Source organism: Mirounga leonina, unplaced genomic scaffold (assembly GCF_011800145.1).
Source record: "Mirounga leonina isolate KUSES-001 unplaced genomic scaffold, KU_Mleo_1.0 Mir_201, whole genome shotgun sequence".
NCBI classification, from domain to species: domain Eukaryota; kingdom Metazoa; phylum Chordata; class Mammalia; order Carnivora; family Phocidae; genus Mirounga; species Mirounga leonina.
Window position 1 is genome coordinate 30,316,304 of NW_023270504.1, and position 121,896 is coordinate 30,438,199.

Genomic DNA, 121,896 nt, shown 5'->3' on the forward strand with positions numbered 1-121,896 from the left:
GTCCTTTGTCTCTGCTATGTTATTCCTTATTTCTGTGTTAAAAGTCTCACTCATGTCCTCCAATCTTCTCAATTCCAGTGAGTATCCTTGTGATGATTGCTTTAAATATTCCATCAGGCATGTTATTTATATCTGTTTTGCCTAGATGTCTGGCCATGGCCTTGTCTTGTTCTTTCTTTTTGGACAAATTCCTCTGTTTTCTCTTTTTGTCTAAGTCTCTGTGCCTGTTTCTCTGTGTTAGGAAAGTCAGCTATGTTTCCTGTTCTTGAGAGTAATGGCTTTATGAAGAAGAGGTCCTGTAGTGCCTGCAGCATAGTGTCCTCTGTTCTCCAGGGCCTGGCACTTCCAGGAGTGTCTCCAATATGTGCTGCATGTGCTCTGCTATTGTGTCTTGGTCACTTTAACCTTCAGGCCAGTTGTCTGCAGAGGCTCTCTTTGCCTGTTGTGGGCAGTGTTTGGTCCCTGGCCTGCATGTGGTGAGTTTTAACTATGTGTGCTCTGGTCTGCTTGTGAAATGAGACCCATCACCACCACCAGCAGAACCATGGGCTCAAATAACTCTTGGGTCCGGAGACAATGGTGTTGGGAAGGGTTTGGGCTGGTCTTCTGGGGGAGGGGCCCACTACATTGTGACTGAGGTAAGTGTGACTGAGAAGGGTGGTTCTTCTGAAGTTTGTCTGTGGGAGTGGGTTTTGGGGTAAGCAAGTTACATGGTGAATGTGGGTGCTTTGCTGGTTCCCACAGGTGGTTCTGTGCTTATGCTGAGTGGTGGGGGAGGGAAATGGCACCAGCTAGCTCCTTTGTTTCTGAAGAGGTCTCTCCATGTATGTTGCCTCTCTGGGACATGCTCCAAGATGAGCAACTAACCTCACTCCTGCGTGCCCCAGGCATTCTTCAGATCAGTTTCCATGCTGTATGTCCATGAGTTGTTTGCTTGTCTTCTCTCCAAGAGCAGTCCCAATGGCCTCTGAGCTCTCCTAGAGTCAAGCATACTGACCTTTAAAACTCCAGACTTTAAGTCCCACTGACTGTAAGAACTCACAAAATTTGGGCCCTTTCATTTTACAAGACAATTGCTATGGGGATTTGTTTTCCCATGTGCTTCCCTGTATGCTAGTTTGTTTCTCACCCTTTTCTGAGGCCACAGGCCCCTTCCTACTGCAGTAGCCACAATCTGTTTCTCTCCCAAATCGTGTCTCTGCACTTCCTACCTTCTTCCATGTGGCCTCTTCATTACTTTTATTTATTTATTTTTAAAATTCTTTCTGTCTTTAAAAAAAATTTTTTTTAAAGATCTTATTTATTTATTTGAGAGAGAGAGACACAGTGAGAGAGGGAACACAAGCAGGGGAGTGGGAGAGCGAGAAGCAAGCTTCCTGTGGGGCAGGGAGCCCGATGTGGTGTTCGACCCCAGGACCCTGGGATAATGACCTGAGCCAAAGGCAGATGCTTAAAGACTGAGCCACCCAGGCACCCCTCTTTCTTTATTTTTTTTTTAATTTTTAAAAAAAGATTTTATTTATTTATTTGACAGAGAGAGACAGCGAAAGAGGGAACACAAGTAGGGAGAGTGGGAGAGTGAGAAGCAGGCGCCTCGTTGAGCAGGGAGCCCAATGTGGGGCTCGATCCCAGGACCCTGGGGTCATGACCTGAGCCAAAGGCAGCCACTTAACTGACTGAGCCACCCAGGTGCCCCTCTTTATTTTTTTTAAAAATACTTTATTTATTTGAGAGAGAGAGTGAGAGAGAGAGAGAGCACAAGCAAGGAGGAGGGGTAGAGGGAGAGGGAGAAGCAGGTTCCCCGACGAGCAGGGAACCCGATGTGGGACTCGATCTCAGGACCCCGGGATCATGGCTCAAGCCGAGGGCAGATGCTTAAATAACTGAGCCACCCAGGTGCCCCTTAATTCTTTATTTAAATTCAGTTTAGTTAACATATTCTGTATTATTAGAATTTAGTGATTCATCAGTTGCATATTACACCCAGTTCTCATTACATTAAATGCCCTCCTTAATGCCCATCACCCAACTACCCCAACCCCCCCCCACCTACCTCCCCTCCAGCAACCCTCTGTTTCTTGGAGTTCAGTGTCTCTTATGGTTTGCCTTTCTCTCTATTTTCATCTTATTTTATTTTTCCTTCCCTTCCCCTATGTTCATCTGTTTTGTTTCTTAAATTCCACATATAAGTGAAATCATATGGTATTTGTCTTCCTCTGACTGACTTATTTTGCTTAGCATAATACCCTCTAGTTCCTTCCATGTCTTTGCACATGGCAAGATTTCATTCTTTTTGAAGGCTGAGTAATATTACATCTCTTCACTACCTTTAGTTGTGGATTTTGTTCTGCTTGTCTGCAGGTCAATTTCTGGAGTACTTAAGATGATTTGGTAGTTATCTAGTTGTATTCATGGGATGAGGTGAGCCTGGGGTCCTCCTACTCTACTCCTATTTCCCCTTCTCCCTTTTCTCCTAGATCACCTATTATTAAATTATAGTGAACATATTTTCCTCTTTTCTCTAAATCTCAATTTTTTTCTCTCTCATTCTGTGATGACCTTTGGGTTCTGGGTTAATCCAGCCAGTCTCTTGATTTTTCTCTTTAGTTATAACTAATCTACTGTTCAATTTATTCACTAAATTTTTATTTATAATTTTTAGAAATTTGTTTTGCATTTCTACTTGTTCTTGTTTCATTTATTCTTGTTCTTTCTTACATTTTTTCTTTTAGAGAGTTTATAATTTTAAAATACTTATTTTTTCACCTCAATAATATTGTTCTACATTTAAATCCTAGGCTAACATGGTTATTACAAGGTTATTAATTCTTCAGTGATGGCTTTTTTCTTTCCCCTGTTCCCTATCTTCAGGGGCAAATGAAGCTTTAATTCACATTTACTAAGTGGCTTTCTTTTTCTTTTTTTCTTTCCTTTTTTTTAAAGATTTTTAAATTACTTATTTATTTGAGAGCGAAAGAGCACAATCAGGGGGAGTGGCAGAGGGAGAGGGAGAGGGAGAAGCAGACCCCTTGTTGAGCAGGGAGCCCGACGTGGTACTTGATCCCAGGACCCTGGGATCATGACCTGAGCCCAAGGCAGATGCTTAACGACTGAGCCACTCAGGCACCCCTACAGTGGTTTTCATTCCCTTTGTGTTTCTGAAACCTGACAATTTAACTTTCTTTCTTGAGTATTCAGCTTTACATTTAAAACAAAGCTTTTGAATTTATTCAGCAGTTCTAGGTGTTTATCACAAGAGAATTTTCAGGTTATCTGCTCTGTCAACTTGCTAAACTTGAAGGTTATTAATTTTGTGTGTATGTGTGTTTTAATTTAAACCATTTTTAAATTGTGGTAAAACACATACCATAAAATTTATTAATTAGCTTTTAATAAGGTGAGTAAAACTGCAGAAAGAATGCCCATTTTTAGTTGCAGTATTAGAAAGGACTTCTTAGTACATTAGTAAGAAGTGAAGGTTTTCCAAGGGAATGAGAGACAGAGAGGCAGAGATTGGAGGACATATTCTGGGAATGGTAAATAATTGGTTTGGCTGGATGGTAGTACATGTTATCTGGAATGATGTGAGCAATTTTCTGGAATAGTAAATTAGGGACAGACTGTGGAGGGCCTTGGCTTTCTGCTTAAGGGAATATGGACTTTGAAACTCTGAAGTTTTCAATATTAGTTCTTTTTTTTTTTTTAAAGATTTTATTTATTTATTCATGAGAGACACAGAGAGAGAGTCAGAGGGAGAAGCAGGCTCCCAAGGAGCAGAGAGCCCGATGCAGGACTCGATCCCAGGACCCTGGGATCATGACCTGAGCCGAAGGCAGACGCTTAACCATCTGAGCCACCCAGGCGCCCTAGTTCTTTTTTTTTTTTTTAAGATTTTATTTATTTATTTGAGAGAGAGAGAGAGGAGACCAGGGGGAGGAGCAGAGGGAGAAGGACAAGCAGACTCGTGCTGAGCACAAAGCCTGACACTGGGCTAAATCTCACGACCCTGAGATCATGACCTGAGCCAAAATAAAAAGTTAAGTGCTTAACCAACTGAGCCACCCAGGCGCCACTTGAACTTAGTTCAATTTGAAGGTCAGTGTTGGTAGCAGTGTATAGAATGATTTAGAGGGTGGTGAGATTGATGTCAGAGACCAATTAGGAACCTATTGCAGTAGCCCAAGAAGAAGATATGAAGACACGTAATAGGGGTAAGGCCTGACAAAGGCTCAGAGTTGTTGAAATGACCAAAGCATAATTGTAGTTATTAATGAAATTGGGGCAGAGAAAGGATGCTGATATAGCCATATGACAGCATTCTCTAGAGCTAAGTTGCTTCTGAATGGAGTAGCATTATGAACTCTTAGAGATGCTATTTATAAAATGTCTGCTCATTAGTCTGTTGTGCTAGTTAGAGCTTTCCTGTGATTGAACCCAGGCTTGAAAAGCATGCATCAGTATAGTTTGAAAAATGGTTTTAAGACAGGGAGTGTCAAGTAAAACAGAATGATCCATAGCTCTACATAGTATAAACAACTGCTCTTAGCATCATCAGTAAGAGTTTTAAGTGGTCTCCCATTGTTTGCTTCTGGTGTTAACAAGATCTTCTGAAATCATTGATCTGGACTTTCTATAACCAAATGTCTTAACAGGCCAAATTGATCACCTGTTTCTACTGGGACATATGTCCAGTTGGCATGATGGACACCCAAACTGTCTTCATTTGAGCTTGTTTTCTTATTACTCTGGTATGTTCTAAGGTGATTTTCTTATATGTCCTGAGTAGGAGTCTCACTTTCCTAAACTGTTGTGGGTTGTTTTCTAACTTGTTTCTTTCTTTTTTTTTTTTTTTAATTTTATTATGTTATGTTAGTCACCATATAATACATCATTGGTTTTTGATGTGGTGATCCACGATCCATTGTTTAACTTGTTTCTTAATTGGCTAAATTTAAATGAACACCAGCTATTTTGAAATGCCACATTTAATATATAATGAATGAATGAACTGATGAAAAGCAATAAAATTATGAAACTAAGAAGTTTATTGGAGAGGAACTCAAATAATTTTGAGAATGAGTTGTCAAGGTGTGGGTGTGGACAGAGGAAAGAAAGAACCTGGGAAGTAAAGGCAAATATTGATGCTCCCTCACCAAATTTGTAACATCTATATAGATTTTGCTTTTAACCTTTATATATTCCTTTATGTGTTTCTCTAATTGCTAGTTTTTGTTCATCATGTGACAACTTGCATTTCACGTATTTCACATTTTTGGTGTGTTTGTTCCACAGTGCCTTTTAAATTCATACCCTTGATGCCTACCATGGTTTTTATTACATAACAAATATTCAACGAATCTTGTTATATAAATGATTGAATGGGTGAATGCTATTAAAAAGCAGTTGAGGGGCACCTGGCTGTCTCAGCTGGTAGAACATGTGACTCTCGTTCTCTGGGTTGTGAGTTCCAGCCCCACATTGGGTGTAGAGAGTACTTAAAAGATAAAAAATTAAGAAACAGAAGTTGAATGATATTTTGGAATCACAATTACTACACTACTAAAGAACATTAGGGTACCTTTACATTCCTTTTCTCCCTTTTGAACTTCTCTATCAACATTTGTTGAGCACTCAGTACAGGTAAGCATCATGTTACATGCTGGAAATTACAGTGATTTGTTCTTTCATCTTGAAATAGTTTGGCAGTTGATGAAAAGCTTTAAAGTTTGTTATTTAAAGGGGCACCTGGGTGGCTCAGTTGGTTCAGCGTCTGCCTTTGGCTCGGGTCATGATCCCGGGGTCCTGAGATTGAGTCCCAGGTCAGGGTGCTTGATCAGCGGGAAGTCTGCTTCTCTTTCTCTGCCCCTACCCCCTGCTCGTGTTCTTTCTCTCTCTCTCTCTGACAAATAAATAAATAAAATCTGGGGCGCCTGGGTGGCTCAGTTGTTAAGCATCTGCCTTCAGCTCAGGTCATGATCCCAGGGTCCTGGGATCGATCCCAGCATCAGGCTTCCTGCTTAGCAGGAAGCCTGCTTCTCCCTCTCCCACTCCCCCTGCTTGTGTTCCCTCTCTTGCTGTGTATCTCTCTGTCAAATAAATAAATAAAATCTTTAAAAAAACTATTAAAAATAAATAAAATCTTTGAAAAAAAAAAGTTTGTTATTTAAAAATAGCCGGTTCTTGGATTTGATGACATGGTACAGATACAAGTGTAAGGCTTACAGTTTTATTATTGCTCTGAGTCTACACTTCACAGAGCCATTAGATTTAAAAAAATTTTTTTGTCTTTGGTAATGACAGCTATTTTACAATTTTGATTAATGTCTGGAGTAGGCATTTTTAGCCTGAGATTGAGTCATAAAGGTAAACTGATGGTCTTGGAGGAACAAAGGCAGTTTGTAAAGATGTGGTGTATATATTTATTTTTCCGAGGGATATAGATTCTCAAAGGAGTTCATAACCCCAAAAATGTTAAGAGCAATTTTGTTTGCCTTGCTTCATTAAGCTCTCTTTTCTACATTATCTAGTGGTTAAGTGGTTGGGTAATGTAGTCATAGTCCCTGTGTTTGAATCTTAGCTCTGCTACGTAATAGCTGTGTGATCTCAAACAAGTCACTTAACCTCTTTGTGCATCAGTTTCCTCATCTGTAAAATGGAGATAACGATAGTACTATGTCATAAGTTAATATATGTATAAATAACTCAGAAAATGCTTAGCACATAGTATATATTCTACATATGTTAGCTACTATTATTATAATTATTACATAGATGTGGCATTGGTGATAATGATGGTGAAGATCATGATGACTTATACCTTCCCGAAGCCACTTAAGCGTGAATGAAAATGAGCAATCATAAGAAATGTTGCATAACCAGCTGCCATTCTGGGTAAAGCTAATAACAGCTTTTCTCTTCTTGTTCTACTGTAAGGATAGCAAGACTCCTAAGCCTGGGTATTCTGTTTCAACTGTTGAGATGAGTATATTCAAGTTGAATTACAGCAGCAAAAGCAGTTTGCCTCTTAGATTTAACCAGCATGTATACTGATTCTGTTTTTTTTTTTAAAGATTTTATTTATTTATTTGAGAGAGAGAATGAGATAGAGAGCATGAGAGGGAGGAGGGTCAGAAGGAGAAGCAGACTCGCTGCTGAGCAGGGAGCCCGATGCAGGACTCGATCCCGGGACTCCAGGATCATGACCTGAGCTGAAGGTAGTCGCTTAACCAACTGAGCCACCCAGGCGCCCCAGATTCTGTTTTTTTTTTTTTTTAAGATTTTATTTATTTATTTGGGGGGAGGCGCAGAAGAAGAGGGAGAAGCAGGCTCCCTGCTGAGCGTGGAGCCCTCACACAGGGATCAATTCCAGGACCCTGGGTTCATGACCTGAACTGAAGGCAGATGTTTAACCGACTGAGTCACCCAGGCGCCCCTATAATGATTCTATTTTTTAGCGTGGGATGGAACTGACTCATTGTTATGGTTCTGTTTTTTACCCCATGGAATGTGCAATGTTGATGCTTTACAAATGATAAACAATGCATAGGGAAATGGGAACCTTTGATTAGCTGTCCTAAAGCTTTCGGTCCCAGTTCTTCCACAAAATACTGTTACAAACTGACAAAACATTTTCTTGAAGTCCCCATCTCCACCCACTGACCTCTACTGCTGAAAGGGTTAGTCAAATTAGGTCTTCAGCTATTTCTAGCTTATAATGACCAAAATTTTCTTTAGATAATTGAATTTTAGGGTTATCTCTTTACCTTTGTTGGGTTGATTTTGTCTCCCTTCAAATGCCTGAGAGTGATATTTTCCCCATGTATTGTTTTTGAGGTCTCTATTTTTTTTTTTAAAGATTTCATTTATTTATTTGAGAGAGAGAATGAGAGAGAGAGAGCGAGCATGAGAGGGGGGAGGGTCAGAGGGAGAAGCAGACTCCCTGCCGAGCAGGGAGCCCGATGCAGGATTCGATCCCGGGACTCCAGGATCATGACCTGAGCCGAAGGCAGTCGCTTAACCAACTGAGCCACCCAGGCGCCCCGAGGTCTCTATTTTTTTTTTTCTCCCTTCCTTGCACAAATAATTTCCAATTCCTGTAACAACTGCCCCCAAAAGTTTGCTTCCTGTAATGATGGCTACTTCTCTCCCTGGGCTCTACCTCTTGAAACAATCCCACTTAGGAACCCTGGATCCAAAAGTGCCAAGTAGAAATTGTGTAAAGTGGTTTTACTCAGATGCTGGGTATCTATCACACTTAAAATCCAATATACCTATAGATAATTGCCTGAATAGTTTCAGTAGTGAAAGCTTGAAGCCTAAGATCTAACCCCTATTGTATTGTTTTCCAAAGTGTGGTCCATGGGGACAGGACCAGTTACATAATTTTCAAGACATATCGTAAAATGAACACTGCCGGGGGGAAGGTCTCTTGTTCAAAAGGTAAGAATTTCAACAGCTGCAAGAGAGCATTAAACCCACGTGAAGAGTCCTTTTGAGCACAGAGCCCTGTGTCAAGGCACAGGACATAGGTCCATGAGACCAAGCGTGTGTGGAATCTGACTGGTAAATATGTATCTGGGGTCTTCCAGAGAGTTAATGAATTAGAATCTCTGGAGATAGTGTTTGTGAATCATCATTCTTAACAAGCTCTCCAATGTTAATTTTGTACATTTGATAACCTCTCACCTATTTCTTTCATTTGCTTGGGAAGAAAAAGCAATTCTATCTTTTAAAAGTGTGTGGCTTGCTTGTCTTGATAGCTACCTGAGGCAGCTACCTTGTACCACATTCAGCTTTTCTTTTTTCTTTCTTTCTCTCTTTATTCTTTCTTCCCTTTCCTCTTCTATTCTACATTTGTTTGCGACCTGTCAGTAGTATGCCAGGGTTGGCTAAACTTGGCTGATGACACCCAAGGCATATGAAAATATTAAACAAAGGAAAGTTGAGAGGAGGTGATAAGACTTTCAGTGGTCTAGGCACTTTTTCTATAGGGATTATGGTGTGTTTTGTTTTGTTTTTGCCAGAGCCAAGTTTGCTTTTATTTATAAAAGAAACAGAAGAGGGAAAAAATCAGAGAAACAATGTGAGAGCACCCCAATCCCACAGCCCCATCCTCAGTGACTATTTGGTCACATTCATTGTAATTCGATTTGAGATCAGTCCATTTGCTCCACAGTAAATGCCTGCCAGTTCTTGGAATTTATTTCTACAAATTGTCTCTTCACTAAATTGTAACCCCAAGGGCTCAGGAATTCATCCTGGGTAACTTCATGAGCGAATTCTTATCAAATTATCTTGAACACTTGGTTTTAAGTTCTGAGTTTAACTGTACATCATCAAAATAATTCAAGGTTAATAAACCTCTTTATATTATGGACCTCAAAGTTTAGCACAACAAATGTGCTTTTTTTTTTTTCTTTTTGGCTCACAGTTTTCTCTGTGTGGGTGACTACTTAAGTAGTCACTAAGTAGAACAGACGCTGTCTTGAATTTTTGCTTAATAAAAAGCCGACAGATTTTTACTAACAGGTGCTTCTAAATCCTTTTGAAAATACTTTCTTCTTTATTGATTTTCACCTCTATTTCCTGTTTTTTTCTTAGTATTTGTAGTTTTTTAACACAGAGCTTTATTATTCTCTGTTTTTAAAGTAATGTAAACATTTGTGTTTCTATTTCTATTCTCAAAGCAAATAAGAGACTAAATGAAAACAACTCTTTGTAACTTTGAAATACGTAACTCTGAGGTTCTTTTTTTTTTTAAAGATTATTTATTTGAGAGAGAGAGAGAGACAGAGAGAGCAAGCACACATGAGTGGGAGAAGGGGCAAAGGGAGAGAATCTCAAGCAGATCCCACTGAATGTGGAGCCCGAATTGGGGCTTGATCTCATGACTCATGAGATCATGACCTAAGCCGAAACCAAGAGTCAGACACTTAACTGACTGAGCCATCCAGGTGCCCCCTATAACCCTGAAGTTCTTAAAAAATATTTCCTGCTTGTTTTTTATTCTCACAAAGGACTTCTATGCAAGAATATGTAAAGAACTCTTACAAATCAATAAGAAGGGAAACAATTCACTTTAAAAAATAGGCAAAAAATTGGAATAGACATATTACAAAAGAAAATATGAGAATGCTGTACACCAACAAGACAGAAGAAAGAGAAAATTTTTTTTTTAAGATTTTATTTATTTGTCAGAGAGAGAGAGAGACAGAGCACAAGCAGGGGGAGAGGCAGAGGCAGAGGGAGAAGCAGGCTCCCCGCTGAGCAAGGAGCCCGATGTGGGACTCGATCCCAGGACCCCGGGACCATGATCTGAGCCGAAGGCAGCTGCTTAACTGACTGAGCCACCCAGGCATCCCAGAGGAAAGAGAAATTAAGGAGTCGATCCCATTTACAGTTGCACCCAAAACCATAAGATACCTAGGAATAAATCTAACCAAAAAGGCAAAAGATCTGTACTCAGAAAACTATAGAATACTCATGAAAGAAATTGAGGAAGACACAAAGAAATGGAAAAACGTTCCATGCTCACGGATTGGAAGAACAAATATTTTGAAAATGTCTATGCTACCTAGAGCAATCTACACATTTAATGTAATCCTTATCCAAATACCATCAACTTTTTTCAAAGAAATGGAAAAATTATCCTAAAATTTGTATGGAACCAGAAAAGACCCCGAATAGCCAGAGGAATGTTGAAAAAGAAAAGCAAAGCTGGTGGTATCACAATTCTGGACTTCAAGCTCTATTACAAAGCTGTAATCATCAAGACAGTATGGTACTGGCACAAAAACAGACACATAGATCAATGGAACAGAATAGAGAACCCAGAAATGGACCCTCAACTCTATGGTCAACTCATCTTCGACAAAGCAGGAAAAGAATTGTCCAATGGAAAAAAGACAGTCTCTTCAACAAATGGTGTTGGGAAAATTGGACAGCCACATGCAGAAGAATGAAACTGGACCATTTCCTTACACCACACACAAAAATAGACTCCAAATGCTTGAAAGACCTTAATGTGAGACAGGAATCCATCAAAATCCTTGAGGAGAACACAGGCAGCAATCTCTTCAACCTCAGCTGCAGCAACTTCTTCCTAGAAACATCGGTGAAGGCAGGGGAAGCAAGGGCAAAAATGAACTATTGGGACTTCCTCAAGATAAGAAGTTTTTGCACAGCAAGGGAAACAGTCAACAAAACCAAAAGACAACCGACAAAATGGGAGAAGATATTTGCAAATGACATATCAGAGAAATGGCTAGTATCCAAAATCTATAAAGAACTTATCAAACTCAACACCCAAAGAACAAAGAATCCAATCAAGAAATGGGCAGAAGACATGAACAGACATTTCTGCAAAGAAGACAACCAAATGGCCGACACATGAAAAAGTGCTCAACATCGCTCGGCATTAGGGAAATCCAAATCAAAACATCAATGAGATACCACCTCACACCAGTTAGAATGGCTAAAATTAACAAGTCAGGAAGCGACAGATGTTGGTGAGGGTGCGGAGAAAAGGGAACCCTCCTACACTGTTGGTGGGAACGCAAGCTGCTGCAGCCACTCTGGAGAACAGTATGGAGGTTCCTCAAAAAGTTGAAAATAGAGCTACCCTACGACCCAGCAATTGCACTACTGGGTATTTACCCCAAAGATACAAATGTAGGGATCCAAAGGGGCACATGCACCCCAGTGTTTATAGCAGCAATGTCCACAATAGCCAAACTATGGAAAGAGCCTAGATGTCCATCAACAGATGAATGGATAAAGAAGATGTGGTATACATATATACAATGGGATATTATGTAGCTATCAAAAAAAATGAAACCTTGCCATTTGCAACAATGTGAATGGAACTAGAGGGTATTATGCTAAGCAAAATAAGTCGATCAGAGAAATACAAGTATCATATGATCTCACTGATATGAGCAATTTGAGAAACAAGACAGAGGATCTTAGGGGAAGGTAGGGAAAAATGAAACAAGACGAAACCAGAGAGGGAGACAAACCATAAGAGACTCTTCATCTCAGGAAACAAACTGAGGGTTGCTGGAGTGGAGGGGGGTGAGCGGGATGGGGTGGCTGGGTAATGGACATTTCAGAGGGTAAGTACTATGGTGAGCACTGTGAATTGTGTAAGACTGATGAATCATAGACCTGTACCCTTGAAACAAATAATACATTATATTTTAATAAAAAAAATTAAAAAAAAAAGAAAATATAAGAATGGCCAATAAGCACATGAAAAAGTTTCAACATCATTTGTCATCAGAGAAAGGCAAATTACAATAAGCTAATACTAACATAGCCACTAGAACAGCTAAAATAAAAATATCTGACCAAACCAAGTGTTGTCAAGGATGTGGAGCAACTAGGAATCTCATACATTGCTGGTGAGAGTGTAAAATGATTCAATTATGTTGAGAAACAATTTGGCAGTTTCTCATAAACATGAGTTTAAATATAAAGTTACCATATAACCCAACTATTTCACTCCTAGGTATTAACCCAAAAGAAATGAAAACATATGTCTTCTCAAAGATTTATACATGAATGTTCATAGCAGCTTTATTCATAGCAATCAAGAACTGGAAATTACCCATAAATTCATCAATGAGTGAATAGATGAAACTGTGGTATATGCACACTACTTAGCAATAGAAAGGAATGAACTACTGATATGTGCAGTAACATGAATGAATCTGAAAAATATTATGCTGAGGGGCACCTGGGTGGCTCAGTCAGTTAGGTGTCTACCTTTGGTTCAGGTCATGATCCCAGATCTCCCTCTGCCTGCCGCTCCCCCTCTGCTTGGGCTCTCTTTCTGTCTCTCTGTCAAATAAATAAATAAAATCTTTCAATTAAACAAAACAAAACAAAAACATTATGCTGAGAGAAAGAAGCCAGACTCAAAGGAGTACATATTGCAACAATTCCATTGATTTGGATTCTAGAAGAGGCAAAACTAATCTGCAGTGACAGAAGATCAGTGCTTGCCTGGGGCCAGGCTTGGGAGGGGGCTATTGAACTCCAAAGGGGCATGAGGGAATTTTGGGGGGCTGTTGGGAACTTTCAATTTTTTTTTTTTAAGATTTTATTTATTTATTTGACAGAGAAAGAGATCGTGACAGCAGGAACACAAGCAGGGGGAGTGGGAGAGGGAGAAGCAGGCTTCCCGCCGGGCAGGGAGCCCGACGCGGGGCTCGATCCCAGGACCCTGGGATCATGACCCGAGCCGAAGGCAGACGCTTAACGACTGAGCCACCCAGGCGCCCGGAACTTTCAATATTTAAAAAATTTTTTTAAAAATATTTTTTAAGATTTTACTTATTTATCTATTTGAGCGCGAGAGAGAGATAGTGAGAGAGAGAGCATGAGCAGTGGGGAGAGGGAGAAGCAAGCTTCCCGCTGAGCAGGGAGCCCAATGTGGGGCTCAATCCCAGGACGCTGGGATCATGACCTAATCTGAAGGCAGATGCTTAACCAACTGAGCCACTCAGGCGCCCCTGGAAACATTCTATATTTTGATTGAAGTGATGCTTCCATGAGTGTATACCTTTGTCAAAACTCACTTGAACTGGAAGGCTCCTGAACTCCCCTCCTGTCATGGACACACCAAGTACATAGCTACACACAGAGCAATACCTCTTAAAGAAACCCATAGACTACCTACACATTGGGTGAATGAGAATATATCCATATCAGAATGTGTAGGAAAGGGTGAAACACACTCACCATAAATACCACCCCCAGCAGGGCATCATACAATTGGGAGGGAACTCCCAACTCCCAGATTCTCTGCGAGGAGCAAAGGATTTGGACTTCACATTTAGTACCCCAACTTTTAAGATTTCCACCTAAGGGATAGGCTCCCAAAACACCTAGCTCTGAAAGCCAATGAGGCTTGCATCCACAAGACCCACAGGAGTATAGCAAACAAAGAAGCAGTTGTTAACTGGCATTCAGTACTCACAAAATGGCTATCCCCCTAGGCTCAGAGCAGAGAGAGTAGGCAGAAATGTTCATATATCAACATTTCCCTGAAAGGGGTCCATTTTTGTACTTTGAAAACCTCTTCCTGAGGCTCAGGCTTCTAATTTAGCACACATCTAGGGGCTGACTGTGACTTCCTTAGGGACCAAGGAAACTGGTGGATGCCTCCCCCACTATCCCTCTCCAGATTACTCCAAGTTGCCAGTATCTCCTTTGAGTGACTGTATACACTATGCTCCAGCTTTTGCAGCTGTTGCCCAAAGGAAAGGTTTCTGGATCACCTGTCTCTCTTAGCCAGTGGGACTTCCATTCATGAGTCCCATAGGACAACAGCAAAGAAGAAGTGGTTCTTGATGGGTACAAGAGCACGTCCTTGTAACTTTAGACCTGGGCCCAGGGCAGAAGGAGCAAACAGAAACATCCTTCTAGTTTCTTCCTGGAGGGGGATTAACTGCATACTTTTCTAACTGCTGCCTGAGGGTCTGGCTTCCAATCAGTCCTTATCTAGGTACTGAATGAGATCCTTCCCTTTGGGACACTGATGGGTCTTGGCACACTCTCAACTATTGGAAGCCACTAAGAACAAAGAAGGTGGCTTGAATAATCACAAAGGTTTGGGAGACACCAGGAGCTCAGGCTGGGCTGATTGACAAGTTTGATGTCCTACATGGTACCACTCTGTCAAAACTGGAAGAGGGGGGCACCTGGGTGGCTCAGTCGGTTAAGCGTCTGCCTTCGGCTCAGGTCATGATCCCAGAGTCCTGGGATCGAGCCCCACATCGGGCTCCTGGCTCAGCGAGGAGCCTGCTTCTCCCTCTCCCTCTGCCTCTCTCCCTGCTCATGCTCTCTCTCTGTCTCTGTATCTCTGTGTCTCAAATGAATAAATAAAATCTTTAAAAAAAACAAAACAAAACTGGAAGAGGTGGCTGTTTTATCTAAGGTGCAGAAATCAACACAGAGAGTGAAGGAAAATGAATAAACAAAGAAATATGTTATAAAAAAAAGAGATAAATTTCCAGAAAAATATGTAAATGACACAGAGATAAGTGTTTTACTGGTTGAGAGTTCAAAATAATGGTGATAAAGATGCTCATCAAGGTCAGGAGCGTAATGCATGATCAAAGTGAGAATTTTAACAAAGAGTTTGAAAATATTAAAAAGTACCAAACATGGGTGCCTGGCTGGCTTAGTCAGAAGAGCATGTGATTCTTGATCTTGGGGTCATGAGTTCAAGCCCCATGATGGGTGTAGAGATTACTAAAAAAATAAATAAGCTTAAAAAAAATATAGAGCTGAAGAATACAATAACTGAACTGGAAATTTCAGTGGAGGGGTTTGACAGAAGACTACATCGAACAGAAGAAAAGGATCAGCAAACTAGAAGGCAGGGCAGTGGAATTCATCCAGTCAGAAAAGCAAAAAGAAAAAGGAATTAAAAAAAGGTAAAGATTCTTTAAAGAACTTATGAGATAGCATCAAGCAGACCTGTATATACATTATAGGTCTCCCAGGAGAAAGACACAGAAAAAGGCAGAAAGCTTATTCAAAGAAATAATGGCTAAAAACTTCTTTAATCTGGAGAAAGACACAGACATCCAGATCCAGAGCATTCCAAAAAGATAAACCAAAGAGACCCACACCAACTGACATTACAATGAAACTGTCTAAAGTTAAAGATGAGAGAATCTTAAAAGCAGCAAGAGAAAAGCAAGTTTTTAGGAACAATGGAGCCCCCATGAGAATATCAGTAGATTTTTCAGCAGAAACTTTGCAAGTCAGAAGACAATGGCATGATACATTCAAAGTGCTGAAAGAAAAAACTGCCAACCAAAAATACTTTACCTAGCAAAGTTGTCCTTCAGAATCAAAGTAGTTATAAAGTTTTCCAGACAAACAAAAGCTGAAGGAGTTCGTCACCACTAGGCCAGCCTTACAAGAAATGTTAAAAGGAGCTCTTTAAGCTGAATTAAAAGGATCCTAACTAGTAACAGGAAAACATACAAAAGTATAACACTAACTGGTAAAAGTAAATATATAGTTGACCCTTGAACAGCATGGGTTGAATTGTACAGATCCATTTATAAGTGGATTTTTTCAATAAATACAGTACAGTACCATACATGTATTTTCTGTTCCTCATGATTTTCTTAAAAGCATTTCCTTTCTCTAGCTTAGTTATTATAATAGATTATATAATACATATAACATACAAATATGTGTTTAATTGACTGTTTATGTTATTGGAAAGGTTTTCAGTTAATAGTATGCTATTAGTAGTTCATTTGTTGAAGTAAAAAATTATACATGGATATTTGCCTGCATGAGGACTTGGTGTCTCTAACTCCCATGTTGTTCAAAGATCAACTGTAGAGTTAAATTCAGAATACTCTAATGTTATAATTGTTGTGGATAAATTTCTTATACTCTAGTTGGATTATTAAAAGACAAAAGTATTAAAAATAACCATACTACAAAAATTTGCAAATGGATAAAGATGTAAATTGTGACACAGCATGGGTTTCACAAAATGGGGAGAGTGTATAATAATGTAGAGCTTTTGCATGTGTTTGAAGTTAAGTTGTTATCAGCTATAAAATAGACTTTTATAAAGATAAGAGTTTTATGTAAGCCACATGATAACCACAAAGCAAAAACCTATAGTAAAAACACAAAAGATAAAGAGAAATGACTCAGAGCATACCACCATAGAAAATAATTATACCACATGTACACCTGAAAACTCACATAACATTGTGTGTCAACTATACTTCAATAAAAAAAGAAAAAAAGAAAATCATTAAAACATGAAGGAAGGGACAAACAAAATAAAAGAAATACAAAACAACCAGAAAACAATGGACAAAATGGTAATAGTAAGTTCATATCTTTCAATAATTACTTTAAATGTAAATGGATTAGATTCTCCAATCAAAAGACAGAATGGCTGAATGGATAAAAACAAGACCTGCTATGTACTGCCTACAAGAGACTCATTTCAACTTAAAAAAAAAGATTTTATTTATTTATTTATTTATTTATTTATTTATTTATTTATTTAAAAGAGAGAGAACATGAGCAGGAGGAGGGGCAGAGCAAGAGGGAGAGAGAGAGAATCTCAAGCAGACTCCCTACTGAGTGCAGAGCCCAACTCAGGGGTTGAGATCATGACCTGAGCAGAAATCAAGAGTTCGATGCTCAACCAACTTAGCCACCCAGGTGCCCCTCATTTCAGCTTTAAAGACACACAGCCTGAAAGTGAAGAGATGGAAAAAGATAGTCCATGCAAATGAAAACCTAAAGAAAGCAGAGTTAACTATACTTACAACAGAAAACAGACTTTAAGTCAAAGACAGTAACAAGAGACAAAAGCCATTATATAAAGGGGTCAATTCATCAAGATGATATAACATAATAAATATTTATGCTCCCAACATAGGAGAACTTAAATATATAAAGCAAATGTTAACAGATTGATAGGGAAAAATAGACAGCAATATAATAATAGTAGGGAACTTCAAAACCCCATTTTTAACAATGGATAGAGCATCCAGACAGAAAATCAATATGGAAACATTGGATTTAAACTACATATTTGATCAATGGATCTAACAGGCATTTTACAGAACATTTCATTGAGTAGCAGTGGAATATACAGTCTTCTCCAGCACATATGGAACATTCTCCAGGATAGATTTTGTTTTAGGCCACAAAACAAGTATTTATTTTTTTAAAGATTTTATTTACTTATTTGACAGAGAGAGACAGCAAGAGAGGGAATACAAGCAGGGGGAGTGGGAGAGGGAGAAGCAGGCTCCCCGCTGAGCAGCGAGCCTGATGTGGGGCTCGATTCCAGGACCCTGGGATCATGACCTGAACCAAAGGCAGATGCCTAACGACTGAGCCACCCAGGTGCCCCCACAAAAAAAGTCTTAATAACTTCAAGAAGATTTAAATGATGTCAAACATCTTTTCTGATAATAATGGTATAAAACTGCAAATCAATTACAAGAAGAAAACTGAATAATTAACCTAATATGTGGAGATTAAACTATATGCTACTGAGTAATCCATGGGTCAAATAAATCTAAAGAGAAATAAAAAAATATCTTGAGACAAATGAAAATGGAAATAAACTTACTAAAACTTATGGGATGCAGCAAAAGCAGTTCTAAGAAGGAAGTTCATAGTGATAAATGCCTACATTAAGAAAAAGAAAGATCTCAATTAAACAATCTATCTTTACACTTTAAGGCACTAGAAAAGGAAGCACAAATGAAGATCAAAGCTAGTAGAAGGAAGAAAACAATAAAGATCACAGTGAAAATAAATAGAGACTAAAAAGACAATAGAAAAGGTAAATGAAACTGAGAGCTGTTTTTTTTTTTGTTTTTTGGAAAAGATAAACAAGATACACAAACTTTTAGCTAGATTTACCAAAAAAACAGAAAGAGAATGCAAACAAATAAAATTACAAATAAAAGTGGAGAAGTTACAACTGATACCAAACAAATATGAAGGATCATAAAAGACTGGTATGAACAATTATATGTCAACAAATTAGACAACCTAGAAGAAATGGATAAATTCCTAGAAATATACAACCTACCAAGACTGAATCATAAAGAAATAGAAAATCTGAAGAGATCAATTATTAGTAAGGAGATCGAATCTGTAATCAAATACCTCCCAATAAACAAAAGTCCAGGGTGAGATGGCTTTACTGGTGCATTCTACCAAACATTATTTATTTATTTATTTAAAAAGATTTTATTTATTTATTTGAGAGAGAGAGAAAGCACATGAGAGGGGGGAGGGTCAGAGGGAGAAGCAGACTCCCTGCCGAGCAGGGAGCCCGATGCGGGACTCCAGGATCATGACCTGAGCCGAAGGCAGTCGCTCAACCAACTGAGCCACCCAGGCGCCCTATTCTACCAAACATTTAAAGAAGAATAATACCAATCCTTCTCAAAATCTTCCAAAAAATACGGGAGGAAACACTTCCCTCATTTGATGCAGCCAGCATTACTTTGATACCAAAACCAGACAAGGGGGGCGCCTGGGTGGCTCAGTTGGTTAAGCGACTGCCTTCGGCTCGGGTCATGATCCTGGAGTCCCGGGATCGAGTCCTGCATGGGGCTCACTGCTCAGCAGGGAGTCTGCTTCTTCCTCTGACCCTCCTCCCTCTCATGTTCTCTGTCTCTCATTCTCTCTCTCGCAAATAAATAAAATCTTAAAACAAAAACAAAAACAAAAAAAACAGACAAGGGCACTGCATGAAAAGAAAATTAGAGGCATGGGGCACCTGGGTGGCTCAGTCGGTTAAGCATCTGCCTGAGGTCATGATCCCGGGGTCCTGAGACTGAGCCCTGCATTGGGCTCCCTGCTCGGTGGGAAGCCTGGTTCTCCTCCCTCTGCCTGTCACTCTGCATACTTGTTCTCTCTCTCTTTCTCTGTCAAATAAATAAATAAAATCTTAAAAAAAAAAAGAAAGAAAAGAAAATTAGAGGCCCACATCACTAAAGAACATAGAGGCAAAAATCCTGAACAAATACTAGCAAACCAAATTTGACAGTACATTGAAAGGATCAAATTCCATGATCAAGTAGGATTTATTCTATAGATACAAGAATGGTTCAACATCCATAAATCAATCAATGTGATATACTACATTAATAAAGTGAACGATAAAAATCATATGATTGTCTCAATAGATGCAGGAAAAACGTTTGACAAAACTCTCAATAAACTTGGTATAGAAGGTATGTACTTCATCATAATAAAGGCCATTGTATCAAGCCCACAGCTAACATCACACTCAATGGTAAAAAAGCTGAAAGCTTTTCCTCTAAGATCAGACAAAATCTGCTAGAACTAATTAATGAATTCAGCAAATTTACAGGATAAAAAATCAGTATACAAAAATCAATTGCATTTTTATACATTAATGATAAAGTATCTGGGAGACAAATAAAAAAATCTCATTTACTATAGCATCAAAAATAATAAAACACTTAGGGATAAATTTTTTTAAAAAGATTTTATTTATTTATTTGTCAGAAAGAGAAGGAGAGAGAGGAGAGAGACAACACAAGCAGGGGGAATGGCAGGCAGAGGGAGAGGAAGAAGCAGGCTCCCCATGGAGCAAGGAGCTGACATGAGACTTGATCCTAGGACCCCAGGATCATGACTGGAGCCAAAGGCAGATGCTTAACGGACTGAACCACCCAGGCATCCCCACTTAGGAATAAATTTAACCAAGGAGGTAAAAGTTCTGTATGTTGAAAACTATAAGGTATTGATGAAAAAAATTGAAGAAGACAGAAATAAATGGAAAGATATTTCATGCTTATGGATTGGAAGAATTAATATTGTTAAAATGTGCATACTATCCAAAGTGATCTGCAGATTAAATGTAATCTCTATCAAAATTCTTTTAAGATTTTATTTATTTATTTAAGAGGGAAGGAGAGGCAGAGGGAGAGGTAGAGGGAGAGGGAGAAACAGGCTCCCCAATGAGCAAGGAGCCCGATGCGGGGCTCGAACCCAGGACCCTGGGATCATGAACTGAGCTGAAGGCAGATGCTTAATCGACTGAGCCACCCAGGCACCCCTCTATCAAATTTTCAATGACATTTTCCACAGGATTAGAAAAACAATCTTAAAGTTTATAAGGAATCACAAAAGACACTGAATAGCCAAACAATCTTGAGGAAGAAAAACAAAGCTGGAGGGATCATGCTTCCTGATTTCAAACTATATTATAAAGCTATATAGTATTGTATAGTTTTGGCATAAAAGAGACACAATAATCAAAAGAGTAGAATAGAGAGCAGAGAAAAACCCCCATGCATATGGTAAATTAATTTTTGACAAAGAAGCCAAGGATATACAACGAGAAAAGGATAGTCTCTTTAATAAATGGTGTTGGAAAAATTAGATATCAATATGCAAAGGAATGAAATTGGACCATTATCTCATATGATATACAAAAATCAACTCCAAATGTATTAAAGACTTGACCATAAGACCTGAAATCATAGAATTCCTAGGAAGAGAACATAGAGAATAAGCTCCTTGACATTGGTCTTGGCAATGAATGTTTGGATTTGACACCAAAAGCAAAGGCAACAAAAGCAAAAATAATAAGCAAGTCCACTACCTCAAATTAAAAAGCTCCGCTCAGCAAATGAAACCATCAACAACAAAATGAAAAGGAAACCTATGAAATGGCATAAAATATTGGAAACCACATATCTGATAAGTGGTTAATATCCAAAATATAGAAGGAACTCCTAAAAAAAAGTAACCCAATTTCAAAATGGCCAAAGGACCCGAATATACATTTTTCCAAAGAAAACATACAAATATCCAACAAATACATAAAAATCTCAACATCACTAATCTTCAGGGAAATGTAAATAAAAACTTATATAACCTCACACCTGTTAGGATGGTTATTATAAAAAATACAGGAGCTAACAAATCCTATCAAGAATGTGGAGAAAAGGGGTACCCATGTGGCTCAGATGGTTAAGTGTCTGCCTTGGGCTCAGGTCATGATAAATAAATAAATAAATAAATAAATAAATAAATAAATAAATAAATAAATAAAATCTTTTTTTTTTTTAAGTTGAAATGAGTCTCTTGTAGGCAGTACATAGCAGGTCTTGTTTTTATCCATTCAGCCATTCTGGGATCCCATAGGCCAGCCATGGAACATAAGAGGATAAGAGTTTCTCCTCTCCTACAACATATATATGAGATAGTCACAGGGACTGATTTGACATTCATTCCTTGCTTTTTCTTTTGCTTTATCTTTTTTTATGGTCCGACTTCTATATTGTCCAGATTTTTCCTTCAGTTCTAATGTTTATATTTCAAAAGTTTTTTTTTTTAAGATTTTATTTGTTTATTTCACAATGAGAGAGGAGCACAAGTAGGGGGAACAGTAGAGGGAGAGGGAGAAGCAGGCTCCCTGCTGATCAGGGAGCCCGATGTGGGGCTCGATGCGGAGCTCGATCCCAGGACCTTGGGATCATGACCTTTATAATCTGAAGGCTGATGCTTAACAACTGAGCCACCCAGGCGCCCCTCAAAAGCTTATAGATATTGGCAGAGAAAAGAAGAGTTTAGAGGCCTTTAAGTATTTTGTAGTAATGAAGCTGATTTCCCTTTTTAATCTTTTGGGGGAAAGTCATAGAAACAATTCTCTCAAAGAAGACTACTAATTTGGTTTTCTCTAGCAGATAATTTGGCTTTTTTTTTCTTCTTGAAAATAGCAATTGTTCTGATTAGAAAAATAATGAATGGAATAATTCCTCTTCTCTTTATAGAAGTAACAAAAACCAGTTGTGGACTCAAGTTTAAGTTCACAATGGAGTCCAGAGTGCTTTTTTTTTTAAATTTTTTTTACCCTTTAGAATTTGAAAGCTGCACCTTCATTTGCTTGTTGTTTTAGATACATCTTCAACTCCCATTGGCTATTGACTTGCATATCACAATGGAAGCTAAGTCTGTTCCTAGAGCAAGTCCAATATTACCATTTCAGCAACATACTGTAATGTCACCGAAGCCTCATTCCAGGATGGCGGCAACTAGATTATGAATATTACTCACCCAGTGATGCGTTCTCCTTGTCAACAGCATCTGATAATTGTAGAGATGACTACATCAGACTAGCTGTGCCACAGGGCACTGTTGTGTCACTGGTGACTAGTATGGGGTGTAGGGGTAGAAGGAACTCTTGTCTTGGTGCTGCAGAAGATGAAAAACTACACTCTCCTGTGGGGAAGTGTGACACGATAAGAATGGAGAGAGCAGAGATTCTAAAGATCCCACAGCTGACACTGGAGGATACAGAATTTTACAGAATTCTCCTGGGTTTTTGGATAGCTAGTCATAGGATAATATATATAAGGATTACTAACTGAAGTACAGCCTGGGACAGAGGCCTGAGAAATCTGCTTTGGAACATTTAATGGTGACATTTAGGTAAGGGACGTGGGTGAAGCCAGCATAGACATCGGGCATGTATGGGAAGTATGGTGGCAATATCCTCAACAGCTGAGAAGGTGTGAGCATTTTGGGGAAATAATGTGGTTTATTTTATCATTGAAAGCATCAGGAATTGGCAATAGTGATCTGGGAATGGGATCAAGGTGACAGAGAATGAGAGGTAAAATCTTGGTGGGAAAATGAGAACATTCTCTCTCACATGTTTTAGCACATAAAGTACTGTTCCAGAGGAAGTTTCTTAGAGTAAAGCACTTTGTCAAAGCAAATCATTAAGAGGATGATTTGAGAAAAGATTTGAGATCTTCGAACAATCTCTTTTTAAATTATCTTTCTTATATAGCTCTGTCACCTTTAGCAGACCTTTTATTAAGCCTGAGGCTCTTGTTCTTCTCATCTTTTCGCTATTTGAGTTGGTATACTGGGTCAAATTTGCTATCCAAAGGTGCCTGTGTTTTGTTTCTGATGTGCTGTGGAAGTGTATGAATGTCTTCCTTGATTTCAATCTCAAAAGCTTTATGTCTTTACGTCTGGAAAAATAGAAGTCATTATTGCTATATCTTTACAAATTACTGCAAACTTAAAAAAAGGTAATTTATATTTTCAATGTGAATTACTCCTTGAAGGGAATTTCGTCCTTTACATTTAATTTCTATAATTTAATTTGTATTAATTTTATCTCTTGCAAGCTTAACTGGGTGGCCTAAAATACTAGTATTAAGATCATCTTATTCATGCTTTTTGTGATTTTAGTAACTTTAATCAATTCTAGGATTTACATTTCCAGGGTTGAAGAGTTCTCTATTTTTGGGGGGAGGGGTGTTTCCCTCATACATTAGACTCTAGGCCTTTTGATATGAGATCTGTGCAGCTTTTTCCAGAATTCTTTGTTTTCTCTTGTTGTGGATCAAGGGAAGGACAAACAAGGTATGCACATAAGCGTTCTTGAAAGCTTATGGATTTTCTCTAATCATTAACAAGAGTTTTTACAATTAAGGCAATAACCTGTTCAGAGGGTGATAAATTCATCTTAGAGCTGAACGTGAGGAAAACATTTTTATACGCCAACCAATTTTCATCCAGGTTTCACCCAGCTATCCGAAAATACAGCGCGTTCTTAGGAAGCCTTTCTCAAGCTCAGGCGAAAGGCAAAGAACAATTACCATTTTGGAAAAGCGAAAATTTCCTCTTTGTAAATCCTTTGGTTAGTGAAAAACCGAACTTTTGGATGGGGGGTTGAGGGCTTGTACTTCCTTTTCTTATAGAAATAGTATGTAACCAAACCATTCTTTGATTTCTAAGAAGTTAGAGCTCCGTTGAAACCTCAAAGGTAGAAAATCACTCACTCTGGGAAATGGACACAGTATTTAATGCTGAAATAGTTTCTGACCTGCTATTACATTAAAAACATTTTACAAATCATTCTGAATTGTATGTATTCTGAGTGGGTTCACATTTGTTTTTGAGGAGTAGGGCATAAATCATAATACCTTACCTTAACAAGGCAATAAAAGGCAAACGCTACTGTTTTGCACAAGACTTGGCTAATGCTTTCGGATTTATTTCGGAAGCTTTCACAGACGACGCCTAACAATATATTGGCGGTTGGCAGAAACACGATCCAGCCTAAATCCCTAAATTTTGGCTTCCGCCCAAGGTGTGTAGCCCGTATCCATAGAGACCGGAAAAAGCGTCCCCAAGCTGGGGCGGGCCCCTGACTCTTCTGATCTAAACTGCTTCCGCTCTTGGTGGGAGAAAAAATAAACGAAGGGGATTTGTGTGCGCGCCCATGGAGCACTCTTTTGGTCCCTTGGTGCTCAGTACTGTTTTCGTTGAGTTCCTGGCCGGAACCACAACTCCCAGGATGCATCCATGTTCTAGAGCAGTCAAAAGAGCAGTTTCCGGTTTGGGCCAGTGCGCCTGCGCACGAACTGTGGTCTTATTGGTTCGAACCGCCTCGTGCGATGCGCGTCACGGCGACGCGCAGTCGTGGGGGCGGGAAGACGTGGCGGCGGCTGTCGCGGCGGCTCGAGCAGGATCTCAGACGCGGTATCGCGGCGGCGGCAGCGGCGCAGCTCCTCCGGGTCCCCTCCCTCCTCCGCTCCCCTTTCCTCCCTCCCCCCCCCCCGCCGTGGTTCCCGAGGAGTCCGAGACTTGCGGCGAGGCGGCGACAAGCTCTGGGTGAGGGTCTCTGGAATGTTAGCGCCGTTTCGCGGGCGAAGGGAGAGAGCCCGGGGTCGAGGAGGAGGTGAGGGGTCTGAGGCGGAGAGTGTCCCCGGCGCGGGCCGGGGAGCGCGCGATCGTCCCAGCCTTCAACTTGGCCTCCTTACCTGACTCGCCGCGGGGCACAGCGCGCAGTGCAGTGGCCCCCGGGGCCGACCGTGAGGGGCCTGGATCCGCTCTCCTTTCAACCGCTGTTTGTAGCGCCTGGCGCCCCTCACCCGCCTCGCCCCTCCCGGCACGGAGTCCGGAGCCCTCTCTCAGCTCTTCTTCCTTCGCGTGCAGTTGCCCTTCCTTACTGCTCACCGAGAGACTTTGCCCTCCCTTTTTTCATTTCCGTCTCTTTTATTAGTTCTAGGAATTTCTTTGGTGGCAGGCTTCGAATGGGTTCTGCTTGGTAGTACTTTTATAGTCCCTGGGTAGGAAGATTTTCCTTTCTTATCTTTTCTTCGGTGGCGCTCCAGGCAACCTACTTGCGATAGAACCTTGGGCCCTTGTTTTCCAAGTCTGTCACTGTTTGCTTCTTTTAAAACTGATGGTAACAGGGTTTAAGTCAATTCTAGGGGTCTATGAGAGAGGTCGGATTGGAAACTAATAGGTAACTTCTTTTCTCCCTCTGGCTTTTGACAGTAAATATAAATACGTTTGTCTCTGGAATTTGACAACTTCATGAGACGGCCCAACTGTGACTTTTGGTAGAAAGATTCAGATGTCCGACCAGAATTTTACTAGCTATGGTGACTTCAGTGCAGGTTCTTGGCTTTTTTTTTTTTTTTTTTTAGTAGGATGGCCTTTTAATATTTTATTTTTAGATTGTGGATTTCTCAGCCTACTGTTAATCCCATTAGATCTCTTCCAAAACCAGTTCCCCCCCCCCGAAACCGTTTAAAACTTGAAGAAATCTGTTATAACATTTAAAATCGTTTGATCACAAAACTTCTCAGTGAAGTGTTAAAAACAATTTCCTTCAACCCAAGCTTTAATTTTGGAGGGGAGATCTTAAACTGTCATTTCTGAAGTTTGAAGTGTTCTCTTAACAAAGGCCACCCATTGTTTCCTTTTACCACCCTCTCACTCTCAGTCTGTTAGAATTTGATAGATTTTTTCATTCCTAGTTTTTTCATTTCATAGAAATGAAGATTTTCATTTGCTGACTATTTGTAACTAAAATAATTTCATCACTAGTTGGGACTTCCACTTGTGGTGGCAGCTGCTTGGTGGTGAATTATTATGAACTTTGAAAAAAATTCAGATTGGTATAAATATGAAAGACATTTCTTTTAGCTTCTATTTGTAACTGCATATCCACCAGTATATGTTCATATCTATACTTTACAGGCTACTTAGTAGCAAATTTTCTCTTATCCGAACACTACGGATGAGAAGATTACCAGAGCCTAAAAGAGTTTGTGTTTTTCTATCCCTAGACTAGTACAAATAAATAAATCTTTTTCCACCAGTAGTATCAATTTAGCCGATGCACTGTCTTTAGTATAAATCACATCTTGTGTTCCAAAATGAAAATAGTTTTATTCTTTATCTCAGGGGCCGCAAACTTTATAATTTGTGGGGCAAGTTTTGCTAGCTGTCTGCTTTTGTAAGTTAAGTTTTTATTGAGATATAGCCATTTGTATTCATTTTGATGTTGTTTGTGGTTGCTTTTGCAGTGCAAGGTAGAATTGAGTAGTGGGGCCAGAGACTCTCATGGCCTACAAAGCCTAAAATATTTATTGTCTGGCCCGTAATAGAAAAAGCTTGCTGACTCCTACTTTATTTTATTAACAATCATGCATATGTAATGTAGAAAGTTAAAATGAGTCAGAAAAGTCTAAAGAAGAAAGTTAAAATTGTCAGAATCACACCACTCCGAGGGTTTTGTTTGTGTGATTATTACAGAATCTGTTAGCGATTGCTTTTGTATAAATGGGCTCATACTGTTAAGTGGTGGTTTGTAATCTTTTTTTTTTTAATTTTATTTTTTTAAGGTAATTTCTACACTGAATGTGGGTCTCAAACTCATGACCCTGAGATCACGGGTTGCAAGGACTGAGCCAGCTGGGCACGCCTGTTTGTAATCTGCTTTAAAAAAACCTCAGATTATTGTTATTTGGCTACTAGAAAGGAGCTTGATGAGCCAGGTTTTCCTGATTTGTCTTTACCAGTTAAGATTAAAAAAAAAATCAGGAATAATAGATGCTTGATGGTAGTGGTGAACACCATTTATTGAGCACTTACTGTGTGCTAGGTAGTGTTTCAATACTTTACATGTATTAAGTTATTTAATACTAGTATCCATATTTAAAGATGAAGAAACTGAGGCACAGAGAAATTAATACTAGTGTCCATATTTAAAGATGAAGAAACTGAGGCACAGAGAAATTAATTGCGCAAGTTCATCAACTCGTTAATGGTGCAGTTGGGGTTTGAATCCATGCAGTCTGGCTTCAGGACCCAGGCTCCCAATATGTCACAGAGCCTCTCATTAGAGCATTGCTCAGTGTAGGAAAGTTGAGACAGTCCAGAGGTATATGATGTAAAAATTCGTCCTTTTGCCCTTCTTTCCAGTTTCACTCTCTGTAGAAATCCACTGCAGTTTGATGTAGAGATTTTCAGCTCTTTGTCTGCTTATACAAATGTTTATTCACAAATCTGTCTATACTTGCAGGTTTTAAAAAAATTAATAGACTTGATTTTTTAGAGCAGTTTTAGGTTTACAGAAATTTGTGTGGATAGTATAGAAAGTTGCTATATCACCTACTCTATTTTCTGTTATTAATAGCATGCATTAATGTGGTATATTTGTTACAGTTGATGTACCAATGTTGTTACATAGTCATTAATTAAAATCTATATTTTATAATAGGGCTCCTTTTTATGTTGCAAAGTTTTTTTTTTTTTTTTTTTTTTTTTTTATATTTGACAGAGAGGCACAGCGAGAGAGGGAACACAAGCAGGGGGAGTGGGAGAGGGAGAAGTACTTCCTGCTGAGTGGGGAGCCCGATGCGGGACTCAATCCCAGGACCCTGGGATCATGACCTGAGCCACCCAGGCACCCCGCAGAGTTGTTTTTTAAAAAGGGATCCAACCAATCATTGTTCTGTGGTGTGCTTTTTTGGGTGGTTTTTAAAATACAGTGTCTCTGGACTTTTTTTTTTTTTTTTTTAAGATTTTATTTATTTATTTGACAGACACAGCAAGAGAGGGAACCCAAGCAGGGGGGAGTGAGCGAGGGAGAATCAGGCTTCCTGCTGAGCAGGGAGCAGGGAGCCTGATGCGGGGCTAGATCCCAGGACCCTGGGATCATGACCTGAGCCCAAGGCAGATGCCTAAGGACTAAGCCACCCAGGCGCCCCCGTTTCTGGACTTTTTAATGGAAAAAAAATATTGTTAATTCACTAATTTTCAGATTAATAACACAAATTTAACAGTCTTGGAATGGAAAAGTTGCTAGGAAGTTATTTGAATCTTCTTTTTCATAAGTTTATATTGTAGGGCCAGTTGCTTTTCTTGGAAGGACTGCTTATTTTTTGACTGGACATTCTGGCTCCTTGAAGCTGTTTAGGCTCTTGGAGATTTTCTTGCTGTTCTTTATTGGAAGAGTGATGCACATCAACCTAGTTACTACCATTAACATCCTCCTCATTGAGACAGATACTTCCCCACCTATCTTTTTTGTTCTTAGCATTCTCTTCCTCTTTCTCAATTTCTAGCACTTCCATTCCTAGAATGTAAACTTCAGCATCTAATTTTCCATATTTTTGTACTCTTGATTTTATCTAGTCTTAACCCTGGAATTCCTTAATCTGAGGGATTTAGTGTTCAGAAGAACTGAGTCAGAGTTCTGGCAGACATTGCCACTTTCTTAATGTTGTGTGTTTTATACTGGGCCAGGCCTTGAGGAAGTTGTCATTAAACTGTTACCTCTTTCATAGAATCTTTTTCATTGATTCCTACTGTCATGATTTCCCCAGAGTTCTTGTCCATAACGAAATGGGTGGCCACAATCATGAGTGACTGAATGATCTCTGGGACTATACCAGGTGATGAGATGTTTGTGTGTTTGTGCACCAAACAGAAGGATCTTACTAGTTCTCTTTGGTGCTGCTGTAGAAACCTTTGCACAAAGGGATAGAAGTTAGAAAAAGCTCATAAATTCCCACCAGTCTAGAGATAAGTTTCTAGAGCATCATATTCACTTCAGACATCTCTTTAGAGCTCTTCAGCTGCAGTATTAGTTTTTCTGCAAAATCTTGGAGAATCATGAATCAGATGGATAACTGAGAAGTTAAACACCTTGTTTTTTTTTTTTCTTTTGTTTTTAAGCACTTTCATTGTGTTTGGAGCCTGTTTTCCCTGTGGCATACTGCACTAACATTCTTAGTTGCTGTCCTGTTTCTCTTCTTCATCTTGTCCTAGGGAGAAGGTCAGGGCAGCAACTAATACTTTGGTGACCTCAGAGAAGCGTGAATTGCGGTAACATTGACAGTCATTGGCATCATTTCAGATGTTTCTTTTGAAGAGTTCAGTCATCACTTTCAAAGATATCTTGGCTGCAGTTGCATTGCTGTCTCTTAACATGCACATAAAATTCTGTAATACTTTATTCATTTTATTTTTGTATTTTGCACTTTTATTCTAATCAGTCACAAAATGAGTGTATTGCTTGTATGGCAATGTAGAAGTTCAAAGAAGAGCAATAGCAAACTTGATGGATTGATGAGATTCTTCTCCCAGAGATCAAAGCTTTGCAAAATGTTATTGGAAGATCTACATTCAAGACAGGGTAATTGTAGGAGAGCAGCTCTTTCAGCCCTTGAGGAAAGTTGTCTAGCTGTTTTGGGTAGCAGTGACCAATCAGTGCCGTAAACATCACCAGCTTTGCCAGTTCTTTGCTAGGTTTATTTGGTTGCAATTTGAAAATCTCCACTTGGATTTGTAGTGAATATTCTAATGCTGTAGAAACTCTCAGCATAGGCAGAGGGTCCACTTTATTAATTCTGTAACTGCTGCAGGTTGCTGGGCAGCTAGTGTTTGTTTCTGCTGGACATGATGGGTGCAGATTGGCTGGCGATAAGCAGCTCTCAGAAAACCTACACCCTACACCCAATACCAGCCAACCCTTCTCAGCTGTGGCTTGGAATCATGCTTCTGGGTGTGACTAGAAATAGCCTTGGAGCTCGGCAGGTGGCGCCATCTTGGCTCATAGTAGTGTGCTTTAAAAATTAATATTCACAATAGCTTCCCACATCAGTACGTCTGCATCTACTCTGTTCTTTTAAGTAGTTCTTTAGTATTTTATTAAATGGGTGAGTCATAATTTAATAGTGTTTCTGTTACTGGATATTTAGATTGTTTAAATTTATTGTATTATGTACATAAACATTGTATGTACAATTGTTGATGCTAATGACTCTGTAGGATAACTTTCTAAGTCTGGTTACTGGGTTGAAGGAAGTACATGGTTTTTATTTTTATTTTTTTTACATTTTTATTTAAGTTTTAGTTAGTTAACATACAATGCAGCATGGGTTTCATTTTGATATGTGTTACCAGAATGCCATCCAGAAAGGTCACAGCAATGTAAACGCTCACCACAAATGTAGGTAAGGTCTAGTTTCTCCATGCCATTTCCAACTTTTTAAAAAAATCTTTGTTTATCTGATTATCAGTTAAATGTTCCTTGCAGTGTATTATGTCTCTCTCACTGGGAGATGTGTTTTGTTGTGATGGCATTCTTTTGAAGTTGATTTAGAATTATTTTAGATGGAGCTTACATTCTGTAGTTGTTCTTCTAGTACTTTTTAAAGATCTGTTCACCTATTTAGATTCCCTACCCAGCCCTTGAAAGCAGTATGATTTTGCCACCCCTGTTAAAAGAGTCTGAGGGATGTCCCAGTAGACTATATTTCTTGAGAGTAAGGAGAGTGTAGTTTTCTTTATATCGAACAGCAGTCCTGGCATATAGCAAGTGAGGAGTAAATGGTCTTTTTAAAACCTAAATTGGATTGTGCTCTTGTGCTGAGTGAAGTGCTTTAATTTTGTTAAAAATAACCTTTTTAAAGTCTTGGTGAAATATAAACTTGAAAAATTGCAGCATAAAATTGTCATCTTGGGATATGTTGTCTGTTTCATCCTTTAATTCTAAAATGAGGTAAATAAGGAATATCCTAGGACCTGTTTACTAGGAATAATTAACCTATTTAACATGTAACATTTGGTATTCAGTTTTGGAAGTTAAGGAATGGATTAAATAGGGGATTTGTCTCATGTAACCCATGGTTTTGATTTTTCTGTATTGCAGTATACCATGTGTTAGAGGGGATGTATGCTGGCTAAATGATTTTATAGCCTGGCTTAATTAGACGTAAGTGTCCAGAGAGAAGGAAAAATGAAGCTAAATTCTGGAAACTGCCAGAATATCTTCAGGCATAGGGAAAATACCTGTCGGAAAGGACATTTGAAGTTTTTAATGGAAAAGCGCAGAAAAATAGAATTTTTTTAATAGCTGATTTATAGTATTACACAGTCTTTTTAAAAATTTTTTTAAAGATTTTATTCATTTGAGACACAGAGATATATATATAGAGAGAGAGCATGAGCAGGGGAAGAGGCAGAGAGAGAGGGAGAAGCAGGCTTCCCACTGAGCCACGAGCCCGATGTGGGGCTCAATCCCAGGACTCTGGGATCACGACCTGAGCTGAAGGCAGACGCTTAACCATCTGAGCCACCCAGGTGCTCCATATTCTTTTTTTTTAAAACAAATTTTATCTTTCTATTTTAAAAATTTTGTTTATTTTAGAGACAGAGAGAGCAAGCATGCAAGCATGGCGGGGCGGAGGGAGAGGGGAAACAGACTCCCCACTGAGCAGGGAGTCCGACGCGGGGCTAGAACCCTGAGATTGTGACCTGAGCTGAAGGCAGATGCTTAACCAACTGAGCCACCCAGACGCCCCAGTATTACATATTCGTATTGGATTTATGTATTTTCTGCAGTATCCTTGTACTAGAAAACAAAGCATATAAAGGATATGGTCTTTTTTTTTTTTTTTTTAAAGATTTTATTTATTTATTTGACAGAGACACAGCGAGAGAGGAACACAAGCAGGGCGAGTGGGAGAGGGAGAAGCAGGCCTCCTGCTGAGCGGGGAGCCTGATGCGGGGCTCGATCCCAGGACCCTGGGATCACAACCCGAGCCGAAGGCAGACATTTAACAACTGAGCCACCCAGGTGCCCCTATAAAGCATATGGTTTTATTTTATTTTATTTTTATTTATTTATTTATTTTAAAGCATATGGTTTTTTTTTTTAAAGATTTTATTTATTTATATGAGAGAGAGAGCACATGAGAGGGGGGAGGGTCAGAGGGAGAAGCAGACTCCCTGCTGAGCAGGGAGCCTGATGTGGGACTCGATCCCGGGACTCCAGGATCATGACCTGAGCCGAAGGCAGTCGCTCAACCAACTGAGCCACCCAGGTGCCCTAAAGCATACGGTTTTAAAGAAACAAACATATTAAATTTTGGCCATCTAGGCCTTTTGTTTGCATTTCTTTGTTAGTATATTAGCTAATTATTTTTCTCTGGCAGCATATTCACTTTAATCTTGTATGCTCTGAAATCTGACTTCATTGAGCATATTTTGTATAATTGTATCTATACTCATTCCTTTGGTCATGGAAGAAAGTGGTGTGGTGAAAACTCTTTAGCATGGTGGAACACGCAGGTTACTTCTTATTTGCTTGCAATTTATTTATATCCTGTGTCATCCAGAAGTGTAATAAAATATAAGGAGGAAAGGAAAAGAAAGAAGCATAATTCAATGACTAAGAATAAAAGTTGGATTTGAGTTTTCTTGGCAGCAAAGGTAAAGATGGAAATATGGTAAAATACAGAGCACTAAACTGGGAGAAGGAACAAGACCCAATTTTCCAGGGGTAAATCTTTTCTTGACAGATTTTAAAGAACTGTTTAAGTTGGGAAGTACATAAAAGCTGTTTTGGTTTTGTTTTGTTTTGTTTGTTTTTGCTAGAGGCCTTAGTTAAAGGGAGAGGACTAAGCATTAACATTTCAAGCCAGTGAAAGAAATTTTGCATGGGGTTTGGTTTGAGGTTAGGCTGGGGATGTGTGTTTTATTTGGGTAATAGATTTTTTTCCTTAAAATATTTCAACATTCAGGAGACTACAGAGACCAATATAATTAACATTCACATATCCACCATACAGCTTTATCAAATCTTAACATTTTCTCATACTTTCCATTTTTTTTTTTAAGAAAAAATTGCACATACACTTGAAGCACCTTCTTGGATTTCATTTCTTTTTTTTTTTTTTTAAGATTTTATTTATTTATCTGACAGAGAGAGACACAGCGAGAGAGGGAACACAAGCAGGGGGAGTGGGAGAGGGAAAAGCAGGCTCCCCGCAGAGCAAGGAGCCCGATGCGGGGCTCGATCCCAGGACCCTGGGAACATGACCTGAGCCGAAGGCAGATGCTTAACAACTGAGCCACCCAGGCGCCCCTTTGGATTGCATTTCACTTTGTTTCCAGAACTAAAGACTATCGTGAATTTGGTGTTGATCATTGCTAATGCCTGATTTATGTAATAGAAATACATTCGTAAGCAAATCATAATATTGTTTTGCATATTTTCAAACTTGATGTAAACAGTGTTCTACCTATTCTGTAACTTGTTTTTTTTGAAACATATTTTTTATTCATATGAAATTCCTGATACATTACCATTTTTGACCTACAAAAATGACAGTTTCATATGGTTCAACCTAATCATACTCATCACTTTTATCTGGGGTACAGTTACATTATTCTATTAAATGAATACAGGTGTTTTTAATTTATCATCATGTTGGTGGGTATTTAGGTTGTTTGCAGTTTTTTCACTTTTAAAAAACAATGCTACATTGAACATTCCTGATTAGGAATCCTTGTGCACATATTTAAGATCTGTGGCAGGTTTTTTAAACTGCATGTTGGAAACCATTAATGAATGGGTTGTGAAATCAGTTTAGGAATTAAAATAGGATAGAAAGTATCAGTTTGTATTGTAGGCAGTATGGATAAAATGTTTTGTGAGCCACCTATGTGGCTACTAAGTTTGTTTTTTGTAAGTTTATTTATTTTTAAGTAATTTCTGTACCCAACATGGGGCTTGAACTCACGACTCCAAGAATCTGGAGTCACATGCTGTTCTGAGTCAGCCAGGCCCCCTATGATTACCAAGTGTGAAATGAAATTCTGTAGTGAAAATTACCCAGAGGTGAAGTTAATGGGTTGGAGGTTATAGATATTATGGGAACTTTTAACTGTCTGATATTGCCAAATTACCCTCCAAAATTGTGTCACTTTGTTTTAGCACGAGACTATGAGAATCTGCTGTTTCCAAATCCTGTGATCCATGGCATTGTCAGATTTTTTACACGTTTACAAATCAGATGGGGTTTAAGATGATATCACATCATCTTAATTTTTAATTAAGATTTTTCTTTTTTTTTAAAGATTTTATTTATTTATTTGAGAGAGAGAGAATGAGAGAGAGAGAGAGCGCGCGCACACATGAGAGGGGGGAGGGTCAGAGGGAGAAGCAGACTCCCTGCTGAGCAGGGAGCCCAATGCGGGACTCGATCCTGGGACTCCAGGATCATGACCTGAGCCGAAGACAGTCGTTTAACCAACTGAGCCACCCAGGCGCCCCTTAATTAAGATTTTTCTTGAGTAATTATGAAATTGAGCATTTTTTCTTTTTTTTAAGATTTTATTTGTTTATTTGATGGAGAGAGAGAGAGCGAGTGTGTGCACAAGCAGGGGAAGTGGCAGGCAGAGGGAGGAGCAGGCTCCCCGCAGAGCAGGGGGAGCCTGATGTGGGATTCAATCCCAGGAACCCGGGATCATGACCTGAGCTAAAGGCAGTCGCTTAACCAACTGAGCCACCCAGGTGCCCAGAATTGAGCATTTTTTTTGAAATGTTGAGTGACTGTTTAGGTTTCCATTTCTTGAATTGACTATCTGCTACAACCCCCCCTCCACCCATGCCTATTGCTTTATCTTTTTTTTTTTTTAGAGAGAGAGGTAGAGAGAGTGCATGTTTGTGCTGCCAGCAGGGCAGGGGTGAGGGTGTGGGAGTCTGGGGGCGGGGGAAGGGGGAGAGAGAGAGAGAATCCCAAGCAGGCTCCACACCAAGCGCAGAGCCCCACATGGGTCCGATCTCATAACCGTGAGATCATGACCTGAGCCCAAATCCAGTCAGATGCCTAACCAACTGAGCCACCTAGGCACCCTTGGCTTTGTCTTTTCAAATTGATTTTAGGAGTTTATTACATGTTTGGTTATGTCTGTTAAGTGAATTGCAAATATTTTCTTCTAGTGTATGTGATTTATCAGTTAACTTTTAATTTTTTTATTTTTTTTAAAGATTTTATCTACCCGACAGAGAGAGAGACACAGCAAGAGAGGGAACACAAGCAGGGGGAGTGGGAGAGGGAGAAGCAGACTTCCCGCGGAGCAGGGAGCCCGATGCGGGGCTTGATCCCAGGACCTGGAATCATGACCTGAGCCGAAGGCAGACGCCCAACGACTGAGCCACCCAGGCGCCCCAGTTAACTTTTTATATGGTTTTGTTGAATAGAAGTGATTATTAAATCTATCACAATTTTCCTTACTCATTTGTGTCTTTTGTGTCTTAAGAAATCTACTCCATACCCCAAGGTCATTAAGAGTCTTCCATATTTTTTTCAAAAAGTTTTTGAAGGGGCACCTGGGTGGCTCATTTGGTTGAGCATCTGACTCTTGGTTTCGGCTCAGGTCATGATCTTGAGGTTGTGGGATAGAGCCCCACGTTGGGCTCTTTGCTCAGTGCAGGGTCTGCCTCAGATTCTCTCTTGTGTAAGTAAGTAAAATCTTTAAGAAGAAAAAAAAAAAGTTTTTTTTTTTTTTTTTTTTTACATTTAGGTCTTGATTCTGCCTGGAAGAAAAATTTTCTTTTGTGTATGATGATGAGGCAGGGATCTAATTTAATTTTTTATATGCATAGCCAGTTACGACAGCACTGTTTAACAGTGTATGTTTTAAAATTTGAATTGTTAATCTTTTAAGCAGTTTTTGGTTCAACACAGTAACAGCCTTTTTGTCTTTCCTCAGGCTGCTTCACATGTTCAAGTTCGTGACTTCTGCGCAAGAGTAATGTGATTGGGTGATTGTTTGATTCAGAAATATATCTTAGAGGAGTAGATAAAGAGCACATTTTGTAGATCTCACCCAAATGTCATTTCTCTCAACCACTTTTGTAATAGAAGCTGGGTTGCAGGTAGTTTGAGGCTACACTTTGGTGAGGAAACAGACTGCTGGTTTTTTGCATTGCTGGTTAACATCTTGGAACTTTGGACTTTGGAAACTAGATAAGCAGGTGTTCGATTGATATTTTTTTTTTTAAGATTTTATTTATTTATTTGAGAGAGAGAGCATGAGCAGGGAGGAGAGGGAGAAGCAGGCTCCCTCCTGAGCAGGGAACCCGACGTGGGGCTTGATCCCTGGTATCATGACCTGAGCTGAAGGCAGATACTTAACCAGCTGAGCCACCCACGTACCCCTCATTTGACATCTTGATACTTGAAACTTCAGAATACAGTTGACCCTTGAACAACACGGGTTTGAACTGTGCAGGTCTACTTATACACGGATTTTTTACGGTATAGTACTTTAAGTGTATTTTATGATTTTCTTAAAAAGCTTTTCTCTAGCTTAACTTTATATTATAATACAGTATAGGGTGCCTGGGTGGCTCAGTTGGTTAAGCATCTGCCTTTGGCTCAGATCATGATCTTGGGGTCCTGGGATGGAGCCCCACATTGGGCTCCCTGCTCAGCAAGGGGGTCTGCTTCTCCTTTTCTCTCTGCCCCTGCTCCTGCTTGTGTTCTCTTCCCCCTCCCACCTCAAAGAAATAAATCTTTTATAAAAATACAGTATATATGATACATATAAGTCCAGTGTCTTCCCTCCAACTCTTTGTTCTTTAAATCCTTAGAAATTGACTTTATATTTCGGGGATTTGATAAAATAAATTCAGGTGATTTTTACTGAGGACTAAAAATTTTTTTTTTGTCATGTTTATGGTATTTATCAGCTTTTTACAAAGTCAAATTTATTGAGTATAGTTTACACTCAGTAAAATTCACCCTTTTTTAGATGTCCAGTTCTGTGAATTTTTACAAACATTACTGAAGGATTTTTAAATGACCAAAGTGGACTTGATAGCTAGTGGAAAGGCCTAACGTAGCAGCTCAGCACATAACAGTTTGGCATCTGTTTATCACTTTGGAAATCTTTATAGGAAGATTTGCATTAGGCATAACAAGAGACCAGTTGTGTGGTCAGCTCTACTGCCTTTTCCCACAACTCTGCTTCATGTGATGATGCTTGTCTGTTTTTTCCTTAGGAAAGTTGGTCAGTGCGATGTGGCAGTTAGAACAGGTTCCATACCTGCGTGCTAGGGGGAAAAAAAGGTAGTGTAAATTATACAAATGTTGCCTGTGTTTGTATATCCAAAATAATTTTTTAAAACCAAATTGATTTGACATGTTTTTTTTGTGTTTATAGCAGTTAAGATGTTATGAACATGAAGGCTTGAAAATGCCAGTCTTAAAAATTGAGGTGTTGCTTCTTCTCAGTTATCAACTGTATCATTTTCTTAAGGGCTGTATCAGTAACATATGTTGGGAACTTTGCCGGTTTTATCAGTTTTTTTTTTTTTTCAGTTACCAGTTTTGTTTTATTGACATTTTTCTACTCAGAAATGTTCTGAGTGTTTGGGGAAGAATTCCAATTTTTTTTTTTTTTAAGATTTTATTTATTTATTTATTTGAGACCGAGAGAATGAGAGACAGAGAGCATGAGAGGGAGGAGGGTCAGAGGGAGAAGCAGACTCCCTGCCGAGCAGGGAGCCCGATGCGGAACTCGATTCCAGGACTCCAGGATCACGAGACCTGAGCCGAAGGCAGTCGCTTAACCAACTGAGCCACCCAGGCGCCCGAAGAATTCCAATTTTAATCAATTGCTTTATTGCCTCCAATATGTAGCAAGGCTCTGTGTTCTTCCCCATTTTTTGACTGTTTCATATTTTCAACATTGTTGTAAAGTACAATCTTATCACTGTTGAAACTCTTGTATTTGGCATTTAAGTAGTATTGTGCATTTATTTGAGTACAGCTTATAGTTCACAGAAACAGGGTTGTGGATAAGAGCATTGACTTGGGTGTTAGGCAGAGTAGGTTGATTAGGTAGATTAGTTTGCCACTTACAAATATAGTTAGCTCAGGCAAGTTATTTATAACTTCCCTGGATGTTTTGTCATTTCCAAAATGTAGGAAATAATTTTACCTGTCTCCCAGGATTATTGTAAAGATTAAAGAGGGAATTCATGGGAAATGTTCTTTGCATATAGTAAGTACTCAGTGCATGTTAGCTGTTCTCCTCCTCCACATCCAACAAAGGTTTTTGAGCTCCTACTTTGCGTACAAACCATGCTTGGTGTTGTGATCCAAAAATGGATTCTAAAGGCTTCCTGACCCTAAGAAGTTTAACTGTTCAAGAGGGGAAGACAGGCATGTAAACAGATAAATGCAATAAATTGTGACCGGTACAGTAATAAAAACATTAATAAGTGAGAAGAATAAAGGAGTCAGTGTCAGGAGCCTGGGGAGGTCAGGGCAATTATTTTCTGCCTCTGAACTTCTTACGAAGTGTGAGTAGTAATTCCCCATTCATTTATTTGGCTAATACTTTATTGAATATAGCTCCTGTGTGCCAGTTGCTATTTTAGGTGCTGGGAATATAGGAGTAAAGAAGGCAATGTCTCTTTCAGAAGCTTTCATTCTAGTGGGAAAAAAGACCAGTAGTAAACAGAAAAAAAAATCATGGACAAGTGCTGTAAATTAAAAGGTCATGTGATAAGGAGTGAGTTGAGTTAGGAGGTGCTTTAGGTTGTGTGGACAGAGGAGGGTTCTTTGAGTAGATAACCTTGAAGTTGAGATCAGCCTGTGAAGAGGGAGCCTGTAGTGGGTGATTATCAGAGGGATGAGCATTCCAGTCTTTGGGAAACCAGGTGACATAAAGCCATTTGAGCTTTTGGAGTGTTAGGAGGAGCAGACAGGTCAGTGTGGCTGGAATGTAGTGTGCAAGGGGGAGAGTGGTATAAGATGAGGCCAGAGGAAGGGTTAAGTCATTTAAGTTTTGTAAGCCAGAGTAAGAGTTTCCTAGTTATAAAAGAAAGTTATTGGGGGCGCCTGGGTGGCTCAGTTGGTTAAGTGACTGCCTTCGGCTCGGGTCATGATCCTGGAGTCCCAGGATTGAGTCCCGCATCGGGCTCCCTGCTCGGCAGGGAGTCTGCTTCTCCCTCTGACCCTCCTCCCTCTCATGCTCTCTGTATCTCATTCTCTCTGCCTCAAATAAATAAATAAAATCTTAAAAAAAAAAAAAGTTATTGGAGAGCTCAAAGCAAGGGAGTACCTTTCGATAAAGATCACTGTGACTCCTGTGTGGGGAGTGGATTCTGGATTCTGAGGATAAGGAGTTGGGGTAATTGGGTAACAAAGATGAAACCAAGGAGACCTTTGTAGGCTATTGTATTTAGGACAGGTGAGAGGGATCTTATTTTTTGGCTTGAACCAGAAAGTAATAGAGGAGAGAAATGGGTAGATTTGGGCCCTGTTTTGAAGACTGAATTAGTAGGACTTGCTGACTGAATTATGACCAGTGAGAGAAATCCTAGGACTTAAGCAATTAGAAGATTGATAGTGCAGTGTAATGAAATCGGTAAGTCTGGAAGGGAGAAGAGGTTTTGTGGGAAATCATGGGTTCTGTTTGGTTAAGTTTGAGGTGCCAATTAGATATCTGTGTAGAGGTGTAGAGATTTTGTACTTGGTGATAGGTTATAATAATTATAGGTTATGGAGTTAAGTGAGAGATAAATATTTGGCAATCACTGACTTGTATCTGCTAGATTTGGTGAGAAAGATTTCAGTGATGAACTTGTTAAGTGTGGCCTCAGTGGGAATAGAAGATAGGTTGTAGAGAAGTATCAGGTGAGGGATGGAGTGAGAATGTGAGGTTAGCGAATGAGGACGGCAACCATAGACTCCTCTTTGAGAAATTTTCTGGTGGAAGGGAAGCAGAAGAATAGTTGTATCTATAAGTAAGGCCTAGACTTGAGTCTTGTTTTTGTATTTGCCTGGATGCAGTTATTATTTGAGTGCATTCTAAAGATTAAGTTACTTTATGTACCTTATCCAGTCATCTCTGTAGTATTGAGGTAAATGGTGTTTTTCCTCTTGTAACATGAGAGATTGTCTAGGAAAGTTAAATGACAGTTCAGGAATTCACAAGACAGTGGAACCTGTATTTGTACTCACTTTGTTTATCTCATACAGAGTACTTTTCGATATACCAAAATGCCCTTTAAACTTTTATGACTTTGGTTAAGTCCCGTCTACCTTAGAGTTTTTGAAAAGATTACAGGATGAGAGATGTGAAAATTCTTTTTAAGCTGTAAATTGTCACGGAATCCTTGGGAGAATCTTTACTTGATTTCCTCTTTTGTAAAATGAGAAACTTCAGTAGGTAGCAGAATACAAATCACGTAGCTAATTGTTATTTAAAACAAAAAGCTGATTCATTATAGTTGTTAATAAGATTATACAAAGAACAATTCAGAAATTTAGCAGAAACTTTATTATAGGAATGCTCTTTGATGCTTAAATAATAATGTGTTATAGGTATATGTTACATGTCACATGGTAATAATTGTAATTATTATGTAAACATTTTATTAATATTGTATCTAATTTTGAGCTTCTTATGCTAGATAGGATATGAAAAAATTGTGTAGACTCTAGTAAAGTCTCCAGGAAATGATCACAAATTAGAAAATGGATCCTTTATGGAAAAGTTTAATGAATAAGAATTACTATTTTTTTTTAAGATTTTATTTTTAAGCAATCTGTACACCCAGTGTTGGGCTCGAACTTACAACGCCAAGATCAACCAAGTGAGCCAGCCAGGCACCCCTGAATAAGAATTATTTAACCTGGATTAGTCAAAGTTGAATTAATAATAAGGATTTGCAGCAAAGTGTTGGATATTACCATTGTGGAGAACAAAAATAAATGATGTCTTTTGACGTTCACTGTAAATACAATTGACTTCTAGACCTTAAGGATTATTAAATATTTAAAGAAACCCTCGTAGGAGATCCCCATCCTTGGACACGTTTTAAGAACGTATTGAATGATTTTCACTTGGTAATATAAAGAATTGAAACCATCATATATTTTGAAATCTTGTATTTCGTTTGATTCTTTGTATTGCTTAATGAAAGAAGATTAGATATTGGTTGTTTATTGTATATCCATACTTTTCCAGTTTATCATACGATTAGAAGCTAGGGCCTCAGCCATTTATTTTATTTTTTAAAATATTTCATTTATTTATTTGACAGACACACAGTGAGAGAGGAAACACAAGCAGGGGGAGGGGGAGAGGGAGAAGCAGGCTTCCCGCTGAGCAGGGAGCCCAATGTGGGGCTCCATCCCAGGACCCTGAGATCATGACCTGAGCCAAAGGCAGACGCTTAACGATTGAGCCACCCAGGCACCCCATCAACCATTTATTTTTATTTTATTTTTTTTAGCCATTTATTTTTAAAAGTTAAATTTATACTTAGCTAAGTCTTCCTTATACTGTGGGTACCCCGTCTTCCAAATAAAAAATGGCAAGGGGAAATGTAGAAATTGAGGATGAAATAATATTGAAGTGGCTTTTTAATGCTTCTTATTAGTGTTTGTTGTGATCAGAAACTTCAGAATTTTCAAGTATGACTACCACTACTGGGTGTGTGGTATTTGGCTAGGCCTTCTCACTAGTGGTCCTAAACTATCACCAACCTCACAAAGCATGATTTAAATTAATTCTTGGTGCTTTGCCTCTGTTAGCCTATTCAGTTCTCACAACCACATATGAAGTGTAGAGATTGTTAACTCTTTACAGGTTAACTTCCGGTCTGCTATGGACCTTTGAGGTTGTTAACAATTAAGATATTAAATTTTCACATTCTGAGGGCCGGTAGTGCAATGTTTCTTTGTATTAGTTGGGACACGGTGAGTAGGATGTGATAGTTGAAATCTAGTGACATCACTTTCTAGTTTTGGTTTGTTTGTTTGTTTTTGGTGCAAAATGGTGGTTTTATTAAAGCATGGGGACAGGAGCCCATCACTTTCTAGTTCTATAATTAAATTATTCAGTGGTAGAGGACGGGCTGCAAAATATGTTCCAGGGTTTTGTTGGCTTCCTCGAAGGTGAAAGTAGCCAATTTCACAGTGACTTGAAAGTTGTATATGGAAACAATTCTAGTGTGGTCTGTCATTCCATATTGAGGTATGCCTTTGAAGTTGGTGCATGGTTAATGAGATTTCTGATATCAAGTTCATGCTTTTCCTTCATTGGAAACCTGAGTGGTACAAAATGTTCTGCATGGAAGTAGTGGTATCTTGTATCCCTCATTACCTCTTTCTGACTTCAGTGTGAAGTGAAATATAGTGGATACAAATCTGAACAACTAGTGGAATGGGATTATTTTTTTAGGATGTTATAGTTTATTTCATCAATAGGACCAGCAAGGATAGTAAAGGTACCAGATTTTCTTTTGAACATGAGATTTTTTTTTTCTTTTTTAATCACTATCAGTCAAAATACTAGATGTATGTTCCATGACTGGCTTAAGTCCTTACAGAATTGAGATGGGAGATTTCTCTCAGCTGGCAAGGAAAGTGGTTGATCCTTAATATTAATCCTTAAGGGACACCTTAATATTAATCCTTAAGGCTCAGTCAGGCATCTGCCTTTGGCTCAGGTCATAATCCAGCTGAACCACCCAGGCACCCCCCTATTCATCCAATTTTTTTTTTTTTAAAGATTTTATTTATTTATTAGACAGAGATAGAGATAGCGAGAGCAGGAACACAAGCAGCGGGAGTGGGAGAGGGAGAGCAGGCTTCCCGCCGAGGAGGGAACCCGATGTGGGACTCGATCCCAGGACCCTGGGATCATGACCTGAGCCGAAGGCAGACGCTTAACGACTGAGCCACCCAGGCGCCCCTATTCATCCAATTTTTAATGGTAATTTGACTTGAAAAAATTTTTACTTTTGGGGGCCTGGGTGGCTCAGTCGTTAGGTGCCTGTCTTCGGCTCAGGTCATGATCCCAACGTCCTGGGATCGAGCCCCGCATCAGGCTCCCTACTCAGCGGGAAGCCTGCTTCTCCCTCTCCCATTCCCCTGCGTGTGTTCCGTCTCTCCTGCCTCTCTCTCTCTCTCAAATGAATAAATAAAATCTTAAAAAAAAAATTTTTTTTTTACTTTTCATTTATTCCCCAAATAAGGATCAGTGAATTGAGCTTTTCTTTGCTGATATTAATCATTTATTAATAAAGTTACAGAAGTAGCATAGGTTAAGCATACCAGGAGTGAGGCTGACTAGATTCAAGTTCTAGCTCACCAGTTACTAATTGTATGTTAGTTACGCAGACTGTCTTGCTATATTTCCTCATCTCTGAAGTGGGGATAGTACCCATCTAACAGGGTTTTAACTGAGTTAACTCTTATATATTATTTGAAAGACAGTGCCTGGCATACAGTAAAGCACTAAATAAGTTATAGCTGCTATTACCATTTTATTGTGAAAAAATATAAGAAGTTTACCATTTTGACCATTTTTAAGTTTACACTTCAGTAGCATTAAATACTACATTTATAGTGTTTTGTAGCCATCACTAGCATCCCAAAACTTCTGTATCACCTAAAACAAAATTAACCAATAGCAATATCTCTCCTTTACTCCCTCCCACTAGCCCTGATAACCTGTCTTTTACCTGTGATCATTCTGTAGCATGAATCTGAACTTCATTCTCTTTTGTTATTAATAGCTTAATATGTCATTGTATGTTTATACCACATTTTGTTTATCCATTCATCTATGGATGCTAGTAGAGTTTCCATGTTTTGGCTCTTGGGAGTGTTGGTGTATAAGTATCTGTTTGAATGCCTGCTTTCAGTTATTTTGGCTATATATCAAGGAGTGGAATTGCTGAATCACTGTAATTCTGTGTTTAACTCTTTGAGGAACTTGTCACTGTTGTTTTTATTATCATTATCATCATTTGGTAAAATGTATGGATGAGCTTTTTTTTTTTGGAAATTAGGTTTATTACCTGGGTGCTATTAGTGTTGTGGTATGCATGTTTATTGGAAGCTTTGTGCGTAATTTTTCACTCCTTGGATTGAAATTTCTGGTGTGGAGAATTACATTTAAAACTGTGGAGCTGGGCTTGCCTGCTCTCTCTCTCTCCCTCTCTTTTCCATGCCTAGCGTGGAGTCCAATGCAGGGCTCAAATGACCTTGAGATCACAACCTGAGCTGAAAGCAGGAGTCAGTCGCTCAACCGACTGAGCCACCCAGGCACCCTAGAATTTCCTTTCTTTTTGAGGCTAAGTAGTATTTTATTGTATGTATGGATTACATTATTGACTCATCCACTATAGAAGCTTGGGTTGCTTCCGTATATTAGCTGTTGTAAGTAATGCTGTTATGCACATGAGTGTATAAGTGTCTCTTCCAGACCCTGTTTTCAGTTCTTTTGTATATATACCCAGAAATAGAATTGCTAGATCGTATAGTAATTCTACTTTTAATTTTTTTGTGGAACTACCATCCTGTTTTCCACATCTTGCCTGCTCTTTTAAAATTGAGGGCAAAATGGGCGCCTGGGTGGCTCAGTTGGTTAAGCGACTGCCTTCGGCTCAGGTCATGATCCTGGAGTCCCGGGATCGAGTCCCGCATGGGGCTCCCTGCTCAGCAGGGAGTCTGCTTCTCCCTCTGACCCTCCTCCCTCTCATGCTCTCTCTCATCCTCTCTCTCGCAAATAAATAAAATCTTAAAAAAAAAAAAAAATTGAGGGCAAAATAAAAATCAAAATTACAAAATAGGTGAAGTAATATATTGTACTAATATAATCTATCTTGACAAGCCCAACTGAACTATGATTAAATATAAATAATTTTAATTCCTTCTTTCCTTTTGTCCCCCTAGAGAATGGGACATTCATTCATTCATTCATTCAAGCAACCTATATTGAATGTCTTCTGTATATCTGTTGCAATTTGGGTTTCAGCAGTGAACAAAACAGAAATCCTTGCCCTCATGGAACATACAAACTATTGGTTTTCTAAAAATACTTTTCTTAGAATAGAGTTATAGAGCTGAAGTGTCCATTAAGTTAGCAATTTCTTCAGGTAGAAAAAATTGCTTTTGAGGTACGTTTAAGTAACTATGGTGCTTTTAAGCAATGTAATAACTTTATGCAGTATTATTTGAAGGGAAAGTAATGTCTAAGAGGTGGGAATTTAAAATTTTCCATTGCTTTCCCATTAGAGGCAACCTGGTATTAGTACATTTGCCTGGAGTCAAGAGATGTAGGTTTTAGTCCTGACTTTATCATGTAATATTTGGTATTCCTGGAGTCTTCACTTTCATTTTTGTCCCTGTTCACTTCTTTATATAACTTTTTTTTTTTAAAGTTCTGCACCCAGCATGTAGCCCAATGCGGCGCTTGAACTCAACAATCAATCGTGAGATCAAGACCTGAACTGAGATTAAGAGTCGGATGTTTAACTGACTGAGCCACCCAGGTGCTCCATACTTTTTTTAAAGGATTTTGACTATTGTTAGGCTAGTAACTATTTCAGTGTCACTTTTTATACTGGTAATATCCAGTACTATTTTCAAGCTTACTCTCTTAATTTGTGTTTCCTGATGTCAGCTGAATATTTGTCACTTCAAACTTCATTTCCAAAAACAAATTCATTCTTTTTGTTTTTTTAAAGATTTTGTTTATTTGAGGAGGGGGGAAGTGCGAACAAGCAGGGGGAGTGGCAGAGGGAGAGGGAGAAGGAGAAGTAGGCTCCCTGCTGAGCAGGGAGCCTAATGCGGGGCTGAATCCCAAGACCCTGGGATCATGACCTGAACTGAAGGCAGACGCTTAACGGACTGAGCCACCTAGGCGCCCCGAAACAAATTCATTCTTGTTCTATATTGTTGTCCCCTTTATCATCCCTTCATCTCAGTGAATGCCATCCTCAGGCCTAAGCAAGAGGATCCTAGGATCCTCAGCCTAAGCAAAAAACCTGAGTCATCTGATTTTCTATTCTTTGATCTTTTTTTAATCAGTCATCCAGATGTTGATTTTTCTCTACCTAGTATATCTTGAATCTGTCCCTTGTCCTCTAATTTCTGAACAGACCTTTCTGTCCTTGTTTGTATATGCTATTTTCTTTGTACAGAATACCTTTCATCTCTTGTGATTGGCAAACCCCCTCTATAAAACCTTCATCTCTTTTGGGCAGAATTAGTGACTCCTGGGTCTCTGCTCCTAGAGCACATGAGATCTAGTCTCTATTGTATGTCTGTAGTTCTATAGTTTCATATTTGATCATCCATAGAACAGACTCTTTATTACTGCGTCTTCTGGGAACGTAGCCTTAGCAAATTTAAAAATAAGTCTGTGCCTATAGATAAATTAGTTTGTGAGAACGTATCTTTTTTTTTTTAAAGATTTTATTTATTTATTTGACAGAGCGAGAGAACACAAGCAGGGGGAGCGGCAGAGGGAGAGAGAGGCTCCCTGCTGAACAGGGACCCTGATGCAGGGCTCAATCCCAGGACCTGAGCTGAAGGCAGACACCTAACTGACTGAGCCACCCAGGCGCCCGAGAACGTATTTCCTAAAAAGAAAAGTAGTAGAATATATGCTTGAATGATTTTATACAGAAAATGAGTCTCTTTTCCAACAAACATTGTAAGCATAATAATTCACTCAATAAGAGGATATTTAATCTAGATATTGGGAAAGAGGGGCCTTGCAATATGAGGAGGAGGTGTATGTAGGATTTGAAAAACTAGTGGTATTTTCTTTCTCTCCTCATCATCACTTCCTGGCCACCCAGAGATTTGATTTGATTTGATTTGATTTGATTTGATTTGATTTTATTTTGTTATTATTATTTTTTAAGATTTTACTTATTCATTTGAGACACAGAGATACAGAGAGAGAGAGAGAGAGATAAAGCATGAGCAGGGAGAGAGGCAGAGGGAGAGGGAGAAGCAGGCTCCTCGCCGAGCCAGGAGCCCGACGTGGGGCTCGATCCCAGGACCCCGGGATCACGACCCGAGCCGAAGGCAGACGCTTAACCATCTGAGCCACCCAGGCGCCCCACCCAGAGATTTTAAAAGACCCTAGATTTGCTCTTGCTGAAAATGCAGTGGCCAAATTTGTATAGGATTTCTGCAACTATTCATAGACTCAAAGTACCTCTCAGTTGTTTCTTCCTACCAGCTATTTTCTGTCTGTATTTTTTTTTTTAGCTCTTTGTAATGCAGCACAGTATTCATAGAATCTTGATGAGTGAAAATTTTCTGTGTAAGTAGAATAAAGGTTAACTCTTCTGATTGACAGATACTCAGAAGTCTTACTTTCCATCTCCCGTATTACTCCTTTTACCGTTAAGACTCTTAGAGCAAATTAAAGCCTAGTTTCAAATACTTTTCCTATTTTTTATTCTTTCTCACTAGACAGTCATTTGTTTAATGGTGGGACAGTTCATTGTTTTAATACTTTTGTTCTCTGTGCCTTATCTAGATCTTTTTTCTCCTCCACCCATAGTTTCTTTTTGAAACTTGCAGTAAATCATCATGATATTACACCTCAGGACCATTTGTCTTTCCCGTTATCCCTAGAATGTGCTGGAGGCTATGAGGCTGAGGTTAGTTTTTGATTCCTAATATTATACTATGATAAATATTTGAACATTGGCTTTAGTGTATTGTTTGAGTATTACTTAGTTTTTGGAGAAAGTAAAAGTTCTTAGATTTTTTTTGACTTGGAACGTTTTTCCTTTATTAATAGTTTAAAAATAATTATTAGGCAATCTTTTTTTTATAGTTTTTTTTTTTTGAAGATTTTATTTATTTATTTGAGAGAGGGAATGAGAGACAGACAGCAGGAGAGGGAGGAGGGTCAGAGGGAGAAGCAGACTCCCTGCTGAGCAGGAAGCCCGATGCGGGACTCGATCCCAGGACTCCAGGATCATGACCTGAGCTGAAGGCAGTCGCTTAACCAACTGAGCCACCCAGGCGCCCCTATAGTTTTTTTTTTCTTTAGAATGACAAGCACAGGAAAGGGATATATATTACCATATGCTTTTTAGTTTTTTGAGTAATGTTTGCTTTTAATAGCTTCTAATTCTTTTCTTATCCTACCCTGAATAGTTCGTCTTTAAATTTAGTTTCCATTCCCCCCAAAACCTGCATATATTTTCTGTTATTTTGCTATGTATTGTATTATTTCTACTTATTTCTTAGGAGAAAGAAATGTCATCTATATAACTAGTTCTTGTGTTGTAGTAAAACTATAGTAAGAGAGCAGGGAAAGAAAAGCACAAAACTTGGCATTTAGTAAATTTTGTTTGAAGAAATGAGTGAGTGAATGAATGAATAGGGAATAAAGCTAAACACACACTAGGAAGCAGCCTTGTTTAGTTGGTACTGTTTATCCTAGGATCCTTAGCTAAGAACTAAGGCACATTGGAAACGAACAAACAAAAAAAATGTGGAGGAAAAAGTATATATTGCTTAAGCAACTACCTTATGCCACTATACAGTATGTCCCCATTTCTGAAAGTGCATTGTGATTCTCATTTACATTTTAAACTAATTTAGTTAGTTCAGGAGAATTCTGAAGCATCTCTAGAGATAATTGGATATACCTCTCGGACCTTACGTAATCATAATTACTGCAGTTATGGGTATTAAAGTATTCTTACCAGAGCTTAGGCAGAAAAAGTTATGCTTAGTAGGTCTTCACCCTTAGTAGTGAATTTTACTCAAAATCCTAGGAGACAGATTTTTTGAAAGGACTGTTTATTTTTTTAAGATTTTATTTTTTGACAGAGACACAGTGAGAGAGGGAACACAAGCAGGGGGAGTGGGAGAGGGAGAAAAAGGCCTCCCGCTGAGCAGGGAGCCCGACGTGGGGCTCAATCCTAGGACCTTGGAATCATGACCTGAGCTGAAGGCAGATGCTTAACTGACTGAGCCACCCAGGCACCCTGAAAGGACTGTTTAATCAATACTGTTTTAGCAGAAACACTTGAAGAGCCCATTATATTGTTTATGGCTAACATTTGATTACCTGGTTTTAGATTATCTAAATTCTTAGCATTTTGTTTCTTTACAAAATTTCCTGGTCAGTTTGCTTATCATTAGCACCTCTACATGGAAACAAGCGCAGAGTGGAAGGGTGTAAATTATAACTTTAAAAGATTTTATTTGACCTTAATTAAAGGTTTAGGGGAGAAGCAAGTTAAAACTGTGGCTAATTTTTTACAGATTTCAGTGATTAGTCCTCTTATTATTATATATAATACCATAGATTTTAAATTTTTTTGTATACTGTGACAAGTAAATTATGCTTATCTTATTAAAAATTAGTTTATACCACATGTATTTGAAGGGAAATTGTACCTTGATAAAGCTAACAGTAAAGTATTACACATTTTAATATTCTAGATTCCTTTTTTAAAATTGTGGAAAAATCGGTCTTTTTTTTTGAAGTAGTCTCAGCACCCACCTGGTTATGCAGTGGGGCTTGAACTCACAACTCTGAGATTGAGACCTGAGCTGAGATCAAGAGTCGACAGATAACCAACTGAACCACCCAGGTGCCCCAGAATTTACCATTTTAAAGTGTACAATTCATTGACTTTAAGTACATTCACGGTGTTGTACAACCATCACCACAGTCCAGTTCCAGAAAATTTTTTATCACCCCAAAAGGAAACCCCCATACCTATCAAGCAGTTACTCCCATTTTCCCTGCAGTCCAGCCCCTGGCAGCCAATAATCTTGCTTTCTGTTCATATGGACTTAGCTATTCTGGATATTTCATATAGATGGAATCATAAGATAATATGGCCTTTTGTATTTGATGTCTTTCACTTAGCAGATGTTTTTAAGATTCATCCATGTTGTAGATGTATCAATACTTCATTTTTTTTATTGTGGTAAAAAATATATATATCCTAAAATTTACATCTTACCCATTTTTAAGTGTATAGTTCATTGGTATTAAGTACATTTGCAGTGTTGTGTAACCATCACTGCTATTTCCCGAACTTTTTCATCATTCCAAAAAGAAAATACATGCAATTAAACAGTAACTTTACACCCCATCCTTCCCCCACCTCCTGGTTACCTCTGTTTTACTTTCAGTCCCTGAATTTGCCTATTCCAGTAAGTGGAATCATACAATATTTGTCTTTTTGTGTCTGGCTTATTTAATATATAGCATATAGCATAATGTTTATGGCATTCATTCATGTTGTAGCATGTATTAGAATTTCATTTCTTTCTATGGCTGAAGAATATTCTATATTATGATTATACTACATTTTGTTTATCCATTCATCTGTTCTTTAAGCTTTTTGGCCATTGTGAATAGTGCTGCTATGTAGATTCCTTCCTGCCCCCTCTAGCTTTACTGGGGTTTAAGTGACAAATAAAAAATTATATATAGGGCTCCTGGGTGGCTCAGTCGGTTAAGCGGCTGCCTTCGGCTCAGGTCATGATCCCCGGGTCCTAGGATCAAGTCCTGCACTGGGCTCCCTGCTCTGCGGGGAGCCTGCTTCTCCCTCTCCCTCTGCCTACTTGTGTTCTCTATCTCTCTGTCAAATAAATAAATAAAATCTTTAAAAAAAAATTATATATAATTTAGGAGAATAGAATGATTTGATTGAGAGAGATATATATATACACACACACATATGTATGTATATGCATATAGTGAAGTGGTTACTACAATCAGATAATTAACATATCTAGTATCTCACATAACATATCCTTACCTCCCTTTTTATTTGGTCCTGAAAACACTTAAGATTTACTCTCTTAGTAGATAGCAAGTATACAATACAGCATTATTAACGGCAGTCACCATGCTGTATATTACATCTCCATGACATTCATCCTGCATAACTGAAACTTTGTACCCTTTGATTAAAGTCTCTCTATGTCCCACACTACCCAGCCCCTGGCAACTGCCATTTTACTTTCCGTTTTTATGAGTTTGACTTTTTTAGATGCCGCATATAAGTGAGTTCATGCGATATTTGTCAATCTGTGTCTGGCTCATTATACTTAGCATAATATCCTCCAGTTTCATCCATGTTGTTGAAAATGGCAGGATTTCCTTCTTTTAGTGCTGTGTGTGTGTGTATGTGTGTGTGTATAATGGAATATCACATATCCTGATTTCTTTATTCATTCATCTGACAGTGGACACTCCATTTTTTCCCATATGTATATTGTGAATAATGCTTCAAATGAACATGGAGTGCAGACATCTTTTTGGGATCCTGATATCTTTTCATTTTGTTGACTATATACCCACAAGTGGGATTGCTGGATCATCCTCATCAGCTCATGTTATCTTTTGTCTTTTTTTTTTTTTTAAAGATTTTATTTATTTATTTGAGAGAGAGAGAATGAGAGACAGAGAGAATGAGAGAGAGCACAAGAGGGAAGAGGGTCAGAGGGAGAAGCAGACCCCCTGCCGAGCAGGGAGGCCAATGCGGGACTCGATCCCGGGACTCTAGGATCATGACCTGAGCCGAAGGCAGTCGCTTAACCAGCTGAGCCACCCAGGCGCCCCATCTTTTGTCTTTTTGATAATAGCTGTTCTAACAGGTGTGAGGTGATATCTCCTGGTTTTGATTTGCTCTTTCCTGATGACTAGTGATGTTGAGTACCTTTTCACATACCTGTTCCCATTTGTATGTTTTCTCTGGAGATGTGTCTATTCAGGTCCTTTGCCTATTTTTTAGTTGGGTTATTTGTTTTTTTGCTGTTGAGTTGTTTGAGTTGTGTATTTTGAATATTAGCCCCTTATCATACGTATGGTTTGCAAATATTTTCTGTCTTTCCATAGGTTGTCTCTTCACTCTGCTGATTGTTTTCTTTGCTGTGCAGAAACTTTTTAGTTTAATGTAATTCCACCATCTTTTTGCTTTGATTACCTTTGCTTTTGGGGTCCTATCCAAAAAAATCATTTCCCAGGCTAATGTCAAGAAACTTTCCCCGTTTTCTTCTAGTAGTTTTACAGTTTCAGGTCTTATATTTAAGTCTGTTTTGAATTGATTTTTGTATATGGTGTGAGATACTGGACCAGTTCCATTCTTTTGCATATGGTTATTCAGTTTTCATAACACCATTTATTGAAGAGACTATTTCCTCAATGTGTGTTTTTGGCACTATTGAAGATCAGTTGACTGTAGTTGCTTGGGTTTATTTCTGGGCTCTATTTTGTTCCATCAGTCTATGTCTGTTTTTATGCCAATACCATATGTTTTCATTACTGTAGCTTTGTAATGTATTTTGAAATCAGGAAGTATGATGCCTTCAGCTTTGTTCTTTTAGCTCAAAATTGCTTTGACTACTTGGAGTTCATTTTGTTACCATATGGATCTTCAGACATCTTTTTCCTATTTCTGTGAACAATGCCACTGGAATTTTGGTAGGGATTGCCTTGAATTTGTAGATTGCTTTGGGTAGTATGCACATTTTAACAGTGTTAATTCTTCTAATCCATGAGCATGGACTAACTTGCCATTTATTTGTGTCCTTTTCAATTTCTTTCATCAATATCATAAGAGTTTTCAGTGTATAGATCTTTCACTCTCCTCATTTAAATTTATTCCTAAATATTTCATCCTTTTAAAGGTATTGTAAATGAGATTTTCTTCTTCTTTTTTTTTTTTTTAAAGATATTATTTATTTATTTGACAGAGAGACACAGCGAGAGAGGGAACACAAGCAGGGGGAGTGGGAGAGGGAGAAGCAGGCTTCCCGCCAAGTGGGGAGCCTGATGCAGGACTTGACACCAGGACCCTGGGATCATGACCTGAGCCAAAGGCAGCGCTTAACGACTGAGCCGCCCAGATTTTACCTCAATGAGATTGTTACCCCACCCAGATTCTCACCCCAATGAGATTGTTTTCTTAATATATATATTTTTGATGGTTCAGTGCAGTTAATTGATTTTTTTGTATATTGGTTTATATCCTGCAAATTTATTGACTTCGTTTATTCTAACATTTTTTGGCGGTTTTCTTTTTTTTAAGATTTTATCTATTTGGGCTAGAGAGGGAGCACCAGCAGGGAGAGGGGCAGAGGGAGAGGGAGAAGCAGACTCCCAGCTGAGCAGGGAGCCCGACATGCCCCGGGATCATGACCTGAGCCGAAGGCTTAACCGACTGAGCCACCCAGGCACCCCTTTGGTGTTTTTTCTATATAAGATCATGTCATCTACAGATAGAGATTTTACTTCTTTTCCAATTTGGATGCCTTTTATTTCTTTTTTTTTTGCCTAAGTGCTCTGGCTAGGACTTCCAATGCCATATTGAATAGAAGGGGTGAGAATGGGCATCTTTGTCTTGTTCCTGATCTTAGATGTAAAGCTTTTCAGCTTTTTACCATTGAATATGATATTAGCTTGTCATTAGCTATTGAGATGTTAGCTATTGAGATGATCATATGAACTGTGATAATATTGATCCTGTTAATGTGGTATAATATATTTGTTGATTTGCATATGTTGAATCATCTCTTGCATCCCAGGGATAAATTTGACTTGATCATGGTATATGATTGTTTAAATGTGCTACTGAATTAGGTTTCCTAGTATTTTGCTGAGGATTTTTGCATCTATGTTCATCAGGGATATTAGCCTGTAATTGTCTTATCTTGTAGTGTCCTTGTCGGGCTTTGGTATTGGGGTAATGCTGCCTTTGTAAAATGAATTTGGAAGTGCTCCTTTCTTCCAGTTTTTTGGAAGAGCTTGACAAGAATTGGCATTAATTCTTCTTTAAATTATTGATAGAATTTCCAATGAAGGTCATGGGCTTTTCTTTGTTTAAAGATGTTTGATTACTGTTTCAGTCTTCTTACTTTTTTGTTACTGGTTTGTTCAGATTTTTAATTTTTTTCATGATTGAGTCTTGGTAGGTTGTATGATTATAGGAGTTTATCCATTTCTTCCAGATTATTTAATTTCTTGGAGTGTAATTGTTCATAGTAGTATTTTATGATCTTTTCCATTTCTTAAGTATTAGTTGTAATATCTCTTATGTCATTATTTTATTTGAATCTTTTTGCTTGATTAGCCTAGCCAAAGGTTTGTCAATTTTGTTTATTGTAAAAACAAACAAAGCCCCACATCCTAGTGTCATTGGTTTTTAAAATTGTTTTTCTAGTCTCTATTTTATTTCTGTTGTAATCTTATTATTTCCTTCTGCTAACTTTGGGCTTAGTTAGTTCTTTTTCTGGCTCCTTGAAGTGTTAAGTTAGATTGTTTATTTGAGATTTTTCTTTTTTCCCAATGTAGGTATTTATTGGCTTAAACTTCCCTCTTAGAACCCCTTTTGCTGTATCCCAGAAGTTTTGACATTTTTTTTTTCCAGCTTTGTCTCAATGTATTCTTTTTATTTCTCTTTTTATTTTTGCTTTGACTCATTGGTTGTTCAGGAGCATGTCATTTAATTTCCACATTTTTGTGAATGTTCCCGTTTTCTTCCTGATACTGATTTCTAGTTTCATACCATTGTGGTTGGAAAAGATACTAGGTATACTTTTAGTCCTCTTAAATTAGTTAAGACTTATTTTGAGGCCTAACGTGATTCATCATAGGAAATGATTTGTATATGCTTGAGAAGAATGTGTATTTTGCTGCTGTTGGATGGAATGTTCTATATATCCATTAGGTCTGTTTGGTCTGAAGTGTTACTCAAGGCCAGTATTTCCTTACTGCTTTTGTATTGGGATGATCTATCTATTTTTGAAAGTAGGTATTGCTGTCTGTGTGTCTTTTCAGTTTGGTTAATAATTACTTTATATATTTAGGTTCTCTGGTGTTGGTTGCATGTGTATTTACAATTATATATATGCTTTTGTTGAGTTGACCCCTTTATAATTACATAATGTCTGTCTATCTTTTGTCATAGTTTTAACTGAATGTATTTTTGTCTGGTATAATAAGTATAGCTACTCCTCTTTCTTTTTTTTTTTTTTTTTTGATTTCAAGTTTTTATTTAAATTCTAGTTAGTTGGGGTGTCTGGGTGGTTCATTTAAGCGTCTGACTCTTGATTTCCGCTCAGGTCATGATCTCAGAGTTGTGAGATGAAGCCCTGAATTGGGCTTTGCGCTGAACATGGAGTCTGCTTGAGATTCTCTGTCCCTCTGCCGCTCGTCCTGCTTGCGTGCGCAATCTCTCTCTCTAAATAAATAAATAATTAATAAAAATAAATCCTAGGGGCACCTGGGTGGCTCAGTCGTTAAGCGTCTGCCTTCGGCTCAGGTCATGATCCCAACGTCCTGGGATCGAGCCCTCCATCAGGCTCCCTGCTCCGCAGGAAGCCTGCTTCTCTCTCTCCCGCTCCCCCTGCTTGTGTTTCCTCTCTCGCTTTGTCTCTCCCTGTCAAATAAATAAAGAAAATCTTGAAAAAAAAAAATAAATCCTAGTTCGTTAACATATATGGTAAAATTGGTTTCAGGTGTAGAATTTAGTGATTTATCGCTTAATATAACACCCAGTGCTCATCAGAGGTGCCCTCCTTAATATCCATCACCCATCTAGCCCATCCCCCACTCACCTCCCTGTGTCAGCCCTTAGCTTGTTCTCTATAGTTAAGAGTCTCTTAAGATTTCCTTCCCTCTTGGGGCACCTGGGTGGCTCAGTCGTTAAGCGTCTGCCTTTGGCTCAGGTCATGATCCCAGGGTCCTGGGATCAGGCCCCGCATCGGGCTCCCTGCTCCGCGGGAAGCCTGTTTCTCCCTCTCCCACTCCCCCTGCTTGTGATCCTGCTCTCACTGTGTCTCTCTCTGTCAAATAAATAAATAAAAATAAATAAAATAATAAAAAAAAAATTTCCTTCCCTCTCTCTCTTTTTTTCCTCCTTCCCCTATGTTCATCTGTTTTGTTTCTTAAATTCCACGTAAGAGTGAAATCATGTGGTATTTGTCTTTCTCTGGCTGACTTATTTCACTTAGCATAATACACTCTAGCTTTATCCACATCGTTGCAAATGGCAAGATTTCATTCTTTTTGATGGCTGAGTAATATCCTGCTCTCTTTCATTTACAATTTGCATAGAATATCTTTTTCCATCTCTTTGTTTTCAGCCTGTGTGTCCTTATAGCTAAAGTGAATCTCTTGTAGTGAACATATTGTTGGATCTTGTTTTTTAATCCACTCACATACTCTTACATCTTTCATTGGAGAATCAAATCCATTAACATTTAAACTGTTATTGATATTTAAGGACTTACTGTTGCCATTTTACTGTTTTCTGACTTTTTTATTTCCTTTGTTCCATTCTTCTTCTCTTATTGGCTTTCTTCATGATTTAATGATTTTTAAATAGTGGTATGCATTGAATTTTTTATCTTTTATGTATCTACTTGAGCAATCTTCTTTTTGGTTGCCATGAGGCTTACATAAAAACATAACACCTTATTTTAGGCTGATAACAACATATTCAACACTTTTACCCCATCCCATCTTTTATATTATTGATGTCACAATTTACATATTTTTACATTGTGTATTCATTAGCAAAATATTGTAGCTATAGCTACATATTTTTAAATTTTACGTATTTTTTTTACATATTTTACATATTTTACGTATTTTTAAATTTTTTTATCTTTTATTTATTTTTTTTAGATTTTATTTATTTATTTGACAGAGAGAGACACAGCGAGAGAGGGAACACAAGCAGGGGGAGTGGGAGAGGGAGAAGCAGGCTTCCCGCTGAGCAGAGAGCCTGATGTGGGGCTTGATCCTAGGACCCTGTGATCATGACCTGAGCTGAAGGCAGATGCCTAACAACTGAGCCAGCCAGGCGCCCCCAATTTTTTTTTTTAAAGATTTTATTTGAGAGCGTGTGCACAAGAGTGTGGTGAGGGGTAGAGGGAGAGTGAGAAGCAGACTCCCCACTGAGCAGGTAGCCGAACATGGGGCTTGATCCCAGAACCCTGAAATCATGACCTGAGCTGAAGGCAGATGCCCAACCGACTGAGCCACCCAGGCGCCTGTAGCTATAGTTATTTTTAATAGTTTTGTTTTTTAACTTTTATACTAAAGTTGAAAGTGATGTGCACACCATCAGTACAGTATTAGAATAGTCTGTATTTGGGTATACACTTTCGTTTGTCAATGAGTTATAATTTTGTATGTTTTCATGTTATTAGTATCCTTTCATTTCAGTTTGAAGAACTCTTTAGCAATTCTTGTAAGGCAGGTGTGGTAATAACTCCCTCAGCTTTTGTTTGGGAAAGTATCTCTTGTTTTTGAAAGTTTATTTCTTTTTTTAAAAATTAATACCTTTTTTTTTTAAGATTTTATTTATTTATTTTACAGAGAGCACAAGTAGGCAGAGTGGCAGGTAGAGGGAGAGGGAGAAGCAGGCTCTCTGATGAGCAGGGAGCCCGACGTGGGGCTCGATTCCAGGACCCTGGGATCATGACCTGAGCTGAAGGCAGATGCGTAACACTGAGCCACCTAGGCACCCCAATACTTCGTTTTTTTGAGCAATTTTAAGTTGTTAGAAAAATCGAGTGGAAAGTACAGAGTTCCCATATACCCTCTTTCATTCCCTCTAGTTTCCTGTAGTATTGATATATTTCATTAGTGTAGTATATTTTTTATGGTTGATGTGCCAGTATTGATGTATTATTATTGACAAAATTCAGTAGTTTACAATAGGGTTTATTCTTTGTGTGGGTTGTGAGAAATGTGTAATTATATGTATCCACCATTACAGCATCATACAGAATAGTTTCACTGCCCTAAATATATCCCGTGCTCCACCTATTCATCTCTCTCTCTCTTTCCCCTGAACTCCTGTTAATCACTGATCTTTTTACTGTCTCCCTAATTTTGCCTTTTCCAGAATGTCATATAGTTGAAATCGTATGTATATAGCCTTTCAGATTGGCATCTTTCCATTAGCAATATTCATGTAAATTTCCTCTGTGTAAGTTTTTTTTGCATGGTTTGATAGCTTGTTTCTTTTTATTACTGAATAATATTTTGTTGTGTCAGTGTATCACAGTTTATCCATTCACCTATGAAAGAATTATCTTGCTTTCAACTTTTGGTAATCGTGAATAAAGCTACCATAAACGTTTGCAACTTCTTGTGTGGCCCTAAGTTTTCAACTCATTTAGGTAAATTGCCTTTTTAACTTTTATATTTAGGCACACACATTTTTATATAGCTGTAAAGCTTATTTTTATCTAGTTGTAATAAGCATTTTGTCTTGCTCCTTAATTTTAAGATACCATAAACAAACCATTTGTACATTTTCTAAATGTACTTAATATTCTAATGAGAAAAATGAATGTAGTTTACCATTCTTTTGTTACTGGTTAACTACTTTTTTTTTCTCCCTAAAATAAATGCTTTTGTGCATGTAGATTTTCCCATTTTATATTGCGTTAGTATAAATTTCAAGGAGAAATTCCAAAAAGTAGGGTTATTAGGTCAAGGAGTCAAGGCCATTTTTAGGTAGTTCTTTATGTACTAGGACTGCAGATCCTGTTCTGTGTATACTGGAGATTTACTACAGTTTATATTGCTATCCAGAAAAGAGTAGTATCAGTTATATGTATAATTCTAAGGTCTAACTTTTTTGTTTTTAAACTTCTCAATGGTGTCACTTAAGAAAGTGGTGGTATTGTGTTTTTTTGTTGTTCAGAAATGTTTGTCATCTCGATCTTCTGTTCTTGATTACTTCAGAACTTTATGTAATAATTTATTGAAGATTTTAGATGTAGTTTTAATACATGCCTAAGTTTCTCTTATTATGATGTAGTCTGAATGTGCATCTAGTGTAGTTAAATAAGATTCTTTCACAAATAATTCTCTTTATAGCGGGGAAACAGGCTTTCCTTGAGACAGCATGCTCTTGGATACAACCCTAAGAGTAATAATTAAACTCTTGAGACCTGCAGTAACTTCTTTTGCAAGTTAAATATCAATAGAATTACTGGATCAATTTTTTTTGTAGGTCATTAAATTGGGTTTTTTGAAGGTATATTTCAAATATAGAAATTTAAAGTTAGGAAAATATATTCCTGGCTAAACCATGTACCCTTATTTTTGGTACAAAAAATTTGGTCAGAGTTACTGTGCATATTTTTGGCCTACTTTCATTTCTACTTAGGGCATCATGGCTTGAGTGGAGAAAGTGTGAAGGACCTGAGTTTGAATTCTGTTCTTCTACTTGCCAGCTGGGAGACTTTGAGTTACCTGCTCAACCTGTTTGAACCTAAGGTTCCTCTGCTGTAGAAGGGAAGTATTGAGTCCTTACAGTTGTTGTGAAGACTAAATCAGATAATGCGTACTTGACAGCATGTTTATATTAAATAACATGTATTTATTTCTGTTTGGAATTGTGGTCTCCTTTTGTTAGATATTCAGTGCCTGAATACTTGTTCTTTAGACAAATTGTTTAGGTATATTTCAGCGCACTTTTCATAGTTTAAGTTTTTTTTTTTTCTTTTCAAAAGAGTGTTATTAATTTGTCATGTAGAAAATACATGTTTGTTACCAGGCTTTAGGTTTTCTGCTGAATTGTGTTTCAAAACCAGTCATTTCCTTCTGGAGTTGGTACCTGGTTGTCTTCATGGTGTTATTTATAATTTCCAAGTTTACCAAATAGAAAGATGGGTCCATAAAGAAATGTTGGAAAAGGAGTACACCAGTGAGTTGTTCATTAGTCTTCCTGTAATGCAAGAAACACAGTTTGTTATACAAACTGGCCTTCTTCCTTCCTTCCTTCCCTCCTCCCTCCCTCCCTCCCTTCCTTCCGATTTTATTATTTATTTATTTGCCAGAAAGAGAGAGAGAGAGAGAGAGCACAAGCAGGGGGAGCAGCAGGCTGAGCAAGGAGCCCAGTGCGGGACTCGATCCCAGGACCCTGGGATCATGACCTGAGAAAAAAGCAGATGCTTAACGACTGAGCCACCCAGGTATCCTAGACTTTTATTTATTTCTTATTTTATTTTATTTTATTTTATTTTTTTTAGAGAGAAAGAGAGGGAGTGCATGCACACAGGGTTGGGAGACGCAGGGGGGAGGGGTACAGGGGTAGAGGGGAGAGGGAGAGAGAATCTTAAGCAGGCTCCACGAGATCATGACCTGAGCCAAAATCAAGAGTCAAATGCTTTTTTTTTTTTTTTTTTTTTTTAAAGATTTTATTTATTTATTTGACAGAGCGCGAGAGAGCACAAGCAGGGGGAGCAGTAGAAGGAGAGGGAGAAGCAGGAAGCAGGCTTCCTGCTGAGCAAGGAGCCTGATGCGGGGCTCGATCCCAGGACTCTGGGATCATGACCTGAGCCGAAGGCAGACGCTTAACCATCTGAGCCACCCAGGCACCCCAAGAGTCAAATGCTTTAATCAACTGAGCCACCCAGGTGCCCCTACAAACTGACTTTTATTTATTTATATTTATTTATTTATTTATTTATTTATTTATTTATTTATTTATTTATAAAGATTTTATTTATTTGAGAGAGAGAATGAGAGACAGCACAAGAGGGAAGAGGGTCAGAGGGAGAAGCAGACCCCCAGCTGAGCAGGGAGCCCGATGCGGGACTCGATCCGGGACTCCAGGATCATGACCTGAGCCACAAACTGACTTTTAATGACAGCATTACTCCCATCCTTTCCATATTCTTACTTGGAATTTAGGATTTGGTCAGTGTCGTCTTAAAGAGTTGCCATATGTCAGATTCACTTTTTTTGATTATTTTTTCTATTCTGAGGTAGAAGTAAATGATAGAATATTATCAGTAATTGATTTTAATGTATTATTCCCTTATGGTCATGCCTTAGTAAGTTTTATTATTTTCTGTTTTATTTATAAATTGAATTTAGTTTTTCATGTTGAGCCAAAAACTCTAATTCTGTCATTTCTTGTTTTAGAGAAAACCAAAACAACTCCTTTTTCCCTCCCCAGGGAGTTCATATTTTTGTTCCCTCATTTTTTTTTAAAGATTTTATTTATTTGAGAGAGAAAGAGAGAGAGAGCATGAGAGGCGGGAGGCTCAGAGGGAGAAGCAGGCTCCCCGTTGAGCAGGGAGCCCGATGTGGGACTCGATCCCGGGACTCCAGGATCATGACCTCAGCTGAAGGCAGTTGCCTAACCAACTGAGTCACCCAGGTGCCCTCCTCTTATTTTTTTCTTTAAAGAGTGTCTGAGAGGGCGCCTGGGTGGCTCAGTTGGTTAAGCGACTGCCTTCGGCTCAGGTCATGATCCTGGAGTCCCGGGATCGAGTCCCACATCGGGCTCCCTGCTCAGCGGGGGGTCTGCTTCTCCCTCTGACCCTCTTCCCTCTCGTGCTCTCTGTCTCTCATTCTCTCTCTCAAATAAATAAATAAAATCTTAAAAAAAAAAAAAAGAGTGGGAGAATTCCAGAGCCTAAAAGAATAAAATACCGACTAAATAAGTGAATTCTCCAGCCTGCACAAATCATTTTATCTCAGATTGGTAGTTACACTGGTCTCTGCTATCTCCCCAAGTGATGATCTTTTGGGGATGGATAAGCTCTGCTACTCAAAACTATCTGGCAGCTTCATAAGCATGTTTATTAATGGAGTGGGTACAGTTAAATAGATTTTCTTCTGTGTTGAATGATGCAGCCATTTTCGTGGATATTTTTCTCTATTTTGATCAGGGACTAAATTTTTATATTCATATTCTTTTGAAGAGCAAAGGAATACTTTTCTTAAAAATGGAAATTAATAGTTGCATTGATAACAACAAAAAGTCCATCTTTGTTGAGTATATTTGGGGGCTGGTCACCTTAAAGAGTAACAGTTCTTGAGTGAGATATTCTCTTCAACGCAAGATTTCTTTTTTAATTTTATACTGCCATAAAAATTCTTTTGGGTGGATGACTTACATATAGGCTTTTGGGGGGGCAGTAATAGAGTTGAAAGGAAAAAATTTTTACGATTTTATTTGAGAGAGAGAGAGAGTACAAGTTGGGGGAGGGGCAGAGGGAGAAGCTGACTCCCTGATGAGCAGGGAGCCCAACACAGGGCTTGATTCCTGGACCCTGAGATCATGACCTGAGCCAAAGGCAGATGCTTAACTCACTGAGTCACCCAGGCGCCCCAGAGTTGAAAGGAAAATCTTAAGTTAGAGAACATGAAGTCCTTCAGAAGACATTTGAAAATTTACTGTGTACCAAGAAGTGTACTTGCCTGTGAATTTAAAAGATGATTAAAGTACTGCTCTCTGTTTTTATACTTTTGCTTGTACTCTAGTGGGAACACACAGAGGTTATTACCCTACCTTAGGATGCTTCCTGGAGGAGAGGGGAATACCTGACTGGAGTTCTGAAAAATGAGAAAGTTAGCAAAATGAAAGTGGAGGTGGTTCTAGACTGAGTGTAATATGGAGGACACCTGGAGAGAAGAGGTAGCCGAGTACATTGAGTATCTAGAATTTAGTATACCTGAAGTGGCTTTCTGGTAAGGAGAAGAAGATTGGATGCCTTTTGTGTTGTACTGAGAAGTTTTTACTTTATTCTATAAGCTGTGAGCATTCATTTAAAGATTTGAAGTAGGGATGAGACATTACCTTGTTTTAATTTGAGCTAAACTAAATGGTTTTAAAAATTACAAATACAAAAATATAGATTTATCTTGACATGGTGAAAGACTAGATGAAAACTTAACCAAAATCACACTCTACTATCTTAGTTAATTTCTTGTCTGCTGTAGGCTTTTAGCTCAGGGGTTAGCAAACTTTTTTGGTCTCAGGGCTTCTTTATACTCTTAAACATTGAGGACTTAATTCCATGTACAACCTTAATTCTCTTTTGGACATGTTTCATAACATATTCACAGGTTCCAGGGGTTAAGATGTAGACATCTTTGGTGGTGTGGGGCATTATTCTGCTTTACCATAATTTACTTACCTCTTTTTTAAAAAATTAATTAATTAATTGAGCAAGGCAGAGGGAGACAGGGAGAATTCCAAGCAGACTCCACACTGAGTGTGGAACCTGATGAGGGGCTTGATCCCACACTGTGAGACCATGACCTGAGCTGAAATCAAGAGTTGGACACTTAACCTACTGAGCCACCCAGGTGTCCCTTTTAAAAAGAAAGGAATTTTGAGGCATAAGTTTCAGGTCTGACTTGGTTGCCAATCTTACCTCTAGGTTGAAAATTTTCTTTTGAAGAAATACTCTTTAACTTTTTAAAAAGAAGATAATTTAAGCTACCCTTTTCTGATATCCCCGTAGCCATTTTCTTTTTTTTTTTTTTTTAAAGATTTTATTTATTTATTTGAGAGAGAGAATGAGAGAGAACACATGAGAGGGGGGAGGGTCAGAGGGAGAAGCAGACTCCCTGCCGAGCAGGGAGCCCGATGCGGGACTCGATCCAGGGACTCCAGGATCATGACCTGAGCCGAAGGCAGTCGCTCAACCAACTGAGCCACCCAGGCGCCCCCCAGTAGCCATTTTCTTACTGGTGAGGATTCTTCTCAGTGCTTTTTGTGTTTTCCATTTACCTAAGCTTGAAAAGAGGCAAAAAAAATTTTTTTTAAAAGAGTTAAAAAATAAAGGTTACCATGTTGTGGTCATTGTTTAATGCAAAGAAAGAAGGCACCTGGAAACAGTTACAGAATTGTGACCTTGGGTGGTTTTACAAATTTTGTTATGAGTCCCTTTTCCATTTTAGAAAATCTTTATTAAACTAGAATCTAAGGGTGTGTTTTTCTGTATCTTGTTTCTGGTACTTACTAGCCATTGTCAGGTTAATAGTGGGACATGTCATTTGATCTGTTAATTTATATAATTTTTTCAATTCCTTCATGATGTGAGAAGAAATATAACTTAAGGAAGAATAATGATTTTTTTAGGTTTAGTAAACACAGAGTTCTTCAGGATAGAAAAAACCCAAATTGTGACACCTTTTTGTTCTGCTGTTTGTGTAGTTTTGTAGACAGAAATAGATGAACATACTTGCAGTCTAGGCATTGGGATGCTATGTTAATCATTGCTCTGTTGGGAAACCTGGAGATTTCCTAATCTATAAAATGGAGTTGATAAAGTAAGCTTACTGTTTTAGGGTAGGGTTGGTGAAATGTAGCCTCCAGGCTTTTGCCTTTTTTTGTATGGCTCATGAGCTAAGAGTGGTTTTTACATTTTTAAATAGTTTTAAAGAAGTTGTTTTGTGACATATGAATGTAAATGATACGACGTGTAGATTTCAGTGTCCATAAATAAAACTTCATTGGTATACAGCCACACCCATTCACTTACGTATTGTCTAAGGTCAATTTTACACTACAGTGTAAGAGTTAAGTAGCTGTATCAGATACCTTTTATGCCCTGCAAAGTCTAAAATGTTTACTATCAGGACTTTTACAGAAAAAGTTTGTTGATCCTGCCTGAGTGTCCTCAACACTGACTAGTTAATTGTATGCTCTTGAAGCGGTTTCCCCAAAAGCTTATTAAGTTAAAAATCAAATGGTAAATGACTAAAGGGCCATGATGATGTCTGCTACTAGAGATAAACATTGAGATGTAATTAATTTTCATTTATTTCTGAAGAAACATGCTACTATCGAAAGGCAGATGTATTTGTTTGCTAGGGCTTCCATAAAATACCAGACTGGGTGGCTTAAACAACAGAAATTTATTTTCCCACAATTATGGAGGTTAGAGGCCCAACATCAAGGTGTTGGCAGTTTTGGTTTCTCCTGAGATCTCTCTTCTTGGCTTGCAGACAGTTACCTTCTTGCTGTGTCCTCACATGGCCTTTTTTCTGTGCATATGCATCTCTGGTATCTTCCTCTTTTTATAAGAATACCAGTCATATTTGATAAGGGCCCTACCATTATGAATTTAATTACCTCCTTAATAGGCCTAACTTCAAATATAGTCATATTCTAAAGTACTTGGAGTTAGGGCTTTAACATGAATTTTGGGGGACAGAGTTCAGTCTGTGGACTGAAGGGAATTTTTTTTTTTTAATTTGAGAGGGTGTGCGCACATGACGAGGGTGGGAGGGGCAGAGGAAGAGGGAGAAGCAGACTACCTGCTGAGCAGGGAGTCCGATGTGGGGCTCGATCCCAGGACCCTGAGATCATGGCCTGAGCTGAAGGTAGATGCTTAACCTACTGAGCCACCCAGGTGCCCCAATACCAAGGAATATCTAATAGAAGCTTCATTTAATCATTAGGTAAAATTTGAGGGTGTACTACATGACAGGCACTGTTAGAGATATGTGTGGTGAATAGGACAGAAAGGTTTGCACTTTTGGAACTGATGGTTTGGTGGGGGAAGATAGATAATAAAAAGGAAACAAGCAAAAATATGATTTCAGAGAGTGGGAAGTGCTATCAGTGACTGGTATGGAGGGTGGTGTAATGCTGTGTTAGGTAAGGATGGTCATGTAAGTGTTTTTGGAAAAGGTGACTTTAGGGACCAGGTCTTTTTCCAGGTCTTGATGACTCTCGGGATTGGTATAGACAAGGATCAGAAGAATAACTGAACAGGTTAGGGAGCTTTATGAAGTAAATTGGAGAGGTTGACAGGGACCAAATCATGAAGGGCCTTGTGGAGATTATAGAAAAGGTTTTGGTTTTCTTTTGCACAAGGAATAAAATGTACCAGAGGTATTTTAGCGGGGTAATTGGTATGATTTTTCTGTTTGAAAGAACACTTTGGCCGTTGTATAGACTGCAGGTTTGAGAATAGAGACAAGGAGACCCATTAGGGGATTATCAAAAGTATTCTTGGTCAGAGATATTGATAACCTGGCCTAAGAAGTGATAGAGAGGGCGCCTGGGTGACTCAGTCGGTTAAGCGACTGCCTTCGGCTCAGGTCATGATCCTGGAGTCCCAGGATCGAGTCCCGCATCAGGCTCCCTGCTTGGCGGGGGGGGGGGGGGGGGGGGGGGGGGGGTCTGCTTCTCCCTCTGACCCTCCCCCCTCTCATGTGCTCGCTCGCTCTCATTCTCTCTCTCAAATAAATAAATAAAAAAAAATCTTTAAAAAAAAAGTGATAGAGAAAAGGAAAAGAAATGGAAAGAATTTGAGAGGTATTTTGTAGGTAAAATCTATAGCATTTGCTAATGGATTGGATATAGGGATTTGGGATAGGGGAGGAATATCTTTAGCAATAATGTTGTGTAATACTGTCCACTAAGGCAAGTAAATCTGTATTATTAGCAAATTATTGTGTCAGCAAGTTGGAGAATATAACTTGGAAAGGTAAAGCCTTAAATCATTAAGTAGGAAAACATAAGGCAAATAAACAATGGTTTGGTTTAATTCAATGTCCAACTGACAGGCTTATAACTATTAGAAAACATGTAGGGAATTCATAGTTTGCCAGAAAGTGTGCCTTTGGGACAAATAACCTGTCTGGAACTAAAAAGCCTTGGAGACTCTTATAAAATAATAAATGTCAGGTTTGATGGAAGGACTGTGAATGGCATTAAGTGATTTTCTTTAGAGCTAGAGCTCTTTATTCCAAGGTAAATGTTTTTAAAGTGGAGCAGCCCTTAGGTCAAAGTAGGTATGATATATTAATATGATGATAGGTAAAGAAGAACTTTAATAGGTTAAGACTGTCTTTTTGGGGAATTTAAACATTCTCTACCAAGAATTTGAACTCAGTGGGGAGTCAGAGTTATGAAATCTGGATCTGATTTTTGCTAATTTTTGTGGTTAGATCTCCACTTCTGAGGCTCAGGTCCTCTGTCCATAATAAGACAGGCACCTAATAGAAGAAAGCATTCCGGGACACAGTAATTCAGGGTTCTGAAAAATGGAATGTACAAAAGTAATGCTAATATAATAGCAACCTTTTTTATTTCAAGAGTACCAAGTTTTGTTTTCCTTGTGAAGAGCTGGAAATTAAAGGGTTTAGTAGTGTTACTTTCTTATTTAGGGAGATTATAGCAATTCTGGAGGCATTTGCAAAGTACAGCTCTTTGAGAATCATTTAAAAAAATTGCTTGTGGAAAGAGATATTATTTTATTTTTTTAAAAAACATTTATTTGAGAGGTAAGTGCAAGCAAAGCGGGGGTGGGGGGGTGGGGGGGTGGGGGGGCGGGGGGTGGAGCGGGGAGAGGGAGAAGCAGGCACCTGCCGAGGAGGGAGCCTGACACAGGACTTGATCATGACCCGACTTGATGATGACCCCAGCCCCAACCCCCAGCCGAAGGTAGACACCTAACTAACTGAGCCACCCAGGTGTCCCAGAAGGAGATTTTATGACAGTCCAAAATTTGTCAAGTGGCATTGGCAAACAATAGCTCATATTCTATGAGACATGTAACTCAGATATCCACATACTGTTGATATGAGTTATTTTGAATTGTTAAAACTAAAAATCATTTTTGGTGATTTCTGTCTGTATAAAGGTCTGGCTTAAGAGAGCTGTATGTGATAAACAGGCTATACTATATATAAGAACTATATATATAAAATAATTTAACTCCTTTATTACATTAAAATGTGACTTTTTGGGGTTGTCATTTCATGATCAGTCTTTTAATTTTTTTTCAGACTGTCATTGTGTATGTATGAGGGATGAGACCACTATATGTATGAGGTTATAGGACACTATATTAAAATACAGAAAGGAATACTTAATTTCCTGTTATGTTCCAAATTCTTGGGAATTTTTAAAAGGTGCTTATACTTAATAATTTTGGTAATAAAACACTATATTCAGTGCTTGGGATTAATTTCATTGTTTGTTAATCTTTGGATTTATTAAATTTATCTTGGAATAGATACATGAAGTACAAAATTCTGATCTTAGAGGAGAAGTTTTCAGTCTTTATTATTGAGTTTGATGTTTGCTGTGTTTTTCATATATGACTTCTCTGAAGGTTTCCTTCTATTCTTATTTTACTGAGTGTTTTTATCATGAGAGGGTATTGAATTTTGTCAGATGCTTTTTCTGCATCATTTGTGATGTGCATGTTTTTTCCCTTCATTTTGTTGATGTGATATATTACATTGATCGATTTTTCTGTGTTGAACTATTCTTGCATTCCAGGAATAAATCAGATTGTATGGTGTATAATCTTAATATGCCGCTGAATTTTTGGTAGTATTTTCTTGTGGATTTTTCATCAGTGTTCACAAGGGAGATTGGTCTGTAGTTTTCTTGTAGTGTTTTTGTCTGGCTTTGTAATCAGGGTTATGCTGGCCTCATAGAATGAGTTAGGAACTGTTCAGTTTTTTGTTTTTTGTTTTTTGTTTTTGGAAAAGTTTGAGAATTGGTATTAGTTCTTTAAATGGTAGAATTCAAGAGTAAAGCCATTAGGTCTGGTGCTTTTCTTTGTTGGAAAATTTTTTTTATTACTGATTAAGTTTCCTTACCAGTTACAGGACTATAAGGTCAGATTTTCTATTTTTTCATAATTTTAGGCTTGGTAGGTTTTGTTTTTAGAAGTTCATTTCATCTAGGTTTTCTCATTTTTTGATACACAGTTGTTCATAGTGTTCTCTTATAATCCTTTTAATTTCTGTAGGATTGGTAGTAATATTCCCAGGTTCATTTCTAATGTTAGTAATTTGAATCTTCTCTTTTTCTTAGTACATCTAGCGAAAGGTTTATGTCAATTTTGTTGATCTTTTGGAGAACCATTTTTTGGTTTCATTGATTTTTCTTCCCTCTGTTCCCTTTGTCCCTGCTCTAATCTTCGTTACTTCCCTCCTTCTAGCTTTAGAGTTAGTTCTTTTTTTCTAGTTCTTTAAGTTGTAAAGTTAGGTTGTTGATTTGAGATCTGGTCTTGCTTTTTTAACGTAAACATTTATAGCTATAAATTCCCCTCCCCCCCAGCACCATTTGTGTTGTCTTGTAAGTTTTGATATGTTGTCATTTTCATTCTTCTGTGATTTCATCTTTGATCCATCAGTTGCTTAAAAGTATGTTGTTTAATTTGTGTTAAATTGTCAATTTTCCAGTTTTCTTTTAAGTTTACTGATTTGTAAGTTTATTCTGTTGTGAGATTTTTAATGTATTTAATTTGTGGCCTAACGTGTGGTCTGTCCCACATGTGCCTGAGAATATGTGTGTTGTTGAGTAAAGTGGTTCTCTATATGTCTGTTAGATATAGTTGGTTTAAGGGGCACCTGGATGGCTCAGTTGTTAAGCGTCTGCCTTCGGCTCAGGTCATGATCCCGGGGTCCTGGGATCGAGCCCCGCATCGGGCTCCTTGTTCAGCGGGAAGCCTGCTTCTCCCTCTCCCATTCCCCCTGCTGTGTTCCCTCTCTCGCTGTCTCTCTCTCTTTGTCAAATAAATAAATAAAATCTTAACAAAAAAATATAGTTGGTTTATTGTGTTAAGTCCTCTGTTTCCTTCTTTTTGTTTTTGTTTTTTTTAAGATTTTATTTATTTGACAGAGAAAGAGACAGTGAGAAAGGAAGTACAAGCAGGGGGAGTGGGAGAGAGAGAAGCATGCTTCCCGCTGAGCAGGGAGCCTGATGCAGGGTTGTATCCCAGGACCCCGGGATCATGACCAGGGCTGAAGGAAGACGCTTAATGACTGGGCCACCCAGGCGCCCCTGTTTCCTTACTTCTGTCTGGTGGTTCTCTCCATTATTGTGAGCTGGGTATTGAAGCCTTCCCTATTATTGTAGAACTATTTTTCCCTTTAATTCCATCAGTTTTTGCTTCATATATTTTGATGGTCTATTATTAGGTGCCTAAATGTTTCTGATTGTTGTATCTTCTTTTTTGAAACTTTTGTTAGTATATAATGTTCTTCTTTATCTTTTTTTTTTTTAAGATTTTATTTATTTATTCATGAGAGACAGAGAGAGGCAGAGGGAGAAGCAAGCTCCCCGCAAAGCAAGGAGCCTGATGCGGGACTGGATCCCAGGACCGTGGGATCACAACCTGAGCTGAAGGCAGACACTCAACCGAGTCACCCAGGCGCCCCATCCTTCTTTTTTTTTTTTTTTAAAGATTTTATTTATTTATTCATGAGAGACAGAGAGAGAGAGAGAGAGGCAGAGGGAGAAGCAGGCTCCCAAGGAACAGGGAGCCCGATGTGGGACTCGATCCCAGGACCCTGGGATCATGACCTGAGCCGAAGGCAGACGCTTAACCATCTGAGCCACCCAGGCGCCCCGTATCCTTCTTTATCTCTTAAAATCTTTTTGATGTAAAGTCTGTTCTGTCTAATATCAGTACAGACATTCCTGCACTCTTGGTTACTATTTGCGTGGAATATCTTTTCCCATCCTTTCACTTTCAGCCTGTTTGTACTATTTTCTATATGCCCAATAGCTTTTTTGTCCCTTCCTGCATTCCTATGTTTGTTGATTAACAACAACAAAAAAACATGCAGTGTTTTGTAGGGCATTGTTTAAATTCCTTAATGTCCTTTTTTGTATATTCTATAGCTATTTTGTGTGTGGGGGGGTGGTTTTCATGGGGTTACCTTTAACATTTTAAAGTTACAGTAACTTCAAGAATGCGCAGAGGGCGCCTGGGTGGCTCAGATGGTTAAGCATCTGCCTTCGGCTCAGGTCATGATCCCAGGGTCCTGGGATCGAGTCCCGCATCGGGCTTCCCGCTCCTTGGGAGCCTGCTTCTCCCTCTGTTTCGCTCTGTCTCTCATGAATAAATAAATAAAATCTTAAAAAAAAAAAAAAGAATGCGCAGAATCTGCTCTTTTACAGCTCTGTTCCCACTTATTTTTATTGTTGTCACAAAATTACATCTTTATATGTTGTTTGCTCCCAAACATAAGTAGTAGTTCTTTTAAATATATCAGTCTCATAAGTTACGTAGAAAACAAGATTGGAGTTACAAAGTTACAGTAGTACTAGCTGTTACACTAATAGTTTTTTCCTTTAAATGTCTTAGTTTCTTGGGACACCTGGGTGGCTCAGTTGGTTGGGCATCTGGCTTTTGATTTTGGCTCAGGTCATGATCCTTGGTGTCCTGGGATTGAGCCCCGCATTGGGCTCCATGCTCAGTGGGGAGTCTTCTTGGGGCTTCTCTTCCTCTCCCTTTGTCCCTCCCGCTTGTGAGCACGCACACGCTCTCTCTCTCTCTCTAAAATAAATCAATCTTAAGAAAAAAAAATGGATTAGTCTCTTATATCACATAGAAAATGAATACAGTTATAAACCATTGTTAGCTTTTATAATTATTTATTTATAATTCTTTATTTCTCTGTTTGGTTTCAGGGTATTGTCTAGTTCCTTTTCATTTCACCTTGTAGAATTTCCTTGAGCATTTCTTGCAGGGCAGGTCTAGTGGTCACAAACCACTTCAGCTTTTATCTGTAAATGTCTTGATTTCTCCCTCACTTTTGAAGGGTAGTTTTGCTTGATGTAGGATTCTTGCTTTACAATTTTTAGGAGATGGTAATTAAGAGGACATGACCAGTGGTTGACCTGTAAGCCGAACACAGGCATTTGGAGGTTTCTCACCTCCTGTCCTGTCCTTAAAGTTTTCATGGTTTCTGGATTACCTTTGAGGGTCTCTTCATTTTACTACTTTTTTTTCTTTCTGTCTTTTGGTTTGCATAAGGTCTTATCTTTGTCCAAGTGTGCTTATTTTTGCTTCTGCAATTCTGTTGAGCCCATCTAATGGCTTTTAAGTTTGTTATTGTACTTTTTAATGCCATAATTTCTGTTGGATTCTTTTTTCTAATTTGTCTCTATTGATATTTTCTATCTGATGTGACATTGTTGTTAAGTTTTTATTTACTTGTTTAAGTAATCTCTATACCCAGTGTCGGGCTCAAACTCACGATCGGTGAGATCAAGAGTCACATGCTCCTCCATCTGAGCTCCCTGATGTGACATTGTTACCGTGAGCCATAGTTTCCTTTAGTTGTGTGAACATGTTTATAATGGCTACATTATAGTATTTATTTGATAAATCTGACGTCTAGTCTCTCTCACAGATATTTTCTCTTGCCTGTTTTTTCCCCCCACGTAGTGATGAAAACTTTTTCCTTGTGATGAGAACTTTGAAGATTTATTCTTTTCCCTTTTCCTTGTGTTGAAGACTTTGATGATTTACCCTTTTAGCAACTTTCAAAGATACGATACAGTTTTATTAACTCTAGTCACCATCTGTACATTATATCCCCAGGACTTATTTTACAAGTGGAAGTCTGCATCTTTTGACCACCTTTGTTACCCTTTTTTTTTTTTCTTTTTTCTTTCTTCCCAGTGTATGGATATACTTTCCTGCTTCTTTGCATGCCTCCTAACTTTTTATTGGATACTTGACCTTTTAGATAATGTAGCAGCTCTAAGTACAGGTACTGGCCTGCCTCTTCCAGTGTTTGTTGTTTGCTTGTTAACTTGCATAGTGACTGATTGGATTGTTTTAGTTGAGTCTTTTCCCCCATTAGTGTTCAGCTTCTGATACTGTTTCTCAGGGAGGTGTAATTTTGGATATGCTCACAGTTATCCAGGGTGATAATGGTTTAGATTGGGCTCTCTTTTTATGTTTCTCTGAGACCACACTCAGCTGTTAAAAACTTCATTAATTGCCAGCTGATTGCCCTCATGATTTTAAGAGTGCCTTGGACTATAATCGTTCTGCAGACTAATCCCATCAAATTCTAGTTCCTTTGAAGGAATGGTTTCTGAGTTTAGTGTTTAATTTTTGTTAGACACTAGGAGAAGGAATGGTTTCTGAGTTTAGTGTTTAACTTTTGTTAGACACTAGGAGAACTCCTATCAGTTCTCTTTTTCTCTGGTACTCTTTTGCAAACTAACCTGCCTAGAGTTTAGCCTGTATCTTTAAAAAAATTTTTTTTTAATTTTTGGAGGCAGGGATGGGCAGAGGGAGAGGAGAGAGAGAATCTTAAGCAGGCTCCATGCCCAGTACAGAGTCTGAGGTGGGTGGGCCTCAATCTCACAACCCTGAGATCATTACCTGAGCCGAAATCAAGAGTCCGATGCTTAGGACGCCTGGGTGGCGCTCAGGCAGTTAAGAATCTGCCTTCAGCTCAGGTCATGATCCCAGGGTCCTGAGATCGAGTCCCACATTGGGCTCCTTGCTCAGCAGGGAGCCTGCTTCTCCCACTGCCTGCCGCTCCCCCTGCTTGTGCGCCCGCCCTCCGACAAAGAAATAAAATCTTTAAAAAAAAAGTCGATGCTTAACTGACTGAGCCATCCAGGTACCCCTAGTTTAGTCTCTATCTTGAATCTGCTGTCAGTACTTCCGCTGTTCCTTAGAATGCCTTTAGACTTCTTCACCCTGTATTGTAAATAAAGTTAAGCCTTTTGGGAAGAGATTAGACCTCCCTGCCTACCCCCTTCCTGCTTCTTCCCCCCAGGCAAAATCTCTGAACCAGGCTCTAGAGATATGGGGATGGGGACAATGATAAGTTTCTCTCTGAGTAATAGCCACACTCTAAGAGATGAGTGCTTGGTGGGCCAGTGAGCATTGGTCTTGGGTCCACTCAGCTTGCTTCTCCTGGTGTAGGGCCTCCACATGAGCTGGGTCAAGAATGATCAGTGCCCTGGTATTCTCAGTATAACATGGTCAAGTAGCAGTTGCCTCAATTCCACAAGTAGAGCTGGCTGGTAGGAAGGAAGAGAGCCCCTACTTGTAAACTGTTTATCTGGGATTAGCCTTGGCAATAGTTACCCAAGGCAGAATGAGAAATACTGGTGTCCTCCTGTGCCTCCTGATTGCATCTGGGTGCTGGAGGCCAAGGGGTCCTGTGTTTTTGACTGCAGAAGTCTGGAGTAGATTCTCTGCTCCTCTGAATTGGGCCTGGGAGGAAGAGAGACATCTTGGTGCAGATACTGTAGACTTCTTGCTTTTCTTACTGAATTTTCTTTTTTCTTTTCTTTTTTTTTTTTTTTTTAAGATTTTATTTATTTATTTGAGAGCGAGAATGAGAGAGAGAGAGCATGAGAGGGGGGAGGGTCAGAGGGAGAAGCAGACTCCCTGCCGAGCAGGGAGCCCGATGCAGGACTCGATTGGGGGACTCCAGGATCATGACCTGAGCCGAAGGCAGTCGCTTAACCAACTGAGCCACCCAGGCGCCCCTTACTGAATTTTCATAGGTAATCTTGAATGTTTCTTTATTTGCTGTTTACCTTTAGGACTGTTTCCAGAGGCTTTTAATGTTTTGTTTTGGTTTTTATCATTTTCATTGGGGAGCAGGTCAACAGAGCTCCTCACACTGTTATGCCAGAAGTCATTCTCCTGTTCTTACTGTTTTTTTATTTTAACCATTCTGATTAGGTTTGTGATGATAGCTCATTTTAGTTTTAATTTGCATTTCCCTGATGGCTAATGACATTGAACATCTTTTCTTGTGATTATTTGCCATTTGTACATCCTCTTTGGGGAAACACCTGTTCCTGTCATTTGTCCATTTTCTAGTTGGAGTGTTTTTTTTGTACTGTTGAATTTTTGAGTTCTTTACATAGTTTAGATAATAGTTGTTGGATATGTGATTTACAAATATTTTCTCTCAGTCTACAACTTGTCTTTTTAACTTCTTAGTAGAGTGCTTCACAGAAAAGTTAATTTTGATGAAGTCCAATTTTTCATTTTTTTTCCTATTATGGATCTTTTGGTGTCAAGTCTCAATACTCTGTGCATAGCTCTAGATTATGAAGGATTTCTGCTGTGTTTTTTATACAAGTTTTATACTTCTGCATTTTACATTTAAGTCCATTATCCATTTTGAGTTAACTTTTGTGTAACATGTAAGGTTTAGGTTGAAGTCCTCTTTTTTTGCGGGGGGTGGCTATCACCTTTGTGATTCACCATTAAATTGCTTTTGCCAGGGATGCCTGGGTTGCTTAGTCAGTTAAGCATCTGCCTTCGGGGCCCTGAGATTGAGTCCTGCATTGAGCTCCTTGCTCAGTGTGGAGCCTGCTTCTCCCTTTGCCTGCCCTCCCCCTGCTTGTGTGTGCTCATGTGCTCTCTCTCTGACAAATAAATAAATACAATAATTATAAAAAAATAAATTGCTTTTGCATATCTTTAAAATAAGAGTTGGGCATATTTGTGTGTCTACATTTTGGATCTCTGTTTTGTTCCATCAATCTGTGTGTCTTTTCCTCTGCCATTACCACACTGTCTTGACTGCTGTAGCTGTATAATAGACCTTCATATTAGATAGAGGGATTTTTGGTAGATTATTTTTGGTAGGCCTTGTGCCTTCCATGTAAATTTTAGAGTTAGCTTGCCATTATTTTGTTTCTATGCTAAGATCTTGATAGGAGTTGCATTTAAACCTATAGAAAATTTGGGGAGAATTGACATCTTTATTGAGTCTTCCAGTACATGAATATGGTATGTTGCTGTTTTTGTTCATCAGCATTTTGTAATTTTTGGCAAACAGATCCTGTGCATACTTTGTTAAGTGTATACTTAAGTATTTAATTTTCTTGGGAGTAATTTTAAATAGTATTTTTCTAAGTTTCAGTTTCTATATGTTTATTTTTAGTATATAAAAAAGTGATATTTGAGTGTCGATATTTTGTCAACATTGCTGAACTCATTTATTAGTCCCAGTTTTTGTAGCTCTTCATTAGCATTTTAAGGTTTGCTTTGAAGCATTTTATCCTTTTTTTCCCTATTGTTATATATTAGTTTATTCCATAGTAACCAAATATTATGGGCTTTTAGGATGCAGGCTGTTAATATCCATATGTCAATTTTATACCCAATCATTTGGTAATTTTTTATTATAATTTTTCCCAGTTGATTCTGTTGGGTTTTTAGCTAGAGTATCATATAATCTGTAAGTAGTTATAGTTTTTCAACCCTCATTTTTACCTCTTATTTTAATTGTCTAACACCTCCAAGACAGAGCTAAATAATGGTGATTAAGGATACCTTTACCTTAATTGTAATTTTTCCTTAGACTTTTAGTATCAATGCTTTTTATTTCAAAGCATTGCATCCAGGAGCAATTAATTTTATCATTAGGTAGAATGCAAATAAACTAAAATATATAGTACATTACAGTTGTTGAGTGTTTTAGGATTGGGATATTTTATTAAATCTTTAGGAACCGGAGGGATGACATAAATGCTTTTTCCTTCAATAATTTTATTGTTGAAACTAAAATAATGTGGTAGGCCTTCTTGCTTTGTATATATAAATTAGTGAATAGAATTAAATTTTTTTGATTGAAGATTTTACAGTGCCTTATTTTGTTCATTCTTTTATTTTACTTGTAAATTTAGAAAACATTGTTGATAGGAATGTATATTGATCTCTCAGGCCTTTCTTGGAAATTGATTTTCTTCTTTTTATTTTAAAATGACTCCTTTACAAATTCTTTGGGAAAACTTATTTCTTGTTATTTGCTTTCTTTTTTTTTTTTTTTTTTCAAGATTTTATTTATTTATTTGACAGAGAGAGACACAGCGAGAGAGGGAACACAAGCTGGGGGAGTGGGAGAGGGAGAAGCAGGCTTCCCGCCGATCAGGGAGCCTGATGCAGGGCTCGATCCCGGGAGCCTGATGCAGGGCTCGATCCCAGGAGCCTGGGATCATGACCTGGGCCGAAGGCAGACGCTTAACGACTGAGCCACTCAGCGCCCCTGCTTTCTTTTTCTGAGTTGCAGATTACAAAACAATTCTAACTAATAGAATATTCCATTAACATTCTCATAAATGAGCAACACTCCTCCATATATGAGAAGTTTGGTGTGGTCATATTTCAAGGCTGCTTTGCAGAAAGCTTTATTTTACTTGCTACAATTTGAGAATAAAGATTCTGATTCTGTAGTTTATTTGCCACGTAAGCCAAGTGCCTTTAGGGTTCAAATTTTTATCTTTTTTTCCCCAGTCTTAATCTTTTGGGTGGTAGAAAGAACATGAACGTCATGAGGGCCAGAAAGACCTGGATGTAAATCCCAGCTGCTCCTCTTTATTTGTATTGACTCATGGTCTTGAATAAATTAATCTCCCAAGTTTCAGTTTCCACATCTATAAAATGGGGGATAAAACACCTCAGGGGGGTGGCTATATGTTAGGATTATGTGAGATACCACATGTAAATTATCTGGTACAGAATTTAACTTTGTGGAATCGTTGATCCACAATAAATGTTAGCTTCCTTTTCCCTGAAACAAAATGAAGTAGTGGGTGTGAAATAGTTTTCTGAGCTGCACATAAATAAGTGTAAGTTATTAGCATTGCTTTCTCTTTTAGAATTGGGCATTAATAGCATAGTTTATAATCTCAGTATTATTAATATGCTTGCTGAGGCCCTTAAGTGATAGGCACATGCTAAGGTTTGGTGATCCTTAAAGATTTGTGTTTGTTCTTGCTCCAGAAACTTTGAAAGCCCTTAGAGAAATCCTGCAGCAAACTCACATGATTGTATGAAATAGTTGGCTGATTTTTAGTCTTAATTCGAATTCTAGGGCAGATTCTTAGTCTTCGTACCCATTTATATGTGAAAACCAAATAGGCATTTTACCTTCTTTTTATGCTATCCAGGCCCTCCCACTTTGCCCTACTCCTCCTTTCCTCCAGGAAGAACTTTGAATCTCATGGGATTTCATGAGCATAACACATACCCTGGCTTCTTCTGTTTATGTTTCTAGTTGGATTGGCTGTGATAATGACCTTATTAGTAAATGTAACTACATGTCTAAATTAAGCTTTTGTACTGTGAGTTTAAGAGGTACAGGGCCAAGGACGTGAAATAATTGAACTCCAAGGACTTACTACAGCCTAATTTAGAGAGATAGTGATGATTTCTGAAAGTTTTTACCACTCAAGAACATTTAAATGTTATCTGTCAAATATTCATTAAATATTTATGTGCATAGCACTTTCTAGGAACTCAAGGGATGTAAAAGAAGTATGCTCCAGTCCTGAGCTTCTTGCCTTCCAGGTTAGTCTAGTTAGAATTCACAACAACTCAAATATTGAAATGTCAGACGTTTAAGGAACTTAAATGCAAAACATTACCAATGATATGTGCTATGAAAGTCAGAGACTTTGTCCTATTTATTTCATACAAAATATGGTGAATTTTGGTTTCCTCACCTGAAAAGTAGATACACAAATACACCCTTTGAGGTCATTGTGATGTTTAAATGAGACTGGATATGTAAGATCCAGCTATTATACATAAAATCCACATATTCTTTCTGCAGTTTGGTCTGGTTTTAATGAAAAAGTGATGTATTGTAAAATGGTATATTTGAAGTAAGTAAGTAAGAATTGCATACTGTAAAATGATATATTGTAAAAAAAAAAAAATACAGGCAGGGGGCGCCTGGGTGGCTCAGTTGGTTAAGCGACTGCCTTCGCCTCAGGTCATGATCCTGGAGTCCCTGGATCGAGTCCCGCATCGGGCTCCCTGCTCGGCAGGGAGTCTGCTTCTCCCTCTGACCCTCCCCCCTCTCATGTGCTCTCTCTCATTATCTCTCTCTCAAATAAATAAATAAAATCTTAAAAAAAAAAAAATACAGGCAGAACAAAATGAAAAGTTTTCTCACTTGAGACCTTAGATTCTTCCCTGTGTACTTATGTACCAAGAGCACAGTTTTTAATATTTTCTAGTAATTATTCTGTGCATATACAATTATACTTTTATAACTTCTGGGAACATTATACATGTTGTCTTGTATCCTGATTTTTTTAAAAAAATTGATTCTGACCATCTTTCCTGTTAGCAAATATAGATATTTTATACATTGTTTTATTCTTTTTTTAAAAAAGATTTTATTTAGGGCGCCTGGGTGGCTCAGTTGGTTGAGCGACTGCCTTCGGCTCAGGTCATGATCCTGGAGTCCCAGGATTGAGTCCCGCATCGGGCTCCCTGCTCGGCAGGGAGTCTGCTTCTCCCTCTGACCCTCCCCCCTCTCATGCTCTCTCTCTCTCTCTCATTCTCTCTCTCAAATAAAAAAAAAAAAGATTTTATTTATTTATTTGACAGAGAGACACAGCGAGAGAGGGAACACAAGCAGGGGAGTGTCAGCAGGCTTCCCACTGAGCAGGGAGCCCGATGTGGGGCTTGATTCCAGGACCCTGCGATCATTACCTGAGCCAAAGGCAGATGCTTAACGACTGAGCTGCCCAGGCGCCCCTCTTTTTTTTTAAAGGATTTTATTTATTTATTTGAGAGAGAGCGCGTGTGCGCATGGGCGCACACATGAACCGGGGAATGGACAAAGGGAGAGGGAGTAGCAGGCTCCCCACTGAGCAGGGAGTCCCAGGACTCTGAGATCATGACTTGAGCTGAAGGCAGCCACTCAACCCACTGAGCCATCCAGGCTCCCTGTTTTATTATTTTTAATGATTGCTGGGTATTCTATTGTTTGAGTGTATAATAATATAACCTTTGTCTTCCCCCAGCGCTCATTTAATATGTTTATTTAAAATATGTTAATTCACAACTTTCCTCTCCTTAGGGTCAACTCACTATCCAGAAAGTCCATCCTCCCCAGAAGGGACAGAAAGGAAGACCTCTTTGTAAGAAAGGCTTGGGTATCCCATGAACCAGACAGCAGAAAACCGATTGGGGTGCAGCAGGACTCCAGAGCCAGATATAAGGCTCAGAAAAGGGCACCAGCTGGATGGTACAAGGAGAGGTGATAATGACAGCCACCAAGGAAATTTGGAACCTGTTTTAGAGGCATCTGTTCTTTCTTCCCATCATAAAAAAGTAAGTTAAAGGGGAAGGATGGTAAGTAAAACAATGTTTATGGGAATGTGGCTGGAGGGAAGATATTTAGGAAAAAAAAAAAGTATGGGGATGTTGCTGGAGAGAGATTGGGGTTTTGAAAAGGAATATTGAGCACATTTGTAAGTTTTTGTTCAGGATAAATAAAAGTCTCATTTTTAAATTAGCTAGATATTATTTGATTTTATAGTTAATCCTTTTCTGCTGACCCTAAAATCATACTTAATCTGCTTTATCTTGTTTAAGAAAGGAAATGGATTTTTTTTAAGACTTTATTTATTTATTTGACAGAGAGCACAAGCAGGGGGAGTGGCAGGCAGAGGGAGAGGGAGAAGCAGGCTCCCCGCAGAGCAGGGGGAGCCCGATGTGGGACTCGATCCCAGGACCCCGGGATTATGACCTGAGCCGAAGGCAGTCACTTAACCAACTGAGCCACCCAGGCGCCCGAGAAAGGAAGTGGATTTTTGTAGTTACTATTTAATCTTTATAATTCAACCATGTTTTAGTTATGAAATATTATCATTTATATTTTTGGAGAAATTCTAACTCTGTGCTAGAACTACTCCAAATATGGTTTATCTCCAGTGTCTACCTTGGGAGTCACTAGAATTCTGGGAACAGAAGGCAGATTTTAATCTTTCCTTTTACTTCCCAGAGAAAAGAGCAGCTTTTAAGTTATTTAAGCAACTATGCCTAGAGAGCAAAGGTATAAGTATCTATGAACAGCATCAGAAAGTCATTGTTTTGTACATTTTGTTATGTGCTTTGTATCCTTGGAATTCCGTAGCCTGTGTTCACTGTTGTGGCTCTAGTACAATGTTTCTCAAACTGTAGGTTGTTTCCATTAGTGGTTTGTGAAATTGATTTTGGTACTACAAGTAGTGTTTAAAAAATTAAATAGTAAGAGAACAGTGAGGTGCATGTATGTAGTAATATACCTTTAAATTATATTATTTGTTGAAATTGTATAGTTTTATAAATATGTACATAGATATGAATATTATTCATATACATTTCTTAATGTAGGTTGTAGTTAAAACATTTTGAAAGCCTCTACTCCAAACTGTATCTTTACCATCCTAAGAGATATGTTTATTGTGTGGGTAATAATGGTGTTGGTTTAAACTCCAGAGGGTTTTCTTGTCCTTTCAGGTCTATTACAAGAATTTCATCAGAGCACTGTAGCAATATAGGCACAATATAGGAAATTTAAGGTAGTTCTTCTATTCTTAAGCCAACTTTATCTTCTTGGCTAGATTGTGCTATAGTGAAAGATTTGCATGCATGCGTGTATGTGCCCACACATACAGAGGACAGGTCAGTAGGATTAAAAAAGCACCTATTTGCCTATAGTAAGTATAATATTATTTGGTCTTTAAACCAGCATTATTACTGTTTAGAGAGAAGTTTAACAGATATCTGGGGTAAGAACTTCCGTCTACAGTTAAGACCTTGCTTTCTTGCTGCCATTTTATGGTAATGTGTACTAGTAGCTAAGACTTTCCTATCTAAGCTCAGCAAGCTGTTTCTCTCATTTGCTGCTAAGGCCTAAACAGTTGTTATTTTACTTGGATGAGTGACTGGAGGTGTTTTTTTAATTTTCCTTTTTATTACCATAAACACAACATGAATTATTGCTAACTATATGTCCATTAGATCTCTAGAACTTTTACAGCTTGCGTGACTGAAAACCTCCCATTTTCTCTGCCCCGCTAGCCCTTGGCAGTTGACATTGTGCTTTCTGCTTTTATGAGTCTGACTGCTTTAGATATCTCATGTAGGTGGAATCATGCAGTATCTCTCCTATTACTGGCTTATTTCACTTAGCATAATATTCTCAAGGTTTGTACATGTTGTAGCGTATATCAAGACTTCTTTTTTAAGGCTAAATACTATTCCATTATGGGTATATACTGCATTATTTTATCCATTCATCCACTGATGAACATTTAGGTTGTTTGTACCTCTTAGCCATTGTGAATAATGCTATCAGTACTGTTTTCAGTTCTTTTTTGTATATACCCAGAAGTAGGATTACTGGATCATATGACAGTTCTATTTTTAGTTTTTTTGAGGAGCCTCCATACTGTTTTCCATACGAGCTGCATCATGTTCCCATCAGTAGTGCACAAGGGTTCTCATTTCTTCATATCCTCGCCAACACTTACTATTTTCTTTTTTGATAATGGCTATCCTAACAGATGTGATGTGGTACCTCACTGTAGTTTTGCTTTGCATTTTTTGGATGATTAGTGATGTTGAGCATTCTTTTCCTCTACTTGTATACTTGGAGAAATGTCTCTTCACATCTTTTGCCCATTTTTTAATCCATTTATAAACCAGTTGAGTTTTGGTTTTTTTTTCTGTTGAGTTTTAGGAGTTCCTTTTATAATTTGGATATTAACTCCTTATCAGATATATGGTTTGCAAATATTTTCTCCTATTCCATAGGTTACCTTTTCATTCTATTGATTGTCTTCTTTGCTGTGCAGGAGCTATTTAGGTGACATAGTCCCACTTGTCTAATTTGCTTTTATTATTTGTGCTTTTGATGTCATATCCAAGAAATCATTATCAAAACCAGTGTTGTAAAACTTAACTTTTCCTCTCTATTTTCTTCTAGGAGATTTATAGTTTCAGGCTTTACATTTAAGTTTTTTTGAGTTAAGTCATTTTGAATTGATTTTTGTGTATTATGTAAGGGTCCATTTTTACTGTTTTGCACGTGGGTATCCAGTTTTCTAGTACCATTTATTGGAGAGATTCTCTAGTCTCTTTCCCATTATGTAGTCTTGCTGTTCTTGCCGAAGATCACTTGACTATATATGCTGAGTTTATTTCTGGGCTCATGATTCTGTTCTGTTGGTCTCTATGTCTTCCTGCCAGTACCATACAATTTTGGTTACTGTACTTTTGTAATATGTTTTGAAGGAAGTGGGATATTTCCAGCTTTGTTGTTCTTTCTCTAGACTATTTTGACTAGGGGTGCCTGGGTGACTCAGTCGGTTAAACGTCTGCCTTTGGCTCAGGTCATGATCTCAAGAGTCCTGGGATCGAGTCCCATGTCGGGCTCCCTGCTCAGTGGGGAGTCTGTGTCTCCCTCTCCCTCTGCCCCTCCCATCCCCCACTTGTGCTCTCTCTCAAATAAATAAAATCTTAAAAAAAATACCGTTTTGACTATTTGAGGCCCTTTGTCATTCCATATGAATTTAGGGATTTTTTTTTTTTAATGATTGAGGTTATCTTAAAGAAAATAGAGATGTAGGAAACAGAATTGGAAGAGGGTTGACCAAGTTATTGAACACAGGGTCAGGAGACCCATCATCTACCCTTGTTAAATAGAAAAAGTTACTTAATTATCCTTGATTTATATTTGTCATAGATGATATCTGTATTCCCTTCCAGTTATGATAGGACTCTACATTTTTTAAAAAAGATTTTATTTATTTATTTGAGAGAGAGAGAGTGCACGTGCATGCATGCACAGAGGGACAGTAAGAGGGAGAAGCAGACTCCCTGCTGAGCAAGGAGCCCGATGCAGGGCTTGATCCCAGGACCCTGAGATCATGACCTGAGCCGAAGGCAGACACTTAACTGACTGAGCCACCTAGCTGCCCCAGGATTCTACATTTTTATCAATTTTCTGATACTAAGAAATGTTCTCAAGGGTTTCCAGAATGTACACATTGAACTATTCTTTTTTTTTTTTTTTTAAGATTTTGTTTTTAAGTAATGTCTACACCCAATGTGGGGCTTGAACTCACAATCCCAAGATCAAGAGTTGCATGCTTTACTGACTGAGCCAGCCAGATGCCTCACATTGAATTATTCTGAAATATACTAATACCCAATTTAAAGAACTGATGGTGATTATTAGTACCTCTGGCAGTTTCTAGAAGTGATTGTGTAACTGAATGCTTAGTAATGATTGATGGAAAATTGGGGAAGAGGAAAGGAGAAAGTGTGTGCAGGGCATTTTAATTAATAGTAGTGTGTGCAAGGTCCTGAATCTGAAAAGAACTTGGCATATTTAAGAAGTGTGGTCAGTGGGTAGGGGGAGGATAGTAAGAAATGAGGAAAAAAAATTCAGGTAAGAACCTTTGTAGACCATGATATGCAGAAAGTATATTGGAGGTTATTGGAAAGTTTTAGCAAGGGAGTGATAGGATTTTATTTGCATTCTAGAAAGATCACTTTGGGCTCTTAGACGAAGACAGCAGATTTTGGGGGCTGTTGGTCGGGAGAGAAACTTGGAGATGAGTCAGAAGGCTGCTACAGAAATTCATGAGAGTTGCTTATTCTGGGTTGATGGTGATAGTTGAGTTGGCAAGAAGTGGATACATTTGAGCTGTGCTTTGGAGGTAGAGCTGACAGAATTTGCTGGTAGATTGGATATGATGGGTTAAGGGAGAAGGGAAGGAAATGACAAGAATGAGTCTGAGGTATGACGTGAATACTTGGGATTGCTGGGGTATGATTCTGTATTCTGAGATGGGAAAAACTAGAGGGTAAGTTTGGAGGTGAAGTTAAGTTTAGGTGGGAGGATCAAGAGCTTGCTTTTGGCTGTGTTAAATTTAAAATGCACGTGAGACATCTTAGTGGATGCGTCTAGAAGATAATTGGGTAAGAATGTGGCATTCCTAAGAGTGGCCTGGGCTGGAAGCAATTTATTTAGGAACTAGCTGCAATGTAGATATGATACTTAAAACCATCCAAATGGTTAAGGTTACTTAAGAGAGGAAGAGAGAAGAGAGGGAAAAGAGAAGGGCCTAGGGTCCAGCCTGAAGGATGCCAGCATTCTCAGGGCATTTCAAGGAGAGAACAAGTAGGTAAGGTAGGAGGAAAACCCAGGAAAGTGTTACATCACAAAAACTGGGAAAGTCTTTCAAGAAGGAGGGGAGGGAGCAGTAGCAGTGATTGGTTTGTTTCTAGTGCTGCTAAAGAGATCATGGACAAAAAGGATAGACCAGTGACTATTGGTTTCTGGAAACATGGTGTTCCTAGGTGAACTTAACAAGAGCTGTTTTGGCGGAGGAGTGGGAACAGAAGCCAGACCTTGGAGTAGATCAAATTGTGAATAGCAGGTGATAAGTATTCACGGCATGTGTAATAAGCAGTTCTTTCTCTGTCATGTAAAAAGATGTTTCAAACAAACAAGTGAACTTTTTTTCCAAGTTGTGTTTCTCATGCGCTGAAATTATTTTAAACTTTCTGGTTTCCCACACAGAATAATAATAAATAATAATAATAAAATTAGAATTACATAAAACCTTTCGTTTTTTGCTTATTTTATAAATGAGTACATTTTGCCCTCTATGGACAGCAAACATGTAGATATAAGTACTTATTTTTTAGGTGTTTTTGGACTATAAAAAAACACTAAGACTGAATTGGAGGACACAAGGCCTACTATATATATATATTTTTTTTAAGATTTTATTTATTTATTTGAGAGAGAGAGAAAGCACATGAGAGGGGGGAGGGTCAGAGGGAGAAGCAGACTCCCCACCGAGCAGGGAGCCCGATGCGGGACTCGATCCCGGACTCCCAGGATCATGACCTGAGCCGAAGGCAGTCGCTTAACCAACTGAGCCACCCAGGCGCCCCAAGGCCTACTATATTCTTTATTTTTAAAGATTTTATTTATTTGTCAGAGAAAGAGAGCATGCGCGTGTGCATAAGCAGGGGGAGTGGCAGGCAGAGGGAGAAGCAGGCTCCCTGCTGAGCAAGGAGCCCAATGCAGGACTTGATCCCAGGACCCTGAGATCATGACCTGAGCCAAAGGCAGATGCTTAACCGACTGAGCCACCCAGGCGTCCCAGGCCTGTTATATTCTAACTCTAGATTTGTGGAGAATCTTTCCTAGATTCTTTGGACCTATACTTGGAATCTGTACTTCGCTTATTTTTGTGGTATTTGAGTATCAGAATGTGAATTTGAGAATTGTAACACAACTATCTTCAGTGCAGAAAGATGTTCTGGTAATTTTTTAATCTAAAAATGTCCATAATATGCATATTGAATGTTAAAGAAAATTAGAAGGTAAGATTGTGTGTGTGTGTGTGTGTGTGTGCGCGCGTGTGTGTCTAGAGAAAGAGAGCAAGAGAGAGAGAACAACTTACAAGGTCATACACACTGAAATTTAGAGTTATGTAAATATTTTAATGTTTGTGCACCAAAAAAGTACATCCCTATGTTAGTCAGCTTTTGCTGTAGGAACTAAATACTCTAAAAGCTCAATGACTTAGAACGATAGAAACATACATGAGGGCTGTAGGTCAAGTGTGACTGCTCTAGGTTGCCATTCTGTTGTGGGTCAGCTCCATGAGTATTCTTACTCTGGGACCCAGGCTGAAGGAGGCTGTCTGGGACATGTTCTTGTGGCAGATTGCAAAAGTCCCAGAGAACAAATCAAATCACACATTTGCATTCAAAATTTCTGCTCATATGTGATGTATGTTACATTTGCTTATGTTCCATTGGCCAAAGCAGTTATGTGGCCCCGTCCAAAGATAATGGGATGGGGTTTTATTTCTGTATGGGAAAGGAGTGAGTGAATAATTGAAAACTTTAATATATAATCTGCCACAATTTGTAAGGAAAAAGCCATTCCCTATCCCAGTATCTTTATGTAGGTTACTGTACTTCATAAAATAAATTTTCAGTGCTAGGGGTACCTGGATGGCTAAGTCGGTTAAGTGTCCAGCTCTTGACTTCGGCTCAGGTCATGACCTCAGGGTCATGGGATCAAGCCCCACATTGGGGCTTGTCCTTCCTCTGCTCCCCCCCCCCCAAAATAAATAAATAAAATCTTTAAAAAAACCCCACAAATTTTCAGTGCTGCATCAGATGCTGGAGAGAATTTTCTTATACCACAGAATACTGGAATGACAGTTGGAAGATGTAGGTTCTTCTGTTTATCTGACTCCTGATTATAACTTTGCAGAACTTTTCAGTGCATCAGTTTCTCTGAGAAAAGAGCAACAAGAACATTGTGTATATCTTCTGTATGCATATTATATGAATAATGTGAGAATTTGTGAAAATTCTTTTAGTTTTTCGATTTGATGCTTGCTTTTCTGTTCCGGACTGTTACCCTGAATTCTAATAATGAGCATTATGTTAAAAAAACAAAAACAGGGCGCCTGGGTGGCTCAGTTGGTTAAGCGACTGCCTTCGGCTCAGGTCATGATCCTAGAGTCCCTGGATCGAGTCCCGCATCGGGCTCCCTGCTCGATGGGGAGTCTGCTCCTCCCTCTGACCCTCCCCACTCTCATGTGCTCTCTCTCATTCTCTCTCTCTCAAATAAATAAAGATTTTACTTTAAAAAACAAAACAAAACAAAAACAAAAAAAACAAAAACAAAGTAGTGTAAATATCCAGAGGTTACCTAAGATGATGTAAACAAGTATTGCAGTTGAACTATTCTATGATATGTTGAGCCTCTATGTGTTATAGATGAGAAAACTTAGTGAATGCTTAAGTGACCATTCCAGCCTCCCAGGAATTTCCAGTGTCTGGAGACATTTTTGGTTGTCAAAACTAGGGTAGTTGTACTATTAGCATCTTGTGGGTAGAGGCCAAGGTTGCTGATCCCATAATGCACAGACAGCTCCCATAACAAAGAAGTATCTAGCCAAGTATGTCAGTAAGTACCCAGGTTGAGAAAGCTAATATATGTACTGACTACCTCAGTAGCACATTGTCACAATGGCATATCTAGAACTATTATGTCTTCTATTAATGGAAGTATTGTAGGAATGTATTTTTTCAGATCCAGGTCTGTCATTTTGCAAATCTCCAAGAGATTTCATCAAATCATAATCTTTGTAAATGATTCATTTGAAGTTGTGCTTTGCACAGCCTACAGGGTGGAACATGGTGGCCCTGTTTGCCTGCTCTGGGCCAGGTGCGTTTCTTAGTGCTAGGAATATGTGATGGGTAAGAGCCACGATTTTTGCCTGCATGGGGCAAGTGCAGAGGTGAAGACACGCGATAAACCTCTGAACACATAAATGAATAAGCTAATTACAGATGGTGATAATTGCTATGAGGAGAAAAGTATGCTAAAGTAATGAGGTGAGAGAATTTTGAAGACATTTATTTCTTACTGGTTTTTTTTAGAGCAGTTTTTAGGTTCACAGAAAAATTGAGGGGAAAATATATTTTCTGCATACTCCCTGCCCTCACACATGCATAGCCTCCCCCACTGTGAACATCCCCCACCAGAGTGCTATCTTTGTTACAATTCATGAGCCTATATTGATACATTGTAATTACCCAAAGTTCATAGTTTACAGTTTATTCATGATGTTGTATATACTATGGGTTTGGACAAATGTATGACATATATCCATCATTATGGTATTATGCAGAGTACTTTTAGTGCCCTAAAAATCCTCTGTGCTCCATCAACAGCCCCCTCCCGCCCCCCACCAAGTTCTTTAGCTGTAGTTAAGAAAAGCATGTTTGAGGTGAGGCCTGAGTGATAAGGAACCAGCAAAGAGCTAGGGGAAGAGTATTTCCAGGTAGAGGAAACAAGCTAGTATAGGGGGCCAGAGGTGGAATAAGCTTTTTCCCCTCTGCTGTTTCTGTCTCCTCCTGTCTCCTCCTCCCCACCCTTTTTTTACCCCCTTGAGGACTGAAAGAAGGCCAGTGCAATTAGAGCATGAGGAACACGAAGAAAGAGTGAAATGAGATGAGGTCAGTAGGCCAGGGATGGATCAGATCATATAGGCGTATAGAAGGAGTTTAGATTTTATTTTAATAAAATCTGCTAAAAACTGAACAGCCTTTGGGGTGTTTAAACAGGAGGGAGGGATTGTGATTTTTAAAAGATCACTTTGGATGTGGAGAAGGAACTGTGAGAAGACAGAATGGAAGGACAGGAGCCGGTAGAATATTCTACATCAGAGAAGATATTGGCTTGAAACAGGGTGGTAGTAGCCACAGAAATAGAGGGAAGTGGAGGCATTCCCAGTATATCTTGGAGGGCAAGCCAGCAGGACTTCCTGATGGATTCGATGTGGAGAGTGAGGAAAAGAGGGTAATCAAGGATGATTACTGGATATTTTAACTGCACAAAAACTGGGATTAGTAAAGTGGGGGAGGCAGGCTTAAAAAGGGGGAATCAAGAGTTTTGTTTTAAAATGTGAGATTTGAGATTCTCTTTAGTCTAATTGAATAGGTAGTAACTATATCGCTATATGATTTTTAATGTACCCCTGTTTTTTTTAACTATATTCAAAACTGACACATGCTTATTGAAGCTAAAGACTTTTATTAAAGCTAGAAGGAATTTCAGACTAGCCAATTTGAGATTAAAAATGGCAACAAAGTTATGTTTATAATATTAGTTAATGAGACAGTAAAATGTTTTTAGAATTTAGAATTTATCCATCCAGTCCCTTTTGTGTAGATTCACAGTGTTTCATTTTATACTATGTATTTTTATTTATCATTTTCACTTGATAGAGTGGTATCTTCTAAATACAATGTTTGTGCTCTTTGTTTCACTAACAAATAATTGAGCAAATGTGATTTTTTTCATCCTTATGAATGAACTCATTATATTGCCTTGAAAACCTGTATTTGATTTTCCTTTAATCTTACAGTTAACTCAGAAGCCAAAATCCTGAACAAAAGAACCATTTCTCTTTTCACATCTGTTTTAACATTTTCTGTGAGGAATCATGAAGTGAGAGAATGAGATCCTTAGATTGTGGAATGTTAGAGTTGAAAAGACTCTCAAACCATCTTGTTTACTTTCCTCAATTTACTAAAGAGGAAATTATGTGTTTTTGTTCCTAATGAAAATTTGTCCTTTCTGTATTGTTTCTCTTTGGAGTGGAAGTTCTTTGCTGAAAATGAGAAGGTGGTTTATGGAAAGGCCAGTGTCTCTGTATGTACTACCTACCTGGGTGGTGGTTTCAATAAGAAAACTTACTGGATCATTTAAGCAATGAAAACTTTTCTACTGCTCTAGTTTTCCCTTGCCCCTTCTCTTCATTCATGATGTTCTTTATTTAATCTGTATACAGTACTGTCCCTTGCTGTTAATTTCAGAGTTGTTAGTATAGAATAATGATGGGAGCTAGAAAAGAAGGAAGATAGAGTTACAGAAAACTGTATAATTTTGAGACTGAAATTAAAGACAAAATACTAACTTAATATCTTCCAGGGGTGTAATGAGTTCCATACACTGATTTTTTTTGTTTGTTTTTGGAGGAAGGATTCATTTCTTGAAATTTCCAGTTTTGAAGTGGAAGTATGTGAACTGTTAGCAAATAGAGTGTATCCATCTAAATAATTCTAATAGTGCCTTAAATTTATATGTAGCACTGTCACAGACATCTCATTTTCTTCTCAAAATTGCACTCTGAAATAGGAAGACCAAATATCTCTTTTTAAAAGTGGATGAAAGTGAGATTTAGAAAGCTTAGAGTAATTTGCCCAAGGTCACATGGCTAAATGAGAGCATATGCTAGGTCTTCTGACTGCACTTTCTGCTGAACAACGAGGCCTTTATGAAAATTGGCAGCAGGCTGGCTTCATGTTCCTCATTTCCAAACTCTGCCTCTGAGTATTTATGTTGAGCCCAGAGGTTAGATTCAACCATTGGTACTTGTTTTTTGACAGAATTTTTGTGCACACCTAATTTTCTCTTAGGCCAGGATAATTTTGCTTCTAAGAAGCATTCTAACCTTTCAGTGGATTTTTTGTTTATTTTGAAAGAAATAAACCTAACGTTATCATGGTGCGTTCTTTCACATTTCTAATGATTTTGCATCATTTTCTTTGAGTATTTGTTCCCTCTTTTTATTTTTATTTATTATTTTTTAAAAGGATTTTATTTATTTGAGAGAAAACAAGCGAGCTTGCATGAGTTGGGGGGAGGGGCAGAGGGAGAAGCAGACTCTCCGCTGAGCAGGAAGCCCAACAAGGGACTCGACCCCGGACCCCAGGATCATGACCTGAGCCAAAGGCAGATGCTTATCCGACTGAGCCACCCAGGCACGCCTTTTCCCTCTTTTTAAAATATAGAACTTAATGTAGATTGCATAGGCTTTTAAAAAAATGGTAGTTTCCCTTAGATTCTCTAGCTACATTAAATGCCAGTTGTGCATAAGGATAAAAATGTAATAGGAAAGGCAAGAGAGGTGTCTTTTTTTTTAAAATAAAAAACAAGTTAAATGAAATTCTAAATTTATAAAAATAAGGTTTAAAGGTAGTTGTATCCATTACAGAGTGATATGTCTTTTTGTGCAGGTGTTTATTAGCAGATTCCTTTAAATCAGTGAATATATTTTGGAATGCTTATCTGATCACTTATGGTCCTTTAAGGAAAATAAACACAAATGCCAGGATTTAATCCTAACCTAAATCAAATCTTTGGGTCCTGGATGAATGTATTTTTAAAAATCTTCACAAGTGACTGAGATGCTCACTGTTGTTTAAAAATTAGTGCCTAGAGTTATAGTTCTTTTTTTTTTTTTAAGATTTATTTTTAGAGAGAGAGCGCACAAGAGGGAGGGTCAAGGGAGAAAGGAGGGAGAATCTCAAGCTGATTTCATGCCTAGTACAGAGTCTGACATGGGGCTCGATCTCACCATCCTGAGATCATCCCCTGAGCCGAAACCAAGAGTTGGATGCTTAATCAGCTGTGCCATCCAGGCGACCCTATAGTTCTTTTATTTAAAATAATGTATTATAAACTTCTCAGGAGCATGGTTTGCAAAAAGGCAAATCTCTGTGTGTCCTCTGAGGAATATTTGGGAAATCAAGTTAGATTTTTTGTTGTTTGTTAAAGGAAAATATCACATTTACTCACAGTTCACTATTTTTAAAAATATTGAGATAATTCATATATAAAGTTCACCCATTTAAAGTGTTGTACAATTCAAAAGTTTTAGTACATACACAGAATTGTGCAGCCATCACAACACTCTTAATTTAGAACATTTTTATTATCTCTAAAAGAAACCTCTTTTACCCATTAGCTATCATTCCTATCCCCACGCCTTAACTGTAGGCAGCTGATTTCCAGTCTCCTTTCTGTCTCTATGGATTTTCCTGTTGTAGACTTTTTATATAATGGAATCATGGGATGTGTGGTGTTTTATGACCAGCTCTTTTACTTAGCATAATGCTTTCAAGGTTCATTTGTGTTCTATCACTTATCAGAACTTCATTTTCTTTTATGGCTGAGTAATATTCCATTGTATGGTTGTACTATATGTTATTGAAAAAAATGTTGCTATGAACATTCATGTACAAGTTTTTGTGTGCCCATATGGTTTCATTTCTTATACACAGGAGTGATTTTTCTGGACCATGTGTTAACTATGTTTGTAACATTTTGAGGAACTGCCAGACTGCTTTCTATAGCAGCTGTACCATTTTACATCCCCACTAGCAATGTTTGAGGGTTCCACTTTTTCCATATCCTGGCCGGCACTTAGTTTGGCCTGTCTTTATTATTATTTTTAAACATATATATGTATATTTAAAGATTTTATTTATTTGACAGAGAGAGCATGAGCAAGGGGAGAGGGAGAAGCAGAAGCAGGCTCCCTGCTGAGCAGGGAGCCCAGTGCTAGACTTGATCCCAGGACTCTGGGATCATGACCTGCGCCAAAGGCAGATGTTTAACCAATTGAGCCACCCAGGCGTCTGTTGCTTTTCTTTTTGAATATAGCCATCCGAGTGGGTGTGAAGTGGTATCTCATTGTGGTTACAGTTGACTCGAGGTTTTTTTTTTTTTTAAGATTTTATTTATTTGAGAGAGAGCACAAGCAGAGTGAGCGGCAGGCAGAGCGAGAAGCAGGTTTCCTGCTGAGCAAGGAGCCCGATGTGGGGCTCAATCCCAGGGCCCTGGGATCATGACCTGAGCCAAAGGCAGACACTTAACTGACTGAGCCACCCAGGCGTCCCTGACTCTTGAGTTTTTTTAAATTTTTAAATTTTTTAAAGATTTTATTTATTTGACAGAGAGAGACACAGTGAGAAAGGGAACACAAGCAAGGGGAGTGGGAGAGGGAGAAGCAGGCTTCCCACTGAGCAGGGAGCCCAATGCGGGCCTCCATCCCAGGACCCTGGGATCATGACCTGAGAAGAAGGCAGACATGTAACGACTGAGCCACCCAGGCTCCCCTACTCTTGAGTTTTTATCAGGGGATCTACCTAGGTTAGCTATGAACTGAAGATTTTAATTATTTAACCTCTTTGAAGACTCTGGAAATAGAAATTAAATTCAAACCTATTAAAAACTCAAGTTGTGTCTGTTCAACTTCTAATGGTTCGGTTCTTTTTGTCTATACCGTTAAACTACTTTAACCTACTATCATCTCCCATCTGGAATATTGGGCTAGATCTCCTAATAGGGCTTTCTGTTTTGTTTCTTGTTTTTGTCCAGTGTATTCCTCACACAGTTGCTAAAGAGAATTCTTAAAAAATGCAGAGTTTTGTTAGCCATTTCCATTTTAAAAAATTCATTTGCTTCCCATTGCACTTAGGACAAAAATCCCAACTCTTTTCCATAATCTACAGGACTCTGATGATCTCACCTCTCTGGTTGTCTGAATTCATTTCAGGACATTCTCCTTCTTGGTCAGTGAGGCTTAACCACACTGGCCTTATTTCCTTACACAGGCTAAGTTCTCTCCAGCTACAGAGCCTTCAAACGTGGTTATTTTCTCTGCCTTGGGTGTTGTTAGGGCCACACTTCTGGCTAACTGCTGCTTATTCTTTAGTATTTAAATTAAATATCACTTCCTTAGAAAAACCTTTCACAAATTCTCTATCTCCACTTCATTCTATTTCATCTTTCCCATTCTTAAAGCATACCATTTATATTTCATCACAATACACACCATAACTTGTAATTATATATTTATATGATTAGATGTTAATAATTATTTTTCCTTGTAGACTGTGTTCCATGGTGGAACAAATCTTGCCTTTTGTCACCCCATCCTCAGATTCTAGCCCAGTCTTTTTGATTTGTGGTGGGTGTATAACACATAGTTGTTGAATAAATTTATCAGTAGCCAATAGAGTGTTCTAAGTCTAAATTGTTTCAGGTAGTTTCCATAAAAAGATGTATAGAAAGAGAATATTGGGGGGCGCCTGGGTGGCTCAGTTGGTTAAGCGACTGCCTTCGGCTCAGGTCGTGATCCTGGAGTCCCGGGATCGAGTCCCGCATCGGGCTCCCTGCTCAGCAGGGGGTCTGCTTCTCCCTCTGACCCTCTTCCCTCTCGTGCTCTCTGTCTCTCATTCTCTCTCTCAAATAAATAAATAAAATCTTAAAAAAAAAAAAAAGAATATTGGGGCATGATGTTTTGATGTTCAGGGAAAATTAGTCAACATACTTGTTTAATCTGTGATAGAATAAGTATATTTTTATTATTTATCAGAAGAATGATAGCTCATATCTATTGGGCCTGTACAATGTATGAGGCAACTTTCTAAGCTCTTTTGCACATATCATCTCATTCATTCCTGGAGTAGCCTTATAGAGTAGGTATTAGTAGTATTTGTTTTACAGAGAAGGAAACTAAGGTTCCATTGAATTTATGTGAGTGATACACTGGGACTCTTACTGGAGGTTTTTAATATACTACTTTTCTTCATGGGGCTGGATTTTCCTTTCATTGATCTATTGTCAAAAGTGTGATTTGGCAGTTTGAATGGTTATTTGTCTTTAATATAATACATTTTAAAGGACACTGTTTTCATAGATGGTCAAAATTGTGGAAAAAGAGACTCTGTGATAGATGGTAGTGATCCATTGTAATTGTGGAATTGACTCTTAAGTAGCTTCAAATGAAATAGTGCACAATTAATTCATTTCCCTGTGTGTGAGGGTCCTTTATTTGAGGCAATGGAGAGGTTAATTTACTTTATTCCTTAAGAAGCAAAATGGTTTTTTGTTTTGTTTTGTTTTTTGTTTTTTTAAGAAAGAGGACTAGGAATCAAATACAGTTGACCCTTGAATGATACAGGTTTAAACTGCATGGGCCTACTTATATGTGGATTTTTTTTTGAAATATGAAGTACCAGTACTATAAATGTATATTATTTATGATTTTTTAGTAACATTTTCTTTAGCCTACTTTATTGTAAGAATACAGTATATAACATACAAAATATGTATTAATCAACTGTTTATATTATTGGTAAGGCTTCTGGTCCATAGTAGACAATTAGTAGTTAAGTTTGTGAGGAATCAAAAGTTATATGTGGATTTTTGACTACATGGGGGGTCAGTGCCCCATCCCTTGGTTGTTCAAGGGTTAACTGTGCTTATAAAATTAAAATCTCTGGAATAGGAGTCTGTTTTTTATAAGCTCCCTCATATGATTCTGGGGGCACACTTAAAATTTGAGAACTAGTGATTATAGCCTTCTCCTTTTCATGATATATATGTATATATTCTAGACTGATGGAACTTCAGCAGGGTAGGTCCAGAGTAGCTGCATGTGTCCTTATCCATAAGTGGAGTATTTGATAGTATGTACTTTGTCTCGTAGTGTGGTAGTGAGAACGATGCCTGGTATATGGAGAGTACTTACAAATGTTGGATATGACACATCATTGGAGGCCTATATTTTTGTCAGAAAAGATCTGCTTAAATTTCACCTTAGAAAGGCAGACTGTTCTATCCAAAAGACAGGGCATAATCTATTGGATATTGTTCTTATTAGACTTTGTAATCATCTTTAAAAAAAGATTGACTTTATTATTACCTGTTTTTGCTAATGTAAACAGAATGCCTATCCCCAACACTTAAAATAGTTTGGAGTGTTGTATTTGCTCAATAAATAAGGAAAGGAATGAGTGAATGATTGAACCTAAGTTTTAGCCCTGGTCCACTGCTAGCCAGCTGTGTGATTTTCGCCCATTTTCTTTATTTCTTTGGGCCTCATTTTCTTAATATTGAAATGAAGTTGTTGGAACTAGGTGATAGCTAAGGTTTTCTCAGCCTCCACATTTCTGTGGTCCCCCACTATAGTTTTAACTCTTGTTTGTTAGAGGATAAAAGATGAATGAGGGTCATAATTAGTTTTTCATGGATTGGTCTAATTAGGTGTCTTTGCTTAATAACTCTATTTAATAGCTACTTTTATCACTTTTACCAAGTTTGTTTTTATTTAGTGAAGCCATTTCTGTACTTCAGTAGATAATCTCAAAGGAAGCAGTTTGGTAAAAGGAAAAAAAAAAGAAAAGCAGAGTTTTGGGTTCAGAGAGACCTGGATTTGAATCTCTGATCTCTTCTACATCATTGTTTCCCAACATTTTTGAGAAAAAACAACAGAAAACCTTATTGAAGTATAATATGCATGCAGAGAAGTGCATATATTGTAAATGGATAGTGTGATAAATTTGTATAAACTGGGCACCACCTGTGTAACCAGTACCCCTAGAGGTCCCCTTAATGCCTTCCCTCCTCCATAGTGATGCCTGTCTCTTTCCCAGAGGTAACCATTGTCCTGACTTCTAATGGTATAGTTTAGTTTTCCTGTTTTTGTACTTTATGTCATCGGAACCATTCAGTATGTACTCTTATATCTGGCTTCTTTCAGTATCATGTTTGTGAAATTCATTTGTATTTTGTGTAGCTGTAGTTTGTTCATTTTGACTTTCTTTGTGTGACTATAACATATTTATTCTCTTAATGAAGGCTAGTGGGTTGTTTCAAGTTTTGGGCTATTATAAAAAGTATTTCTATGAATATTCAAGTACTTGTCTTCTGGTGAATGTATAGAAGTATTTCTGTTAGCTCTGTACCTAGGAGTGGAATTGCTGGGTCAGGGATGACCCCTTTCCTCCTTTAAACAACAAAAACATTTAACAGATGCTCACATGATGGTCATATTTTTAATATTAGTTTGAAAAAAATGCTTGATAGAAATTGACCAGGAATTCAGTTCATTTATATAAGATACTGTCGTTAGTTTGGGAATCAAGGTACCACTCAGAGCTGTGTAACTTCCCTTAGATTGCATTTCTTTATTTACCATGCTAGATCTGGATTTCCACATCATAAAATGGGGATAAAAATACTCATCTCAGAAGGTTGTTGAGGATTTGATTATTTAATTTGTAAAAGCAGTGCAGTGTCTGGCATGCTAAAGTTAGTGCACAATAAATAAGAATTCTGTTACCCCATCCTTCTCTGTAATAGTACTCAAGTAATTGCAATAAATCCTGGTAATCACATACTGAACTTATTCTTACATCTCAGCCACCCTTGACTTCAACATTTTTTTTCCACAAAGGTGTTTTCTAAATCTATCATCTTAGTACTGACCCCTTTATTGGACCTTTAACTGCTTTAAATTGAACTCATTTAGCCTGCTCCCTCCCCCATAAGCTTTTCCTTCAGATGTCCTGGTTTCTATTAAATAGTCCCAGCTTTCTTCCAAGTATCCAAACCTGGTTCCTAGAATGTCAGAGTGGAGGGAATACTAAGAGTCATTTAGTTTAGTAAAGATGCATGCATGCATTTATTCTTTCTGCAGATTTTTTAGGTGCTTTTAAAAAAAGATTTTATTTATTTATTTTTAGAGAGTACAAGTCGGGGCGGGGGTGCAGGGACAAGCAGACTCCACACTCTGCGAGGAGCCCAACGCAGAGCTCGGTCTCATGACCTGAGATCATGACCTGAGCCGAAACCAAGAAAGAGTTGGATGGCTTAACCAACTGAGCCACCTAGGACCCCGGTGTTTTTTTTTTTTTTTTTTTTAAGATTTTATTTATTTATTTGACAGAGAGAGAAACAGCGAGAGCAGGAACACAAGCAGGGGGAGTGGGAGAGCGAGAAGCAGGCTTCCTGCCGAGCAGGGAGCCCGATGTGGGACTCGATCCCAGGACCCTGGGATCATGACCTGAGCCAAAGGCAGACGCTTAACGACTGAGCCACCCAGGCGCCCCCCCCCGGTGTTTTTTTAAGTATGTATTGGCACTCTGGGACTACAAAGATAAAACATAGTTTCTGCCCTTAAGCAGCTAACAGTCCAGTTAGAGGGACAGACAAGGAAATCACTACATTTGTGGTAAGGGATGTACGATTGTACAGGATACTGTAGGAGTAACTGTACTTTCAGCTGGGGGTCTAGGGAGGCAAAACTTGAGTTTCAGAGTTAACTAAGAGAAAAGACTAAGGGCATTCTAGGCAGAGGGAACAGCAGATGTGAAGACACAAGAAATAGTATGATGCTTTTAGGGAATAATACCAATAATAGCTAACATGTATTGAGTATACATTGCTATGTACTGGTGTCTAAGCCTGGAAAGTGTTCAGCATAGCTAGAATGAAAGATCAAGAGTGCAAGGTAGTAGAGGGTTTGGTAGCAAGTAAGCCTAGACAATTAAGGCCTAAAATCCAGATTTCTAGACTCCTGGTGCAGTATTCTTATCATCCAGAATTCTTTTTGAAATGTATAATGTGGTTTGTTGGTTGAAATGAATAGACCATTTTTTCCAGGCCTCTGATTCCAAAACCTGGGTTCTTTTAACTATATTTGCTGAAGTATATAGTTTAGCGTTTTGTAAGCTTCCTTAGACAAAACCACAAAAGAGGCATTTTAAACCAGGTTGCCCTGATCTTTAGTTTACATGTTTTCTTCACATCTTTGAGTTTTCAAGGTATTAAGTCAAAGAGAGCAGCCTTTATGGTTGTCCAGAAGGTTGTTGAGGATTTGATTATTTAATTTGTAAAAGCAGTGCAGTGTCTGGCAGTAAGTAAACTTCTGCTCCAGATTCTTCTTCATAAATGGGGGGATAAGGAGCCAACTTTTACTCATTTCACCTAGGAATTATTTATTGAGCAGTTTTACTTTAACCAAACTCATGAGAATGCCACTGTATATTAATTTATCCTAAGAAAGCTATCTTGTAAATAGGCTCTCTTCTGCTGATCCTACATTTTCTTTTCTGGAGGGAAATGTATTTAGGACATTCAGTTAAGGTTAGATAGAGTTGCTATGTGACAATAAAAAAAATTGGATGATTTTATTTTATTTTTTATTTTTTTATTTTTATTTTTTTAAAGATTTTATTTATTTGACAGAGAGAGACACAGCGAGAGAGGGAACACAAGCAGGGGGAGTGGGAGAGGGAGAAGCAGGCTTCCCGCTGAGCAGGGAGCCCGATGCGGGGCTCGATCCCAGGACCCTGGGATCATGACCTGAGCTGGAGGCAGACGCTTAACGACTGAGCCACCCAGGCGCCCCAAAAAATTGGATGATTTTAAAGATCTTTTCTGTTAAGCTTTGATAGAGACAACTAGTCTGTACAGGCTAAGAGTATATATATTTTTAGGCAGCCCAAAATGAATGTTTTATACATTAGATATTGCACTTATTTTACTGGACAATTCAAGAGACACATTCATCAGTGCCTTTTCTCTTTCAGCTTTCATTTTTCTGTACACACCTTAATTATCATTAACCTATGCGTTTGTCTTCGTTAGCTATATCAGCTTACTACCTTACTACACATTTCAGATTTCTAAATTTAAGCTGGATTCAGCCTGTCAACTTTCCAAAAAGACCATTAAATAACCTGTTGCTCAAACTAAGCCAGGTTTATTACTTGCTGCAGTAAGAGTGCATTCCACGTAAAGCATCCTAGTAGTGTTTTACAAAGGAGAGGTCATGAATAGATACTTACAGGGTTTGGAGGTCTGGGTTCTAGTGGTTTAAGTCAGGTCTTTGAATACAGCAGTCATGGGGTGCCTGGGTGGCTCAGTCAGTTGAGCGTGCAGTTCTTGATTTTGGCTCAGGTCATGATCTCAGGAGATCGAGCCCTGCGTGGGGCTCTGCTCTCAGCGCAGTCTGTTTGGGATCCCCCTCCGTCCCTTGCTCTCTCTCTAAAATAAATAAAATCTTAAAAAAAAAGAATACAGGGGTGGCTGGGTGGCATAGTCTGTTAAGTGTCAGACTCTTGGTTTCAGCTCAGGTTGTGATCTCAGGGTGATGAGATCAAGCCCTACATTGGACTCTGTGCTCAGGGCACAGTCTGCTTAGAGTTTCTCTCTCCCTGTCCCTCTGCCCCCCTCCACCACGTGTGTGTGTGTGTGTGTGTATACGCACGCGTGTGCACATGTGCTCCCTCTCAAATCTTAAAAAAAAATATATATATAGCAGTCATATTGGTGTTACACAGAGTTTGTGATTTGATATTTTAGGATTGGTGGAGCAAGTCTCAATGAACAAGTATTTGATTAAGTGAGCAGATTTGCCCAGTTGAACAGTTGATTGTACTAAGGAACTGATTGAGCAGTTTGTTGTTTAGTTAAATGAATTTTTGAGAAGTTTCTAAAGCCGATAATAAAGTTATTTACTGGCTGGTATTCTTAACCTTCCTGGGCAGGATTTCCCTGGAACAGATGATAAAAATAGGGGCCTTTAGATCTTAGTCCTCGTAATTAAGCTATCTGTGAATGCAGAAGATCTCAGTTCTCAGTGACATCTGTAAAGGCAGACAAATTTTTTTTTTTTTAAAGATTTTATTTATTTGAGAGAGAGAGAATGAGAGAGAGCGAGTACATGAGAGGGGGGAGGGTCAGAGGGAGAAGCAGACTCCCTGCCGAGCAGGGAGCCTGATGCAGGACTCGATCCTGTGACTCCAGGATCATGACCTGAGCCGAAGGCAGTCGCTTAACCAACTGAGCCACCCAGGCGCCCAAGGCAGACAAATTTTAACCAAAGATTTACTGTTCTCTGCCCTGGGTATTTTACCATTTCCTTGACCTTTATTTTCTAACTGTGGAAGGTATTACGATTGTGGATCTGTGTGGCATTTTGTCTACTGGTCTACTGACTTCAACTAATATTTACATTTATAATTTATGTCTTGCTACTCTCCTGAATGCATCCTTATTTTCACTTGAACTGAATGGGTCTCTTGTCCTCAAAGACAAGCTTTTTCCCCCTTTTTTTGATTGTTTTCTTTTATCTTTTCAAAATTCTGTTTTTCATGCAAACTTTTCTGAGCTCCACATCTCCTTACCTTTAATAACTATACCTTATTCCTATTTTAGTCATTTATATGGCTAAGTCAGACCCTCATTAGGTTGTAAGCCCATGGAAGACGGAGACTATACTTTACTCATCTGTTTAAGAATCTTTTTAGTAGGGACGCCTGAGTGGCTCAGTCAGTTAAGTGTCTGCCTTCAGCTCAGGTCATGATCCCAGGGTCCTGGGATGGAGTCCCACCACATCGGGCTCCTTGCTCAGTGGGAAGCCTGCTTCTCCCTCTGCCTGCTGCTCCCCCTGCTTGTGTTTTCTCTCTCTTTCTGACAAATAGATATGTTTTTTATTTTATTTTATTTTTTAAAAATTTTATTTATTTATTTGACAGCGAGAGAGGGACTCGATCCCAGGACCCTGGGATCATGACCTGAGTCGAAGGCAGACACTTAACCGTCTGAGCCACCCAGGTGCCCCGTGATCTTCTTAATATAGATGCTATTTAGTGTTGAAAGGGAGATCTTTGGGTACTGTGGTTTAGTGCCTGCTAATGGGAAATTGAATGTCATTTCAAATGCTCATGACAAGGTAGTTCTTTAGAGTTAATTTTGGAAGACAAAGACTATTTTTTATACTGTGCCCAGGATAGGCTTTCTAAACCATTGTTGTGTGGCATAGCCGTGAACTTGCGTGTGTACCCTAGAGAAAGTATTTTTTTTTATCCTGTGTTCTAGCCAATGTTTGACTCTACCATTTTATTCCTACTTGTTAATCCTCTGTCTAACCCAGGGAGTTATATTTACTTCCACCGACTCTATGTAGAGCTCTTAATCAGCAACTCCATAATGCTTGAACACAATATATAGCTCATTATGGGCTAGTATTTTAGATGTTTGTTTTTTGAGGACATATTTGTGAGTCTTCTGTTTTAGGAGGGGGAGAATTGGAGACAATCCTTGGTAAATTAACAGACAAAGAATACTTTGTACTTCTGAATGAAACATTCTTTTATAAATACTGAGAAATTTTGCTGACATATTGGGATGGATAGAAGTATTTATCTTTACTGGGATATGTATTTCTGACCACTGACTACATTCTGCCTCAAAGCATACACTGGACCACCAGAAATGGAATTATAGTTGACCCTTGAAAAGTACAGAGGTTAAGGGTGTGTCGACTTTTTGAAAATCTGTGTATAACTTTTGACTTCCCCCAAAACTTACCTGCTGGTAGCCCACTGTTGATTGGAAGCCTTACTGATAATATAAAAGTTGATTAACACATATTTTATATGTTCTATATATTATGTACAGTATTATATACTGTACTGTATAAGCTAGAGAAAAATGTTACTAAGGAAAGCATAAGGAAGAGAAATACATTTGTGGTACTGTACTGTAAAAAATTCATGTGTACTTGGATCTGTGCTATTCAAACCCGTGTTCAGTGTCAGCTGTATTACTGTTGGGTGGTATTTATTAACAAAACTGACTTAAAAAAAAAAAAACGGATGTAGTTACATATCTTAGAAATGTAATCCACAGTGAAATCCTTGCCTTACGTATAGGCTTGCATTCTGTTAAATTGAAATTAATTTTTTTAGAAGCACTATTTTGGGTAGAAAGGGCAGTTGTAAAAGATGAGAAGAGAAAATGTGGACAAGCAGCTTTAATGCTTTGCAAGGTTCCAGTATGCATGAGTTTCAGTTATCATGGGTTAGTTAAATAATACCAGGCTCTCAACAGTATGGTTCAAATTTCACTTACTGTGGTATATTTACTGTGTGTAATTGCATAAAGCACAAACTTTTGTGCTAGCTCTTCAGTCTACAATCTGCATATCTACTGTGCAAATAGTAGATACGCATCGTGATTAGTGACCAGTCATGTCACTTCTTTGAAAGTCTATCATGACTGATTGGTTATCATACATCTGTCATTCATTTAATGCACAAGACAGCGAGTATAGGTTGTGTGGTTTCCCAGCGATAAACCCATATGACTTTTTACAAAAATGGATAATCAGAAGGGGGAATTGGCTAACAAAGATAAAAATAAAAGCAAAGAAATGAAACTATTAATGCTGCATTTGCAAATCAGATCAAACATAAATGCTGTAGAAGAAATACCTGATTGGGACTGGGGATGTTGACGCCGCTACCACTCAAGAGATTCTAGATGTGCAGCCAGAGGAACATAGTGAAGGCAAACTGGTCAACATAAAGGAGTAAAGCGTTTGTGACAAAAAGGATGAAGATGTCCAGAGAGGTGATGCAGGGGAAAAAAGTCAAGTTAAAGGAAATCTTAAAGATACCTCATGAGGTGACAGCACAAAGAATAAAATATTGAAAGCTGGGCGCCTGGGTGGCTCAGTTGGTTAAGTGACTGCCTTCGGCTCAGGTCATGATCCTGGAGTCCCGGGATCGAGTCCCGCATCGGGCTCCCTGCTCGGCGGGGAGTCTGCTTCTGCCTCTGACCCTCCCCCCTCTCATGTGCTCTCTCTCTCTCTCATTCTCTCTGTCTCAAATAAATAAATAAAATCTTTAAAAAAAAAAAATATTGAAAGCTGATCCAAACTTAGAGTATGGACAATTTCCCTAGGCTGAGAAAAGATGCTCACTTTGTATCATAAATTATACAAGAAGGCAAGCACTGGGGCACCTGGCTGGCTCCGTTGGTAAAGCAGGTGACTCTTGATCTTAGGGTCATGAGTTCAAGCCCCACATTGGGTGTGGAGTCTATTTAAAAAAACACACACAAAAAACACTGTTCAAATTACTCTTGGTAAGTTTCTTACAAATAAATAGATACTTAATTCTCAATGTTTCTGTTTTAAAATATAGCATACTAAATACTAGTTTTACTATTTTAAAAATTTCCTTATACATTTATAACTGATAGAGTTTTTAATATTTTAACAATTTTTAAAGGTCATGAAATAGCCATTTTCCTCATTGGTTATTAAGATTGCTTTACATGATTTTGGCTTGCACAGTCATTTTTACTATCCTGCACTACTAGAAAGCAAGGTCTGCTGTATGTGTTGTGGCCTTTTGGTCAAATGTCTGTTATCCACAAAGTCAGGCACTTTTATAATTAGAAAACAATGTGAGTGGAAAGAATATAGCATGAACTTTGGAACTTACATGGACCTGAGTTGAACTTCTGACTGGTATTTTCTAGGTGTGTGACCCTGAGCAAATCATTTAGCCTCAAGTTCCTCATCTGTCAAATGGTAGCTGCTCAATGAGTACTTTCTAAATTTTCTGAATGAATGGTTACCATTTAGCCATGGCACTAGTAACCACTTCTTAGTAAGAAGTGTGAAGTATCTTATAAAATATTTTTTTTTCTTATGTGAACACATAATACTGTAGTAGGTGTATAGATCCTCTCTCATCATTTTCTTTAGATCAGAGTTTCTCAACGACTCTTGACATTTTAACTAGATAGTTCTTTGTTTTGGAGAACTGTCTTTTGCATTGTAGGGTGTGTAACAGCATCCTGCCCCCTACCTACTAGTTGCCTGTATCATTTCCCCCAACTTGTGACAAGTAAAGATGACTATAGATATTGCCAGATGTCCCCTAGGTGGGGGAGCAAAATTGCCCCTAGTTGAGAACAACTGCTTTAGACTTTGTGTTTTCTTAATTTCTTTCTTTCCTTTCTGTCTCCCTTCTTCAGTGCCGCCTTCTCTCTGTTGCCAAAGTAAGTTTGTAAACACAAATGTTAATTGTGTTCAGCTTGGCCCAACCTCATCATTTAAATGCTCAGCTTTGCCTGCATGATAAAACCTAAAACCCCTTAGTATGAAAAACCTTTAGCACCTCTAGTTCTCTCTCCTGTTTTTTTTTTTTTTTTTTTAAAGATTTTATTTATTTATTTGAGAGAGAGAGAGAATGAGAGAGAGAGCATGAGGTGGGGAGGGTCAGAGGGAGAAGCAGACTCCCCGCCGAGCAGGGAGCCTGATGTGGGACTCGATCCCGGGACTCCAGGATCATGACCTGAACCGAAGGCAGTCGCTTAACCAACTGAGCTACCCAGGCGCCCCTCCTGTTTTTGTTTTTGAAAGCATTTTATTGAGGGATGATTTACACAAACAACGTTTTATTGAGGGATAATTTAAACACAGTAAAATACCCAAATCTTAAATATATAGCATCATGACACTACCTATATATTATCACCACAGATCAAGATTCAGATTATTTTCATCATTTCAGAAACTTCTCTCATGCCTTTTTCAAATCGGTAACCTCTCCCCACCTTTCCTTTATTCCCAGAGAGAACCATTATTCTGACTTCTACCACAATAGATTGTTTGCTTGTTGCTGAACTTAATATAAATGGAATCATAAAATATATATTCTCTTTATGATTGGCATGTTTTTGCTACTTACCCATACTCTTTTGTATGTTAGTTGTTCTTTTTAATTACTGAGTAGTAATCTGTTGTATCTGTTACATGAATATATCACACTTGTTTATCCATTTTCTTATTGATAGTTGGATTGTTTCTGGTTTTTGACTATTATGAACAATGCTGCTGTGGACACCTGTGTCCTTTAAAATTTTTTTTATCATGGTAAAATACATAGTATAAAATTTGCCATTCTAGCCAGTTTTCAGTGTACAACTTAGTGGCACTAATTACATTCACAGTGTTGTACAGCCATCACCACTATTTTCAAAATTTTTCAACATCCCATACAGAAAATCTGTGCCTATTGAATTAGAACTTACCATTCCCTTCTTCCAGTCCAGCCCCTGGTACCCACTCTCTACTTCTCTAGTCTCTGTGAATTGCCTATTCCAGATTTTTCTTATAAATGGAATTGAACAATATTTGCCCTTTTGTGTGTGGCATAATTCAGTGTTTATCCATGTGATAGTACATACTAGAACTTCATTCCTTTTTATGACTGAGTGTAATATTCTGTGTATGTGTATGCCACATTTTATGTATGTATTTGTTGATGGGCATTTGGATTGTTTCTGTGCTTAACCTTTTTTTCTTAAAGATTTTATTTATTTATTTGACAGAGATAGAGAGAGCGAGTGAGCACAAGCAGGGGGAGAGGGAGAAGCAGGCTCCCCACAGAGTAGGGAGCTCAATGTGGGGCTCGATTTCAGGACCCTGGGATCATGACCTGAACTGAAGGCAGATGCTTAACTGACTGAGCCACCTGGGCGGCCCTGTACTTAACCTTTTCTAGTCTCACATCACATTTACTTGTTGCTGAAGCAGCCGTACTAAACTATATATTCTTTGTGTCATGCTTTTTCTTTCCCCTATGTTTTTGGATACATGCCGTTGCCTTTACCTGTTGTCTTTCCCCTGTCATGCTTGATTCATGAACCTCTTACACATTTTTCAGGTCTTGGTTGATGTTACCTTTCTAGGAAACTTCCCAACAGTGCCAAAGTTAGCTGTTTTCTCTTTTCTATTTGTATCAGACCTTTTTCATACAGTTCAGTAGCTCATTGCTGTATTTACTTACATGCATATCTTCTCCCCTAGGTTGTGATACTAACTTTAATGTTCTCAGTACCTAGCCCATCATTATAATAATAAAGACCATCATTTATTGCCTTCTAAGTCCTGGGCCCTATGATAGTTTCTTTTTATTATCTTTTATCCCTAAAACAGATCTGCATTATAGGTATGGTATTGTTAAAATCATTTCACAGATAAGGAAACTGATGCTTAGGTTAAATGTAATCTTGTCAAAGATGACAGAATTTGTCACTAGTCACCATTTATTTTGACTTCAGACTCACTCTTAATCCATTATGGCAAGCCACTTTTTCCTAAAAAATGTTTGACTAAATGAATAAACAAAGTTTTTGGCAACTAGTTGGTGTTTGACTCAGACCATACATCCTACATTCTGAATGTACTTGTTTTCTTTCGATAAACGCATATTAGCTCCCAACAGCAGTGTCCTTGTTCTTCTTACCTCCTTATGATTGGGAAGTTGAACCATTCATCTCTCTTTTCTGTAGAAAGTGTGAGTACCCATGGAGAGAAGCACCGTATCCTCATTTTTCTTATCTAAGTTTCCAATTTAAGATTAAGTGTGTGAAATGCCCTTTCTTTTGCCAGGGAATCTGGTTTACCTTTTCCTATCAGTAGTCTTCTATGGATGCAAATGTATTATTAGCCTGATACTCAGAACTACTGACCGTAAGTAATCCCATTGATATTTCAGACCAGTTCTGCAACTTAATTGAATTTTACTTACATTGGTATAGGAAATATCTAACTAGTCCTACTTTATATGCTCATTTATATGTAGTTTTATTAGAAACTGCTGGCATAATTTATTTGTAAGGAAATCAAGACTGAATCCTCGTTTCTGTTACTCTTTGTGAAGATCGAATACATGTTGAACATGCATAAATATTTAAGCTATTTTAAATTTTTTTAATTTTTTAAAGATTTTATTTATTTATTTGAGAGAGAGAGAGAGAGAGAGAGAGAGAAACAGCATGAGAGGGGAGAGGGTCAGAGGGAGAAGCAGGCTCCCCGCTGAGCTGGGAACTCGGTGCGGGACTCAATCCCAGGACTTGGGATCATGACCTGAGCTGAAGGCAGTTGCCCAACCAACTGAGCCACCCAGGCGCCCTGCTATTTTACATTTCATAGATAAATTTATATTTTAAATTCAGTCTGCTGATCCTTTTAAGCTATTGTCTATTTTATGTTTAATTAGACACCTTTAAATTTTTTGTTGAAAAAATTTTAAAGCATTAATTAATTGAGCTGTAGTGAAGTATATAACATATTACACAGAGCTGTTCTGGGGGCCATGGGGAAGAAGACCACATAGACACTTAAAATCTCACTTAGGAAACGATACACTAAAAAAGTAAAATTATGTCAAACATGAAATAAAACAGTATAAGTCAATAAAATAAGAGCTGTAAATCAGATATTATATTCGTTGTCAAATGAGGGCTACAGACTTCAATTGCTAGAAAAGTTCAGAAGAGGAGGCAGTTGCTGTGCGTTAGGTAGGACATATACATTCTCTGGTGAAAATTGCTTCTTGATTGAGAGAGGATTGAAAAACTCTAAAAATATTACAGTGGTTTGTAGCCCTCCATAGGGCCACAGTACATAAATAGATAACACAGTATATTGTGTTAATGAAATTTCCTGGGGATGGAAGAAGCAATCTAAAAATGCTTGGTGGGGGAGGGGAAGGTAGCAATCATGAAAGAAAGCTTGAGCAACTGGACACTGAAGGACAGGGAAGTTTCAGGGAAGTAAAGAACGGAGGGTGTGTGTTTTTTTTTTAACATTTTAAAAATTTAAATTCAATTAATTAGCATATAATGTATTATTGGTTTCAGAGGTACAGACCTGTGATTAATCAGTCGTATATAATACCCAGTGCTCATTACATCACATGCCCTCCTTAATGTCCATCACCCAGTTACCCCATCTCTCCACCCCCCTCCCCTCCAGCAACCCTCAGTTTGTTTCCTATGATTGAGAGTCTCTTATGGTTTGTCTCCCTCTCTGGTTTCGTCTTATTTTATTTTTACAGAGGGTGTTTTATAAGTAAGAATAGAGTCAAGGTAAATTTCTTGGAGAACATGATTTTTTAACAGTTGAGATTGAATATGTAACATGTTTCAAGTGCTGCTTAATACTAAGCCCCTAGTTATCTTGAAAGGTAAAGAATAGGAAAATGAAACCTTAGGATTTCTTTTTAAACATGTTCAAATTCAAGTGTTGTGGTAGATTACTTACTATGCCTACATGTTCATCCTTACCAGTTGTCTGACTGGAGGTAGAAGGTCATTCATTTCTTCATGCAGTCATGTTAGCCAGTACTGTTTATCTAGCAGACTCTTAGTAGATACGGAATTCCAGTTCTCTTGTGCTGTCATCTTCACTGAGTGGCAGAATCTCAAAATTTTAGAGAATAGGGAAGACTGTAGAGATTGTTTAGTTTTAAACTCCTTCTTTTAGATAGAAATGAGAAAATTGAGGCTCAGGTTGAGAGACCTATATACGGTTCGGTCAATACTAGTGGTAAAACCACACTTAACTACTTAGGTCTCCTGACTTCTGTTCCATTGCCCTTCTCACAGTATCATTCTGTCTCTACTAGTGTGAAGCTTCATCTGGAAACAAATCTTAATTTTAGTGATTTTTAGACCTTAAGTGAATTTTAGACCTTAAGGTCTATCCGGATTGTCTTTTCTTCATTTCATCAAGAATGTGGAAAGATCGTGCATGTGGGAGTTTTTTTACTTTTTTTTTTTTTTTTTTTAACCTTGGGCAACTTATTTTAACCTCTTTGCCTGATGTTCTTTATATGTTAAATGGGGGTAAGCATACTTACCTAATAGTAGGTGACTGTCAGGATTAAGTTAGATGGCCTGTATAAAGCCCTTTCATTTATGGTTGGCATATCTTAAGAATTGAATAAACACTTTTTTTCTCTTGTTGTTGTTTTTTTTTTCTCCCTCTTTTTACCCTAGAGTACTTACCATATTGTATTACAGTTATTTATTTTATATGTACCAGGTGGGGTTCTTAGAGATTTTCCCCTCAGCAATTTCTCGACTGTGTATATACAATAATAATTTGTGATCTGTGAATATAATCTTAAAACAAAAAACGAACCATTCAAGCTACCCCAGGAATTTGCTACTGAAACAAACATGGGAATGCTCTCGTATTTCATTTGTCTGCCAGAAAGAATTGAGTAACATATTGTTCATTTTTAATACTCATAATTCTATAATAAACTGACAGTACTTCCTATATTGTTACTTGTTTGAGGCCTTGCTTTGACCTTGAGAGAATTATTTCATTATAATTTTTTAAGGTCAGTGTATTGATTGTTTCATTTGGCTCCTGGTCTCTGTCCCTGACTGTTTCTATGATTGCCTTACAGATCTCTGAGGAATATGAGTGCAATGATGAAGCTTCTCAGGAAGATGAGGGGTTTATGGGCATGTCCCCTCTTTTACAAGCCCATCATGCTATGGAAAGAATGGAAGAATTTGTTTGTAAGGTAAGATAGCAGTTTCTTATCATTTCTGTGCTATATATTTAACCCTTCTCAAACAGGAACCTTTAAGGAGATTTGCAGTACCTTAGCCTTTGGTTTACTTTGGACATAGTCCGTGGCAAAATGCAGACAGAAACAATCTCATGACTTTAACCCTGTTTAAGACAAAATACATTTGTTTACCTGAAGTAGCCATGAGAAAGTTGTGATAAAACTGGAATATCCATCTGGGAAACAAGTGTTTCCTGATATAAGTTAACACAGTAGATGTTTTGTTGACAGTTTAGATAAAACAGAATGAAGGTTGGGAGTGGTTGATGCCTAGAGATACTAAAATGCCATCTCCCAAGTCTTTTGAATCTCTTCTGCTATGTGACTGTGATGGCAAATGTGCTAATCTTTCTAAGGATTCTGTGGGTAATCAAACTACTCTTTAGATATAAATTTCCCAGTTTTCATGCACATCTAGTATTTCTAGTTTAGCTGGCATGTTTTCTGTCTCTAAGGTTTTTCTTATGCATTATCTGATTCTTTAGGACCAATTGTGGGGATTTTTTTTTCCTTCTTCTAAAATGGTAACTGGAATTGGGGTTGCTTTCTTAGAGAAAAGAGTCAGGGACACTGGTAAATTTATAACTACTTGATAATCTGATCAATAGGGACCCTGGCAGGAATTATCCAAAATCATAAGTCAGTCTGTCTGTGTTAGTATGTGTAAATAAATTTATTTGTTAAACATTTCTGGAGAGCTCTTGATTACTTAGAGAGAGAGAAATTTTTGTGACTCTTAGCTTTTTTTTTTTTTTAAATAGGTTTCATGGAACCAAGACTTTTTATGTGTGTGATCTTACATCCTGAAAACTAAGTTGGGTTTTCCTACATTCACAGTGGTGGTAGAAATAATTGGGGGCCAGTTGACTATAGAATACCGTACTTTGGACCAGAGGATGAGAAAACATTATAATCTGAGCATAGACATCTCTTCTAAGAGAAAAAGGATGGGTGGAAAGTGGTGGGGGAGGGGAACGAATATTTATGGGTCTACTTAGAGCCCAGAAAATTTTCAGTGTTTGAAAATTGGTGAAGAAAAAGCCAAGCAAAACAATAGATTTTTTCTAGTGATTGCTCTCTCAGGAGAATTAACACACAGGGATGTTGAATATTTAGTGTCTGGGCCATTAGGGATTTGTAATATATATAGATCAGTGGGGTACTGTAGCTAACTTGACTGCCTTTTTATTCTCCTTTTCTGAACTAAGAATAAAGAATAAAGCAAATAAAACTTCTAATGTAACAGCTAATGGGAGAATAACTAGGGCATTTGTTTGCTCCAAACTGTGATTTATTAAGAAGAATGAGTGGAGCACAAAAATTATTACCATTCCCATATCATCCTCTAGCAGTGTGTCAGTGAGAGTGGACTAGAGAGGCTTTTTGTGACACAGCGTTCTCCACGCTTGCTCTGCTGCGGTCATGCGACTGAGTGTACTTGACAACTAGCTGGGTCTAGTGACACACACAGTTTTTTTCTTGGATTGCAAGCAAGTAAACAATTTAAAATGAAGTGTCCTGTGGCCTTGCTGGTATACACTCCCTTTTGGAAAAGCTTTTATTATAGGAATGGGGAAATAAAATCATTTAGTCTTTATAGAGTGTCCAATTTGATCATGCTCTCTTTTTTTCCAGCCTTCAATTAAAAAGAAGTGTTTTGTGCATTAATGATCTAATACAAATCCAGTGGACCATTGCTCAGATGTTTGATTTATACAGTGCCTTTGTTAAGCTTATAAATAAATAGTATTTGGCCAAGCTGTGATCCTGTTCTTTTTTCCCCTGGGGGGGCGGGTAAAAGAGGATGCCTGTTTGGGTTGGCATTTGGATTGACTCCAGGTTGAGGATTGAGGGTGCAGTGTCTGTTGAATATGACACTGACTTCACTATAATTATGAAAGTATAGCTCCTTGGCTCATTTTAGACTGCTAGAATGTTTAGAAACAATGGAGAAAAATCATTCTGACGTTATATGCAAATATAACTAGTAAGAAAAACATATTCTTTCTGACTGCAAAAAGGGAGCATCTTGGCTGTGTGGGGTAACACAATAGCACTTTTCATATGGTCACAGCAGAGCTGTTTGCAGATTGTGAACTGCCTTGAGGATATAAGGATTGATTTCTCTTTTCCTCTCCCTCTTAGAGAATAAAATTCTCCCAAAGTAAAACAGAGTAGCATCTTGTAAAGTTAATGTTAACAGTAGCTATCTTTTTTTCCAGTCCAAATTAGAGAAAAGAAATTCAGTTTCCTAGAGTATTCTTTCTCTCTAGAAGGTCCTTTGGAAGATCTCAAACAGCTACTTTTACAAGTGGTAATACTATTACCAGTAGACATTAAATATCTAGATTAGTCTTTTGGCATTATTGTATTTTTTGTGTGTGTTACAAACAAGCATGGAATGGCCAGATTATCATAACTCCAGGCCTCAGGTTTTGAGTTAGAAGGCGAGAGAGGAAGTGGGGAGGCTAGAGAGAGTGAATTTTAGTAGCGTTAAGAGGGCCACTTCTCTTAAAATGTTACTTCTTGCTTCCTTTGGAGTTACACAGAGAATCAGTTCTTTTACAAGTGTATTTCAATAAGAAGGATTAAGGAGAGCAGAGAACAGGAAGATGTGAAGCAAAATAAATAGGTTCAGTAGCTGGCAGTCATTTTGCATTGCACAGTAGAAATAGCCTAGCCACGTTGTTTGTCACAAGAACCCTGAGGGGTAGGAGTGGGGTCATTGTCTCAACCTGAAGTCTATAGGTAGACGATATACCTGGCATTTTTCCTTCTATCTTTCTGATTAGGAGAAACAAGTTAGTTGGGGATTAAGTGATCCTTATGATGTGACCTCTCCGGGCTGAGAGACATTAAAAGAAGCAGAGTGCAGAGGATGACAGGTTTTTAAGGACAGGTACCAAATTCCTGGTCCCTTTTCTGTTAGAGTCTGTGGGGGAGGGACAGTGAAGAAAAGGGAGTAGGGGGTGGTGGTGATGGGACTTTTGAAGGGCCCTTAAGTTTGAGTTTCTTTGCCATCTCTCCAGCATGAGGAGGGTGAATTAGTCAGTAACTCTTAGGTAGGTGGACCCGACCTTTAGCCAGACTGAAACGAAGCTTAAAACCATTCTTTTAGGGCAACCAGTGTTGCTACATTGACAAAACCACAAAGATACTTGATATTCTTCTTCCAGGTATGGGAAGGTCGGTGGCGAGTAATCCCTCATGATGTACTACCAGACTGGCTCAAGGATAACGATTTCCTTTTACATGGACATCGGCCCCCAATGCCTTCTTTCCGGGCCTGTTTTAAGAGCATTTTCAGAATACACACAGAGACGGGTAACATCTGGACACATCTTTTAGGTATGTAATATCAGTGGTGCAGGGGATTAGTGATTCACTTTATTCTTTTTTTTTCCCCTGTGTATTTTGAGGATAAGGATAAAACAAAAAAATGTATTTGGGATTTGCCATTTTGTTTTCTGGATTTCTAATGATGAAGTTTCCTACTGGTTTATTCTGTGGTTATCCTAGTTTGCACTTTGATTTTATTTACCTAAGTCATAATTTTATCTATTAGATTTTCAGACTGTATTCTTGAACCAGGCCAAGGGAAATGTATATAAAATGTGGTATAATGTCTTAATGAACACTTTGAGGAAGGTGCTTATTTAAGAGAAATACTGATTTTTCAAAATCATTACTTAGAATATTCACAACTAAATTTTAGTTTTGCTTGAAGTAGAATGTGATCCCTAATATTTTTTTCCATCATAATTGCATATTAAAGGAAGAATATAGTGGGGGAAGAATAGTCTTTTCAGCAAAGAGTATTGGGGGAAAACTGAGTAAGTACATGTAAAAGAATCAGGTTGGATCCCTACCTCATTACAAAATTAACTCAAAATGGATCAAAGACCTAAATAAACATAACTAAAACCATAAAATTATTAGGTAAAAACATAGATGTAAATCTTTGTGACCTTAGATTACGTGATAATTGACACCTAAGTTTGGTATAAACAACCAAAAAAAAAATAGATAAATTGGACTTTCTCAAAATTAAAAACTTTCGTATGTCAAAGGACATTATCAAGAAAGTGGAAAGATAACCCACAGAATGGGAGAAAATGTTTGCAAATCATCTATCTGATGAGGCTCTAGTAAAGAACTTCTACAACTAAACAATAAAATGATGACCCAGTTTAAAAAATGAGTAAAGCATCTGAATAGACATTTCTCCAAAGGTCTACAGATGACCAATAAACACATGAAGAAATGCTCAAGTGTCAACTCTATTTCAGTTTTAAAAAAGGGGGAAAAAAAGGAATGCTCAGCATCATTAGTCATTTTGGAAATTGCAATTCAAATACTTTGAAAAATGTAATGAGATACCACTTTACGCTTCCTAGAATGGCTATAATCAAGAAAATGGAAAATAATAAGTTTTGGCAAGGATGTAGAAAAATTGCAACTCTCATACTTTGCTGGTAGGAATGTAAAATGGCACAGCCTTTATGGAAAACAGTTTTGACAGTTCCTCGAAAAGTTAAACAGAGTTATCAGTAGTTCTGCTCCTTAGTTACGTACTCAAGAGAATTGAAAACATGTTCACACAAAACCGTGTATACAGATGTTTTTAGCAACATTATTTATAATAGTTAAAAAGTAGAAACAACCCAAACATCTTTCAGCTGGTGAATGGGTAAATAAAATGTGGCATATCCATACAAATGAAATATTATTTGGCCATAAAAAGAGATGAAGTACTGATGTGTTGCAACATGGGTGAGCCTTGAAACATTATGCTAAGTGGAATAAGCCAGACACAAAAGGCCACATATTATGTAGTCCATATACACGAAATGTCCAGAATGTGAAAATCCATAGAGACAGAAAGTAGATTAGTGGTAGTCTAGGGCTGGGGGGATAGTAGGGAGTGGGAGATGAATGTAGTAAGTATGGGTTTCTTTTTGGGGTGATGAAAATATTCTGAAATTAAATAATAGTGATGGTTGCACAACCCTGTGAATATACGAAATCTTTTTTGGTTTACCCCCATTTAACTTGCATTTTGTATCACACATTTGATTTCTGTTGTGTCCCCAAATTCCTTTCTACCTGCTAGTGTAGTGAGAGTGGAATAGAGCAGCAAAACCAGTTCATTGCTGACTTCTACTCAAGGGTAAAAGTTTTTTTAAATAGAACAGTTACTTAGCACATGTTTAACTTCTTAATTTCTGTGCCTTCCTTGTGTTAAGTGACCTTTTCCTAAGCAGCAAGAATATGTATTTTACTGTGAAGAAGAGCAGTTTAAAAACTGATTATGAAATAGCATGAATAGGCATTTTATTGTCCTTAACTCTTGAATCTGTTGGGCCACCTGGTGAGGACCAGAGAAGCATAATGTTCCTTGACGGCTATTGGTGGAGGAAAGCTGTATTTCTTTTTCTTTTTTTAAGATTTTATTTATTTATTTGAGAGAGAGAGAATGAGAGAGAGCACATGAGAGGGGGGAGGGTCAGAGGGAGAAGCAGACCCCCTGCCAAGCAGGGAGCCCGATGCGGGACTCGATCCAGGGACTCCAGGATCATGACCTGAGCCGAAGGCAGTCGCCCAACCAACTGAGCCACCCAGGCGCCCAAAAGCTGTATTTCTTGACAGGGTTTGGAGGTATTAGAATTCATTGCAAAAGCAAACACCAAAATGGATCTTTGAAAGCTAGGCTCCAACATATGTGCCAAAAACTTTCTAAATGAAATTCTATACTAGATCTAGAGGTAGAAGTGGACTAATTTAGCCTTCTAAGGAGTAGCAACATTGTCTGGTTTCTTTTTGGATTATGCTCTTAGATAAATAAAGTACTATTTCCTATACACTCGGTTTTTGAAGCTGAGGAGTACATGGTACCAGCAGTGTTTGAAGTAGACCAAAATTTTGGATAAGCTTTAGTTATTTGGAAAATCTTTCTCATGGAGCTTTTGATTCAGATACATTGTGATTGTGAACTACTGAGAACCTCATCAACACACAACACTGTTACCTTGACAAGGATCGTCTTTTCTCTTTCTGTACTCTTTTTGTAGGTTGTGTATTCTTCCTGTGCCTGGGGATCTTTTATATGTTTCGCCCAAACATCTCCTTTGTGGCCCCTCTTCAAGAGAAGGTGGTCTTTGGATTATTTTTCTTGGGGGCCATTCTCTGCCTTTCTTTTTCATGGCTCTTCCACACGGTCTACTGCCACTCAGAAGGGGTCTCCCGGCTGTTCTCTAAGTAAGTATCAGAAAGTCTACATTGTAATCAAATATTAGAGTCAGTGGTTAAGGAAGAACATCCAGCAGAATTGGCAGAATTCTTGATAGTATCTGATGGGAACTTAAAAAAAGTTCTTTTGTTTTTGTTTTTTTTTAATTAAAGCAAGCATCCCTGTTTGCCTCTTGTCTGTTAGTGCTAGCTCATGTCGTAGGGGAGTAATTGGAACCTGTAGTGGGTCGTACTTTTTAACATCACATGAATTTTTTTTTTTTCGTATTTTAGACTGGATTATTCTGGCATTGCTCTTCTGATTATGGGAAGTTTTGTTCCATGGCTTTATTATTCTTTCTACTGTAATCCACAACCTTGCTTTATCTACTTAATTGTCATCTGTGTGCTGGGCATTGCGGCCATTATAGTTTCCCAGTGGGACATGTTTGCTACCCCTCAGTATCGAGGAGTAAGAGCAGGTAAGAGATGTGGGGGTTTTACATTGGACATTCATTTATTTACCAGTCATTTATTAAAGGTCTACCTGCCAAGTCCTGTGCTATGTACTTGTGATGCAAAGATAAATAAGTCATAGTTCCTGTTCTTCAGGGCCTTTTAATGTAGTGTAGTGTTCATTAGTTGTCTTAAAGCGTATAGAGCTGAGGGGCATGGGGAGCTTTATGAGTCAATGTGTATATTTTGTAATTCACTTGAGTTTATGACGATGTACTGTCCATAAGGCTGTGGCTCTGTAACTTTTGTAAAAAACAAACAAAAAACCCACAAAAGAACAATGATTACTCTTTCTCATTCTCAGCTTGGAGTGTACTTTTTTTTAGTGATTGGTTCTTTTGTTGGCGTCATTTTTTTGTTTTGTATTTTTATTCGAAAATGTTTACTGCTTAGGTAAATAAAACTTCATATGATTGTATTCTACTAAAGTAAGCACCATACATCTCTTCTAATATAGGGAAAAAGAGGCTTTTTATATTTAGAATGAGGCTTGTATCGATGGAGATTGTTTGGAAAGCCAAAAGCCTCTGGTTGAGCCTTCCTCTAGGAGTGGGGAGTTCATGGAGACATGTTTTTGTTTCCCACTGGACTGGGACTCCTTGTAGCCAGGGCCATGTTCTTCAGTGTTCTATCCTTGGTATCAAACCTGGAGCCTACTGAGAATGAACAAGTAGTAGTAAACCTTTAAAACCTTTAAAACAAAACAAAAAAACCCCCAAAAACCATTTCCTATTAAAATCCAAGCCATGGTTCATCTGCAGTTTCCTATGGAAGGTTAGAAGTTAGAATTTAACTTCTTGTTAATGACCACTGTTCGCAACAGTCTCCCCACTTCCCTTTTTTTTTTAAAAGATCTTATTTATTTATTTGACAGAGAGACACAGCGAGAGAGGGAACACAAGCAGGGGAAGTGGGAGAGGGAGAAGCAGGCTTCCCACTGAGCAGGGAGCCCGATGGGGGGCTCGATCCCAGGACCCTGGATCATGACCTGAGCCGAAGGCAGTTGCTTAACTGACTGAGCCACCCAGGCGCCCCACCGCCCCACTTCCCTTTTTAAGTGATTATCTGAGCAGAGAAGCAGTGGTCAGGGGTGACTTCCAGCGGTACTTAACTGTGGGGCTAAGCCTGCTTCAGCGTGGGAGATAGAGTACAGCTGAACATTCGTTCTGCTGTGATACATATCAGAAGAACCAGGCTCCTGAGCTTTTGACTTCCAGAATGGTAGGCAAGACTGCTAGAGCCTCTGTTTAGCATGTAGAGAAAAAGAACAAATAAAACAGGATCATGACGGTTTTTCTTCAGTGAGGAGTAGAAGTAGGAAAAGGTTTTTATTTTGGCCTGCTTGATTCCCTTCTTTTGTGAGATGAGCATTGTCATTTTCCTCTTCTCTTGTAGGTTCCCATTATTCATCATGTATATGTACATGCATGTATTGTTGCATACCAGCAACTTACTTGGTAATGTCCAAAGCAAGTAATAGGCTCCTTGTCTTGTATTTTGAGACTTAAAGGTCATTTCTAACTCTGTGTCAAAATGTGGAAGCAGTTATTGGCTCCTGGGTGTGAGGTGTTCTGTGGTATTTCGACTGACACAGATTTGTGTATATGCTCATAAATTCACACACATATATGACTCAACTTCTACAAACTACTACTTAACACTCCATTTGCGAGTTTGATTTTTATTTCATTGTAGTTCACTAAAAAAGAAAAAATGCTAATCCACATTCACCTAGGTCCTATTCAGAAGTTTGAAAAACACTGCTGTGGATGATTTTGAAGGCAGTAGGGCTGTGGTGGAGTGATTCTGATAGATTTCTGTACCAGATTGGTACTTTTGGGACTGGGAGCTTTCAGGAGCAGTCGTGACCTCTCCCCTACCCCCCCAGTTGCCTCCCCCTGCCCTTCCACTTCACTCCAACCCCAGGGATCCCTTTTGCTTCAAAGAGGGGAGATAAAATAGGTGAAATTGCTCTATATTGCAGTCTGTGTCTCTGAAGTGGCAGCATTTAGGAAAGTTTGTTTTAAACAAACTCCTTGAGCTGTCTATTCCTGAAACACTTAGCAACACATTTCTAAGCCCTTTGAGGACTGCTGACTTGTTAAGCTGAGCCTCTCTCAGCAGGAGGCTCCTTGCATTCGTAAATGGATCTCTTTTAGACCATAGCTGCACTGTCTGCTGTGGCAGTGTCCCAGAGTTTGAAGAACCTCCTTTTTCCTTTCCAACAAGAAGCCTCATACTTGAAATATTCAGTTTATAGGATTACGAGTGCTGTGTCGTAATACTGACTTCTTCCTTACTTCTCTTCTGCATTTTTACTTTATTCTATTCTTGTGATTGCCAGGAGTATTTTTGGGCCTTGGCCTGAGTGGAATCATTCCTACCTTGCACTATGTCATCTCGGAGGGATTCCTGAAGGCCGCCACCATAGGACAGATTGGCTGGCTGATACTGATGGCCAGCCTCTATATCACAGGCGCCGCCCTCTATGCTGCCCGCATCCCTGAACGCTTTTTTCCTGGCAAGTGTGATATCTGGGTGAGTATGACCAGGGGCAGTTAGTATGTATACATACGTATCTGTTAGTATGTTACTGGCAGCCCGGGAAATGAAATAATTGAAAAAATTTAGACTCAAAATTGAGAGACCTGTATTTTAGTTGTTTGATTTGTAATGAGAGTTTGAGTGTGTATACATGTGTTTTTGGTAGCAAGAGAGGAGGGAGAGCTAACTAGATTGTGGTTAAGAGAGAGGGAAAGAGAAGGGGAAAGAAATGTAAGGGACCAATAGATGGAAAATTTTGTAATTGAAGATGGCCTGAAACATTTTCAATAGGTACGGAATTGAAAAATTCCAATGTGTTTGACACGAAGTCTGACCTTTGGAATTCTGTTCCTTGACCTGTTGCTGATTATTGTAAACTAAGTTGATCATCTAGTCTTCAAAGTTTAATTTAGCCCTTCATAAAATGAAGGTAATGCTAATTTAGGCAATCTTTTCAGATTCAAATTAGTTAATTTATCTTTTGGAGATTGCCTCATCATCATTTTGGACATTGATTATGGAGTTATTCTCCTCTCTGCCCCGCCCCCCCCTTTTGTGGGAGAATGAATCCCCTCTGATTTCCTAGGAAGCATTTCCTGGGATGTGACTTGTGGCTCCTTCTAGTTTACACCTCTAAAATCATTATCTTTCTCTTGATGAATACTGTTTTGCAACTGTACTTTTTCATTTTGAGATGATAATGAGAGAATAGTATAATTTTTGAAATGATGTTTGGTTCACTGAGCAATTGATAGATCCCTTTTAAGAAATGAACTAGCAGGGGTGCCTGGGTGGCTCAGTCGTTAAGCGTCTGCCTTCGGCTCAGGTCATGATCCCAGGGTCCTGGGATCGAGCCCCGCATCGGGCTCCCTGCTCCGCGGGAAGCCTGCTTCTCCCTCTCCCACTCCCCCTGCTTGTGTTCTCTCTCTCGCTGTGTCTCTCTCTGTCAAATAAATAAATAAAATTAAAAAAAAAAAAAAAGAAAAGAAATGAACTAGCATTCAACAGAACAGATTAAATCAGAAAAAAACGTCATGTGCTTGTAGACCAGTTTTTGATTTGAGAAGGAAGGAAAAGGCCCGGCTTTGCTAGTCTTTTGATAAGGTATGTTGTTCATGTGATTCCAGAGTCTTAGAGCTGAGGAGACATATGTTTTAACCTTCTACCTAATCCTGGAAATCCCTTTAGTTTTTCTGACAGAGAGCAACATTTAAATTGGCCATAGCCCTGGTGCTTTATTGAGGCCATGATAAAAACCTCCTTCAGCAAAGAGGAAAACCTCCCCATGTCTAACTGTAGCCCATTGCTGGGCATGGAGGGATTTTTGGGCCTTCGTAGTCTGTTGGCAAGAGTATGTGTATGCCACTTGCCCAAGTTTACCAGATACTCCAGTGATACGTGTACACATCTTCATAGTTAGAATTTAGCGGTAGCACCTTGATTTCTTTGGACACAGCTGGCCTTGAGTTCAGCAGAATGTGATATGCCCTAATGGATGTTCCAAGATCTGTGGACACCTTGAATTTGAGCTCTGTCACCTCCATTCCCTGCCCTTCTCAGCACAAACAAACCTGAAGACTCTTTAGCAGACTTTAATAATGAATGGGTTTCTCTCTCCTCCCCCCTTCCCTCCAGTTTCACTCTCATCAGCTGTTTCACATCTTTGTGGTTGCTGGCGCTTTTGTTCACTTCCACGGCGTCTCAAACCTCCAGGAGTTCCGTTTCATGATTGGCGGAGGCTGCAGTGAAGAGGATGCACTGTGACACCTTCCAGAAGCCGGGGACTGTGACCCTGAACAGGGCCTGCAGCGTCTGCAGGCCTCCCTTACTGGCCATTGATGCCAGTGCCAGAGGAGCCCCAAAACTTGGACAGCCTCGTGGGCTTTGTGATGCCCCTGGGGCTCCACCTGGTACACGACTGAGAAGAGAAAAACAAAAATAAATCATACCTCAAAGGATGGAGTGCATCAATTTGGAGAAAAGGAGAATTGGCCCAAACCCTGACTTATAATTGGGATCTACTGATTGAGGGCTCTGCACGACCTTGGCAAACTGGCTTCTGATCCGTGTCACATTTTTTTGTAGAAGATGGGAACACAGTTTAGCTGGTGGTTCGTTCTTCTCCCTTTCTCTCTCAAATCAATAATACAAACCAATTTAGGTGAACATTTATATCCTATTAAAGGGTGGGAATGTGATTTTAGATGTTCTTTTGGGAGAACAAAGAAATTAATGTAAATAAGATTTCTAACTTACTGTTTAAAATAAGAATTTATATAAATGTTTAAAACAGGGGTACGGGAGGGAGGGGAATTTTGTATAGAATGAAACATGCAAGTACCACACACTGTTTCAATTTTGCACAAAGTGACTGTAGGAGGATCAGGTGATGGCCCCAGAATGTATAATGCCTTGGTGCACCAAGGTGCCTTCTAAAGGCTGG

The 121,896-nt window shown here is 38.5% G+C and overlaps 1 protein-coding gene and 1 pseudogene across 1 annotated transcript; one reads left to right on the top strand and one right to left on the bottom strand.

Moving 5' to 3' along the window:
• The first annotated feature begins 25,082 nt into the window (after positions 1-25,082).
• ADIPOR2 (adiponectin receptor 2) lies at positions 25,083-121,424 on the top strand. The gene is made up of 8 exons (XM_035028531.1): positions 25,083-25,194; positions 79,831-80,084; positions 109,998-110,117; positions 113,342-113,513; positions 116,237-116,423; positions 116,688-116,875; positions 119,254-119,447; positions 121,089-121,424. Exons 2-8 carry the CDS (start codon positions 79,914-79,916, stop codon positions 121,215-121,217), a joined length of 1,161 nt encoding a protein of 386 aa, XP_034884422.1. The 5' UTR covers positions 25,083-25,194; positions 79,831-79,913; the 3' UTR covers positions 121,218-121,424.
• LOC118025453 lies at positions 28,707-30,281 on the bottom strand (annotated as a pseudogene).
• Positions 121,425-121,896: the final 472 nt, after the last annotated feature.

Excerpts from the sequence above, each read along its gene's own strand:
- ADIPOR2 (XM_035028531.1), top strand. The coding sequence starts at position 79,914 with ATGAACCAGACAGCAGAAAACCGATTGGGGTGCAGCAGGACTCCAGAG. Across the intron at positions 110,118-113,341 it reads TGGAAGAATTTGTTTGTAAG|GTATGGGAAGGTCGGTGGCG; the intron begins GTAAGATAGCAG and ends TTCTTCTTCCAG. Across the intron at positions 116,876-119,253 it reads GTATCGAGGAGTAAGAGCAG|GAGTATTTTTGGGCCTTGGC; the intron begins GTAAGAGATGTG and ends TGTGATTGCCAG.